This window comes from Podarcis muralis, chromosome 7 (genome assembly GCF_964188315.1).
Source record: "Podarcis muralis chromosome 7, rPodMur119.hap1.1, whole genome shotgun sequence".
Lineage (NCBI taxonomy): Eukaryota > Metazoa > Chordata > Lepidosauria > Squamata > Lacertidae > Podarcis > Podarcis muralis.
In genome coordinates this window covers 9,971,284-10,111,587 of record NC_135661.1, presented here as the reverse complement: position 1 = coordinate 10,111,587, position 140,304 = coordinate 9,971,284, and the positions used below count along the sequence as shown (strand labels likewise).

The 140,304-nt window shown below is 49.3% G+C and overlaps 5 protein-coding genes and 1 non-coding gene across 7 annotated transcripts in view; 4 read left to right on the top strand and 2 right to left on the bottom strand.

Moving 5' to 3' along the window:
* IL1B (interleukin 1 beta) overlaps window positions 1-3,808 on the top strand; it is an 8,060-nt gene extending 4,252 nt beyond the window's left edge. Inside the window, exons 4-7 of the mRNA XM_028742182.2 lie at window positions 844-1,042; window positions 2,265-2,435; window positions 2,546-2,682; window positions 3,306-3,808. Coding sequence (XP_028598015.2) covers window positions 844-1,042; window positions 2,265-2,435; window positions 2,546-2,682; window positions 3,306-3,506 — 708 coding nt within the window. The 3' untranslated portion in view covers window positions 3,507-3,808. The remainder of the gene's footprint in view (window positions 1-843; window positions 1,043-2,264; window positions 2,436-2,545; window positions 2,683-3,305) is intronic.
* A 16,120-nt stretch (window positions 3,809-19,928) lies between these two features.
* Window positions 19,929-31,902, top strand: LOC114602998 (interleukin-36 alpha-like). Its single transcript, XM_077931198.1, has 7 exons — window positions 19,929-20,071; window positions 22,558-22,603; window positions 24,343-24,382; window positions 25,498-25,660; window positions 27,246-27,422; window positions 29,573-29,712; window positions 30,370-31,902. The coding sequence occupies exons 2-7, from the start codon at window positions 22,566-22,568 to the stop codon at window positions 30,577-30,579; spliced, it is 768 nt and encodes a 255-aa protein (XP_077787324.1). The 5' UTR covers window positions 19,929-20,071; window positions 22,558-22,565; the 3' UTR covers window positions 30,580-31,902.
* A 2,120-nt stretch (window positions 31,903-34,022) lies between these two features.
* On the top strand, window positions 34,023-52,602 carry CKAP2L (cytoskeleton associated protein 2 like). Of its 2 annotated transcripts, none has more exons than XM_028741251.2 (9): window positions 34,023-34,146; window positions 34,367-34,445; window positions 36,566-36,623; window positions 40,117-41,192; window positions 44,733-44,940; window positions 46,087-46,242; window positions 48,388-48,448; window positions 50,537-50,648; window positions 50,813-52,602. In XM_028741251.2, the coding sequence occupies exons 1-9, from the start codon at window positions 34,059-34,061 to the stop codon at window positions 51,090-51,092; spliced, it is 2,118 nt and encodes a 705-aa protein (XP_028597084.2). In that variant the 5' UTR covers window positions 34,023-34,058; the 3' UTR covers window positions 51,093-52,602. The 2 variants fall into 2 exon arrangements, with proteins under 2 accessions (XP_028597084.2, XP_077787322.1); XM_077931196.1 differs by having other exon boundaries at window positions 40,117-41,196; window positions 44,737-44,940.
* On the top strand, window positions 45,805-45,945 carry LOC114603664 (small nucleolar RNA SNORA57). Its single transcript, XR_003708136.2, has one exon. It is a non-coding gene; the product is annotated as a small nucleolar RNA SNORA57 (small nucleolar RNA).
* NT5DC4 (5'-nucleotidase domain containing 4) lies at window positions 51,157-101,295 on the bottom strand. The gene is made up of 18 exons (XM_077931197.1): window positions 101,118-101,295; window positions 80,549-80,622; window positions 78,656-78,773; window positions 78,474-78,569; window positions 69,676-69,767; window positions 68,253-68,310; window positions 68,018-68,111; window positions 67,636-67,689; window positions 66,297-66,380; window positions 65,557-65,598; window positions 63,112-63,219; window positions 62,654-62,720; window positions 61,310-61,480; window positions 60,601-60,652; window positions 58,966-59,026; window positions 55,019-55,195; window positions 53,239-53,334; window positions 51,157-52,439 (listed from the first exon to the last, which is right to left on the bottom strand). The coding sequence occupies exons 1-18, from the start codon at window positions 101,219-101,221 to the stop codon at window positions 52,392-52,394; spliced, it is 1,596 nt and encodes a 531-aa protein (XP_077787323.1). The 5' UTR covers window positions 101,222-101,295; the 3' UTR covers window positions 51,157-52,391.
* Window positions 101,296-125,424: 24,129 nt separating this feature from the next.
* Window positions 125,425-134,744, bottom strand: SLC20A1 (solute carrier family 20 member 1). The gene is made up of 11 exons (XM_028741252.2): window positions 134,556-134,744; window positions 132,852-133,492; window positions 132,551-132,691; window positions 132,336-132,421; window positions 131,453-131,549; window positions 129,782-129,901; window positions 129,002-129,265; window positions 128,351-128,891; window positions 128,012-128,197; window positions 126,461-126,545; window positions 125,425-125,981 (listed from the first exon to the last, which is right to left on the bottom strand). Exons 2-11 carry the CDS (start codon window positions 133,204-133,206, stop codon window positions 125,820-125,822), a joined length of 2,037 nt encoding a protein of 678 aa, XP_028597085.2. The 5' UTR covers window positions 133,207-133,492; window positions 134,556-134,744; the 3' UTR covers window positions 125,425-125,819.
* Window positions 134,745-140,304: the final 5,560 nt, after the last annotated feature.

The following is a 140,304-nucleotide window of genomic DNA, read 5'->3' as shown; positions in this document are numbered from 1 at the left end:
ATCCCATGGTGGTTATCACCATTAGAAGCATTGTCAGTGAAAAAAATAAATATGGAAAAAGAATGGCCAACATATAAGGAACTGTTAATTGAGGAGGAAAATCAATTGAAAGTAAATAAATAAAATAAAATGGGGATATGAGATATTTGTTAACTGATTGGCTCCAATATCATCAATTAAATGACCTTTTTAGATTGAACAAAGGAGTCGGCTTTTTAGACTGAACCAAGTGCAGAAAGAACTGTTAGATAATAATGGGAAAGTTCTGTCAAAAATGTATAAATTGTTGCTGGAACGGGAAGCAAAAGATTAGGAAGTCTGTAACGATACACTGGGCAAAAGATGTGGGATAGAATATACAATTTGCTTCATGGGAGAAGTTATGGAATAAGGACTTGAAATTTACAGCTTGCTGTATGTTAAAAGAGAATTATATAAAGATGGTGTGTAGATGGTATTTGACTCCTACAAGACTAGCGAAAATGTATAAGAACACGACCAATGTATGTTGGAAGTGTAATGTTAAAGAAGGTACATTTCACCACATGTGGTGGACTTGCAAAATAGCTAGACAACTCCTCCCTGAAGAGCAATGAGTGTTGCCTGGTGCCCCATCCCTCAGCACTTTGCCTTATTTATTTAATATCATAAAATTTCAGGCAGTGGAAAGAGTACTGCCTGATGTCAATAAGCAGGGAGTTCCACAGTTCAGGGGCCGCCACACAGAAATAATCAAGTCCTTATAATTGCAGAATGAGACTTCTTGTCCCCAGGTGGACAGGAGGGGACTTTGCTGCTGATGGTTTGACTTCAGCTGAGCTCTGCTTTGCTCCCCCACCCCAGGAGGCCTTCCCAGGGCTGAGCCATCCTGCCTGCAAAGTGGGCATTCAGGTGAAGATCGCCAACAGCTCTTCATCTCTGGGCTTCCAGAAGGCAGCGATCATTATGGTGGCGATTGAGAGGATGAAGAAGAAGAAGTCCTCCAAAGCCAGGGCGCTTTTCACAGATGACGACCTGATGGACATCATCAATTCCGTCTTAGGTACGGTATGGGACACCAGCTGGCTGCCATATTGGGTGTGATCCCGATGGGAATCTCCAGCGAGGAGCCTAGAGACGCTTCCTGCAGCAGGAGGTGGTTGAAGGACAAAGCACTTTATTCCATTTGTTGGCCAAGCAGACCCAACTTGAAGCTGCTGTCGCTGTTCTTTTCCGCCATCCCTCTGGCTTTAGAGGGAAGCAACAGCCTTTGGACTGCAGGACCCTTCAAAATAATAATAATAATTTATTATTTATACCCCGCCCATCTGGCTGGGTTTCCCCAGCCACTCTAGGTGGCTTCCAACTGAATATTAAAAACAGAGCATCAGACATTAAAAACTTCCCTAAACAGTTTCCTTTGAGGTGGATCAGGGACACACAGAGGCCATGATCTCTTCCTGCTTGCCTAAACACTTCTGGGAGTTAGCACTGAATAAGATGTGGGCAAGGGACACAGGTGATGCTGTGGGTTAAACCACAGAGCCTAGGGCTTGCCGATCAGAAGGTCAGCAGTTCGAATCCCTGCCACGCGGTGAGCTCCCATTGTTCAGTCCCTGCTCCTGCCAACCTAGCAGTTCAAAAGCACATCAAAGTTCAAGTAGATAAATAGGTACCGCTCCAGCGGGAAGGTAAACTGTGTTTCCGTGTGCCCTTTAAGATGTGGGCAGGGGCGGAGGAAGGGGGCGGGGGGGCGGGCCACCCCGGGTGTCACCACTGAGGGGGGTGACAAAATGCTGGGTGGCACTCACCACGTGGCCTGCAGCGCGCCCAAGCCACGCGTCTCTCCTGGGAGTGACACAGTGGCTTGGGTGCCCGTAGGCTCTGCATTGCCCCAAATGGTCCGCCTGCCGCCTCCCCCTCAGCTATAGGGCGGCTGAGTGGGAGGAGGCAGGCAGACTCCTCAGAGGCCCCACGGAGCGCCCTGCCCTGGCTTGCCCAGCCCCACAGGCAGCTGGCCCCACTCCTCGGCGCAGGGCACGCATCCCACCCCTGGTGCCCATGTGGGGGCAAAAATAAAGAGCAGCTCTGGCTTGGTAAGGGTGGGGGCAGCAGCAGGTGGGGTGTCACTGCTAAAGGACCCCTGCTATCCAACTTTTGTTTAAAAGCCTCCAATGGAGGAGAGAGCTGACCACCTTCTGAGATCATACGTTCCACCAAAGAACAGGTCTTACTGTTGCCTTGCAAGTGGCAGGTCTTGACCCAGAGTATCTTTTCCTCTTCAGAACCAGTTGACTTTGACACCTGCGAATGCACCTATGCCACAGATCCCATCTACCACCTCAGCAGGAGCATCTCCTGCAACATCAGAGACGTCAACCAGAAGTCCCTTGTCCTGAACGGGACAACCCAGCTGGTGGCCTTGGAGCTCCAACAGGCGGACATCAGCAAAGAAGGTAGGAACCCCCATCCTTGATGTTCCTCACCAGCCATCTCCTACGGGTGGCCGGTCCTAGCTGGGCTGAAACGTTTCTTGCTGTTAATCCTGTGTCCTCACATTTTCCAGCAAGGGTGAAAATGTACGTCTATCGACCAAAAATCGGAGAAGGCGTAGCGAAGATCCCCATCGCCCTGAAAATCAAAGGGAAGGAGCTGTACCTGTCTTGCGTGCAGAGCGGAGACCAGCCAGCACTTCAGCTGGAGGTGAGAGGCTCCTTCACAGCTTATGCTTCCGGTTACTGGAAATCCCAAGAGGAGGGAGAGCTCTTGTGCTTAGATCCTACTAGCTGGTTGCCCACAGTGAGAACAGGATACTGGACTAGGTGGACCATTGGCCTGATCCAGCAGGTTCTTCTTTCGTTGTTGCGATGGTCAGAGTAAATAGCTCAGGACCGCAGTACCTAAAGGACCGCCTCTCTCCATACGAACCCACCCAGACCCTGAGATCATCTTCCGAGGCCCTTCTTCACGTGCCTCCTCCTTGAGAGGTCCGGGAGGAAGCAATGCAAGAACGGGGCCTTTTCTGCAGTGGCTCCCGATTTGTGGAATGCTCTCCCCAGGGAGGTTCACCAGACACCTTCATTATCCACCTTTAGGCAGCAGGCAAAAACATTCCTCTTGAACTAGGGCTTTGGCCGATTGACATCCAGTGCCCTTTAAAAATGTGTTGAGGAGGGGGAGGTTTTTGGGTTGCTCTTGTTTTTACTGTTTTTTTGTTGTGGTTTTATGTTGTTAACCACCCTGAAACCTAGTAGTGTTGTGGAGCTAGCGTAGGCGCTTTGGAAAGTGGATTTCCTTAGATGTAATCTCACCTTTTCCACCTGCAGGAGGCCAGCATCGAAGGGGACCTCGACAAATCCGACAAAGGGCGCTTCCTCTTCTACAGAGTTGCAGTTGGGGACTACACCAGGTTCGAGTCAGCTGCCTTTCCTCAGTGGTACATCTGCACATCTGCCCAGGTCAACAAAGCTGTCAGCGTGACAAACCGGATTGGGGAGGTCTCCATCGTGGATTATATTGTCACATAAAACGCGCAAGATGCACAGAACCTGTACATGCGCCTTTGGACAAATTTCAGCCTCCTGGCTCTGTGACAAGGAAAGTCCCGTCACTGAGACAACGCAACACTTGCCTCCTTTCTCTGGAAGGACGTGGCAGTTGCCAAGAAAGCAGTGGATAATGAGGACCGCAGGGGGCTGGACTAAATGGCCCTTCGGGTCCCTTTCGACTCTGCCGTTCTCTGTTGTATATTTATTGCAAGTATTTATTAATAATTTAATAATTATTTTTTTGCCTGACGGCCCATCTTAATAAATTATCTGGTATGTAAGGTTGGCTTCTAACTGCTGTTTGTAAATTGTACCTCCGACACCCAACTAAACGAGCCAGACGGAAAGAGAAGGGCCTTCCGAAAAAGGGTGGGGGTGTCCCTTTGGCCAGACCCCAAGACCTTTGGCTGGTCTGGAGCCAAGGCAGCCCAAGAGGAGGGCTAGAGTCCTTGTCCCCCCCCCCCATTCACTCCTATGTGCCTGAATTTGAGGCTGCCTGTTAGCCCAGCATCTGGTCTAGAGGTGGTGGTGCTCAGTGCCAAATCTGCCCACAATCAAACATCTGCCTCCCACAATTTTCTCTTAGGTGCCAGGGCCCAGCCTGGCGTGTATAGCAAAGGCCTGGTTGGGTAAGCTGGGTGGCCCAATGTACCCTGTGCATGAACTATGGAACTCTCTGCCACAGGAGGCAGCAATGGACACCAAGCTAAAGGTAAAAGGTAAAGGGACCCCTGACCATTAGGTCCAGTCGTGGCCGACTCCGGGGTTGCGGCGCTCATCTCGCTTTACTGGCTGAGGGAGCCGGCGTACAGCTTCCAGGTCATGTGGCCAGGATGACTAAGCCGCTTCTGGTGAACCAGAGCAGCACATGGAAACGCCATTTAACTTTCCGCTGGAGTGGTACCTATTTATCTACTTGCACTTTGAGGTGCTTTCAAACTGCTAGGTTGGCAGGAGCAGGGACCAAGCAACGGGAGCTCACCCCGTTGCGGGGATTTGAACAGCCGACTTTCTGATCAGCAAGTCCTCGGTTCTGTGGTTTAACCCACAGCGCCACCCGCGTCCCTTGGACACCAAGCTAGATGGCTTTAAAAGAGGATCAGGAAAATTCATGGAGGACAGGACTTTTGATGGCTACTAGCCACAGTGGCTATGCTGTATCTCTGCAATTGGAGGCACCAATGCTTCTGAACAGCAGTTGCTGTAAACCACAGGAGGGGAGAGCGTTGGCCACTGTGAAAACGGGATGCTGGACTGATCCAGCAAGCTCTTCTCGGGGTCGTAGGGTCTTAACACCATTGCAGGTCAGAGGTACAGTGTCTCATGGTGAAAGGCAGGTTAAAAAAACAAAGCCATCCATCCATCTCCCCTGCTAGGAAGCCAACCTGCACTGGGTCTGGGTTAAAGGGGATGGGGATGTGAAGCATCCCAGCAGGTCGCCTCAGAACTTCCTGGTCTCCTGGTCAACCCTGGGCTGTCTCCATACATCACCCACCTGGCCCTTGTGGAGAAACATCACCTCGACCTGGTCTTTGCCACAGAGTGGATCAGTGGCACGATGTTGACTGGAGGGAGAGTTCACGGTCAGTTCTTTTCCCCCCCAAAAAAATTTTTATTCATTTTATAACACAAATAAAAAAACACAAACAGAAAAGACAAACAATACAAGCAAATTCTTGTCATATCCTTATTTTTCTAAACATTAAGTGGGCTTCCCCAAGTCCCACCTTTTCATTTTACTTCATCTTTAGCAGTTTATATATATCATAATTTCTAACCATCTTCCCCCCCACACACACCTACGTTAACCACAAAAAACTTCACATTTTATCACTTATAAAATACCCTATCTTCCACTTCTAACCCTACCGCTTATATCCACTTCCAAAGCTATTCTAAGATTTAAATATTAACATATTTTTTCAAATATTCCTTAAACTTCTTCCAGTCTTCTTCCACCGTCTCCTCTCTCTGGTCTCGGAGTCTCCCGGTCAGTTCGGCAAGTTCCATATAGTCCATCATCTTCATCTGCCAATCTTCAATAGTTGGTAAATCTTATTTCTTCCAATTCTTTGCTAGCAGAGCTGTTGTGGCATGCAGAAAAAAAGTAACATCCTTTTTGAGGCTTTCACCCCCCACTATACTAAGTAAAAAGGCTTCTGGTTTTTTAATAAATGTGTTTTTCAACACTTTTTTTCAATTCATTACATGGTGAGTTCTTTTAATGGACGGGTCACGACCTGTTAATGTTTGGGCTGTGCATGGCTCCTTCGCTCTGCCAGGGGTAGGGGATCCACTGAGATGATCTGCTCCTGGAGACTTATGGGGCCTGGTAGGTTCCTGAGTGATCCCAGGAGTTCCTGGTTCACATGACCAGAACACCCTTTCAAGGTTCTTGTCTCACTCTGGAATGGAGAGGGGGGTGACAATGGCACAATCTCTCCTGAGTGCCCTCGCCATGCTATGGGATGAAGTCAGGGCTGACCCAGGATGTTTCGCTGCTTGAGAAACAGTGGCGTAGCGTGGGTTGTCAGCACCCGGGGCAAGGCAAGTAATTTGCGCCCCCTAACCCGGGGCAAGGCAAGTAATTTGCGCCCCCTAACCCCTAACCTGCCGCCGCTGCCAGCTTCTTCTTGCTGCTGCCTGGGCTGGGGTATTTACGGTAAGGTAACCACGGCGGCGGCGGGGGGTCCGTGTCAGGTGATCTGAGGCGAGTTGCCGGTGGCGCTGCCGCCCAAACGACGCTGCTTGCCCAGAGGAGGAGGAGGGCAGAGAGGCGAGGAAAATGCAACATGGCCCAGCAGCAGCAGCGGTGGCGGCGGGGCTGTGAGGAGGGGCTGCCTGGCGCGCCCTCCATGGCCCTGACGCGCGGGGACCGCAGCGAGCGCTGAGAGCCGCTGCCAGCTCGTCGGTTCCGCGAGACATGGGGCTCTGCAACAGCTTGCGCCCGAGGCTCTTCGGCGACTCCGGAGGCGGCGAGCGCGCCCCCCCAGATGTTGCGCCCGGTGCGGGCGGCCCCCCTGCACCCCCCACGCTACGCCACTGCTGAGAAAAACCAGAAAATGCAACACACACACCCGCCACTGCCGCCTCCTCCACAGCCCCCCCCCCAATTACTGCCTCCTCCGCAACCCCCCCCCCCAGGCACTACCTCCATCTCTGCAGCCCCCGTGGGCACAGCACACAAACACACAAGCAAAGCCTCCTGCACTGGGCTGAGATGCTGGAGTGTATTGCTACCACACCAACAGTATGGCATAGTGGTTAGAGTGTTGGACTAGGACCTGAGAGACTAGGGCTCAAATCCCCGCTCAGCCACGAAGCTCGGTGGGGGCCAGTCGCTGCCCCTCAGACTAGCCTACCTCACAGGGTTGTCGTCGTGGGGGTTAAATAAGGAGAGGGGGAACCACATATGCTGCCGTTTGTTTGCTTGTTTGGTTGATTGATTGATTGATTGATTGATTATTGTATGAAGCATTTGTACCCCGATCTTCAGCTGAAAAGGCTCTGAGAGCAACTCCTGGGAGAAAAGGATGGGATAGAAATGCAATAAAATAAATTAATTAAATTAGAATACATGTAATCATGTCTCAATTTAGCGTGCTCTCTCAGTGCCTACTCAGCAACCCTGCCAGACTTTCGCTCCAGACTTCCTTATTTGCAGTGCTTCTATGTTAAAATAGTTGCATTTCTGAGTCTCGCAGACTTGAGTTTTTCCTTCCGCTCCACTCGGTCTTCATTTCTCACGGGGGGGGGGGGGGGAGTATGTGTGTGCATGTGCGCAACAGCACATCAGGGGGGAGTCCGTGCAGCCGTGTATCCGTGAAAAATAGACTGGGATGTTCATGCAGATGGAAGACAGCTGGAGTGCGTCTTTGCACGCACTCAGTTCACCACTGGCAACAGACACGCTGGGATTACGTGCCTGACTGTTTAGCACAACAAATTTCCCAGTTGTGTCATCAATGAAACATTTGGGCTTAAACAACAATTTTTTAAAAACCCCTGTGCTTTTCCTTTCCCTGAATCAAGGTCTGTCCCTGCCTCCCTGATGCTAATCCAGGGTTTTGCTGGAGAACCTGCCTGCAGCCAAAGACCCAGCCTCTGTCGGCCATCTCTCTGGTGAGAGCATCACACTCTAACGAAAGCATCACTCCTTCAGCTCTTCTGATTCCTGCCTGGTGTGCATGGCCATCTGGGCACTTCGACAAGCCTTAAATCCCATCGGCTTCTTGGTGCATGGAATGGGCATGGGGGTGCAGGTACCGTGTTGGCCTCAGGCGGCAAAATGTCTTGGACTAGCCCTTCTGGTTTCACAGCCCTGGTACCTGTCCAGGCCCTGCCTTGTCCCCTGGGAGCAATAGGGAGGGAAAGGTATCTGAGTTCTGCTCCTGGAATCATAAGAGAGTTGGAAGGAACCCCCAAGGGTCTAGTCTAGGGGTTGTCAACCTGGTCCCTACCGTCCACTCGTGGACGTTTCAGGATTCTAGGTGGGCTGTAGGGGGTTCTACGGCGCAAGCTGAATCCTCCTTCCATCGAGCACTGGTGGGCGGTAAGGAAATTTTACCATCAAGAAAGATGCATTAGTGGACAGTAGGTATAAAAAGGTTGACTACCCCTGGTCTAGTCCAGGGGTCAGCAAACTTTTTCAGCAGGGGGCCAGTCCACTGTCCCTCAGACCTTGTTGGGGGCCGGACTATATTTTGAGGAAAAAACCATGAATAAATTCCTATGCCCCACAAATAACCCAGAGATGCATTTTAAATAAAAGCACACATTCTACTCATGTCAAAACACCAGGCCGGCCCCATAAATAACCCAGAGGTGCGTTTTAAATAAAAGGACACATTCTACTAATGTAAAAACACACTGATTCCTGAACCGTCCGCGGGCCAGATTCAGACGGCGATTGAGCCGGATCTGCCCCCCCCCCCCCGGCCTTAGCTTGCCTACCCATGGTCTAATCCAACTCCCTGCAATCACATCTAATTGATGCTCATGATGCGGCGGAAAAGGGGGCTTTTTGCTCTTTTAAGTTATTTATTTCATAAAATTTGCTTTGGGGGGGGGGGAGACCCACCAAGCGGTTTGCAAAGAAGATAAAACAGAATTATCACCCCCAAAAAATTTACATATCAGAGCCAGCCACTGTCTGAAAATAACTCCAGCCTCCAGGATCGCGATGATCTGGCAAGGTTTACTGGCCCTCCAAATTGATGGATAACCTTCACTGAATGGATTGGCCACTCCCTGCTTGCTCTAAATCACGGCTTCCCTTGCAACCCTGAGGCCATCTGCCGCATTAAGCCTCTGTCACATTTCGAATTGCCGGAAATTTTGCGGTTTGGAAATATCACTTCCTGGCTGATCATCGTGCTTTTGTCAGCAGGCAATGACATAATCTTCGCCCAACAATAGCACTGAGAATCATTTATACTTCCTAGTAAAGAGTCTGGAGAATGTCTGCTCTGTGTATGTGTAGGTGGGGTGTGTGTGGACGTTTTCCCCCTTGCAATTTGCATAGAAGGAAAAGTTTATTAGTAAGCATGCATCTGGCTTTGCGGAGGAGACTGCCCTTTCTGGGATTTCTAGCTTGTTGGAAAATGCCTTTCTTGACTCACAGAGAGCAAAACTACTTCATAGAAAGAATTGGAAGGATCCCTAGGGGCCATCTAGTCCAACCCTCCTGCAAAGCAGGAATCACAGCTATGAATCCCAGTCCAACAGCCACCCAACCTCTACTTAAAAATCTCCGGAGAAGGAGAACCCACCATTTTCTGAGACAGTCCGTTCCGCTGTCAAACATGACTTCGTACTGTCAGAAAGTTCTTCCTAAAAGTCAGGGACTTTTTATCACATGCGGTGGGAATGTAAAAAAGTGAAAAACTTCTGGGGAAAGATATATAATGAGGTGAAAAAGATGCTGACATATACATTTATTAAGAAACCAGAAGCATTTTTACTTGGCATTGTAGGAGATGATATTAACAGACAGGACTGTAGGTTGTTTCTATATGCAACGACAGCAGCAAGAATATTATTGGCAAAAAAATGGAAGCAAGAAGAATTACCTACGAAAGAAGAATGGAGGATGAAGTTGATGGACTATGCAGAATTAGACAAAATAACAGGAAGGATTCGAAACCTGCGGGATCAGAGATTCTTAGAGGACTGGAGTAAATATATGAACTATTTGAAAAGTAATTGTGATGAACAGAGTACGCTAGTAGGACTGCAAGAAGTTTTGTAAGGTGGGTTATCTGAAATATTACAAGAAAGACTATGATAAGAATTATTAGTTAAGGATAATTAAATGCAATATGGAAATTAAGAAATGCAGAATAAGTGATAAAGAACGGAAAATCATCAGAGGTGTTGACGGAAGTCTAAAATATTGTATAAGATGAGAAGATATGTTGTATGGCTGTTGGAACTGATATGTTAAAAAAAAACAATAAAAATGTATAAAAAGAAAAAAAGAAAGTTCTTCCTAAAAGTCAAACAGCTCTTCCCATAAGGAAGTTCTTCCTGATGTTTAGTCAGAATCTTTTTTCTTGCCATTTGAGTCCTCCCTTCTGGAGCAGCAGAAAACCAGCTTGCTCTGTCTTCCACCTGACAGCTCTTGAGGTCTGAATCACCTCTCCGGTTTCGCATATCCAAGGCAGTGAGTCTTGCAAGACTTACTCCCTGTCTTGCTAACCTCATTCCACCTGGCTGGGCAGGGAAGGGCCTTGACTGATTGACTTCAGCTATTGAACAGTGAGTGCCAGAACAGAGATTCCTTCAAGACCTGCTTCTCAGGAGGTCTGCAGTCTCTTGGGGTGGGGTATGGTTTAAAGCTTTTTGTTGGGGTCGAGATTTAAATCTGGAGATGTGAATTTTGCTGACCATCGATATGAATTCTTTGTATCTTTATTTTGAGACCTTATGATGACTTAGATGGGAATTGCAATAACTCTACTGTGTACATTTTGGGGTTGTTGTTTTTTAATCTGTTGCTTGGGACTACTTTTGTTATATATTTCTAATTGTGCAAATCTTGTATATTGTAAGCTGCCTTGAGCATGGTTTTAACTATGGAAAGGCAGCATGCAAATAAATGAGATTGATTTTTCTCCAGATGTCTGTGGTGTGTTTACTCTGCCCTCTTCGAATGGCTGCCATGCTCCTTTGCATTCCAATTTCCTTCTCCTCTGCCCTCATTTGGACTACCGAGAGAGGCTTTTGCCCTAATTCCTTGGGTGATTCATCCTAAGCCTGATGTACCCAGCTCCTCTCGGAATTCCCCTAGAGGTCAGTTTAAAAGCTGCTCTGCAACAGTTTTTATATTAAGTGCCAGCCATCTAATTCAATTTGGGTTTAAGTAAAAAGGTAAAGGGACCCCTAACCATTAGGTCGCTCACTGGAAGGACAGATCATGAAGCTGAGACTCCAATACTTTGGCCACCTCATGAGAAGAGAAGACTCCCTGGAAAAAACCCTGATGTTGGGAAAGATGGAGGGCACAAGGAGAAGGGGACGACAGAGGACGAGATGGTTGGACAGTGTTCTCGAAGCTACAAACATGAGTCTGACCAAACTGCGGGAGGCAGTAGAAGATAGGAGTGCCTGGCGTGCTCTGGTCCAGGGGGCACGAAGAGTCGGACACGACTAAACGACTAAACAACAACAACCATTAGGTCCAGTCGCAGATTACTCTGGAGTTGTGGCACTCATCTCGCTTTACTGGTCGAGGGAGCCGGCGTATAGCTTCTGGGTCATGTGGCCAGCATGACTAAGCCGCTTCTGGTGAGCGCACGGAAACACTGTTTACCTTCCCGCCAGTGCGGTACCTATTTATCTACTTGCACTTTGATGTGCTTTCGAACTGCTAAGTGGCAGGAGCAGGGACTGAGCAACGGGCGCTCACCCTATCGCGGGGATTCAAACTGCCGACCTTCTGATCGGCAAGCCCTAGGCTCTGTGGTTTAACCCACAGCGCCACCCGCGTCCCTCTGGGGTTAAGTAGCTCCCATTAATTTTGCTGGCTTGTCCCAAAACCTTCTCCAGTTGTATTGTATACAGTACCTGATTTCCAAAGTGTCAGCTATTCCTCCCAGCTTTGTGTTGTCTGAAAAACTGATATGGATTCTCTCTACCCCAGTCAGGTTTGGTTGGTCAATTGGGCAGGTGGCTGGGACCAATCACCTGTCAGTCATAATGATGTCAGGTGATTGACTCCAGTCAAAGTTCAAAGAAGGTCGCTGCAACTGTCAATCAGCTGATCAGCAATTGCAGCAACCTCCTTTGAAGAAACACGTTCAGCAGCGATCAGCTGATTGCTGCAGGGAGCGCAACTGAGCCTTTGGCCTGATCCAGTAGGCTTACACTCTGGCTAAAATAAAATAATCATTGTTTGTCTGTAGGTTAGAATCCTTTTAATTTCAAGGGGAAAGTTAAATTAATTTTTGGAGGGAGGAAAACTGCATGCAAATGGAATAATTGTCCCTCACATTTGAAAAGCTTTGGTGTTTTAGTTTTTTGGCAATGGATGTGTAGATGTAATAAATACGTGAATTCATAAACTTATGGCATGCAGTATGGCTTAATTTCTAAATAAGAGATATAGAGTTATTTTTATCTCAAAATCATATTTTGGCGCTCTCACATGGAAGCTCTTTCCCTGTCAAAAGAAGTGCAGAGATAAAAAAAATTTAGTGCAAAGACAAAGGCCCTCTGCACATGTGTAATGGTACGCTTTCTTGAGGAAGTGTACAAGTCCTATTGTGTTGACAACGCACGGTTCAAAATGACAGAGCTATGAAATCCAAAAAAACCATCTTTTTGTATGCAACTACGGCAGCTAGAATTTTAGTAGCAAAAAACTGGAAATTCCTACAAAGACTCAATTCCTACAAAGCTTGACTGGCAGATGAAGATGATAGACTACTTGGAACTTGCAAAAATGACTGGAAGAATAAGAGGAAACTCAAACCAGAAAGTGTGTAAAGAATGGATAACATTTAAAAAAGATCTAAAACAATATTGTGAAAACGCAAATCTCCTGACAGGTCTAGATTGAATCTTGAATATTAAGGAAAACTCTAAATGTAGAAAATTTTCTGGACATGTAACAGATATAACAGGAAATGCAAAAAGGTTAAGAATATGTAGAAAGCAGAATGAGGTGAATCGGAAGTCAAAAGTGTGTGTGATGTTAGACAATGTGTTGTTAGTTAATGTTTAGTTGTCATTAAGGTATTGTCTTTGTGTTGTTATATGTAAATTGTTTTGCAATAAAGTTTTTTTAAAAACCCACAAAGTGGCAGAGCGATGAGCCTCATTGGGGTGATACCCAGAAGCACCCAGGATGTCTTATAAATCTGGACGGTTATAGCTAGTTTGGTTATTGCTCGCAGTGGAAATTGTGGTTTTCAGTTTCCTGATGATGACATAAGATATGGAAGTTCCCCAGAGGGAAGGTCTGCGCAGTGAGCCACATGCCATTGGGTGGAGCCTTGGGGATTTATTTGCAATTCAAATGAAGGAATCACAGAGTTGCAGAGTTGAAAGGGAACCCAAGGGATCATCTAGTCCAACCCCCTGCAATGCAGGAATCGCAGCTGAAGAATCCCTGAACGAGGGCCCTAAAACCTCTGATTACAAACCTGCAATGAAGGAGAGTCCACCACATTTTGAGGTTGTCCATTCCACTGTTGAACATCTCTTGCCGCCAGAATGTTCTTTCTAATGGTTGAGTTGCAATCTCATTTCTTGTCATTTAAATCCATTGGGTTTGGAGCACGATTTCTGTTCTTATCCTGAAGCAAAGTTCTTAACCTGAGGTACTATTTCTGGGTTAGTGGAGTCTGTAACCTGAATAATAATAATAATAATAATAAATTTTATTTATATCCCGCCCTCCCCAGCCGAAGCCAGGCTCAGGGCGGCTAACAACACCAAAATAGTGCGACATTAAAAACATTATAAAAATTAATTAAAATCAAGATTGATGGCAGCCATAAAGTTTTGTAAAGGTTGACAAAGGAGGGAGTCAGGCTGCGCCCTAACCAAAGGCCTGGTGGAACAGCTCTGTCTTGCAGGCCCTACGGAAAGATGTCAAGTCCTGCAGGGCCCTTGTCTCTTGTGACAGAGCATTCCACCAGGTTGGAGCCGCAGCCGAAAAGGCCCTGGCTCTAGTTGAGGCCAGCCTAACCTCTCTGTGGCCTGGGACCTTCAAGGTGTTTTTGTTTGAAGACCGTAAGTTCCTCTGTGGGGCATACCAGGAGAGGCGGTCCCGTAGGTACGAGGGCCCTAGGCCGTATAGGGCTTTGAAGGTTAAAACCAGCACCTTAAACCTGATCCTGTACTCCACCGGGAGCCAGTGCAACTGGTATAGCACCGGATGAATGTGATCTCTAAGCGAAGACCTCGTAAGGAGTCTCGCTGCGGCATTCTGCACCCGCTGGAGTTTTTGGGTCAGTCTCAAGGGCAGCCCCACGTAGAGCGAGTTACAATAATCCAGTCTGGAGGTGACCGTCGCGTGGATCACAGTAGCTAGGTCAGGGCGAGAGAGGTAAGGAGCCAACTGCTTAGCTTGGCGGAGATGAAAAAATGCCGCCTTTGTAATAGCTGCAATCTGCGCCTCCATGGAGAGGGAGGTATCGAAGATTACACCCAAACTCTTAACGGACGGTGCTGGCACTAATTGCACCCCCGCAAGAGATGGGAGTTGCCCCCTCATTCCCATATCATCCCGTCCCAGCCAGAGGACCTCTGTCTTCGAAGGATTTAACTTCAACCGGCTCCCACATAACCATCCAGCCACAGCTTCCAAGCATCTGATCAGTGTGTCTGGGGCCGAGTCAGGATGGCCATCCATCAACAGATAGAGTTGGGTGTCATCAGCATACTGATGGCAGCCCAGCCCAAAACTCCGGACAAGCTGGGCGAGGGGGCGCATAAAGATGTTAAAAAGCATCGGGGAGAGAATCGCACCCTGAGGCACTCCACACACCAAGGAGTGGCGCGATGACAATTCCCCCCCAAGCGCCACCCTCTGTCCCCGACCAGAGAGAAACGAGCGCAGCCATTGAAGGACTGTGCCCTGGATCCCCACGTCGGCAAGGCGGTGGTCCAGAAGTTCGTGATCGACCATGTCAAAAGCTGCTGACAAATCTAGAAGAATCAGCAGCCCCGACCCGCCTTGATCCAGCTGTCTACGAAGATCATCTGTTAGGGCAACCAGAGCCGTCTCGGTCCCATGACCAGCGCGGAAGCCGGACTGGAATGGATCCAGAGCCGATGTTTCATCCAGAAACCCACCAAGCTGTTCAGCAACCGCTCTCTCAATCACCTTACCCAGGAACGGAAGATTCGAAACCGGGCGGTAATTGGATAGATCTAAAGGATCTAATGATGTTTTCTTTAAGAGCGGGCGCACCACTGCCTCCTTCAGTTCCCCTGGGAATGTCCCCGTGCCAAGGGACAAATTGATGATATCCCCCAGGAGAGCCCGCACCTCGTCTGGACACGCTCTAATCAGCCAAGACGGGCACGGGTCAAGAGGACAGGTGGTGGGCTTTCCAGCTCGGAGGAGTCTGTCCACATCGGCTGGGGATATCCGGTCGAAGTGGTCCAATACTGGACCCGAGGACAGTCGAGGGGCCTCCAGTTCCTTTATTGTATCCAAATTGGCAGGGAGGTCATGGCGGAGCAACAAGACCTTCTCCGCAAAAAAGCTCGCAAATGCCTCACAGCTGTGTGTCAAATTGTTATTTAAATTTGGCTGTCCTTCGAGGGACGTTAAAGACCGAATTATACTAAATAATTGTGCCGGGCGAGAGCTAGCGGATGCAATGGAGGCCGAGAAGTAGGACTTCTTAGCGGCCTTCACAGCCATCTCGTAGGTTTTCATAAAAACCCTATAAGATGTTCTTGAAGCTCCGTCACGGGCACGCCGCCATACTCGCTCTAGCCGTCTGAGGTCCCGCTTCATTTTCCGGAGCTCCTCGGTAAACCAGGGAGCCCGGTTTCTGCGGGGTCGCAGAGGGCGCTTAGGTGCGATCTCATCGATGGCTGCCAGGAGCTGGGTATTCCAGCCCTCAACAAGCTCAGTCAATGAGTCGCCAGGGGGAGAAAGGTCCCGCAAGGCTTGACGGAATCTATCAGGGTCCATCAGCCTCTGCGGGCGAGCCCAAATCGGCTCGCCACCTAAGCAGGGTGGGGGTGGAACATCAATCCTGGCTTTCAGAGCGTAGTGATCAGACCATGGCACCTTCATCGAAGGACACATGATCACATCTATACCAGCGCCAAAGATCAAATCCAGCGTGTGGCCTGCTTGATGTGTGGGGCCCGAAACAAACTGGGAGAGCCCTAGTGTCGCCATGGAAGACACCAGGTCCAGAGCCTGTGAGGAGGGAGTGGCATCAGCGTGGATGTTGAAGTCCCCCAATACCAATAGGTTAGGGAACTCCAAGGCCCAGCCGGCCACCGCCTCCAGCAGGCCTGACAGGGTGGCTGCTGGTGCGCTAGGTGGCCGGTACACCAGCCAGACAGCCAAGCTCACCTCGGAGCCCCACACTAGGCCAACACATTCAATGCCAGGGATCGATGGCGATGGTAGAGCCCTGAAAGAACAATCTTCCCGGATTAATAATGCCACCCCTCCCCCCCGGCCCACAGTCCGCAACTGGTGGAGGACGGAGAAACCCGGGGGCGCCATCTCTCGTAAAGTAACCGTATCCCCTTCGCGCACCCAGGTCTCCGTCACACAGGCCAGGTCGACCCCCTGCGAGATGAAGAAATCTCGCAGGGTGGCGGTTTTGTTGCCTATAGACCTGGCATTGCACAACACCAGTGACGGAGGTGAGTAATCCTTGCTCACCCTACCCTCGTCTCTCGGGATGGGGCGCAGATTGGAAGGGGTACGAGCATATCCATATCTCGATCCCCTTCGCCTATGACATCTGCCCCCACCGCCATACCTCCCTCGCCCCTCCACTGTAACCTGAAGCGTATGTAACCCGAGGTACCACTGTATTGCTCCATCTTCCGTGTGACAGCCCTTCAGTTATTGAAGATGGCTAACGTGTCACCTCTGTCTTCTCATCTCCAGGCTAAAAATTCCCAACTCCCTCTAGGGTTTCCAGACCCTTGACCATCCTGGTTGCCCTCCTCTCTACAGTTTGTCAATATCCTTGTGGGTGTGAGTTGGCCGTCACAGCAGACTGAAAATCATCCTCTGGAAAACTAAGATATTGTTACATGCCACCACCCCACTTTCTGAGCGGTGTAAGTTTCCAGGAATCCAGGGACTTACACAGGGTCTATGTTTCCTTTGGAAAAGAGGCACAGGTGAGATTGTGGTGTCTTTATGATAGATGGTTTATTTACACATATATGCAACCTGAGCCTGCCGTGGAGGGGGTTCAAGGCATTACACTCCAAAAGGGTCCCATTTTTCCCATTGGATTCAAACTGTCAGCCCAAATTGACCTTTCACCACCACTCCTCCAGTTTGCTGCATTTGACTGACACCTCTTTTCCTTGATCATGCCACAGCCAACTGAAATCCTAACAAAAACTCTGAGTTCAGGGAGGGGCTCTCCCCCCCCCCAAACTGTTTGCAGGTTGGCACAGAGTCTTTGATTTGCTGATAGCCCAACTTTCTGTCTCCCCCGCCCCTACCAATGGCCCATCTTTCAAGCGATCTTTTGAAGACAGGGAGACGAAAGTCTGACTTCCAGTTTAACTCTCCAAGCGCTGATTAAATTCTAACGTTTACTAAGTCCAGGAATGATAGGTGTCTTGCACCCACAAACGCTGGCACCCACAAACTCATAACAATATCAAACCTGGACACAAGAATTTTGATCATTTAGAATCAAAACTTACTAAGAATCCCTGAGTCTCCCACCATAATGAAAAATATTTTTGTAGGTTTTCATTCCTAACCTTGGAGCAAGATGTTGTCTTTCTTGCTTTTCAAATAATTGCTTTTTCCACGCCTTCCCCCGGCCTTTTTTCAAACAAGGAACTAAACTACTGTTTTCTTAGATAGATCTAAAAGATAGAAAAACCCAATGGGGTGTCCAAGGGAGCTTCTAACATCACAAAATAACAAGGAAGTGAGTCACAGGAAGTGCTAGATGCTTATGCTGGAATTTTGCTTCGTATGACCAAAATAAGAACATAAAAAAAGGCTTGGCCCATCTAGTCCAGCATCCTGTATCCACAGTGGCCAATCAGATGGCCCCGAAGGAGGAAGCATGGCAGCCGTTGGGATGTCGTCATTGCTTCTGCTCAGTTCTGCAGCTCTTCCCTTGCCCTTGAACCTTGGAAGGATCCTGACCTCGGACTCTGTGCTTGCATCTAGCACTTCCTGCTATTAGCCCGAATAAAGAGCTTATTCATTTCTTCATTGCACTTATATTCCACCTTTGTTCTCCTCCTCACGCAGCAACCCTGTGAGGTAGGCTAGGCTGAGAGACTGTGGCAGTGGCGTAGCGTGGGGGGTGCAGGGGGGGCCGGCCGCACCGGGCGCAACATCTGGGGTTAGGGCAAATCCACAGGTTAGGGGGCGCAAATCCACGGGTTAGGGGGCGCAAATTACTTGCCTTGCCCCGGGTGCTGACAACCCACGCTACGCCACTGGACTGTGGCTGGCCCAAGGTCATCCAGTGAGCTCCATGGCTGAGTGGGGACTTGAACCCTGGTCTCCCAGGTCCTAATCTGACACCTTAACCCAGGAGTCAGCAACCTTTTTCAGCAGGGGGCCAGTCCACCGTCCCTCAGACCTTGTAGGGGGCCGGACTATTTTTTTTTGGGGGGGGGAATAATGAACGAATTCCTATGCCCCACAAATAACCCAGAGATGCATCTTAAATAAAAGCACACATTCTACTCATGTAAAAACACACTGATTCCCGGACCGTCCGCAGGCCGGATTGAGAAGGAGATTGGGCCATATCTGGCCCTCGGACCGTAGGTTGCCTACCCCTGCTTTTAACCACTGCACTGGCTTTTCCTTGTGCCCAAATACGTAAGAGCTGTTGAGCTGTGTCATCCTGTAACTGTTCACTCAGAAGTGAACTATGTTCCATGATAAATAATAAGGAAAGCCCCCAGCCTCAGTTCTCCAAGCTGTGAAATGGGAGGCATAAAGGAGATGCCCTTTCAATGAAATAGAAGGGGATATCATTCTAGAACCAAACACATAGGGGGAAAATTCCACACCAATGTCAAACATAGTTAATTAATTAATTAATTAATTAATTAATATCACAAGGCTGCAAGTAATACATTTGTGTTTACATTATCCTGTACCTTATTATTCCAGGAAATAATAAAAGACCTATTTCTCAATAAGGGCATTATCTTGTTGATAATGTTTCTCACCATATATGCAAGCTTAACCATGCATACAGAGTCCCACATTTTTGTTCTCCATTCTTTCGTGGGCAGTGTCCTCATTACCGCCCCCCAGTTTTGACAAATAATAACTCTGACAGCATGGGACGCAGGTGGCGCTGTGGGTAAAAGCCTCAGCGCCTAGGGCTTGCCGATCGAAAGGTCGGCGGTTCGAATCCCTGCGGCGGGGTGCGCTCCCGTCGTTCGGTCCCAGCGCCTGCCAACCTAGCAGTTCGAAAGCACCCCCGGGTGCAAGTAGATAAATAGGGACCGCTTACAAGCGGGAAGGTAAACGGCGTTCCGTGTGTGCTGCGCTGGCTTGCCAGATGCAGCTTGTCACGCTGGCCACGTGACCCGGAAGTGTCTCCGGACAGCGCTGGCCCCCGGCCTCTTGAGTGAGATGGGCGCACAACCCTAGAGTCTGGCAAGACTGGCCCGTACGGGCAGGGGTACCTTTACCTTGTTAACTCTGACAGCAGTTAAGAGTTCATAGAATAATGGGGTCAAAGATGCTGCGTTAATTCCCTGTCCTCTATTAGCACAGTTTCTTTAACATATCCAAATTGTAAAATTAGAAGATTCACAGGTATAGCCAGTCATTCCTTCAATTTCCACTGCAATATCTTTCCAAAATTTTCTGATTTGGGAACATCTCCAGAATATCTGCTCTATCCCAGCATTTGCAGCTTTCATACCTACGGAGCTAAAAACTGAAAGCATACATTTGGTATTTGCAAAAAAAAAAAAAACAGGATAATAATTCTGGGCTTGTGCTCTTGAGAAGCAGAAAAAAGCTTGGCTTGGGGGACAGATTATGCATCTTGGATCAAATGTTCAGCCAGATGGTTTGTATTTTAGAGAAACCAGGCCAGAGGCCACGAACTCTCCAAGATCTGATCCCTGGAAGGAGCTGGTCTTTTTCATGGGTGGAGCCAAGATAGTTCTCCACCCCACGCAAAAGACTTTCCAGCCTTGCAGGCAAGCAAAAGTCGATTGCACAATCCGAGCTTGACAGCAGGTTCGTAGAAAAGGCAGAGGTGGAAATTCCAGGCTCAAGCCCCACCTTCTCCATGCTATAAATTTGGACAGAGGCTTCTGGAGTGAGAACCAAAGCAGAAGAGCAGCAAGCAGCCTTGGATCGAGAACCACAGGTAAGGATGCCTCCATAGATTCCCCTCCCACCTGGTTCCTGGTCACAGGCATCCTCCTCTCTTGGTGGTGCTGCCGAGGAGATGATGGATGGGGAGACTTCCTTTGGAGAGCATACCCAAGCTCACCTTTGCAGCCAAATCCTGAAGCTCCTTCCCCTCCACCCTGCAGCCCCTTCCACCCAGATTGCCAGAGCTTGCCCCCTGCCAATTGGGGTTGCCAAGAGAAGCTTCCAGGGAATGGTCATGTCTTTCAGCACTTGGCAGGTTGCCGCTCAAGAGGCAATATGGTGTAGTGGTTAGAGCAGAGCTTTCCAAACTGTGTGTTGGCATCTCGCGCAAACGCTCCCCGTGCTCCTGCCGGGGCTGTTTAACCTCTGGTTTGCTAGGAAAACTCAATTATTGTGTCGCGAAATGATGCATGTCTAAAACGTATGTCACCATTATGAAAAGTTTGGAAAGGTCTGGGTTAGTGTGACGGAATAGGAGCTGGGTTCAAATCCCTCCACTTGGCCACGAATGAAGCTTGCTGGGTGGTGAATTTGGGCCAGCCGCTACCTCTCAACCCGACCTACCTTAGAAGATTGTTGTGGGGATTAAATGAGGAGGGGGGATGAACCATGTATGCCACCTTGAGCTCATTTGAGACAAAGGTGGGATATCTAAATGAAATAAATAAGGGTCTAAGGCAGGGGTAGGCAACCTAAGGCCCGTGGGCTGGATGCGGCCCAGTCGCCTTCTCAATCTGGCCCACGGATGGTGCGGGATTCAGCGTGCTTTTACATGAGTAGAATGTGTCCTTTTATTTAAAATGCATCTCTGGGTTATTTGTGGGGCATAGGAATTAATTCCTTTCCCCCCCAAAAAATATAATCTGGCCCCCCACAAGGTCTGAGGGACAGTGGACCAGCCCCCTGCTGAAAATGTTTGCTGACCCCTGCCCTATAATTTAGGATCTATGTTTACCAATAAATCATTGGAAAATACTTACTAGATTTTTGGTTTTATTAATCTCTCTAAGGATTTGTTTTTCACTGGGTAGTGAACACAACTTCCAGCAACAAAACAATTGTTCCGGCCCTGAGCTGTGGTATGTCCAAGGCCCAGCTGGCATGAGTTGCCATATTTTGAAGAGCAAAAAGGAGGACCCTATGATGACTCTCATTTTAAATACCCCTACTCTATGTAGGCTATAAAAGGGAGGCGGGTGGCGCTGTGGGTTAAACCACTGAGCCTAGTGCTTGCCGATCAGAAGGTCGGCGGTTCGAATCCCTGCGACGGGTTGAGCTCCCGTTGCTCGGTCCCAGCTGCTGCCAACCTAGCAGTTTGAAAGCATGTCAAAATGCAAGTATATAAACAGGTACTGCTCCGGTGGGAAGGTAAACGGCGTTTCAGTGCGCTGCTCTGGTTTGCCAGAAGCGGCTTAGTCATGCTGGCCACATGACCCAGAAGCTGTACGCCAGCTCCCTCGGCCAATAAAGCGAGATGAGCACCACAACCCCAGAGTCGTCCGCGACTGGACCTAACGATCAGGGGTCCCTTTACCTTTATGTAGGCTATAGAAGCTGTAGTATATTGCTATGGGGGGGGCAGGAGGAGAGAAGAGGAAAGCAAGCCTTCAACCACCAGTTATGTCTATGTACCGTATTTTTCGCTCTATAGGACGCACCAGACCATAGGAGGCGGAGAACGGGGGGAGGGAAATTTTCTTGTTCTCCTCCTCTAAAACAAGGTGCGTTCAAGGTGCATTCACCCAAAGCCTCTGGAGCGCAGCGGGAATTCCCGCTGCACTCTGGAGGCTTCAGGCGGCTACCTTGGAAGCCTGGAGAGCAAGAGGGGTCGGTGCACACTGACCCCTCTCACTCTCCAGGATTCAGTGAAGACAACGCAAAGCCTCTGGAGCACGCGGGGAGTTCCCGCTGGGCTCCAGAGGCTTGGCTCCAGGTTCCTTTCGACCTGCTCTTTGGGGCTGGCGGGGGGAAGCGCTGCTTTCCCCCACCGCCAGCCTCAAAGATCCCTGAAGCCTTTGGAGCGCAGCGGGAGGTCCCGCTGTGCTCCAAAGGATTCAGGAATAGCTTTGCGCAGCCATCCCCAAGCTAGAAGAGTGAGACGGAGCGCTCCGTCTCGCTGTTCTGGCTTGGGAACAGCCTTGAGAACAGCTTTTCTAGCCTCTGCAGGGCAGCGGGGTGAAGGCGCTCTGCAGCGCTTCGTCTCCCTGTTCTGGCTTTGGGCTTAGCCGCGCAGCCTGCATTCGCTCTATAGGACGCACACACATTTCACCTTAATTTTTGGAGGGGGAAAAGTGCGTCCTATAGAGCGAACAATACGTTATAGCCAGAGACATTTCAGCAAATTTAAAAAATCCACCTGGACAGAAATTTTAACCCTGAAAAAAAGGACATGTCCTGGAAAAAGGGGGTGTATGGGAACCCTATTCAAGGGGGGTGCTGTGGCTGGTGGGGCTCACCCTTGCACTTTTCCCTTTCCAGACACAACCATGGCCAGAGTCCCAGATGTGTTGCTGAGAGACATCAGGTGAGAATCTTTCCCGCTTTCCTTGCTGGGTCATCTGCACTCCTGGTACCTGCTTATGCAGAGGCAGAAGCAGGGTTTTCTGTGGTGGGGTGTGATTGGTGGCCCCATAGGAAGTCATGGAGCGCCCCCCCCCCACAGTCCTTGAACCTCATCATTGCTCCTCAGCAGGGCTGACCCACTTGCCGCCTGGAACAGAGGGCAACACAACGTCTCTGCACGCAACTTGGGTGGCTGTAAAAGAAGAGTAGGTTGTCAATAGCTACTAGCCACTGTCAGAGGGGGACACAGGTGGCGCTGTGGGTTAAAGCCTCAGCGTCTAGGACTTGCCGATCGAAAGGTCGGCGGTTCGAATCCCCACAGCGGGGTGTGCTCCCGTCATTCGGTCTAGCACCTGCCAACATAGCAGTTCGAAAGCACCTTCGGGTGCAAGTAGATAAATAGGGACCGCTTACCAGCGGGAAGGTAAACGGCGTTCCGTGTGCTGCGCTGGCTCGCCAGATGCAGCTTGTCACGCTGGCCACGTGACCCGGAAGTGTCTGCGGACAGCGCTGGCTCCCGGCCCATAGAATGAGATGAGCGCACAACCCTAGAGTCTGGCAAGACTGGCCCGTACGGGCAGGGGTACCTTTACCTTTACCTTACTGTCAGAGGCTGCGCTCTGCCTTCCCAGTTGGAGGTAGCAATGCTCCTGGATGCCAGTCGCTGGCAAACTGCGGGACCGGAGAGGGCTCTTGCACCCCAAACCTGCTTGCAGGTTTCCCATAATGGGAACTACAAGTAATCCAGAATGCGGCAGCCAGACTGGTGACTAGGAGCGGCCGCTGAGACCACATAACACCAGTCATGAAAGACCTACCATTGGCTCCCAGTGCATTTCTGAGCACAATTCAAAGTGTTGGTGTTGACATTTAAAGCCCTAAATGGCCTCGGTCCAGTATATCTGAAGGAGCGTCTCTACTCCATCGTTCTGTTCTCCCATTGCGGGGCTCCTGCGTACCCCTCTGAGGAGTGCCACCGTCTCTGGCATCTTCCCACCCCAACCGGTGCTGCAAGGCCCCAGGGCGGCCTTCTTGCCTTCCTAGCCCTGCTGTCGCCTGGATGGGAAGAGTCACCAGCTGGCCAGGGCAGTGGTGGGCATAACCACCACTTTTTTTTTTTTTTACTCCCCCTCTTCTTTTTTCCTTTCTCCTCCTGTGATGGAACTCCTATTTGGGGACTTCCCTGGCTTTTTTCTGGCCCATGTAGGACCAGTCTGGAAAGTTAGCCTTGGTGAAAACCTGACATTTTCATCCCCCAAAAAGTTGTTGATTTGAGTTTCCATTCAAATGAGGCTGTATTTTAATTTTAATGTTTTGACGTTTTAATGTTGTATTTTAATCTTGTTTTTAAGTTGTATTTCAATCAATTTGTTTTTCTATCGGGTGTTAGCCGCCCTGAGCCTGGACTTGGCTGGGGAGGGCAGGGTATAAATAAAATTTATTATTATTATTTATTATTATTATTATTATTGAGTCCTATCCTTAAGTCCTATCCTTAAAGTCCTATCCCACGTGACCCGGAAGTGTCTCCGGACAGCGCTGGCCCCTGGCCTCTTAAGTGAGATGGGCGCACAACCTCAGAGTCTGTCAAGACTGGCCCGTACGGGCAGGGGTACCTTTACCTTTTTATCCTTAAGGGTCTGCTATCTCAGAATCCAAACTCTCTTCTTCACCTCCTTCCCCGTCCCCCTTCCCTTCTAGTGAGGAAGAGATGGAGATGGAGTTCTCATTCGGCAACGAGGTAAGAAACCTTCAGCATTTTGCGGGGTGGGAAGGGAAAACCCCATAACACAGCTCACCCCCTTATTCGGCTCCCACTTGAGAATGGGGGAGGGACGCGGGTGGCGCTATGGGTAAAAGCCTCAGCGCCTAGGGCTTGCCGATCGAAAGGTCGGCGGTTCGAATCCCCGCGACAGGGTGCGCTCCCGTTGCTCGGTCCCAGCGCCTGCCAACCTAGCAGTTCGAAAGCACCCCCGGGTGCAAGTAGATAAATAGGGACCGCTTACTGGCGGGAAGGTAAACGGCGTTTCCGTGTGCTGTGCTGGCTCGCCAGATGCGGCTTTGTCACGCTGGCCACGTGACCCGGAAGTGTCTCCGGACAGCGCTGGCCTCTTGAGTGAGATGGGCGCACAACCCTAGAGTCTGTCAAGACTGGCCCGTACGGGCAGGGGTACCTTTATCTTTTTTACCTGAGAATGGGGGTGGCTTGCAAGGCTATCAGAGTGGCTTCAATGGTACCCAGAGGGCAGGGAAGGCTTGGGACTCAGCCCAGGAATTCGCCCTTCCAGACAGAGGGCTGTAGGCCAAGGTGTTTTTCACCTGGCACTTAAGCACAGTGCCATATAGTTAGGCTCAGGACTATTGTTGGGGAGGGACACAGCCCCAGATCTTTTCCGCGAGGCCCCCAGGCCTCCTGCCCTCCCTCCGAAAAATCCATCATCTTCATCTGCCATTCCTCCACTGCTGGAACTTCTTGTGTTTTTCAATTCTTAGCTAACCAAATTCTTGCTGCAGTTGTGGCATACAAAAACAATTTGACATCTTTCTTGGGCAGTTCCAAACCTGTTATTCCAAGAAGGGCCTGGGCATTCTTATCAGCAGCAGACAACAGCAGCAACCACTTCCTTCCCTCGGGTGCCTGAGAGCCAAGCCCTTGGCTGGGTGCAATGGGAGCAGGCGGAAGAGAAGGGGCGAAAGCAGGGTGCATTTGGAGGGAGCGGCAGGAGGTCTCATCAGAATGAGCCAGAGCCTCTGAGGAAGGGGCTGCTCCCTTGAGCTCTTTCCATAAGGGGACACCTTGCACTGTTTGTTCCAGGGCCCCGTTCTGACTATTCCAGCTGATTTTCCCCCTTATAGATCTCCTTCTATCAGTCGTTCCAGCACGCAGGTATCCTTTCCGTTCTAGAAGATGCCGCAACCAAGCCCAGCACGCAGCCACCGAGACGGAGAAGGCCCAGCCGCAGCAGGCTGTTCACAGATGCCGACCTGAGCGCGATGCTGACCAGCAACTTGGTGGAAGGTACTGAGCTCCCTCTATTCAGCCAGTCCCAGTTTTAAGTGGCGAGGAGTTCCAAAGGATGGCAGTGCTCTAAAAGGGGATTGGACGTCCTCATGGAGGAGGAGGAAGCCATTGACAGCTACTAGCCACTACGGCCGGACTCTGGCTCCACAGTTGGAGGCAGCTGTGCTTCTGAATGTCCGTTGCTGGAAACCACAAGAGGGGAGAGGGTCCTTGGGTCCAATCCTGTTTGCTGGTTTCCTACGGGGATTTGGGTGGCCCCTGTGAGAAGAGGAAGCTGGACTTAGACGGTCCATTGGTCTGATCCAGCAGGCTCTGCTCATGTTCTTTTTTTAATATATATATATATAAATTTTTATTAGTTTTTTAACATACCATTTTCAACAGTAATTAAACATACTTTTACATCTTATACAATTTTTTGACTTCCATCAATCCTGTCTGAAAATTTTCCAATCTAATCTCTTAGTATACATTTCTTACTTTCCCTATTACATTTAATACTCATATCCAATATCTCTTTTCTTTATCTAATTTGTAACGTTTCATATATTTCTCCTTACAAAGCTTCTTGTAATCCTACTAGCGTAATTTGTTGATTACAATTGCTCTTCAAATAGTTCATGTACTTCTTCCAATCTTCTGCAAATCTCTGTTCCCACAGGTTTTGAATCCTTCCTGTCATTTTGTCCAGTTCTGCATAGTCCATTAATTTCGCCTGCCATTCTTCTTTCATCGGAATTTCTTCTTGCTTCCATTTCTGGGCTAACAATACTCTTGCTGCTGTTGTTGCATATAAAAACAGTTTAACATCTTGCCTATGAATATCCTGACCTATAATACCAAGTAAAAATGCTTCTAGTTTTTTTAAAAACATATATTTCAACATCTTTTTCATCTCGTTATATATCATTTCCCAGAAGTTCTTTACTTTCTTACACTCCCACCACATATGATAAAATGTTCCTTCTGGCTCTGCTTATGTTCTTATGCAAGTTCCCACACGGCCATGAGGCTCGCTGGATGACATTAGGACTTGCCACAGAGCCTAGGACTTGCCAATCAGAAGATCAGCAGTTCGAATCCCAGCAACGGGGTGAGCTCCTGTTGTTCGGTCCCTGCTCCTGCCAACCTAGCAGTTCGAAAGCGCGTCAAAGTGCAAGTAGATAAATAGGTACCGCTCTGGCGGGAAGGTAAACTGTGTTTCCGTGCGCTGCTCTGGTTTGCCAGAAGCGGCTTAGTCCTGCTGGCCACATGACCCAGAAGCTGTACGCCGGCTCCCTCAGCCAATAAAGCGAGATGAGCGCCGCAACCCCAGAGTCGGTCACGACTGGACCTAATGGTCAGGGGCCCCTTCACCTTTACCTAACCTACCTCACAGGGAAACATGAGCTGGCAGAGAACCATGTGTACCAATCTGAGGTCTTTAGAGGATAAAGATGTGTTAAGATTGGGAGACTATCGCTTCCACCAGAAGGAGCGTCGAGAGGATTGTTCTGGAAGGGTTGTAGCAAGAGCTTCCAAGTCTTGCTGGCCTCTCCCTTGTGCTGACCATAATGCTCCCTGTTCCCTCTTGCATGTCCAGGTCCATCCTCCTTTGCCAAAGCCAGCCTTGTGTCTTCAGGGCCTCCTTCTGCTTACACCTATGACAAGGTGCAAAGGTGGACTATCCAGGACCTTGACAACAAGTGCTTTTTCCTGGAGGGGACCCCAGGGCAGCCCAAGCTCCTTGCCTTGCACTTACAAGCCAGCGACAAGCCAGGTAAGGAATCATGGAAGCATAGAGCTGGAAGGGACCCGCCGGGGTCATCTAGTCCAACCCCCTGCAAAGCTAAATAATCTCTCTCTGATGGCCATCCAACCTCTGCTTTAAAATCTCCAGTGAAGGAGAATCTGCCACCTTCTGAGGGAGTCCGGTTGCACTGTGCAATGGCTCTTCCTAACATTTACTCAGAATCTCCTTCCTTGCCATTTCAACCCATTGGTCTGGGTTCTGCCCTCTGGAGCAGCAGAAGACAAGCTGGCTCCATCTTCCGTAGGACAGCCCTTCAGATATTTGAAAGTGCCAGCATGCCACCTCTCCATCTTCCCTCATACACCAGCCTCCCTCCTTTCTCCTGCCAAGCAGCACTGTAGGGCGAGTTATAGACGCTCCAAGGCATCTGGAGGGTACCAGGGTAGAGCAGGCTGGCAGGTGTCCATGCTGGGTCTGTCTCCAATGGTCTCCAACAGTTTGGTCAATGAAAGATAGGGAAACAGTAAGAGGGTCTTCTCTGTGCTAGCTCCCAGGTTGTGGCATGCCCAGCCTCCTCTTGGCATATATTTCGATGTCAGGGCAAGGTACATCTTTTTTGCAGGCGGAGGGCGAGATCAGAGCATCCCTGGCATCTAATGCTTATGTATCAGGTCTGGGGTCAGCAAACTTTTTCAGCAGGGGGCCGGTCCACTGTCCCTCAGACCTTGTGGAAATGAACAAATTCCTATGCCTCACAAATAAGCCAGAGATGCAATTTGAATACAGTGGTACCTCGGGTTACATACGCTTCAGGTTACATGCGCTTCAGGTTACAGACTCCGCTAACCCAGAAATATTACTTTGCTTCAGGATGAGAACAGAAATTGTGCTCCGGCAGCGCAGCGGCAGCAGGAGGCCCCATTAGCTAAAGTGGTGCTTCAGCTTAAGAACAGTTTCAGGTTAAGAACAGACCTCCGGAACGAATTACTTAACCCGAGGTACCACTGTACAGTCATACCTCGGGATGAATACGCTTCAGCTTAAATATTTTCGGGTTGCGCTCCGTGGCGACCCGGAAGTAATGGAGCTCATTACTTCTGGGTTTCGCCGCATGCGCAGAGGCTCAAAACGACGTCGCTCGCGGAAGTGGCGAAATGTGGCCCACGCACGCACAGATGTGTCTTACGTTCGCTTCAGGATGCGAATGGGGCTCCGGAATGGATCCCGTTCGCATCCAGAGGTACCACTGTAAAAGCACACATTCTACTCATGTCAAAACACCAGGCAGACCCAACAAACAACCCAGAGATGCATTTTAAATAAAAGGACACATTATACTCATGTAAAAACATGCTGATTCCCAGACCGTCCGCGGGCCGGATTTAGAAGGCAACTGGGCCTTATTCGGCCCCCGGGCCTTAGTTTGCCTACCCATACATTAGGTGGTTCAAATGTACCAAGTTTCATGGGACCTACTTAGCGATTTATAAAGGTAAAGGTAAAGGTAAAGGCTGTCCGGAGACACTTCCGGGTCACATGGCCAGCGTGACAAAGCTGCATCTGGCGAGCCAGCGCAGCACACGGAAACACCGTTTACCTTCCCGCTAGTAAGCGGTCCCTATTTATCTACTTGCACCCGGGGGTGCTTTCGAACTGCTAGGTTGGCAGGCGCTGGGACCGAGCAGCGGGAGCGCACCCCGCTGCGGGGATTCGAACCGCCGACCTTTCGATCGGCAAGCCCTAGGCACTGAGGCTTTTACCCACAGCGCCACCCGCGTCCCACTTAGCGATTTATAAATGTTCATAAATATAACGAAACAGGGGAAATCCAGCGTCAAGGAAGATCTCCTGCTTAAGCTGTGAAAGTCTGCTGGCCTGGGTCACATGAAAAAGTGTCCCAAGAGAGCGATACGGCCTGCTTGTCATTGCACTTGCATTTCAAGTCACCCCTCTAGACGTTTCAGCAGGGAATCGGTGAGGACATCAGCTAGGGGCACAGGCAGGAGACCAGAAACCCACCCTGTGCCTGATCTATGATTCTGTGTACTGGAAGCACACACCCAGGAGCAGGGGGCTTGGAGAGACATAGCCAAAGCTCAAGCTCCTCCCTCTGCAAGGGTTCTGGACCTTGAGCTCATCAGAACTGAGGCAGGATTTGCCCTTTGGTTTCTCCCCAGTGGAACTGGACCTGCGTTTCTATCGCTCACCGCTGGGCAGCGATGCCACGTCTGGGCAGCTGGTCGCTCTGGACATTGTCGGCAGCAAGCTGTACTTGGCGTGCGTCAAGGAGGGCGATGGCTGCCGCCTGCAGCTGGAGGTGAGTAGTGAGTAGGAGGTGAGCAGTAGAGCTCCAGCGCCCCCCACAAAATGCATGGGGCTCCTCAGCATAGCTGTCAAGCGTCCCTTATTTGGCGGGAAACTCCCTTATCCCAGCGCCGTGTCCCGCTGCTGTCCCTTATTGATGATGTCCCTTAAATTTCCCGGGTTTCAAAGGAAGCAGCTCCTCTCCCTCCCTCCCTGCCGGCCAGGGAGGAGGGAGGCTCCAACTGTGTTGCTTGGCTGCGTTGCTCACCCAATAAGGAGTCGAAGAACGACTGGGAGGCGGAGCTTGCATGCCTTGTGCCGTTCAAATCGGCCGCGTTGCCTGGGGACTCGCCTTTGCTCAGCACTTCCCAGCAGAGAGGTGACGGTGGTTTTCCTTGCTGCATCCCCTTTGCCGGGTTGCTGCACTGTGGGAACCACCGCTTGAGGCTTCGTTTGGCTGCTGGCTAGGCTTTCTGCCTTTGGCTCGGAGGGGCTCAGAAGTTGAACATACCTGTGCCCGGAAAATCCCTTATTTTGGCTGCTGGTCCCTTATTTTCAAATCTGTAAGTTGACAGCTATGCTCCTCAGGCAGCTCTGTGTGGACCCCAAGACTCTGGCTGTGTGTGCTGGGGAGTGTGGCAGCCCCCTGACCGCTCTCCCTTTCCTCTAGGAAGCGGAGAAGCCCCTGAAGGAAATCTCCGGAGACAACCAGAAGTACCTCTTTTATTACAAGCCCACCAGCCCAGTGAGCGAAACCTTCACTTTCCAGTCCCTGATCTGTCCCGGGTGGTACATGGCCACCCCAAACGATAATGGCTACGTACAGATGCACAACGTCATCGGAGAACGTTTCTACACCGACTTTCATTTATTTTTATAACCATTAATGTTTGCAGCCACAGTGGTATGTTGTTTGGTTGGTTGTCTTTTTAGGCTGCCTGAATTTCTCAGGGGCCACGTATGTACCATGTACAGAAATCCCAGTTCCTGTGCTTGCACGTTATACTATTTATGTATTTGTCTATTTAGTTATTTATTTATTTATTTATTTATTTATTTATTTATTTCAAAAAATTTATACACTGCTTGATTGTAAAAAAACACAACTCTCAGAGCAGTTTTTGTCAACATGTTTTTTTTATCATATATATACTGTATATGGAAATGTTTATTTGTTTATTCGTTCATTCGCTCATTCACTTGCTTATTTATTTATTTATTAGCATTGACCTACTTGAATATTTTGATCCTTACTGGAAGGAAATTTTTTTTATTTTGTTTTGACTACAGCAGACCAACACGGCTACACAACATTCACCTACACAGTTTCCAAATTCCAAAAGGATTCTAAATTGACAATTCTAAATTGTTAAAGAAGGCATATAATATCCTGTTGGAATGGGAAACAAAAGATGAGGAAGTTAAAGCAGTAATGATTAAGTGGGCACAAGATATAGGTCACAACATACAATTGGACAACTGGATAAGGCTTTGGAAAGTGAACTTGAAGTTTATGGATTGTATACAGTGGTACCTCTGGTTACATACGCTTCAGGTTAAACAGTCCGCTAACCCAGAAATAGTGCTTCAGGTTAAGAACTTTGCTTCAGGATAAGAACAGAAATCGGGTTCTAGCGGCACGGCAGCAGGAGGCCCCATTAGCCAAAGTGGTGCTTCAGGTTAAGAACAGTTTCAGGTTAAGAACAGACCTCCGGAACAAATTAAGTACTTAACCCAAGTGGTAAAGGTAAAGGTACCCCTGACCGTTAGGTTCAGTTGTGGACGACTCTGGGGTTGTGGCGCTCATCTCGCTTTATTGGCCGAGGGAGCCGGCATACAGCTTCCGGATCATGTGGCCAGTATGACTAAGCCGCTTCTGGCGAACCAGAGCAGCGCACGGAAACGCCGTTTACCTTCCTGCCAGAGCAGTACCTATTTATCTACTTGCACTTTGACGTACTTTCGAACTGCTAGGTGGGTAGGAGCTGGGACTGAACAACGGGACCTTCTGATTGGCAAGCCCAAGGCTCAGTGGTTTAGACCACAGTGCCACCCGCATCCCTTGTATAGGTGGTACATTACACCATTAAAACTGGCCAAAATGTACAAAACAGAACAAAAGAACTGTTGGGGATGTAAAGAAGGAGAAGGTACATTTTATCATATGTGGTGGGATTGTAAGATGTGTGAAATGATATATAATGATTTGGGGGGGGGGAATGTTTAAAATAACTTTTGTGAAGAAACCAGAAGCCTTTCTGTTAGGTATTCTAGGACAAGAAATGACGAAGAAAAATCGGACATTATTTATGTATGCTACTACAGCAGCAAGAATTCTAACAGCACAAAACTGGAAGACTGGAAATATACCATCTAAAGAACAATGGCAAGAAAAAATTATGAGATAGGCAGAACTGGCAAACGGACAAACTGCGTGAAAAGGACAATAGTGACTTTGAAAAGAATGGGAACCCTTTACAACATACTTGCAGAAACAACAAAAAAAAAATGGACTCGTTGGCAGGATTTAAATAAACATTTACAATTTTCTTTACAGAAAACAAGAAATACAATTAGTGACAATAGAACATTATGTATAAACAGCAGAATGTAACATTTGGTTTAATAAACCAGAAATGGAAGTTGGGGGAGGTCAACGGGGAGGGGAAAACTAGAAAATGGATGTTAAAAGATGATGTTGAATATTTATTTGAGAAAAGAAAATCAATAAAAATTATTTTTTAAAAAAAACAAAAAACCCACGGCTACCTACCTGTAACTTGAAGGTACAGTTAAGCCTGGAAGGGGAGGGGGGTCCATTGTCTGGATGGTGCGAGGGGGCTGCCAGATCTCTACCTAGGTGGGCAGGGACACCCATCACTGAATCATAGACTGGGATGGGACCACCCAGGGTCGTCTAGTCTGTTGTTGTTTAGTCGTTTAGTCATGTCCGACTCTTCGTGACCCCATGGACCACAGCACACCAGGCACTCCTATCTTCCACTGCCTCCTGCAGTTTGGTCAGACTCATGTTTGTAGCTTCGAGAACACTGTCCAACCACCTTGTCCTCTGTCGTCCCCTTCTCCTTGTGCCCTCCATCTTTCCCAACATCAGGGTCTTTTCCAGGGAGTCTTCTCTTCTCATGAGGTGGCCAAAGTATTGGAGCCTCAGCTTCAGGATCTGTCCTTCCAGTGAGCACTCAGGGCTGATTTCCTTAAGAATGGATAGGTTTGATCTTCTTGCAGTCCATGGGACTCTCAAGAGTCTCCTCCAGCACCATCATTCAAAAGCATCAATTCTTCAGCGATCAGCCTTCTTTATGGTCCAGCTCTCACTTCCATACATCACTACTGGGAAAACCAGAGCTTTAACCATACGGACCTTTGTTGGCAAGGTGACGTCTCTGCTTTTTAAGATGCTGTCTAGGTTTGTCATTGCTTTTCTCCCAAGAAGCAGGCGTCTTTTAATTCCGTGGCTGCTGTCACCATCTGCAGTGATCATGGAGCCCAAGAAAGTAAAATTTCTCACTGCCTCCATTTCCTCCCCTTCTATTTGCCAGGAGGCCATGATCTTCGTTTTTTTTGATGTTGAGCTTCAGACCATATTTTGCTCTCTCCTCTTTCACCCTCATTAAAAGGTTCTTTAATTCCTCCTCACTTTCTGCCATCAAGGCTGTGTCATCTGCATATTTGAGGTTGTTGATATTTCTTCCGGCAGTCTTAATTCCGGTTTGGGATTCATCCAGCCCAGCCTTTCGCATGAAGTAGGGTTCCATTGTCTGGATAGTGTGAGGCGGCTGCCAGATCTCTACCTAGGGCCCAACTTTGATAGGTGGGCGGGGACACGCGTCACTGAATCATAGACTGAGAAGGGACCACTCAGGGTCATCTAGTCTAACCCCCCTGCAATGCAGGAATCACGTAATCCCATGATTGACAAGGGGCTGCCTTCACACACACACACACACCACCACCCAGGACAAAACCCCTTGCAGTCCAGGCGCTCCTGTTTGAGCACAGGATTTGCGGGGGGGGGGGGCGGGGAGGGGCTGGACACCCTTTAAAAAGGGGGGTGGGGAGCCCTGCGCAGCCCCGCCCCCACCACCGAGGCGGGGCTTTTTGCACGTGGGAAAACTTCGGCATCAGAGCGGAGAAGGGGGCGTGGCAAGGGGAGTTGGCCCTGGGCGTGGCTAAGGCGCGAGGGGCGCGGCCGGGGGAGTCTCCTTTCCCTTTCTGAAAGAACATCGCCGGCTCCGCCCACTCCGCTCTCCCCGGCCAATTGGATAGGCTCCTCCCCGCCCCTCGCAGCCCATTGGTCCCTTTGAACGGGAGCTGCGGGGAAGCGGCCACCGAGGGGCGATGGCGCGGCCGCTGGCTGTCATGGAGGCGCCTGGGAGCGCGGAAGGGCCGGGCCTGCGGCGCGGAGGAGGACGAAGAGAGGAGATGGGTGAGGGTGCAGGGGTCCCCGGAGCATGTGCAGAGTGCAGGCGAGAACGGGGAACGGGGGTCCAGGAGGAAAGGAAGCTCTGGAAGCGGCCGTTTGGGGGGGACTTCTCTGCTGACTCTCCAGAGGGGCTGGGGTGGGGGGTCTCCAGGGAATTAGGGGCGCCGGTTTGACTGCGACCCTCTGAGGGCTTTTCCTGTCTCTCTCTCTCTTTTTCCTGCAGCAGCAGCAGTGGAGGAGCGGCGGCAGAAGCTGCAAGAATATTTAGCTGCCAAAGGAAGGCTGAGACCGGCCAGCGCCAAGTGAGTCTTTTGCTTTGCTTTTCGGAGTTGCTTACATAGCATCGAAACAAGAAAGTCCCTACCCTACCCGCAACTTTACAATCAGTCATCATTATCGCATGGCATGACATGCAAGGGGAAAGGAACAAGGAGGGAAGAGGAAAACTCAGAACGCAGGCACCAAGGTGGCACAGTTTAACGGCAAAGAGTTGCTCCCTGGATCAGGCCCTCATGTAAAGCTAGTGCAATAAGAGAACCTCCTGTTCATAGCTGTCAACTTTCAGATTTGAACATAAGGGATCAGCAGCCTCACCTGTCCCGGGAACTGTGTATGGGATATCTAACAATCCGGGATAGCAGCGGGAAACGGCGCTGGAATAAGGGAATTTCGCTCAAAAAAGGGAAGGTTGACAGCTTCCTCTTGGCTCTCCATTGAGGCAGCCTGGGGTGGCAGTTGGAGGAAGAAGGAGCTCTGATGGGGCTGCGAACGCCTGCCTGCCTGCCTGCCTGCCTCAGTGGGCCAGCTGGAAACATGCAAGTGGGGTGCGGGCTTCTGTCAAAGGTTCTCATTCTTCTCCCTTGCAACCAAACAGGCTCTCAATGCCACTCTGTCCTTTGGGCACTGTGCACCAGCCACACACAAATCATCCCCTGGGGTTGATCCCAGAAACAGACCAGGACCCCTTGAGGATGGGGAAGGCCTGTTGGCGTGAGAAGAGGAGTGGGCTTCATCCTGCCCAGTTGCACTTCCTGGGCTCGCAACCCTCATTCGTTTCTTGCATTTATATCCTACCTTTCTCTCCAAGGAGTTCAAGGTGGTATACTTTGGGACGCAGGTGGCGCTGTGGTCTAAACCACAGAGCCTAAGGCTTGCCAATCAGAAGGTCGGTGGTTTGAATCCCCGCGACGGGGTGAGCTCCCGTTGCTCAGTCCCTGCTCCTGCCCACCTAGCAGTTTGAAAGCACCTCAAAGTGCAAGTAGATAAATAGGTACCATTCCGGCGGGAAGGTAAACGGCGTTTCCATGCGCTGCTCTGGTTTGCCAGAAGCGGCTTAGTCATGCTGGCCACATGACCCGGAAGCTGTACGCTGGCTCCCTTGGCCAATAAAGCAAAATGAGCACCGCAACCCCAGAGTCGGCCACAACTGGACCTAATGGTCAGGGGTCCCTTTACCTTTACCTTTATATAAGTTTTTTTCCTCCCCATTTTTATCCTGTGAGGTAGGTTAGGCTGAGAAATAAATGTGCACTTCTGTAGCCTGATCCTGTGCAAGATTCTTCAGGTGTAAGTTATATGGGATTTGGTGGGACTGCAGATCCATAGGATAGAGATGGAAGGGAATTGGTGGGTCATCTTGCCCCCGCCCCCACCCACACACCCTGCAATGGAAGGATATACAAATGTCTCATACGAGGATTGAACCTGTAACCTTGGCATTATCGCCACACTTTAGACAACTGAGCTATCCCAAGTGTGCATGAATTGCAATCTTGGTCACATTTTTTATCCCTTGAAAGTAGAGGGAAGATAGAGGGAACGTTCGCCTATATGTGGTGCAAAAGGGTAAAAGAGTACAGTATTGGGCAATGATCCATGATGAATTGGAAAAAAATGTTTACTTTCCCCAAAAAACCAAAGTCCTTTCTGTTGGGGATAATTCAGACTGAAATTCCCAGGTTTCAGAAAAGGTTATTTATGTAATAAATATTTATGGCGGCCTGTGTTTTGTTAGCCCCAAAATGGAAAACAAGTGAGGTCCCAACCCAAGAAGAATGGAAACTTAAGTTGACAGAATATGCGCAGCTTGCAGACTTAACATATAAAATAAGAGAACCAGAAGAAGATTGGAAAACGTTTATTTAATATATGGGAAATAACTGTGTACAGCTGAAAACACTGGCAGCATTAAGATAAATTCAGCAGTGTAAATAAGTTTTGATGGATGTAATAATGGAATACTGACTGGCATAGTTTTTGCAAAATATACAGGGATTTATTATATGTAAAATGAACCATGGAAAGAGAAGAAAGGAAGTCACTGATATGTTAAGAATGCAAAAATGAGTCCTTTCAATTGTAAAATGGGGAAAAATTTTTAAAGAAAGTAAATTATTTTCAAACTTTTCCTTATGCTGCCCAGACCCTACTTGAAGGACAACAGCAGGCAGAAGAATCCAGCTCCCTCCAAAGCACAACCTGTAAGTAGACAAGATCCAGTGAGCCTCTGTATTGTGATCTAGAGAGCCAGAGTGGTGTAGTGGTTAGATTGCTGGACTGGGATCCGGGAGACCAGGGTTCAAATCAGTTGGCCATCAAGCTCCCTGGGTGACCCAGGGCGGTCACTGCCTCTCAGGTTAATTGAAGGAGAACCATGTACACCACTTTGAGCTCCTTGGAGGAAAAAGTGGAATAAAAGTGCAATAAATGAATAATAAATGTATATTCTGACCAATGACATGAAGAGTGTCTGAGACTCTGGGTCTTTCTTGGGCTCACCCTCGCTCGGGATTTAGATCCAGTCCCTTTTACCAGGATAATCTCTCTTTGCCTCACAATAGCTGGTGTGAGCTGGCAAGATCTCTTGGCAGTGGAGCCCAAGGCCACTCAGAAGGTGGCAACTTGTGTTGGAGGAAAACCTTGCTGTTCAAACCTCCTGTCACAGGAAGAAGGGAGGCATCCTCTGGTCTCCAGTTCCGACAAATATATAGAGTGTCATCCTCATTCCTTCTCTCCTCTGGAGCTGTACAAATTTGGTGGCCGTTACTGAATTGTCACTATATTTGTTTATATCGCACCGTTTCCCCAGAATGGCACTCAAGGTGGCTTGCATAAATTGAAACAACACAGACAAAATGTGGGAATGTTCTGGGGTGCAGGAGAGGATATATTGACTAATTATATCCTTATCCAACTTGTGCTAACAAGTTCCCAAAATATCAGCAGAGTTTATAAACATTCCCCTTTAAGTTCGCAACGGTAACGTCTGCACAGGTTCGCTAGAACCTCTATAATAATTACTCTCGTAATTTCGCCTTTTGTTCCCTCTTAAAATACAAGACACGACACAGTCTTCATAAAAGTATAAAAGAGTTTACTCACGTTCTGTTCACAATATGATCCCAGAAGGCAGACAGGCTTAAAAAGGTTACATACATTTAGAATCTATCTTGTAGCAAGATAGTCCTTTCCTCCTCTCTTGGCTGGGAGCCAAGAGAGCATCCTTAGATGTTTCCTCATCGAAGGAAGATGGCAGAGAGAGAGAGTGGCTGCCTGCCCTGTGCTTTTGTCATTACCTGCACAGGTGAGGCCACACCCACCTCTGGTCACATGCGGAGGAAGTCCGTCCCCAGGAAGTTTACCTGCTTGCTGGACAGACATCCCTCCCCATGTTCTAACAATGTTGTCATTGACTGCTCCTGTGTTTCACATCCCACACAAAATACACTACAGGATGCTAAAAACATTTTTTTTAAAAAGTTTAAAACTAGGTAAATTCAACTGGATCTGTTCTTTATATTATAGTCATACCTTGGGTTGAATGTGCTTCAGGTTGAGCGCTTTCAGGTTGCACTCCGCGGCAACCCAGAAGTAACAGAGTGTGTTACTTCCGGGTTTCACCGCTTGCGCATGCGCAGACGCTCAGAATGACATCACACATTTTATTCGGGATGCAAACGGAGCTCCGGACAGATCCCATTCGCATCCCGAGGTACCACTGCATTTTAATTCTATTAAAATACAGTTTCTGTAATAAAAACAGCACAACCCTATTTAAAGCTCTTTCTTTAAAAAAAAAAGTCAGGTCCTACCGGCCTGCCAGAATAAAACAGTTTTCACCTGCTAGCAGAAGGAAAGCAAGGAGGAAGGCAGTCTAGGGTCATTAGAGAGGGAGTTCCAAAGGCCCTCTCCCACATCCTGAAGCATGCCCGTGAGGGTGGTGGGGTGGGAAAAAGCCTCCCCCAAAGATCTCATGGACTTAATGCATTCTCAGACCATGTTTTCTGCAAGGCACTCTGCACATGCTTTTGTTGTTTAGTCGTTTAGTCGTGTCCGACTCTTCGTGACCCCCTGGACCAGAGCACGCCAGGCCCTCCTGTCTTCCACTGCCTCCCGCAGTTTGGTCAAACTCATGCTGGTAGCTTCGAGAACACTCTCCAACCATCTCATCCTCTGTCGTCCCCTTCTCCTTGTGCCCTCCATCTTTCCCAACATCAGGGTCTTTTCTAGGGAGTCTTCTCTTCTCATGAGGTGGCCAAAGTCTTGGAGCCTCAGCTTCACGATCTGTCCTTCCAGTGAGCACTCAGGGCTGATTTCCTTCAGAATGGATGCGTTTGATCTCCTTGCAGTCCATGGGACTCTCAAGAGTCTCCTCCTGCACCAGAATTCAAAAGCATCCATTCTTCGGCGATCAGCCTTCTTTATGGTCCAGTTCTCACTTCCATACATCACTACTGGGAAAACCATAGCTTTAAGTATACCGGCAAGCCACTCCAGTATCCCTGCCAAGAAAACACCATGGACAAAGACAACAGGCACATGCTTTTACTTTCCCCAAATTCAAACAAGTAACATGTCAGATTCACTGTTGTTTTTATGTGAAAGTGCAATATTTCTCATCCTTCCCTCCCCCCCCCTTTTCTCTGCTGTCTAAAAGCTCTTTTCCCAAATGCTCCTGTCTTTCTATACATTGACTTACTCAACTTAAAGGTATTTCTCTAAATTTCTCACTAAAATTGTCCTCATGCGATGATTGTGTGGGCATTAAGTTATCCCTTGAGTATGTCACAATGTTCTGCTAAAGCAAATCTGTCCATAGGGCTCATTATATACGGTATATTTTTAAAAACTCCCTCAAAATAACTGAACAGACATGGCACTTTTCAAGCTAAGTTGAGATCTGAATAGTGGCAGGGAAGGCTGACTGCTTTGCTGGGTTCACAGGACCAGATTAAGAGGCACTTGTTTGCTCAGGCTCTGTGGAGCATCAGAAGAAATTGTCCAAGGTCTCCATGCTATTATTATTTTTATTTATCTATGAAAATAGATTGATACTGCTAAATCATAAATATATACAGTGGTACCTTGGTTCTCGAATGTAATCCATTCCATAAGACCGCTCGACTTCCGAAACGTTTGAAAACTGAGATGCAGAGGGAAGGCTGCAAATGCAATTAAGAAAATTGAAAAACATGGAGCAGAAGCCGTTCAACTTGTGAGGTGCATTCAAAAACGGAAGCATTTACTTCTGGGTTTTCGGCGTTTGGGTTCCAAAACGTTCAACAATGGAGATTTTCGAGAACCGAGGTACCACGGTATACTCTCTGTGTGTGTGTGCTTTGCAGCAATAAAAACATTTAAAGCATAACAAAGTTAAAATCGGACATCAGTTAATCATTGTGGAAGAATTCGTTCTTAGTTGCCTGCATAGGTCTGACGGAATAGAATGCTTTTCAGCACGTGCTTAAAAGTTGGGACAGAAGCTGAATCTAGTGGCAGAGAGTTCCACAGGGTGGGAACAATGGCACTAAAGGCAACGGGTCTGTAAGGATTTTAATATATTTGTTTGCTCAAAGGCTTCTACTATTTTTCTAATTCTGTTTTATATAAAATGCCCTGAAAGCTCTATTTGGTGAAAAGTTGATTTAGAGAGTTTCTCAGATAATTTCACCATATTATTTTCTCCAATTCCAGACTGTCGGATCCCAGAAAACCGTTGCCCCAAGCACAGCCAAAAGTGCATCGACCAGGGAAGCAAAGGGGTCGGGACCTGCTAGCAAAGTCCTTCCAGATAAGCCATCCAGGGCTCTTGTGCCTCGGGAGCCAAACAATGCACCCACACAACTTCCAAGGAAGCGGGGGCCCGTACTTCCTCTCCCCTCAAAGCCCCCTGCTAGAAAACACCCTGAGAAGCTGGTCGGCAGGAACTCATCTGCTGGACATTGCTTAGGCAGGACAAGAGAACCTGGAAAGCAGGAATTGGCCACAGCATCTGGGACGTCAAAAGTCCTTTCAGACTCGAGCAATTTAGAGCGGGATAAAGAGAACTCTGGGCTGAAGCATGTTGGGCAGCCTCAGAAGAGAGAGACGTCTCGCTTCGGCCTCCAAGCCAAATCCCAAGCTGGCTCAAAACTGCCCGTGAAGAATGGCAAGCAGGCTATGGAAAAGAGCACCCTTTCGAAAAACCACAGGGCTGCTGCGGCACAGGTTAAGCCCAGAGCACCCTTAGGGGGACCTCAGAGGCAAGTCAACAGCACCTCAGTGGTGCGGACTTCACCACCCCGTGGACGGCCCTCGGCTGTTTCTAGGCCAGGAGTCCGAGGCCAAAATCCCAGATTAATAAAGCAGTCTGCGGTGATTCCACAGGCCGCTGGTCTGCCTGTCCCTGGAGGGTCTCTGGCTGGGAAGGAAGAAACAGCGTCATCCTCATCCCTGGGCATTCTTCAGAGGGGTCGGTCCAGGCCGCAGGCTGGTGCTCTGCAGGAGAGACCGCTGCCCGGTCGCCAGGGGGCCTTGCAGAGGAAACGGAAGGCCACTCCGGAGAGATGTCGTTCAGCGGCGCCTGGTGGCGCCAAGCAGAACAGAAGCCCAGGAGGGAGGGACCCGGGCAGCAAGAAGTTCAAGCAAGAGCCCAGGACTCCCGAGCCAAAATCCAGGCGCAGAGCCTCGGAGCAGGTCTCTGGAGGACGCGGGAGAGGCGCACCCAGAGAAAAGCAGCCGGCGAGGGAGACAGGCCAAGAGCCGAAGACCCCAGGCACTCGGGATCGGAGGCAAGTTGAACCCAGAGCGGGTTGCATTCACTCATTCCATCTGGGCTGAGGCTGCCCTGAGCAGCGACTAGCAAGGGGGCATTGTGGGGATCTGGGCCGATAAAGTGCCCCTTCTTGGGTTTGCCCCTGGGATGTTTGGGCTCTCGTTCACAACAGATCAGAGAAGTGGGTGCCCGAGTGGCTCTTTCACCCACTTCAATTATTCATTTATAAAAATAAATAATAATAATAATAATAATATTTTTTATTTATACAGTGGTGCCTCGCAAGACGAAATTAATTCGTTCCGCAAATTTTTTCTTCTTGCGAGTTTTTCGTCTTGCGAAGCACGGTTTCCCATAGGAATACATTGAAAATCAATTAATGCGTTCCTATGGAGACCGCTTGCCAGGCTGGCGGTGCGGAGAAGGGCTTTTCTCCCCACCGCAAGCCTTCAGGACAGGTACGGGAACAGAGGGGAAGGCGCGCAGCGCTTCTCCTCTGTTCCCGGGGCTTGCGGTGGGAGGAGGGTTTTTCCTCCCCACCGCCAACATTCAGAACAGCATTCTGAATGTTGGCGGTGGGAAGGAAAACCCTTCTCCCACCCCATGTCTTCAGGACAGCCATCCGAAGGCTGGCGCGTGGAGAAGGTTTCTCCGCCCCGCCGCCAGGCTTCGGAGCAGCCTTCCGAAGCCTGGCGGAGGGGCAGAGAGACCTCCTCCCGCCGCCAGGCTTCGGAGGAGGTCCGAGGACAGTGGGGAAGACGCACTGCGCTTCCCCGCTGTCCCGGAGATTTCCCTATGGGCTTTCGTCTTGCAAAGGAAGCCCATAGGGAAATTCGTTTTGCGAAGCGCCTCCAAAACGGAAAACCCTTTCGTCTAGCGGGTTTTCCGTCTTGCGAGGCGTTCGTCTTGCGGGCCACCACTGTACCCCACCCTCCCCAGCCAAGGCCGGGCTCAGGGCAGCTAACAAGCAATAATAAAAAGAAGTTGAATGAATACAACTTAAAAACAAGATTAAAATACAACATTAAAATATTGAAACATTAAAATATTAAAATGCAGCCTCATCACAGGAGGAGGAAGGAAAAAGGAAAACATCAGAGCAGCTTACAGTAATAAATGCATAGAACTATGCCATCAAAACTGTACAGTTGTACTTTGGATCCCAAAGGCTCTGGAACTTGGGTGTTTTGCTTCCCGAACGCCGCAAACCCGGAAGTGATTGTTCCGGTTTGCAAACGTTATTTCGGAACCCGAACATCTGACGGGGCTTCCGCGGCTTCTGATTGGCTGCAGGAACTTCCTGCAGCCAATCAGAAGTTGCAATTTGGTTTTGGAAGTTGAACAGACTTCCGGAACGGATTCTGTGTCAATTTCCAAGGTACAACTGTATAAAGAAGTTTAGAACACACATCGATTAACCATTGTGGGATGATGTATCCTTAATTGTCTGCACAGGCAGGCATTTAAAGTTTGGCACAGAGGTTGCCCGCTAAATCTCTAGTGGCAGAGAGTTCCACAGGACTGGACTGATGCCACCGTCTTGTTCCATCTGTCCGTCTTTTCTGCGTGGGGAATGGGGTCTAGGCGTATCCCTTAAGGGTGGGCCAGCGCATGGCCAAACTGCTGCCTCAATCCCTCATGCACCTGTGTGCTGTAATGTTCAGAGGAACCCCTAGATCTTTATTCAGCTGAGGTGCCTCAATATCTCCACAAGGTTCTGCTGATGGACTAATAGGCGATTCAAGATTACAGTTTGGTAAAGGCACACCTGCTTGCAAATAGGCCTTCCACACTTGACCGGGGACATCGTGTCCATGTGTTACTTTGTGTGCATGAGGAGCCACCCTCTTGGGAATGATGAGCTGTGATTCCTGCATTGCAGCGGGTCAGGCTAGATGGCCCTTTGTGTCCCTTCCAGCTCTGCAATTCTATGAATACTGAAGGCACGCAGAAAGCAGCCCCAAACAAAGGAGGGACAAGGAAGAAGAAGAAGTGATAGGCCTGCAAGGAGTCATAGATGACCCCAGTTTTGCTCTGGCTTCTAACTATTAATTGGACCTCCTTGGCCATGGGTAGGCAAACTAAGGCCCGGGGGCCAGATCCGGCCCAATTGCCTCCTAAATCTGGCCTGCAGACAATCAGCGTGTTTTTACATGAGTAGAATGTGTCCTTTTATTTAAAACGCATCTCTGGGTTGTTTGTGGGGCATAGGAATTCGTTCATTATTATTTTTCAAAATAGAGTCCAGCCCACCACATGGTCTGAGGGACGGTGGACCTGCCCACAGCTGAAAAAGTTTGCTGACCCCTGTTCTTGGCCATGGGTAGGCAAACTAAGGCCTGGGGGCTGGATCCGGCCCAATCGCCTTCTAAATCTGGCCTGCGGACGGTCCAGGAATCAGCGTGTTTTTACATGAGTAGAATGTGTCCTTTTACTTAAAATTCATCTCTGGGTTATTTGTGGGGCCTGCCTGGTGTTTTTACATGAGTAGAATGTTTGCTTTGATTTAAAATGCATCTCTGGGTTATTTGTGGGGCATAGGAATTCCCCCCCCCCCCCTTCAAAATATAGTCTGGCCCCCCACAAGGTCGGAGGGACAGTGGACTGGCCCCCTGCTGAAAAAGTTTGCTGACCCCTGTCCTTGGCCATCCTATTGCCCGCAAAGCCACAGAGGCTCTGATCAAGACCAGGCTTTTCACTGTAGCCTGGGAGATGCGTCAAGAGTGGCAGTGAGAGCGACCAACTCAGACGGCTTTGAAAGAGGATTAGACAAATTCATGGAGAGGCCTTTTTCCACCTGCCTTACCCCACCATTCAGCTCTAGGAGTCTTTCCCAGACCATGACTTTGAGAACAGCAGCAGCTGGGAACAAAGAAGGGATCATTTTTTTAATTGAAAAATTCATAAGTTGTGTGTCCTCGTTTCTCAATTTGATCCTTTTACGTGGTTTGGTATGTTTTGTGGGATTTTATGCATTGTAAATTGCTGCCGTTTTTATTGATTATACTTTTGCAATTCTTTATTGTTAAGTGTGAACTATTTAATTATTATCTGCTGGCATTTAATTATACTGTTTACAGTGGTACCTCGGGTTACAGACGCTTCAGGTTACAGACTCCGCTAACCCAGAAATAGTGCTTCAGGTTAAGAACTTTGCTTCAGGATGAGAACAGAAATCGCGCGGCAGCAGTGGGAGGCCCCATTAGCTAAAGTGGTGCTTCAGGTTAAGAACAGTTTCAGGTTAAGAACGGACCTCCCCTCCGGAACGAATTAAGTATTTAACCCGAGGTACTACTGTAGTGTTATATTTTAATGCCTTATTAAATATGTATTCATTAGATATGTTGTTCTGGCATTTTTGTATTGGGTCAGATTGTATTGGATCAGATTGTGATCTCTGCTGTCTGTCTTGTTGCTCCTTCAGCTTGCAAACCGCCTCGTTTGTAGCAATACAGAAAGGCGGTGCACAAATTAAAAGTGAAATGAAAGTGGCCGCTGATCCGGCCGGCCTGTCTTCGGTTCTGACGTCGTCTGACCTCTCCTTGATCTCCCTTAGGAAGCAGCTAGAGGAGTGGTTGGCATCCAAAGGGAAACTATACAAGCGGCCCCCGATGACCTTCCCCGTTAAAAGGCGGCCCCCGCCCAAGGAGAAGGAGGCCCTGGACCGCTCCTTCTGGGACTGCATGGAGGAAGAGATGGAGCGGCAAAAGGTGGCACAGCAAATCGCCAGCACCTTGGCAGAGTGCATGAAGCTGGCAGACGAGGTGAGCTTTGGGTCTTCCATCTAGTCTGGAAAGTTGTCCAGGAGCTTCATCCTTTGATGGGGCAGAAAGTGCAGGCCTGGTTGGTTAGACTGATAAGCGCCACCCATCAATAAGTATTCACTGTGTGGCTTAAAAGCAGAACCGTTTACAAAATAAAACCTGCAATCATTAAAATCCACAAGGAATGATAAAAGCAGGGAGAAAAAGCTGTCATGGTGGACCAAGGCAGCCTCAATATTGTTTTTCTTTACTTTGAAACTATCCTTTCTCCCACCCTGCCGGGAGCAGAGTTTTTCCACAATTGAGCAGGATATAAATGAAATAAGGAAGTCAATCAGGTTTTTATTGTTTTCTGCCCTTGGCCCATTGCGCTGTAACTCTCAAGAAACAAACTGGGCAGTCCAAGAGTCAGTTGAAACAGAGACATTTTCAGAAGTGCCCGTTGCCCAACATCAAAGGGAATGTTCCCTAAATGGGGGGGGGGGTCTGAAATATGGGGGGGGGGGTCTGAATTGAGCCTGTGGAACTCCCTGACCCTTTGCAGACCGAAGTGGGGAATGTCAGGCCTGACGGGCAGCAAGCCCATTTTCTATGGGGAAGTCAGAATGCAGGACCTGTCTGCATATATTATTATTAGAGCTGTTTGACAGTGGAACAGACCACCTTGGAAAGGGGTTGACTCCTTCATGGGAGGTTTTTAAAGGGAGGTTGGGTGACTTAAGGTTCAAGGGGCAGGTAATAATTAAAACACAAAATTACACCAAAAACAAAACAAAAAACAATTTAAAACAACTCAGAATTACAGAAATAAGGAGGGTCCTAAAATATATGTCTCCAGGGTCAAGAGGGACTGGTTTTTTTACGCCGCCTTTTCTTGGCAGGCCTGGGTCTCCCAATGCCCGGCTCTGTAATGTCCGGAGGTACAGGAATGCCCACCCAGTTTTCTGTCTTCAGTGCCAGCGACTTTGCCATCTGCTGGTTCTATCCTCAAGCACTGGGGCAAAAGGAAAACAAAAACCAATTTTGCACAAACACACCCTTAAGGCTGGGCTAGCGCTGCCCAGTGGAAACAGTCTGCCTACAGAGCGAGCCCAAAATGTCTCTCATCTGCCGGCCTCCTTCTGACTCCTTTCTGTTTCCCTCCAGGGGGTTCCTTCGGAAGAGCTCCTGGCCATGCTGTCCCGCATCCCAGAGGCAGAGAAGTTTGCCCGGTTCTGGGCCTGCAAGGCGAAGCTGTTGGCCCGCCAAGGCCCGTTGGATGCAGCCGGGCTGTACCGTGCTGCTGCTTGCGCTGGAGCTGTGGTGGGTGGCATTCCCTTACTCTCGTCCGCTGTGTCTGCGGCAGAGAGGCAGAGGCATTGTGGTGTAGTGGTTAGAGTGCTGGGCCAGGACCTGGGAGGGCAGGGTTCAAAATCAGACCCACGGAGGCCCAAAGGAGCTTTTCCCCTTCCAAGGACATGCCAAGAGGTGTGGGGAGGTGCAGGGCTCCCCGACAAAAACAGAGTCCTACGCCAGCCTCCCGCCTCCCTAACCGTCTGGGTTTGAGCTTCCTGAACCCCAAAGCCTGGGCCAAAAATGCTCCGAGCATCTGCTTGACTGGGATTTGCGCAAGAGGTGCCCCAGAACGTGGGACGCACCCCCAGTAAGGAGCCATTTCTTGCTATGGGCTCTTGTTCACATCAGATCAGGGGCCCCAGCCTAGGTGATCCCTGGGAGTTCCTACAAGTCTATGATTCTCTGGGGGCTGCTGGAAGACCTGTGCGCCCACAAGCAGGGGAGGGAGTTGCAATTGGCTGTGGTCCCCCCACCTCTGCTATAAAGGACCATCCGTCCTGGGGTGGAGCTGTTAATCAGCCAGTCCTGCGGAATCTCCCTTGCTTGGGCCGCCAGCTCTGTGCCCCCACCATGTGCGTCTTTCCCCCTGCCCCCCAAACAGCTGTAGCAAAAGGGTGTTTGTGCATGAAACCTGCTCCCTCGAAAGGTGGTGGACTTGCCTTCATTGGATATACCGTATTTTTTTGCTCTATAAGACTCACTTTTTCCCTCCTAAAAAGTAAGGGGAAATGTGTGTGTGTCTTATGGAGCGAATGCAGGCTGTGCAGCTATCCCAGAAGCCAGAACAGCAAGAGGGATTGCTGCTTTCACTGCGCAGCGATCCCTCTTGCTGTTCTGGCTTCTGAGATTCAGAATTTTTTTCTCTCCTTGTTTTCCTCCTCCAAAAACTAGGTGCGTCTTATAGAGCGGAAAATACGGTATTTTTAGCGGAGGTGGAGGATCGTTCACCTTGGATTCCTGCATTGCAGGGGGTTAGACTAGATGACTCCTTGGGGGCCCTTCCAACTCTATGATTCTGTGAAATCCTGCAGGCAGCGCTCCGAGGCCTGATATGGAGGTCAGGTGGGATTGCTATGAGGAATTATGAAAAATGAAGCAAGCCATTGTGTCAGCAATGAAAGCATTGCGTTGACTGGGTTTGAGTCATTGACAATAGTTTCTGATCAAATCCCATAAGCCTCTGCATCTCTGCCCATCTTCTCTTACTGTCCATTTTCTACGCCTGACAGGCACGTATAAGCACTCTAAAACACAGACTGGTTGCTTCCCCAGGCATCCTGAGCAATAAAGATAGTAGGTTACTTTGATGTAGCTTTTGTTAATCTTTAGGTAGACGCAGGTGGCGCTGTGGGTTAAACCACAGAGCCTAGGGCTTGCCGATCAGAAGGTCGGCGGTTCGAATCCCCGCAACCAGGTGAGCTCTCGTTGCTCGGTCCCTGCTCCTGCCCACCTAGCAGTTTGAAAGCACGTCAAAGTGCAAGTAGATCAATAGGTAGCGCTCCGGCGGGAAGGTAAACGGCGTTTCTGTGCACTGCTCTGGTTTGCCAGAAGTGGCTTAGAAGTGGCCACATGACCCGGAAGCTGTACACCGTCTCCCTCGGCCAGTAAAGCGAGATGAGTGCCGCAACCCCAGAGTCGGTCACAACTGGACCTAATGGTCAGGGGTCCCTTTACCTTTAGGTTGATCTTAGGACCAGGAAACAGAGTTTCACATGGAAGTGATAAAGATGCCTAATCTTTACTGCCTGTTTATGACCTCCGGGGTTGCTGAATGCATTCCTCCTTTAGTCCTGTTTTATTTACCCCAGAATGTATGCAGGCTCAGATTAGCTCTTTGTAGTTTTAACTTTAACTTCGTCCCCATGTGGGGGTTTTTTAAATGCTCAGAGGAAATCTGATTGGTTCTTACAAACACTGTGTAAAGGGTTCTTTGGTTTATAAAACAACCTGGGCCAGGGGGTGGACAGATTATTATTAACACTTCCTCCCAGAGTCTTGCTGGTCAAGCCTGGTGTGTATTTTATTAATCAGAGTCCAATCCTTGCTTGCTTTTGGAACGCAACAGCCTGCTCTGGTTGCTCAGTGATGGACTTCCTTTTGTTCTCATTCCAGCCTCTACGAGAGTTGAGAGATGCCCTTGTTGACACTCTCAAGCGTTCCAGTCAAGCCTGGGGTAAGCAATGGATCAGGCCAAGGGCTCATCTGGTCCAGCACCCTGTTCTCACAGGGGCCAGCCAGATGCCTTTGGGAACCCGCAAGCAGGATTCGAACACAAGAGCCCTCTCCCCTCCTGTGGTTTCCAGCTGCTGAGATTCAGAAGCACTGCTGCCTCCAGAGCATAGCTATCATCGCTGGGTGTTCTGGGCTTCTGGCCTGCCAGCCAAACTCTTCCCCCCCACCCAAACACACACATGAAAGAGTGAAGAGAGGGCAGCTTCTCCTCCCCCATGTAGAATACAGTGGTACCTCTGGTTGCGAACAGGATCCGTTCCAGGGCCCCGTTCGCAACCTGAGCAGAATGCAACCTGCGTCTGCGCGGGTCATGATTCGCCACTTCTGCGCATGCGCATGACGTCATTTTGAGCATCTGCGCATGTGGCGAAACCCGGAAGTACCCCGTTCCGTTACTTCCGGTTCGCTGCAGGAGGTATCCTGCAAGTACATAACCTGAACCGAACATAACAAGAGGTATGGCTGTACCTTACTGCTGCTTTAAGGCCAGTGCCTAGTGAAGGAATTGTAAACAAAATGATTTTTCACATTCCTCACTGGAAGTTAATGTTGTATCTCTGCATCTGGGAATATACGCAGGCGGCCTTTTGCAGACAATGCCCAAAGCAAGCCCTGCATCCCTCTCTCAGTTCTGCAGGCAATGCTCCTGGTTTTTCCAGATGGGGTTGGGCTAAGCATTCTTGGGTCCCAGTCAAAGTTTCCATTTTCTGGCCCCCTTGTGTCAAAACCTTCCTGCGAGGGAGCGATGTTCCTTTGCTTCTTGCCAAAGCTTCCTTAGAGCTCAGGACCATTCCCTGAAAGAGTGTGTCCCAGGTTGAGCCTAGTATCTGCAAGGAACTGTGCACCTCCAAATTCAACACAGTGGATCTCGTGACCCCGTCCTCGACCCCCAAAGTGGCCATGGACTGTTTGACTCATGCCCTACTCTCCTTCAGCAGAGGCGGCTCCCTGTTCTTCAGAGTTTTTCAAGCATTGCACATCGAGAAGGCTGCGTGCGTGTTTCTTTTTACCCAATTGCGATTTCTACATTTATAAGTCTGCGTTCAGTTTATATTTTGTTTCTCTTGTGACTTAATGCACCGTAGCTTGCTCTGCATGTCCCAATGCAGCCCTGCAGGGAGAGAGCTTTGGACCTGGACGGATGGGGGCGGGCAGAGAGGGGCAACGCTGGAGAATCTCAGCACTGTTTGAATCTTCTTGGGCCTGAGAGCGCTGGAGTTGCCTCCCTGGCAGCATGGCTGGGTAGGCAGCAGGCAGGAGCAGGGCAGGACCATAGAAATAAAGGACCAGCAGCCTCGAAAATAAGGGACCAGCAGCCAGAATAAGGGATTTTCCGGGCACAGGTATGTTCAACTTCTGAGCCCCTCCGAGCCAAAGGCAGAAAGCCCAGCCAGCAGCCAAACGAAGCCTCAAGCGGTGGTTCCCACAGCGCAGCAACCCGGCAAAGGGGATGCAGCAAGGGAAACCACCGTCACCTCTCTGCTGGGAAGCGCCGAGCAAAGGCGAGTCCCCAAGCAACGCGGCCGATTTGATCGGCACAAGGCATGCAAGCTCCACCCCCCAGTCATCCTTAAACTCCTTATTGGTGAGCAACGCAGCCAAGCAACACAGTTGGAGCCTCCCTCCTCCTTGGCTGGGAGGGAGGGAGGGAGAGGAGCTGCTTCCTTTGAAACCTGGGAAATTTAAGGGACATGGCGCTGGGATAAGGGACTGTCCCGCCAAATAAGGGACGCTTGACAGCTATGGGCAGGACCCTCTGGAGCCAGCTTAAAAGGAAGATGCCCCGCTTGCTGTCGGTTGCCAGCTGCGGCAGTGGGCCCTCTGGGCGACTGCCTGCCCTTGGAAGCAGGTCAGTCTTCTGCATGGGGACATGGAGCAGTTTCTGCAAAACCAGAACAGGTGTGCCCTTCTTGCCCTTGCCAGCAAGGCCCCTCCAGGCTGCTCTGGGCAAAGGCAGGCCCAGCTCAGGGCTCTTCCTCTTCAGCCACTGCCTCTCCTTCAATGGCTTCTCTCTCTTCTACCCCAACAGCAACCCCTGCTGAACTCCGACTTCCCGGCAAGGAGCGGGCACAGAGCAACGGGCAAGGACCAGCTTGCCAGCCTCTTTCGGCAATCAAGCTTCAAGTGGCATCGCTGCCCAGGTAAGAGGTGGGCCTTAGCTCTGTCTTTTTCAACGCTACCCTATCCTTTCTGAGGTGAGGCAACCAGGAAAGGAAGGACAAGATGGCGGAGCAGGCCGGGGCAACTGGCCGCCTTCTGGTTCTGAGGGGTCCTCTATGATTCCATGCCCTCTGTCCCTTTCCAGAGCCAAGGAGCCGAGTGCGAGGCCAAGCCTGAAACTCCTGACCCCTGTGCGGCGGTCTCTGCGGATCGAGCGGGCGTCTGCTCGCTACCCAGAGATGCTGAGGGACCACGACCCCGTCGTGTCCTGCCTGGACGAAATCACGGACGCGGAGGACGGCTGTCGCTTCATCTTCCGCAAGAACGAAGCTTTGCCAGAGACGGTGGAGGTGGAGGGCTTTCTGCCACGGACCTCGGCGCCAGCCTCCCCAGACCCACCCCTGCGCAGGCCCCTGTTCTGTTAGAGCTGCATCGGCGGACTGGAAATGTGGGGGGTCATAGCATGGGACCCTTTTCCGAATATATATATATATATATGCATCTTTATTCTTGAAATGATTAAAAAAAGAAAAAGAAAACAACATTTTTGACAACATGGGTGGCTTTAGGAAGAGGCAAGAATTGGGGGGGGGGTCCCTCATCTCTCCCAGCTGGATTTCTCTCTGAGCAAAAGGAATTTGGGGGGATGGGGAGCCTCTGCCTGCCGTTTTGTGGGCAGAGGCAGAGAAGGGTCGTCCCCATATCCTGGTTGTGGAATGGGTTTTTCAGAGTGGGGTGGGGGCCTGGTGTCCTGGGCTTGGCACCGCCAGGCCTCCCCCTAGACCCCAACGAAGTCCAAGTCTTGGGTGCCAGGTGCCCATGTACGGGAAGCCCCTTGGGCGGTGGCATTTGTGTGGATTTTCTGGGAGCTGCGAGTGGATTGTTAGCTCTTCCGCGTTTCTCGCAAGAGAGGGCATTGTGGCAAAGGGGTTGCACAGGGCTCCCCTTGGACCTGGCATGGGGCTGTTTCTAAACTCCTTTCTAGGGCTGCTTCTGGCTCCTCTGCAAGACACTCGAATCCGCTCCATTGCAAGCCATCCTCAGTGGGCAGCCCCCATGCCCCCAAATGCTGCCCCTCTTCTCCCTCGGACAGTCTCCTCCTTTGGGAGGTCCTTGTGCTCGAGGGACAGCTGAGGGCCTTGTCTGGCTTGCCAGTGCTCAGCGACGAGGCCACAGCTGTTCCTGTCAAAACACAGAGCCACAGCCGCCTACATTTGTGGCAACTGCATTGACCTCCCTCAGTGCCCAGGCAGAAGAGGGGCTTGGGTTTTTCCCCAACCCCACCAGAGAGCCTCTCCTTTGCCGTAAGCATCTCCCGATTTCTTCCCAGGACTTCTTGAGTCTTTGGAAGAGCAGGACGGCCTAGTGGCTGGAGCCTTGAGGGAAGGGGCTTCCCTCCAGCACAGTGGCAGGGGGTCACGCTGGATTGCTCCCTTAAATACTTGACCCCACAACCGCAGCGGTGCCTGGGAGTAGGAAGGGATCTCAAAAGCCCTTTGGAGAGGTGGTTGAAGCCAGCAGCCATAAGGAGCTCAGCTGGGGCTGCTCTCCAGAAAGCTCCCACTTTGGAAAGCAGCCGTGGGGCCCTTTGCCTCTCTTTGGAATCGGGAGCGTCACAGGGAAGGGTCTGGGGCGGACCTCTCCTCCCCCCACCCCTCTCTTAGCAGCTTAAGGCATTCGTTCCACTCAAGATTTTCCTTCTGCATCCTCCGTTGGGGTCTGGCTCAGTCGTGCTCATCGTCGGTGTCTTCCTGGGAAGCGCTGTGCAGCTTCTACGGGACAGGGAAACAGTGGTACAGTGTTCAGAGAGGCCCCTAAGCTGCTCTTTTGCAGCAGTTAAAAGTGTTGCATGCTAAACACTTAAGCAGTTTCCTGGACTCAAATCCAGTTGCATGAAATGTAACCCTAAGGCAGTGAGGGGAGGAGGATGATGATGATGATGATGATGATGATTAATTTATTGATACCTATCTGGTGGAACAGGACGCAGGTGGCGCTGTGGGTAAAAGCCTCAGCGCCTAGGGCTTGCCGATCGCATGGTCGGCGGTTCGAATCCCCACGGCAGGGTGCGCTCCCATTGTTCGGTCCCAGCGCCTGCCAACCTAGCAGTTCGAAAGCACCCCCGGGTGCAAGTAGATAAATAGGGACCGCTTACTGGCGGGAAGATAAACGGTGTTTCCTTGTGGTGCGCTGGCTCGCCAGATGCAGCTTGTCATGCTGGCCACGTGACCCGGAAGTGTCTCCGGACAGCGCTGGCCCCCGGCCTCTTGAGTGAGATGGGCGCACAACCCTAGAGTCTGTCAAGACTGGCCCGTACGGGCAGGGGTACCTTTACCTTTTATCTGGTGGAACCCAGTTCAGGTACTGATTGATTGCGTGCCTTGGTTTTGGAATGGACATACGGAACTGATTAAGTTTGAGAACCACTGTTGGCAATGACTAACTGAAACCTAAAGCCATTTTCAGTGTGCCGGCGTGGGTGTCAGTAGAGGGCAGCCGAGAACCACGGGAGGGAAAGGAGGAAGAATGCTGGGGTGTGTTGTGACAGCAGAAGAGCAGAGAGAGACTCACCTGCAGCGGCCTGTGTTGGGGCATCACATGCCCTGCCAGGAGACCCATCTCGCTGAACTCCACCCGGGTGTGCTCCACGGTGGATTCATGGGGCATCTGGAGGGGCAAGAATTGTCACGCAACTGTCAGGGTTGGGGGGTGGGCATCAGGAGGCAGACCCAGCCTCCCAGAGGAGAAAAAAGCCAAGCTGCTGCAGAGCTGGCCAAAAGCTGCAAGCCTGTGCAGGAAGGCTAGACGGTTGCCCCTCTCGTCCTGTCCCCCTGCCAGCTTAGAAGACTGGTCTCTTCCATAGAAAAAGCCTGTGATGTAAGAACATTGGAGGAGCCCTGCTGGATCAGGCTGAAAGGGCCCCATCTATTATGGGATCCTGTTCTCACAGTGGCTAATCAGATGTCCCCATGGGAATCCCTCTCCCCGACCGCCATGTGGTATTCAGAAGCACTGTTGCCCCCAACTGTGAAGGCAGAACACAGTGGTACCTCAGGTTACATGTGCTTCAGGTTACCGTATTTTTCGCTCTATAAGACACACTTTTTCCCTGCTAAAAAGTAAGGGGAAGTGTGTGTGTGTCTTATGGAGCGAATGCAGGCTGTGTGGCTAAGCCAGAAGCTAGAACAGCAAGAGGGAGCGTGGCGCAGTGCTCCCTCTAGCTGTTCTGGCTTCTGGGATAGCCCGCAAAGCCTCCGCAGGGAAGTGCGATGAAGGCTCCCTGCTGCCCTGCGGAGGCTTCGAGCAGCTATCCCTGGCTTTTGCGGGCAGCTCTGTCCCTTCTCCCACCTCCCGCAAAAGCTAGGGATAGCTGCGCTCCCTTTAAAGAGCGGGTGGCTCTTGCGGGAGGTGGGGAAAGTGACAGAGCACGCGACTCTGTCACTTCCCCCAGCTCCCGCAAAAGCCCCCAAGAGCTACACCCCCTTTAAAGAGCCGTACGGTGCATGTGTGCAGCTCCTGGGGGCTTTTCCTCGAGGAGGGAGAAGGGCAGCCCGGCAGAGCCTGGGATGCATACAGGCTCTGCTCAGAACTCCCTTTAAATAATTTTTTTTCTTCTTGCATTCCCCCTCTAAAAATTGGTGCGTCTTATGGAGCGAAAAATACGGTACATACGCTTCAGGTTACAGACTCCGCTAACCCAGAAATAGTACCTCGGGTTAAGAACTTTGCTTCAGGATGAGAACAGAAATCGTGTGGCGGCGGTAGCGGGAGGCCCCATTAGCTAAAGTGGTGCTTCAGGTTAAGAACAGTTTCAGGTTAAGAACGGACCTCCGGAACGAATTAAGTACTGTATTTTTTGCACCATAACACTCAATTTTTTCCTCCTAGAAAGTAAGGAGAAATGTCTGTGCGTGTTATGGAGCGAATGCCTGCGGGTGGCGGGGGGGATCTGCTGCAGTTGTGAGCAGAGGATCCATGGTTCCCCTTCCTTCCCTCCTCCGTGGTTACAAAGCATGGATCCACATGGATCCTCAGGATTTTTGAATTGGGCTACTCCAAACTCACTGTCAGATCACATGTCTGTGGCCACAGCATGAACCACAAAAATCATATATCCACTATTTCGTTTAGAGTATTTTTTTTCTTGTTTTCCTCCTCTAAAAATTACGTGCGTGTTATGGTCGGGTGCGTGTTATAGAGCGAAAAATACGGTACTTAACCCGAGGTACCACTGTACAGCCAGCAGGGCTGACAGCCATCGATAGCCCTTTGCTCCCTGAACTTGTCTACTCCTCAGCCCTTTCTCTGGGCCAAGATCCATCTCCTGCCCCAGGGTGCCCTACCCACATACCAGGGTGGGTGGTGCCCGGAAAAGGTAGCTGAAAGGGTAATAGAGGAAGTTGATGAAGGAGGCGGCATAAAGGTCTGCGTAGCGCATCAGCTGGTTGGCAAAGAGGGTCTGGCGGGACCCACAGCGGAAGAGGCTCCCCATCTTCCCGTAGCACATGTCCATCTCGTGGGTGACTTTCTGCAAGAGAAGAAGAGTCCCTGCTCAGTCAGGTGGCAAGGATAGAAGCAGGGAAACATAGGCTTGAGAGGTGGGGTCCTGGCAACCAGGTACCCCTTTTTGGTTTGATGACCTTTGTCAGGGGAGAGGAGACACACACACACCCGTCTCTCTGTGGTGGTAACACAAATGCTTCGTGTGAGATGCGGCCACAACTTCCAAGTCTACTCCAAGTACACTGAGGAGGAGTTTGGAGTTTAGATTTGATATCCCGCTTTATCACTACCCAAAGGAGTCTCAAAGTGGCTAGCAATCTCCTTTCCCTTCCTCCCCCACAACAAACACTCTGTGAGGTGAGTGGGGCTGAGAGACTTCAGAGAAGTGTGACTGGCCCAAGGTCACCCAGCAGCTGCATGTGGAGGAGCAGGGAAGCGAACCCAGTTCACCAGAATACAAGTCTACCGCTCTTAACCACTACACCACACTGGCTCTCAGGACTTTTGCAAATGAAAGCCCCAGTGAATATTAGAATTGTAGAGTTGCAAGGGACGACAAGAGTCATCTGGTTCCTGAAATGCAGGAATCCCTGACCGATGGCCGTCCAAAACCTCAAATGAAGGAGATCCCACCACCTTCCAAGGTCATCCGTTCCACTGGCAAACTGCTCTTGCCATCAAAAAGTTCTTCCGAACGTTGAGTCGGAATCGCCTTTCATGCAACTTGAATCCATCAGTTCGGGTCCTCCCCTCTGAAGCAGCACAAATCAAGGTCACTCCAGGTATTTGAAGATGACTATCATGTCACCTCTCAGTCTTCACCAGGCTAAACATCCCCAACTCCCTCACCTGGGAAGTGTCCCTGAAGAAGTCGGCAGATCCTATAAGCAAGAAAGCTCGCCAATGGTGGCAGCTTGACCCATCATGCTGGCCTTGCTCCACATGTAAGGTAGCTTTTTCTAGTATGCAAGTTTTACCATATTATTATTATTATTATTATTATTATTATTATTATTATTATTAAAATTTGTATACCACCCTATACAAGGTCTCAGCCTTAATAGCAATCCCAAGTGATCTGTGGCTGCTCCGACTAATACCGTATTTTTCACTCTATAAGATGCACTTTTCCCCTCCTAAAAAGTAAGGGGAAATGTGTGTGCGTCTTATGGAGCAAATGCAGGCTTCGCGGGCTACGCCAGAAGCCAGAACAGCAAAAGGGAGCACTGCGCAGCGCTCCCTCTCGCTGTTCTAGCTTCTGGCGTAGACACACAAAGCCTCCGCAGGGCAGCCTTCATCCCACTGCCCTGCAGAGGCTTCGCGCGGCTATCCGTGGCTTTTGCGGGAGGTGGGGGAAGGGACAGAGCGTGGCTCTCTCACTTCCCCCACCTCCCGCAAAAGCCCCCCCCCCCCCGAGCCATGCTCCCTTTAAAGAGCTGCGCAGAGTGTGTGTGTGGCTCTTGGGGGCTTTTCCCCGAGGAGGGAGAAGCCTGCAAGCGCTGCACACATGCTCCACGCGGCTCATGAAAGGGAGCGCTGAGCAGAGCCTGGGATGCATACAGGCTCTGCTCATCGCTCCATTTAAAGAATTTCTTTTCCTTGCATTCCACCTCTAAAAACTAGGTGCGCCTAGTGGTCCGGTGCGTCTTATGGAGTGAAAAATAGGGTATTTTAAGTTTTTGCATTGAACCCTTAATTGTGTATTCTTCCTTGTGTTCTTCCATGACTTTCACAACAGGAAAACATTTAATGCTCCCCCACCCAGCCAACAATGTCCAGGTGCCAGGGGTATTTTAAGTACAATGGTACCTTGGTTCCTGAGCAGCTTAGGTGACGAACAATTCAGCTCCCGAATGCCACAAACCCAGAGTAAGTGTTCTGGTTTACGGACGTTTTTTGGAAGCTGAACTTCCATTTCGGCTGTTGGCATGGTTTCCAGGGCCAATCAGAAGCCGTGCCTTGGTTTTCAAATGTTTTGGAAGTCAAATGGACTTCCAGAACGGATTGAGATCGAGAACCAATATACAGGACTCCCTAACAGTGAGTTCTCAACTTGAGTTGTAGCACCCACTGGGGTCATAGGATGACCAAGGGGTAGGGGGCGCTGGAGGTATAAATGACTATCCTATTTCAAAAAGCTGGTATCACTTGATCAAGTTCATCACTTTTGTTGACTTCTTTAAACAAAAACTGTTCTAATTGAGTTTTGAATAAATGTGCAATTCATCCTTACTGTTCTGAATTTTATTGTGTTATTATCTTCCATAATAGGGTGTGCAAAATGCCAAATAATATGGAACCAAGGAGGCAGTGGCCCAAAAAAGTTTGGGAACCATTTCTCTATAACAGAACATTTGGAGAGAGAGAGAGAAAAACCAGAAGTCTCTTATCAGGATTGGTTAACATTTAACACAGGAAACAGAGAGAGGCGTAATTAAAGTTGGAGTAACCCCCTCAGGATGTTGCAAAACCAGCTGTGGTCAGCTGGACTGCATCGCTCAAGGGCCTGAGAAAAAAAACAAACTTTCCTCTGTGGCAAGCTTATGTTGCAATGTTCTGAATTTGGCCGTTCTAGCCCATGTTTCCCGACTGCCTGAATAATCTGTGCTGCGTGAGCAGACCTCTCTGTGGCCTCCTAAAACCAGGGCGGGGGTGGATTACCTTTTTTGGGCTTGTGGGGGGAAGAGCAGGGGGGAAAGTGGACATGAGGAGAGCTACAGCTCTTGAGGGTGCCTTCCAAAAGGCTGGCCCATCAGATATTCTGTGCTACTTTTAATCTTTTTTTAAATAAATACTCCATTCTTTTATTTGATTTTTAAAGTGAGCTAAAAACAAACTAGGGGACGCGGGTGGCGCTGTGGGTAAAAGCCTCAGTGCCTAGGATTTGCCGATCGAAAGGTCGGCAGTTCGAATCCCCGCGGCGGGGTGCGCTCCCGTTGCTCGGTCCCAGCGCCTGCCAACCTAGCAGTTCGAAAGCACCTCTGGGTGCAAGTAGATAAATAGGGACCGCTTACTAGCGGGAAGGTAAACGGCGTTTCCGTGTGCTGCACTGGCTCGCCAGATGCAGCTTGTCACGCTGGCCACGTGACCCGGAAGTGTCTGCGGACAGCGCTGGCCCCCGGCCTCTTAAGTGAGATGGGCGCACAACCCTAGAGTCGGACACGACTGGCCCATACGGGCAGGGGTACCTTTACCTTTAAAAACAAACTTGGTGGGCTCTGAGGGAGCTCTCAATGCAGAGCCTCTAGGTGAAATAAAAATAAAAAATTTTGTAATAAAAAAATTAAGGTCTTTTATATATAATAAAGGTAAAGGGACCCCTGACCATTAAGTCCAGTCGCGGACGACTCTGGGGCTACAGCGCTCATCTCGCTTTAATGGCCAAGGGAGCCGGCATACAGCTTCTGGGTCATGTGGCCAGCAGGACTAAGCCGCTTCTTGCGAACCAGAGCAGCACACGGAAACGCCGTTTACCTATTGATCTACTTGCACTTTGAGGTGCTTTCGAACTGCTAGGTTGGCAGGAGCAGGGACAGAGCAACGGGTGCTCACCCCATCGCGGGGATTCGAACCGCCAACCTTCTGATCAGCAAGTCCTAGGCTCTGTGGTTTAACCCACAGTGCCACCCGCGTCCCTTGCTGCCTACTAAGCAAGCCCTAAAGGGATTTATGTCTGAGTGAGGCTGAGCTCTGGCCCCAGAAGCCTTGACCAGCAGCCCAAAGGCTTGAGTGATGGGCTCAGGAAGGCCATAGGCCAAGATGCTGCTTGGGAACTGGGGGGGGGGGGGAGGGTACCTGAATCCGCTTCTTGATGGAGCTGATGTCCGGCCGTTCGTTGCTCCCGCTGTCCAGGTGCCTGGGAAGGAAAAGAGGACACCTGTGCTCAAAATCTCACCTGAATCCTTCTGTGTGGAGGTCACAAAAGTTGGTGCCTGAATTTGGATGCTGATTTTTCTATTCCCACTCTGTCATTTTTCCTTTGTTTGTCATAGGACTTTTTAAAAAATTGTAAGCCTGCAAGTATGGACTGTCTTGTTTTTACTGTATGTGTGTGGTTTGGGAGCTGCACGGCCAGGGAAAAAAAATGCTGTCCAGGGATGTAAAGACTGCGGAGAGAATAATTGGGTGCACTCTTCCCACCTTGGATCAAATCTATGCTTCCAAGTGTCATAAGAAAGCTGCAGAGATAGCGCAGGATAGTGCGCTATCTTTCAGCTTCTGCCTTCTGGAAGAAGGTACAGGGTTATAAAGACTAGGACTAGCCGCCTGAGAAACAGTTTCTATCCAAATGCGATTTTGGTTTTAAACAGTGTAAGGTAGTCTCTATGGGAGTATATTGTATTTAATTATGGGGTATCAGAGTTTTTAGGGGGTTAACCAGACTGGGATAGCAGACTTGTTGGTTTTTGAATGTCTGATGTAGATTTTTTCAATTTTGTTGTTCTGTATGGGACAATGACAATTATCGCATCGTATGTAAGCCCATTCTTTCTGGATGAAGGACAACATAAAAAGGGTAAAGGGGACCCCTGACCATTAGGTCCAGTTGTGACCGACTCTGGGGTTGCGGTGCTCATCTCGCTTTATTGGCCGAGGGAGCCGGCGTACAGCTTCCAGGTCATGTGGCCAGCATGACTAAGCAGCTTCTGGCGAACCAGAGCAGCGCACGGAAACAACGTTTACCTTCCCGCCAGAGTGGTATCTATTTATCTACTTGCACTTTGACATGCTTTTGAACTGCTAGGTTGGCAGGTAGCAGGGACCGATCAACGGGAGCTCACCCCGTCATGGGGATTCGAACTGCCAACCTTCTGATTGGCAAACCCTAGGTTCTGTGGTTTAACCCACAGCGCCACCCGTGTCCCTGAAGGACAACATACAGATGCTCTAAATACATAAACAAAGAGGATCTGATTGTCATCTTCAGGGCTGTCCCCATGGAAGATGGAGCCAGCTTGTTTTCTGCTGCTCTAGAGGGTAAGTCCTGAACCAATGGATTCAAATGACAAGGAAGGAGATTATAACTAATTATCAGGAAGAATTTCCTGAGGGTGGGAGCTGTTTGTCCATAGAATGGACTCCTTTGGAAGGTAGTGGACTCTCCTTCGCTGCAAGTTTTTAAGCAGAGGCTGTATGGCCATCTGTCAGGGCTTCTTTAACTGTGGTCCCAACGAACTCTACAATTCTGTGATTCTATAATCGCCATAATCAGGGCAGGGGGCACCGCAGGACACTTCCAGTCCAGTTCCAGCCATGGCAACGCCTCCAGCCGAGGCAGCTCTCCCTGGCAACGACTCCACGTTCAGAATCTTGTCCGTCTTTCTAAAAACAAAGCTTCTCCTCTAGTAATACGAAACATGGGCTCCTTGCAAATTTCTCATGTGCACACAACAGGCAGCAGAGTGGTAATGAGCAGGAACCCCGACTTACTGGTATAGCTCAGCCAAGAAGATGTCCAGGCTCCGCAGCTCTTCAAAAAGTTCTGTGGAGGGGGAAAAGGACATTCTTAAGTGTGGCTTCTGAAAAGGAGGTGCAAAAGACCTGCCAGCACAACCTCTTAGGACTGGGGGTGAGGTGGGTCTTTAGATTCTTGGTATCAGCAAGTAACAAAGCTATCTGATACACATCTAGGAAGTAAGAGGTCCCTGGGATTTGGGCACCAGTAAAAGAATTGGAGCCAAGATCTGGAGGTAGGGTGGGCTGGAACACCCCCTTAACCACGGGAGAGCAGAGAACATAAGAAGAGACTGCTGGATCAGGCCAATAGCCCATCTAATCCAGCACCCTCATCTCACAGTGGCCAACCAGATGAAGACCACCAGCAAGATTCTCCTCTCCTGTGGTTTCCACCAGCTGGAATTCAGAAGCATCGCTGCCTCTGACTCTGGATGCAGAGCAGAACCACCTGGCTAGGAGCCATCAATAGCCCTCTCTTCCTCCACAAATTTGGCCAATCCTCTTTGAAAGCCATACAAGTTGCTAGCCAGCACTGACTCCTGTGGGAGGGAGTTCCAGAGATTAACAAGGCACTGTGCAAAGAGCTGGTGGTGCTCTCTGGGTCATTGCAAAGGGGTGAGAGGAGCCTGCCTCCACCCACTGATACCTTCCTCCTCCTCCTCCTCCTCCTCCTCCTCCTCACCGCTTTTCTCTGTCCAGACTTGCAGCTCCTTGGCCAGCTCAGGCACCACCAGGAAGGTCCTCCATCCCTGCCTCTTCTTGGATTTGAGAATGTCCCCAAATATGTGGTCTCCGATGTACAAGATGTCCTTGCCCTTCACTCCCAAAAGGTCACACACCAGGTCTGAAGAGCCTGGAAAGAGAAGAGGTGTGATAGGAATTTTGAGGTCTTAGATATATGTCAAATGTTCATCCATGTACCAACCAAGCACGTACATAGATCAGCACAGGAAGACCGACCTGGAACCATTTTGATTCCCAAAGTGACCAAATGTTTTCCCTGCAAGGAGGGAGGGGGGTTAGGGAGCCTTCCCATTGTCTCAGGAATTGAGTAATCTGCATTTTAATGGGTGACAGACTATCAGGAAAGGCAATCAGATAACCTGGCAAACAGGAAAGTAAAAGGTAAAGGTACCCCTGCCCGTACGGGCCAGTCTTGCCAGACTCTAGGGTTGTGCGCTCATCTCACTCTATAGGCCGGGAGCCAGCGCCGTCCGCAGACACTTCCGGGTCACATGGCCAGCGTGACGAAGCTACTCTGGCGAGCCAGAGCCGCACACAGAAACGCCGTTTACCTTCCCGCTAGAAAGCGGTCCCTATTTATCTACTTGCACCCGGGGGTGCTTTCGAACTGCTAGGTTGGCAGGCGCTGGGACCGAGCAACAGGAGCGCATCCCGCCGCGGGGATTCGAACCGCCGACCATGTGATCGGCAAGTCCTAGGCGCTGAGGTTTCACCCACAGCGCCACCCGCGTCCCAGGCAAACAGGAAAAACAACATTCAAATTTCTGTTTTAGACCGCCTTTTCTGCGATGTAGGTATGCTGTATCGGGGGGGGGGTCTTAGGTTACACCCCTTCTGTGATGTATGTATGATGTTTCTGGGGGTGGTCTTGATCTACAGGGTGGGCAATTTCAAAAGTCTATAGAAGGGCTTGCGCGCCATTGTTCTGGGTTCCTCCTCCCTCCTGCGTGTGGTGAGTGAGGACCCTGTTGCAACAGATCAATAAAGATCAGGCTTACTAGCTGCTTTGCTTCTCAATATTCTCTGGTTGGCCTCTGTTATTTTCTCCTACCAAAAGGGAAACTACATAAGGACTCTATATGGGCTCTTGGATACCCCATAAGGGAGAAAGGGCAGATTTTGTTTACAACAGAGGCAACAGAGACCAGGCCTGATGGATTCATGCCACTCCCTGTGGCTCAGTTTCCCTTCTGCGGCAGCCCACGTTTGGCTAATATTAGGGGTTCTTTTAAAGGCCAGGCAGTTCTCCCAACGTGGCCTATAGCTTTGGTGCAGGCTTTACCTCCCGAGTAGACAGCGCAGTGTTGAAGGGGTCCTGTGTAGGTACCGATCCGCAGCTTCCCTGTGTCCTGAGGAAAAAAGACAGGGAGTTACGTCGGGCAGGGGAGGAACGAGGTAAGCTGGAAGGCAGGGTGAGTGGCTTTCCAGCTGCTCAGCATGGAATCGCATGATTGTAGAGTTGAGAAGGGGTCCTCAGGGGTCATCTAGTCCAACCCCCTTGCAATGCAGGAACCCAAGCTAAAGGAATTGCCTTTGTCCATGTGTTCTGCTCTAGAAACTTCTCTAAGAGGGGCTTTCCCAGCCAGACTCAGAGATCCTGGCCCATCCCAGCAGGGATCATAGAACATAGAATCATAGAACAGTAAAGCTGGAAGGGCCCTCCAGTGGCCATCTATTCCAACCCCCTGCAATGCCTCTACCCCCATCCAGCCTGCCAGCTGGTACCAAAAGGGCACTTACCGTGTTGACTTGCCGAAGGACAGTGCCCTCCGCGAAGAACAGAGGCTTGCGAGTGTCCACCACAATCAGGTCGAAGTAGGAGCGCCAAGGCCGGCTCTGGGGTGCTTCCTGCCAGGGGACAGGAAAAATCAGGGCAGCTTAGAGCTGGGTAGGAGAGGGTCTTTGTTGGGAAGAGGCTGACCTCTGAGTCTGGAAGCCTACTGGTTTACCTATTACATTTGTATTCCAGGGCAGCTGTCTACCTGCTCCATCTGGTACGCAGACTGAGACCCTACCTGCCTGCAGACTGTCTCGCCAGAGTGGTGCATGCTCTGGTTATCTCCCGCTTGGACTACTGCAATGCGCTCTATGTGGGGCTACCTTTGAAGGTGACTCGGCAACTGCAATTAATCCAGAATGCAGCAGAGAGACTGGTGACTGGGAGTGGCTGCCAAGACCATATAACACTGGTCCTGAAAGATCTTCAGTGGCTCCCAGTACGTTTCCAAGCACAATTCAAAGTGTTGGTGCTGACCTTGAAAGCCCTAAACGGCCTCGGTCCTGTATACCTGAAGGAGCGTCTCCACCCCCATCGTTCAGCCCGAACACTGAGATCCAGCGCCGAGGGCCTTCTGTCGGTTCCCTCGCTGCGAGAAGTGAGGTTACAGGGAACCAGACAGAGGGCCTTCTTGGTAGTGGCGCCTGCCCTGTGGAACACCCTCCCAGTAGATGTCAAGGCAATAAACAACTATTTTACTTTCAAAAGACACCTGTTTAGGGAAGTTTTTAATGTCTGTATTGTTTTTGATATTTGGTTGGAAGCCACCCAGAGTGGCTGGGGAGACCCAGTCAGATGGGCGGGGTATAAATAATAAATTATTATTATTATTATTATTATTATTATTATTATTATTATTATTCCACCTTTCCTCCGAAAGGTGGCGTGTGGGGGTTCTCCTCCTTCCCATTTTGTCGTCACAACAACCCTGTGAGGTAGGTCAAGCTGAGACAGAATGTCACACCCAGTGACAGATTCATTCAAGGCCAAGCTGGGGACTCAAACCCTGGTGTCTCCCAGGTCCAACACTCTAACCCAGAATTGGCCCACCCGTGAGGCGGCACCCCGCCAAGGGGAATCTCCCCCATTCCTGTCACCCAGTCAGAGACAAGAAGCTTTCCTCACATGAGGTCCACTCGTGGAGTTTTCCAACTGGTCCTTGATGTAGGGGTGCAAATATCCAGAGTGTGGGGGGTCAGGAGAGATTGCTATGAGGAATTATGAAATACAGTGGTGCCTCGCAAGACGAAAATAATCCGTTCCGCGAGTCTCTTCGTCTAGCGGTTTTTTTGTCTTGCGAAGCAACCCTATTAGCGGCTTAGCGGATTAGCGGATTAGCGCTATTAGCGGTTTAGCGGCTATTAAAGGCTTAGCGGCTTAGCAGCTAAAAGGCTATTAGCGGCTTAGCGGCTATTAAAGGCTTAGCGGCTTAGCGGCTAAAAGGCTATTAGCGGCTTAGTGGCTATTAAATGCTTAGCGTCTTAGCGGCTAAAAGGCTATTAGCGGTTTAGCGGCTATTAAAGGCTTAGCGGCTTAGCGGATAAAAGGCGCTTAGCGGCTTAGAAAAAGGGGGGGGGAGCGGAAAAAATCACAAAACTCGCAAGACGTTTCCGTCTTGCGAAGCAAGCCCATAGGGAAAATCGTCTTGCGAAGCGCATCGAAAAATGGAAAACCCTTTCGTCTAGTGGGTTTTTCGTCTTGCGAGGCATTCGTCTTGCAGGGCACCACTGTATGGAGCAAGCCACTGTGTCCGCGATGAAAGCATTGCGTGACTGGGTTTGATTCATTGACAATAATTTCTGATCGAATCCCACCAGCCTCTCCACCTCTTCCATTTGCTTTCTCTACGCCTGACAGGCACCTATAAGCATTCTAAATACACAGGCCAGTTGTTCATCAGGCATCCTGGGTCATAAAGATAGTAGGTAGCTTCTCTGATGTACCTTTCTTTAGTTTTGTTAATCTAAGGGCCAGGAAGAGAGTTCACAAGGAGATGGTAAATACTGCCATCCTTCTCTCCTGTTTACTGCTGTTTATGACCTCCAGGGTTTCCTAAAAGCATTCCTCCTCGATTCCTATTTTATTTACTCTGAACTATGTATGCATGCTCAAATTAGCTCTTTGTAGTTTTAACTTTGTCCCCACGTGGGTTTTTTTTTTAAATGCTCAGAGGAAATCTGATTGGTTCTTACGAACACTGTGTAAAAAGTTCTTTTGTGAATAAAACAACCTGGGCCAAGGGGTGGACAGGATTATTATTGGCACCCCTCCCAGAGTCTTGCTGGTCAAGCCTCGTGTGTATATTATTAATCAGAGTCCAATCCTTCCTTGCTTTGGGAATGCTACACTTGGGAGCAGGGAGCAAGAGAAAGAGCGAGAGCTAGCAATCGGAGAAAGCGGAGACTCACCACGTCGTCTTCTCCGAAGTCAAACAAGTACGTCATGATCGCCTGCAAAGGGACAAACCAACGTGTCACTGGAGCTTCCTTCAGGAACCCGAACCCAAGACAGGCTCGTCTTCCTTGTTTCCAAAGGAGCCACCCCGGCCGCCATCACTTCTCTGACTGTGTGGCTCCCCCTCCTGACCCCTGCCAGCCAACAATGTCCCCCTGCCTGCAATGGCATTGTGTGGGGCAGTGGCACTCGGCTGATAGCTCAGTGGGGAAGACCCACAGAAGTGGGGGGCAGAGTGTTGCATGCGTCTGGCAACCGGCCACGTCTTCTCCCCATGGGTGGAGCCAGACACAAAGGGGGGAGAACAGAGGTGCACCCATCCACCCTTGGTGAGCCGTGAGGTGGAGTGGGGCCCCTGATCATTAGGTCCAGTCGTGGGGTTGCGGCACTCATCTTGCTTTATTGGCCGAGGGAGCCGGCGTACAGCTTCCAGGTCATGTGGCCAGCAGGACTAAGCCGCTTCTGGCGAACCAGAGCAGCGCACGGAAATGCCGTTTACCTTCCCGCTGGAGTGGTACCTATTTATCTACTTGCACTTTGACGTGCTTTCGAACTGCTAGGTTGGCAGGAGCAGGGACCGAGCAACGGGAGCTCACCCCGTCGCGGGGATTCGAACCGCCGACCTTCTGATTGGCAAGCCCTAGGCTCAGCGGTTTAACCCACAGCGCCACCCGCGTCCCTGGGGCTTACTTACATCTGTGTAATTGTAGTCGCTGTTGGTGGCCAAAAAGACCTTCCCGTGGTCCTTCATGCGGCTGAGCAGGAGAGGCACCCGTGGCTGTGGAAGCAAGACAGGAGGAAATGGAGAAGGCAGGCAGCAAGACCTCAGAGGGGAACAGACCAATTCATTCGTAAAACCTTTTATACAACAGACTGCTCTGCCTCCTTTCTTTTAGCAAATGTTTTGTGCCACTGGGAAGTGCTAATTCTGTATTGATTTGTTTTGTTTTGGATGTTGTATGTGATGCCAATAAAAGGTTTTATGAACAGACCAAGTCATGGAGGAGAGGGCTATTGATGGCTACTAGCCACAACGGCTAGTTGTGTTGCATGCTTGTTGCACGCCTCTCCACAATCAGAGGCGGTAAATGTTTCTGGGTACCAGTTCCTGGAAACCGCAGGAGGGGAGAGGGCCTGCTTGTGGGCTTTAGGTAAAGGTAAAGGGACCCCTGACCATTAGGTCCAGTTGTGACCGACTCTGGGGTTGCGGCGCTCATCTCGCTCCATTGGCCGAGGGAGCCAGCATACAGCTTCCGGGTCATGTGGCCAGCATGACTAAGCCGCTTCTGGCGAACCAGAGCAGCGCACGGAAACACCGTTTACCTTTCTGCCGGAGCGGTACCTATTTATCTACTTGCACTTTGAGGTGCTTTCAAACTGCAAGGTTGGCAGGAGCAGGGACCAAGCAACAGGAGCTCACCCCGTCGTTGGGATTTGAACTGCCGACCTTCTGATCGGCAAGTCCTAGGCTCTGTAGTTTAACCCACAGCGCCACCCACGTCCCAACCTTTTAATACTTAGGATTTGCCAATTGCATTGGCTTTAGGTTCAATGGATTGATGTAATCCTTGCAACGTCCAGCAGGGTGAGTATGATTACCCCATATTGCAGAAGGGAAGGTTGAGGCTGGGTGGAAGGGGCTTGCCTAAGCTCTACCCCCTTTTGGTGAAGTCAGGGCAGAGACGAGATTCAAATTAGGGACTTCTGGACTTGTCACTCAGCCCCCTGGTTCCTCTGGGCGAAATGACCTTGGGGAAGGATCTGCGCTCCCCAGATTCTTTGTCAACAGCTGTTGAAGTACGACCGAGCACAGGAAATTTGAAAAATGGAATTGCACCGACAGCTGCAGCTGCTGAGCCGGAAGTTGCCTCACACTTCCTGGCCCTCTGGCACCTGCCTCAGCAGGCTTGGTGGGAGGGAGGCAAGGTGAGCTCAAGGTGGACAGGCCTGCCTGTCAAGGGCCAAAGGGGTCAACCCCAAAGAAAGCTTCCTGTCTGACAGCAATTCTGCACCTAGGCCTGGGCAACACTCACGTCTTTGACCACATATTTCTCCAGATTCTCCAGCGTCTTCTCCTTGAGGGAGCCCTAGAAGATGAAGACACAAAGAGGTCATCAAGAGTCCCTCCAACTCTGGCAAGGCTTCAGGGGCAGACAGCAGGGCCTCCTCAGGGGTTTCCCAGACCCCCCAGCACAGATCGCAGCATGACATAAAAGCACCAGCCATCAATCAACACCTCTTGCATTTGATTTGACGAGATCTTGAGAGGATTTGGGCTGGTGGAAGCCAAGGTCTAAAACATCTGGCGGACGCCAAATTGGGGAAGGTTGACAGAGGGCAAGGTTTCTAAAGGTGGGTGATGCTCCCTTGTCACTCTCCATGCCCACCCCTCACTGCCCACACTGTAGTGCTCACTGAGAGGTGGACATAGTCCATGGCATCTCGGACATCTTGGAACATGCTTCGGAAGGACATGAAGAGGTTCCCGTGTTTATAGCCTGTGTCACAGCTGGGGAAAGAGGAACACACACCACAAACAGATTTTTGGATTTCTGGACCATTTCAGGCACCTTCCTCCCCCCCGAAACTGTTCAGCACCTCGTGCCCCCTCGACACAGACCGCCCAGGCCAAACAATCCATGGCACTCACTTCACGTATCTGGAGCAGTTGGTGAAAAAGTCCACCAGGCAGGCAAACAGGTAGGTCTCTGCAGGAAAAGAGGGGGGAGAGGTCAGTGGGGCACCTCAAAGGAAGAGGTCAGTTGAAGTGAAGAGCTACCCAGAGGCCTCCATGGGCAGCTGCAAGTCCAAAATTACTCCTAGGCTGCACACCTGGTCCTTTATGGGCACAGATACTCCATTCAGGACCAGGGAGTCCCTCACACTTTCCTGTCCTGTCCCCCCCAAAACAGTACAGTGGTACCTCTGGATGTGAACGGGATCCGTTCCGGAGCCCTCTTCGCATCCTGAGCAGAACGCAACCTGCATCTGCGCGTGCGTGGGTCGCGATTCGCCGCTTCTGTGCATGCACGTGACTTCATTTTGAGCGTCTGCGCATGCGCGAGCGGCGACACCCGGAAGTAACCCGTTCCGTTACTTCCGGGTCGCCACAGAACGCAACCTGAAAGCACTCAACCTGAAGCTACTTTAACTCAAGGTATGACAGTAGTACTTCTGTCTTGTCCAGATTCAACCTCAATTTGTTAGCCGCCATCCACTCCCACTGCCTCCAGACACTCACATAGGAGTTCACTGATTCTGATTTAAAGGAGGGGTAGACCTGGGTATCATCCACATACAGTGGTACCTCGGGTTAAAGTAGCTTCAGGTTACATACACTTCAGGTTACAGACTCCACTAACCCAGAAATAGTACCTCAGGTTAAGAACTTTGCTTCAGGATAAGAACAGAAATCGTGCTCTGGCGGTAGCGGGAGGCCCCATTAGCTAAAGTGGTGCTTCAGGTTAAGAACAGTTTCAGATTAAGAACGGACCTCCGGAATGCATTAAGTACTTAACCCGAGGTACCACTGTACTCATGAACACCCAGCCCAAACCCTGTGATGATCTCTCTTAGCAGCTTCATGTAGATGTTAAAAAGCATGGGGGAGAGGACGGAACCCTGAGGCACCCCACAAGTGAGAGCCCAGGGGTCTGAACACACATCCTCCATCACCACTTTCTGGACACGGCCCAGGAGGAAGGAGTGAAACCACTGCATAACAGTGCCCCCAGCTCCCAGCCCCTCAAGACGGTCCAGAAGGATGTTATGGACGATGGTATCAAAGGCCGCTGAGAGATCCAGCAGGACCAGGAAACAGCTTTCACCTCTGTCCCTAGCCTGCTGGAGATCAATGACCAGCATGACCAAGGCGGTTTCAGTCCCATGGTGGCATCCAGCGGCTAACCAGATGCCTCTTCTGGGAAACCAGCAAACAAAATGTGAGCGCAAGAGCAACTCTCCCCTCCTGTGGCTTCCAGAAACTTCCAGCATTTCTGCCTCTAACTGTGGAGAAAGATCAGAGCTATTATGGCAAGGAGCCATCAATCGCTGTCTCCCCCATCTGCACTCACCTGTCAAGTTGAATAAGGTGTTCAGGATGTGGAACCTCTTCATGTCATCCCTCTGGATGAACTTGTTGGGGTAATAATTCCAGATCTCAGCCCTAAAAGCAGGGGGGGGAGGGGACAGCACACAGGCATGAGGTGGGGGGGTGCAATGGGGAAGCAGGTGAGGGGGGCTGGAAGGAACCGACAGACTGGGAACCCCAAACCTCCCCCTCCGTTCAGAGGTTTTGAGAATAAGGCTGTGCACAAAGGGAGCGGTGAATTGGGGGCTCCGTTGCTCGCCCCTGCCCCCTGGCTGGCTGCTGGATTGGGCCAGAGGGGACCCAGTAAATCCAGCATCCCACAATGCGCCCCGATGAGAAAACCTCAAACGGGGTGCGAGAACAAAGGCAGACTCTCCCCAACTGGGCTCCCCAGCAGGAGAGATTACACAGAGAGAGATATATATACATACACACTCCATTGTGGCTGTCTTGCCCTTCTGGGCTCCTTTCGGATGGGGCAGTATATACCATATTTTTCGCTCTATAAGACGCACATTTTCCCCTCCAAGAATTAAGGGGAAATGTGTGTGCGTCCTATGGAGCAAATGCAGGCTCCTTGGCTTCAGCGATAGCAAAGCAAAGCCTCCGAAGCGCAGAGGGAGTGCTCCCTCTGCGCTCCGGAGGCTTCGCGTTGCTTTCGCTGAAGCCTGGAGAGCGAGAGGGGTCAGTGCGCACCGACCCCTCTCGCTCTCCAGATAGCCGCCTGAAGCCTCCGGAGCACGGTGGGAGCTCCCGCTGCGCTCCAGAGGCTTCGGGTTCCTTTCGCTGAAGGGTAGGTGCCCCTTCAGCTAAGGCACAGAACCCCTTCAGCTAAGCGGGAGGAAAAATGGAAGGGGCTTCATTTCTCCTGCCACTTCGCTGAAGGGGCGCTGCGCAGAGAGGGGGATAGTTTTTTTTTCTTGTTCTCCCCCTATAAAACAAGGTTCATCCTATGGTCGGGTGCGTCCTATAGGGCAAAAAATACGGTAAAATAAAATTTGAACTTCATCTCCCGCCCCTCCAAACTGATGGACAGGCTACTCGGGGTTCATGCAGCATGTAATTTAATTTTCCACCACAAGGTTTAGATAAATTGATGGAGGAGAATAATAGCATCATATATAATCACAGATAATAAATAACATTCTCCTCCATGAATTTTTCTAAACCCTGCGGTGGAAAATTAAATTATGTGTTGTGCGAACCTCCTGAATAGCCTGTCCGTCATTTGGCAGTGATGTACCTTAGGGTTCCAGTTAATCACTGACCTATGGGTCACTTGTCAACCACTTGACCTCAGGTGGACATTCTGCTCCCTGCTGAAAGCCGTGATGGAAGCAGGGGGTTGGCTTGTGTGGCCAGATGGTTCCCTGGCAGCTGTGCCTTACCTGTCCTGCACCTGATGTCACCTGATGCCAGGTGAGTGACAAGCTGGCTCTGGACCCACCGAAACCCTGTTTTGTTCTTAGAAGAGAAAGAGGGGGGGAAGTCTTCCCAGCCACTCTGTCCATACCAGGCCCCCCTCTTGGATGGCGGGGGGGGGCAACAGAAAGCCCTCCACTTTGGCTGCCATCACCCTTTTAAGTTTATTTATTTCCATCCCATCTTTTTCCCTGTGAGATAAGTAGCACTGAGGGGGCAGGGACTGAGCCCCAATTTCATGCCCAGCGAGCTTTGTGACTGAGTGGGGAACTGAACCCCGGTCCCCCAGGTCACAATCCGACACTTTAACCACTGCACCACGCTGTCTCTTCCTGTTTCCCAGTGATCAGCTGGGCCTCCTTGCGGCCCAGGCTGGGCTCTCCCCGACTGACGGAGGCTCTGCCTGCCTTCGAACCAATGTCTAATTTGGGGCTTCCCCATTTCTCTGCCAATTCCTTGCACCCCCAGCTGCCCAGCCCTGTCCTAGTTTCAGGCAAGAGGGATCTGTGCCCCGTGGCATCAGGAGGGACGCCAGGGCTGGTGTGATCCGGGGACAATAAGCCTGGCACTTAGGGAAGTATCCGCGCTATAGGAAAGGGAAAGTCATCTGGGCAGGATTTAGCATCATGACAACAGCTGGGAACTATCAGCCTCCCCCTCCTGCAGGCTGGACCGCCTGCAATAGCTATTCTCAGCCTGTTCCAGGGACAAAAACAGAGGGGGGGCACCTCCGTGGGGAAAGAGAGAGCAGGGGCATCTTGCTGGCAGGGAGGGCTGGTTCTGCTCTCAGAATGGCAGAGACCTTGAAATTGGCAGGGAAGGGGGCAAAGGCAAAGCAACGCCAATTATCTGACCCTAGGGAAGGGGAGATATGGGGCCTTGATCCTGAAAAGGCAGCAATCCTGCCTCCTGGATTGGGCAAATTCATGGCAGAGAGGGCTACTGGCGGCCACCAGAGCTGTGTTCTACCTCCTCCTGAATACCAGCAACACAGGAGCAGGGAGAGTTGCTCTTGCGTTCGAATCCTGCTTGCAGAATTCTGACTCCCTGGCTGGCCACTGTGAGAGCATGGTCCCTTTGGACACACCTCGAAGGGGTCTTGGTTCAGAGCAAGCAAATGCCAGGCTGGTGATTTGGATGCCCAGAGCTTGGGAAGCTCTGGGGAGACATGGGGGCAGGGAGTGACCTTGCCATGGGTCCCTTCTCCTTCCTGCCCAGCCCTGGGTGCAGTAGAGGGCAAAGAACCATCCCAGATATCAAAATAATGCAAGGCAGGAATGTGCTGGAGGGGGGGAGAGGAGGAGGTATAACAGCTTTCCAAGGGGCAAACTGAAGCTACCGCCAAGGTCATGCCAGCTGCTCCTACCTGAGACTGCCAGGTCTGGCCCTGCAGGATACAGTTACCAGACGTCCCCATTTCCTGGGGACAGTCCCTGGATTTGTGAATAAGTTCCCAGACAAATTCCATCCCCGGATTTCATCTAATGTCCCCGGGAAACGCAGCAGCGGCAGTCTCAGCAGCCCGGAGCAGTTGGCTCTGGCTGGCTTCAGGAGCTGCTCAGAAGTCCCCATATGATGGTGGTTCAAGGGCTCTAAGATGCAGTTTCCGGGCTGCCTCCACCTTCCCTGACCCTAGCAACTAAGCTGTGAAGGGCGGCTTCATGCTGCCTATCGGAGCAGCCTCCCAATTCCTACTTGCATGCAAGCAGGAGAGGGCAGGGATCTCTCAGTTAGGGAACAGGAAGCCTTCCTTCCCAGCTGAGGGATCCCTGCCCCCTCCTGCTTGCACGCAAGTAAAAATGGGATTGGGGCTGCTCCAGTGCGAAGGGAGGCATTGCGCTGCCTGAGAGATCCCTGCCCCCTCCTGCTTGCACGCAAGTAAGAATGGGATTGGGGCTGCTCCGATTGGAAGGGAGGCATCGCGCTGCCCGAGCCTTACTGTCGCTCTCAGCCCTCCTTCTCCGCCTTCCCTGCCTGACCCACTGCGCACCACTTCCCCACCACCACCACTGAAGAACCAACAACTCAGGGGCTGACCAGGCTCATGGAGAAAAGAAATAGAAGCCTTGGAGGAAGGGAAAAAGTGGCGGTTGAGGTCAAGAAGAAGGCGGCCCCTCTGTCCCCGCCATCGCTGCAGCATCACTGTCCCGAATGTGTAAAGGTAAAGGTAAAGGTACCCCTGCCCGTATGGGCCAGTCTTGACAGACTCTAGGATTGTGCGCCCATCTCACTCAAGAGGCCGGGGGCCAGCGCTGTCCGGAGACACTTCCGGGTCACGTGGCCAGCGTGACAAGCTGCATCTGGCGAGCCAGCGCAGCACACGGAAACGCCGTTTACCTTCCCGCCAGTAAGCGGTCCCTATTTATCTACTTGCACCCGGGGGTGCTTTCGAACTGCTAGGTTGGCAGGCGCTGGGACAGAGCAACGGGAGCTCACCCAGCCGCGGGGATTCGAACCGCCGACCTTTCGATCGGCAAGCCCTAGGCGCTGAGGCTTTTACCCACAGCGCCACCCGCGTCCCTAAACCCCAAATGTGTAGTGATTAATTAATTAATTAATTAAAGCATCCCCGGATTCATTGGAAAAAATCCAGTAACCTTACTGTAGGAAAACCCACAGGGGGAAGGTTAAAGACCCATCCATTTGCAGAAGCACTAAATTGCGCTTTGCGCATGTGCAGAAGTGCCGAAACGCAACCCACGGGTGCGCAGACACAGGTTGTGAATGCTGCGGGTTGCAAACATGCATCCCGCACGGATCACGTTCGCAACCCAAGCGTTCACTGTAATAATAATAGTAATGGACTCATCCACATCCCACAAGCAGCACGTGGCAAAAGAATGAAGAACTTCCTGGCGGTAAGAGCTGTTTGGCCATGGAATGGACTTCCTCAGAAGGTGGTGGAGGTTTCTAAACAGAGGTTGGGGAGCCACCTGTCAGGGATTGTTGTTGTTGTTGTTTAGTCGTTTAGTCGTGTCCAACTCTTCGTGACCCCATGGACCAGAGCACGCCAGGCACTTCTGTCTTCCACTGCCTCCCGCAGTTTGGTCAAACTCATGCTGGTAACCTCGAAAACACTATCCAACCATCTCGTCCTCTGTCGCCCCCTTCTCCTTGTGCCCTCCATCTTTCCCAACATCAGGGTCTTTTCCAGGGAGTCTTCTCTTCTCATGAGGTGGCCAAAATATTGGAGTCTCAGCTTCAGGATCTGTCCTTCCAGTGAGCACTCAGGGCTGATTTCCTTCAGAATGGTTAAGTTTGATCTTCTTGCAGTCCATGGGACTCTCAAGAGTCTCCTCCAGCACCAGAATTCAAAAGCATCAATTCTTCGGCGATCAGCCTTCTTTATGGTCCAGCTCTCACTTCCATACATCACTACTGGGAAAACCATGGCTTTAACTATACGGACCTTTGTTGGCAAGGTGACATCTCTACTTCTCAAGATGCTGTCAGGGATAGCTTAGCTTAAAATTCCTGCAGCTAGATGACCTTCGGAGAGCTCTTGCAGCCAGGAAGGAGGGAGATACAGAGGGGGCCCTTCGCACCCACTGCCCTGGTTTCCCTCTGCAAGGTCAGCGGTGGCAGCCTCTTTGCAACAGCCCCCCAGCGGGCAGAAGCCCCATCCTGATGGGGACTGAGCAACCAACTTACCCCCTCCATAGCAGCTCCCCCCTCCCAGACCTCAACGCGGCTGGGCTCTTCCTGGTTTACTAAAGATGAAGAAGTTAATTCAGTGGTGATACACTGGGCAAGAGATTTTGGTTATAATATAATAAATAATAACAATAATTTATTATTTATACCCCACCCATCTGGCTGGGTTTCCCCAGCCACTCTGGGCGGCTTCCAACCGAATATTAAAAACAATACAGTGTCAATCATTAAAAACTTCCCTAAACAGGGCCGCCTTCAGTTGTCTTTTAAAAGTAAAATAGTTGTTTATTGTCTTGACATCTGCTAGGAGGGCGTTCTACAGGGCGGGGGCCACTACTGAGAAGGCCCTCTGTCTGGTTCCCTGTAACCTCACTTCTCGCAGTGAGGGAACCGGCAGAAGGCCCTCGGCGCTGGACCTCAGTGTCTGGGCAGGACGATGGGGGTGGAGACGCTCCTTCAGGTATACTGGGCCGAGGCCGTTTAGGGCTTTACAGGTCAGCACCAACACTTTGAATTGTGCTCGGAAATGTACTGGGAGCCAATGCAGATCTCTCAGAACCGGTGTTATGTGGTCCCGGCGGCCACGCCCAGTCACCAGTCTAGCTGCCGCATTCTGGATTAATTGCAGTTTCCGAGTCACCTTCAAAGGTAGCCCCACGTGGAGCGCGTTGCAGTAGTCCAATATATACAATTTTCATCATGGGAAAGGTTATGGAGACAGGACCTGAAGTTTATGGCCTGCTGTTCGTTGAAAGAAAATTATATGAAAACAACGTATTGTTGGTACCTGACTCCGAGTACAATTGCGGAAATGTACAGAACCAGCTCAAATTTGTGCTGGAAATGTAAAAGAAAAGAAGGTACCTTTTTATCATATGTAGTGGGGTCCTGTGGGGCAGTAAAAGCTTTCTGGGAAATGATATATAATGAACTAAAGAAAACTTTTATTAAAAAACCAGAGGCTTTTCTGTTAGGTAGAATAGGTGAGGACCTACCAAAAGAAAATAAAAGATGTATGTATGCAACGATGGCAGCAAGAAGGCTTTCTAGCCCAGAGATGGAAAGAAGGAGAAATACCGACCAGAGAAGAATGGCAAACCAAACTGATGGAAAGATTGCCACGAAAGATCAGAAACCAGGAAGACCAAGTATTTCTTAAAAGACTGGAAGAAATTTGTAATATACTTGAAAGACCACTGTAAACAGTTGACACCCGTAAAGTGAAACGAACTTTGGTTAATATGATTACATAATAGATTGATAAGAACCATGAATTTAGCTATTCCCACCTTCCTACCCACAATTTTAATGGTTCTTATTCGTCTGAGTAGCACCGAGTTAAAAACAAAAGAGGAATGTAAATGAGTAAAATGGATGGTAACTGCAGCCAGACACCCCTTCATGGATCACTGCCTTGCCGTGGCGAAGGGGCTTGAAGAACTCATAGAAGCTATGATCTATGCCGAGTAAGGCACACAAGATGAGCAGGTCATAGTGGAGAGTTTTGACCAAACGTGATCCACCTGGAGGAGGAACCAGCAAGCCACTCCAGTATCCTTGCCAAGAAAACTCCATGGACAAAGACAAGAGGCATGCGAAAGGCTGGGCTGGATGAATCCCAAGCTGGAATTAAGATTGCCGAAATAAATATCAACAACCTCAGATATGCAGATGACACAACCTTGATGGCAGAAAGTGAGGAGGAATTAAAGAACCTTTTAATGAGGGTGAAAGAGGAGAGCGCAAAATATGGTCTGAAGCTCAACATCAAAAAAACAAAGATCATGGCCACTGGTCCCATCACCTCCTGGCAAATAGAAGGGGAAGAAATGGAGGTAGTGAGAGATTTTACTTTCTTGGGCTCCATGATCACTGCAGATGGTGACAGCAGCCACGAAATTAAAAGACGCCTGCTTCTTGGGAGAAGGGCAATGACAGGCCTAGACAGCATCTTGAAAAGTAGAGACGTCACCTTGCGAACAAAGGTCCGTATAGTAAAATCCATGGTTTTCCCAGTAGTGATGTATGGAAGTGAGAGCTGGACCATAAAAAAGGCTGATCGCCAAAGAATTGATGCTTTTGAATTATGGTGCTGGAGGAGACTCTTGAGAGTCCCATGGATTGCAAGAAGATCAAACATATCCATTCTGAAGGAAATCAGCCCTGAGTGCTCACTGGAAGGACAGATCCTGAAGCTGAGGCTCCAGTACTTTGGCCACCTCATGAGAAGAGAAGGCTCCCTGGAGAAGACACTGATGCTGGGAAAGATGGAGGGCACAAGGAGAAGGGGGCGACAGAGGACGAGATGGTTGGATAGTGTTTTCGAGGTTACCAGCATGAGTTTGACCAAACTGCGGGAGGTAGTGGAGGACAGAGGTGCCTGGCGTGCTCTGGTCCATGGGGTCACGAAGAGTCGGACACGACTAAACGACTAAACAACAACAACAAGCAGCCAGACAGGTTATAGCGAGTAATTGGAAAAATGCAGAAGAGTTAGGGGTGAACCAATGGGGGGGGGGAACTAAATAATATTATAATTTTAGAATATCTAACTGTGAAGATACACAGAATGAAAGGGTTTCAGGTCAGCGAGAAAGAGGAGGATTGGTTTGAGAAGATATTGAATTATTTGGGTGGGTTTGAACAATTTGGGGCAATTAAAATGTTAAAAGTTAAATAAACCTTGTGGATGAAGGAGTGTTAACGTATATAAAATTGTACGTATGGTTGATTTGAATATGTTATTATTGATTATGTCCCAATGTATCAGCCGCCTGGGGGGGGTCACTGTTTCTGGTTTGGTTGTTGGTAAAAAATAAAAAATGTAAAGATGAACATTATATATAATAGATTAGTAACGGTAAAAGATGCAGGAAAAAAGTTTACATTTTTGGAAATGGAACCCATGGAGGGAGGGAAGGAGGTCCGAAGGTTCGTAAGGACCTTTTTTATTTTTATGTTTTGTAATCACAGAATCAGAAGGGACCCACAAAGGTCATCCAGTCCCCTGCAATGAAGGAACCACAGCTAAAGAATCCCTGCAGATGGTCTTCTTAAAAACCTCCGAGGAAGGAAAGTCCCGTCCCCCCCCCCCCCACATCCCAGGAGACATAAGAGGACCTTCTCCTTGGGGCTTCCCAGGGCTGACTGCCTTTCTTGGAGGAGCAGCAAGGACCCACAGCTGGTGGGGACTGGAGAAAGTAAATATAATGATAATAATAATTTATTATTTATACCCTGCCCATCTGGCTGAGTTTCCCCAGCCACTCTGGGCGGCTTCCAATCGAGTGTTAAAAACAATACAGCATTAAATATTAAAAAGTTCCCTAAACAGGGCTGCCTTCAGATGTCTTTTAAAGAGAAGATAGCTGCTTATTTCCTTCACATCTGGTGGGAGGGCGTTCCACAGGGCAGGTGCCACTACCAAGAAGGCCCTCTGCCTGGTGCCCTGTAACCTCACTTCTCGCAATGAGGGAACCGCCAGAAGGCCCTCGGAGCTGGACCTCAGTGTCCGGGGAGAACGATGGGGGTGGAGACGCTCCTTCGGGTATACTGGACCGAGGCCGTTTAGGGCTTTACAGGTCAGCACCAACACTTTGAATTGTGCTCAGAAACGTACTGGGAGCCAATGCAGATCTCTCAGGCCCGGTGTTATGTGGTCCCCGGTGTTATGTGGTTCTGCTTGTGTTGGAGGACGTCACCTACCCTTTGAGGAAGCGGAAGCCGTGGGCACAGACCAGCAGGTTCCCGTGGGAGTCCACCTTCAGCAAATTCCCGTACATGGCGTCAAATACGAGGCCCCTGAGGAAGAGGAGAGGGCGGGTGAGGAGGGTGGGTCCTTTCCCCCTGGCCACCTCTGGGCTGCCAAGGCATCGCTGCTCCCTTACCTGGTGGGGAAAGTGGGGTCGTATCTATACTCCAGGATCTCGTGGGGGTAGCCAATGGACACCAAGCGCTCCAGCAGCAGCTCAAAAGCCAACTCCTCGTAGTCCGGAGATTTGTACACTGCAGAGGCAAAAGGCAGTTTGGGGACCAGTGCAGGATTTACAGATAAGCTAAACAAGCTATAGCTTAGGGCCCCACGCTCTTGGGGGCCCCACAAAAAATTTAAAGAGGAAAAAAAACCTGGATGTACATTTCCAAAGTATAAGATAAAAAACAAATAAAATAAAACATACAGCAACAGTGTGTATTTCACTATTAATATACTTCTTACAGTGGTACCTCGGGTTAAGTACTTAATTCGTTCCGGAGGTCCGTTCTTAACCTGAAACTGTTCTTAACCTGAAGCACCACTTTAGCTAATAGGGCCTCCTGCTGCTGCTGCTGCACCGCCGGAGCACGATTTCTGTTCTCATCCTGAAGCAAAGTTCTTAACCTGAAGCACTATTTCTGGGTTAGCGGAGTCCGTAACCTGAAGCGTATGTAACCTGAAGCGTATGTAACCCGAGGTACCGTTGTAATTGTATTTCAGTTCAACAATTACTTTGATAAAATACATATTTTGTTATGTCCAAATGGCTTTAGGTACCTATTAGGTCCATAAATTACCATATAGCATATATATTCAACACAAAAAACAGTGACAATTTGTTGTTGACAAAGGACAGCTGGACATATAAAGGGCCCCATTACCTTCAGTAGCTGAGGGCCTCATCAAACCTAAATCCGGCCCTTTGGAGGAGGCATTTCCTGGGTTTATCTTTGCAGGCTGGTCTGACTCCCCCCCCCCCCCCCAAAAAAAAAAGTTGCAAAGCAAACTCAGGAAATCTTGGGCCCCATCTATCAAATACAGCCCAGTGGTCTTTTTTCCCCCTTTGCAATGATTACTCCAGTGACTCTAGAATATGCAAAGCAAGATGATGAAAAAGAATTTGAGGATATTGACAAATACAGAAGTGCAATTGGAAGTTTGCTTTATTTAGCAAACATATCCAGGCCTGACATATCAAATGCAACTAACGTACTTAGCAGAAAAATGTCCAAGCCAATACAGCAAGATTGGAATGCAATGAAACGTGTTTTAGGATACTTTAAAGGAACTATTCGTTATATTCTTTTTCATCATCTTGCTTTGGATATTCTAGAGTCATTGGAGTAGCAACTGGATTCTACTTTTATTCTGTGTCATGGAATTATGAACAAGCCTAAACAATTATTATTTTTTAGTCTATCGCTATTTTAACTTAATGTCTTCAATTATTGTTAATTTTCTTAGCGTTGTGTTTTGTGTGTGTGTGTGTGTGTGTATTGTTTGTTTGGGGGCTTCTTTGGAAACCGCTTCGATGTTTTCTACAGTCAAGCGGTGCAAAAATTTTATGAAATAACAAATAAACAAGCAAATTTTAGAAAGCAATCAAAATGAAGTATTTATGCAATGTGGACAAGAACTGCAGCCATGTGCCCTTGGGAGAACCAAAGCTGGTCTAACTTTCCCCTGTTGCTTGTATACTCAGAGGTAGACTGCCCCTGAACAGGGAGGAAGCATTTAGTATTAGTATTTGATATAAGAAAAATATGGGGGGTTGGCTTTGACAGCCCAACTCCCCCAAGGACTGGGTATATCCCCTTTATTAGTTGCTTTTTCACAAAAACAGCTCAAAGTGATTCAGAAAGGAAACAGGAAAATAAAGTGTAAAAACAAGAGTTTTTGGCCATCTTGGGGCACAACTTTTATCATCTGGTTCCTGAGCTTAAAATCCACAGGGGTCTGTCCCCCTTCTCCTTTGTGTCACATGGAAGAATGGAGCAAGCTTGTTTTCTGGTGGCCTCTTACTTACTTGCGAGAGTGTAGTCCATGTCAAAGCCGAAACATTTGATCTTTTCCAGCGCCAGACTCCGGTTCACAAAGATCCTGAAAAGGAGAGGCCGTGTCATGAGGTCCCCAAGAGCCACAAGTTGCCCCCTGACTTGCTGGCAATTTGGGTGTCCCATCTAATCGGCTGTGCTTTGTCTGGAAAGGACCTAGGAAACTGTGGTGCAATGTCATGGAAGGTGTTCTACCCAACCCTCTTTCGAAAGGTACACACACTCCACTCTCTGCCTTCACTGGGTCCTTTTGCGATTGAGAAAGCCCAACCATCTCCCAGTTACTCCAAGTCACACTTCATCACTGCCGGTCATTTGGCTACGGAGAGCCCTGAGTTCTGAGTGCGAATTGTAGATCAGGGGGTTGGACTAGATGGCCCAATCTTCCTGGAAACCCCCCCCCCCCCTGCATCCCATTTCTTCAGGTTTCCATTTTTTTCACTGCACCTATTGCAGACCCATAGGGACGCAGGTGGCACTGTGGGTTAAACCACAGAGCCTAGGACTTGCCGATCAGAAGGTCGTGGTTCGAATCCCCGCGACGGGGTGAGCTCCTGTTGCTCGGTCCCTGCTCCTGCCAACCTAGCAGTTTGAAAGCACGTCAAAGTGCAAGTAGATAAATAGGTACCGCTCCGGCGGGAAGGTAAACGGCATTTCCGTGTGCTGCTCTGGTTTGCCAGAAGCAGCTTAGTCATGCTGGCCACATGACCCGGAAGCTGCACGTCGGCTCCCTTGGCCAATAAAGCGAGATGAGCGCCGCAACCTCAGAGTCGGCCACAACTGGACCTAATGGTCAGGGGTCCCTTTACCTTTACCTTATTGCACACCTAGGCCTGACTCGTGGCTGCTGGTCCTGGGTGGCTCTGTGTGATGAGCCTCACAGCATTGCTGATGCACAGAGAGGGAGGGAGCTGGCCTGGAGGGCACTAAGCGTAGCTGTGTAACATTAGCAGGGCTCCTGGGCAGCCTGTGTCAACAGGTTTCCCATTACAGGGATTTATGAGCTATGAAACTCAGCCTTCCCTGTTTAACGCACACACCCCACGTGAACCTAACATTCACTGAAAGATTCCCCAATGCGAGATCTCGGGACCCAGACCGGCTCGCAAAGGAGTTTTTAATACATCCGGCAGCCCTTATACACGCACAGCCTTCCAGAAAAGGCGGCCTCCTCTCTCCCACCCACATTCCCTGACACTGAGCGGGGGTTCTGCCACAGCCATCCCAGGCATTTTCTAATTATGTTTTATGATACTGAGAATCATTACTGGGGCTCTGCAATTGCCCAACTGTTGCTTCCAAAGGCACCTAGGCAAAACGCTGCTCTTCTCTTTTCTCCCCCGGGGGTCTCCCCACTGTGCGGAAGGCATAGCTGTCAACTTACAGATTTGAAAATAAGGGACCAGCAGCCAAAACAAGGGATTTTCCGGGCACAAGTATGTTCAACTTCTGAGCCCCTCCGAGCCAAAGGCAGAAAGCCCAGCCAGCAGCCAAGCGAAGCCTCAAGCGGTGGTTCCCACAGCGCAGCAACCCGGCAAAGGGGATGCAGCAAGGAAAACCACCATCACCTCTCTGCTGGGAAGCGCTGAGCAAAGGCGAGTCACCAGGCAATGCGGCCGATTTGATCAGCACAAGGCATGCAAGCTCCGCCTCCCAGTCGTTCTTAGACTCCTTATTGGTGAGCAACGCAGTTGAGGAGCCTCCCTGGCCGGCAGGGAGGGACAGGAGCTGCTTCCTTTGAAACCCGGGAAATTTAAGGGACATCATCAATAAGGGACAGCAGCGGGACATGGCGCTGGGATAAGGGACTTTCCCGCCAAATAAGGGATGGTTGACAGCTATGGTGGAAGGAGTAGACAACATCAGAGCCTCTTGAGTACGGGAAGAGGCCCACAGGGATGGGTGAAGCAGCAGTTATCTTTTCACTCTGCCAGGTGAATCTCCAGGACCACCAGGGCAGTCACACACCTTGCACAGACTGGCCAGGAGGAGCCGCAAACTTGCCCAGCGCTTGCAATCCAAGTGGCAAACTCCCTCTTGGAGTTGGCAAGTTATAGTACCAAGAGCAAAAGACAGGCCTCTGTTGGATCAGGGGTGTGAGTTTCCCATCTGGCTGGCCACCATGAGAGCAGGACGCTGGCCTGATCCAGCATATGCTGCTATTATTATTATTATTATTATTATTATTATTATTATTATTATTATTATTATTATTTCGCTCGGTGCTTCAGCTCAGTGATTCAGCTCAGCTCAGAGGGTGGCTGCATCTGGCTGTGCTCTGATGTCCATCGATCCCACCTTCGTCGCCAGTGTTAAGTTGTGGGTGAACATATCAGACGACACAGCGATTCTTCAAACAGCTCTTGTTTATTCACAGGCCAGAACAGAACTGAACTGAAGGGTTCAGCCAGCCTGCTTATATAGAGCTCAACTACAAGGCAACAGTAACCATTTTCTGTAACTATCCAATGACTGAACGTCACTTTCAATCCCTTATTTGCATATGTGGACCTGAGTGAAAACTATCTACAGTATCCCCCCTGCTGGCCCAGGGTGAGAACTTCAGTACATAACAATTATTATTATTATTATTATTATTATTATTATTATTATTATTAGAATTTATATACTGCCCTATACCTGGGGGTCTCAGGGCGGTTCACAGAGCAAAATCAAAATATAAAACCACAAAATGCATAATCAAAATAAAAACAGCAACCCAATAACACACACCCACACCCCAAAAAAAAAAACATTTTAAAAGGGCATAGGATGTCAGTCAAATCAACCTGGTTTAAAAGGAATGTTTTTGCCTGGTGCCTAAAGGTGTATCATGAAGGTGCCAGGCGAACTTCCCTGGGGAGAGCATTCCGCAGAAGGGGAGCCACTGCAGAGAAGGCCCCGTTCTTGTGTTGCCACCCTCCGGACCTCTCGAGGAGGAGACACACAAAGAAGGGCCTCAGAAGATTATCTCAGGGGGACCAGGTAGGTTCATATGGGAAGAGGTGTCCTTAATCAGGATGAGTGCCCAATAATCACAGCATTTGGAAGTCCCTGTGGCTTGTTTGGGGGCCGGGTTGCTGCAGGTGGCTGGGTTGATATTCCCGGGGTAGCAAAGGTCATTTTCTTGAAAGGGAAAAGGCCATTCACTCTTCAGCATCCCTCTTGGTGAGATCACCCCTTCCCACGCCACCCTGCTGTGGGCTTCCGGTCCTGCCAACTACCTCCTGGGTTCCTTGAGGAGAAGAACAGCTTGCTAGATCAAGCCAATGACCCATCTATTCCAGCATCCTGTTCTCACAGTGGCCAACCTGTGGGAAACCAGCTTGCAGGATTCAAGCACAAGAACACTTAATGACTACTAGGCCTAGAACTTGACCTCCCCTCACTACTATCTGTCTTTCCAAGACTCACCTTCTGCAAAAGTTAGTTCAGGCCCTGGGGGTGTGTCCAACATCTTGCATTATGAAGACTGATGCAAGTAACTCATTCAGTGTCTCTGCAATTTCCTTATCCACCTTTGACTCCCTTGTCATCCAACTGCCTCTCTAGATGGTTTCCTGCTGCTAATATATTTGAAGAGCTTCTGGTCGGTGGTCTTAATGTTTTCAGCAATGTGTTCCCTGAAGTCTTTTTTGAGCATCCGTAGCTGCTGTGGGAGGGACGCGGGTGGCGCTGTGGGTAAAAGCCTCAGCGCCTAGGGCTTGCCGATTGAAAGGTCGGCGGTTCGAATCCCCGCGACGGGGTTAGCTCCCGTTGTTTGGTCTCAGCGCCTGCCAATCTAGCACTTCGAAAGCACCCCCGGGTGCAAGTAGATAAATAGGGACCGCTTACTAGCGGGAAGGTAAACGGCGTTCCGTGTGCTGCGCTGGCTCACCAGATGCAGCTTGTCACACTGGCCATGTGACCCGGAAGTGTCTCTGGACAGCGCTGGCTCCCGGCCTATAGAGTGAGATGAGCACACAACCCTAGAGTCTGGCAAGACTGGCCCGTACGGGCAGGGGTACCTTTGCCTTTACCTTTACTAGCTGCTGTGGGACACGAGTGGCGCTGTGGTTTAAACCCCAGAGCCTAGGGCTTGCTGATCAGAAGGTCGGCGGTTCGAATCCCCGCAACGGGGTGAGCTCCCGTTGCTCAGTCCCTGCTCCTGCCCACCTAGCAGTTCGAAAGCACGTCAAAGTGCAAGTAGATAAATAGGTACCGCTCCAGCAGGAAGGTAAACGGCGTTTCCATGCTCTGCTCTGGTTCGCCAGAAGTGGCTTAGTCATGCTGGCCACATGACCTGGAAGCTGTATGCCGGCTCCCTCGGCCAATAAAGTGAGATGAGCGCCGCAACCCCAGAATCGGTCATGACTGGACCTAATGGTCAGGGGTCCCTTTACCTTTAACTGCTGTGGGACACGGGTGGAACTCTGTGGTCTAAACCACTGAGCCTAGGGCTTGCCGATCAGAAGGTCGGTGGTTCGAATCCCCGCCATGGGGTGAGCTCCCGTTGAAAGCACGTCAAAGTGCAAATAGATAAATAGGTACCGCTCTGGCAGGAAGGTAAACGGCATTTCCGTGCACTGCTCTGGTTCACCAGAAGCGGCTTAGTCATGCTGGCCGCATGACCCGGAAGCTGTATGCCGGCTCCCTCGGCCAGTAAAGCGAGATGAGTGCCACAACCCCAGAGTCGTCCACGTCTGGACCTAATGGTCAGGGGTCCCTTTACCTTTACCTAACTGCATGCATTCCCACCCCACCCCTTCACAAGCTGAAACCAACCCTGCCTTTGGGGGAGGGGTTCCCACCCTCGCCATGAGGTCTAGAAACTAATCCTCCTTACTAACAAAACACCCAAGCAGATCTCACACTCACATTCTTCCAAAGGAGCTTCCAAGTTCTACAAAAAATGCAATGTGGCCTAGTTGGAAGACTCCAAGCAGATTCCTTGAATGAGCAAGGGACGGAGGGAGGGAGCTGACCGCTTTGTAGGGAAGGAGTCAGTGCCTGCCAGAGGCTACTTGCCAGCTCCTTAACTGGGGAGACGCAGCCACGTCCAAGGCACAAAGCCTGCCATTAAGGCCCCGTGGCCAGCCACAAAATGCTAGTAGTGAAGAATCGTAGCATTGGAAAGAAGTGCAATAAAATAAAAATAGGTCTTATATATATAATAAATGTTCATAAATGTACCAACCAAGCACGTACATAGATATCATAGCTGTCAACTTTTCCCTTTTCTTGCGAGGAATCCTATTCGGAATAAGGGAATTTCCCTTTAAAATAGGGAAATGTTGACAGCTATGATAGCTACGTGGACCACATGTCTGGAGCAGCACAGGAAGACCGCCCTGAAACCATTTTGACTCCCAAACTGACCAAATGTTTTCTCTGCAAGGAGGGAGGGGGTGAGGGAACCTTCCCATTGTCTCAGGAATTGGGTAATCACCATCTCAAAGGAATGGCCAGACTACCAGGAAAGGCAATCAGATAAGGCATTATCAGATAACCTGGCAGACAAGAAAAACAACAGCATTCAAATTTCTGTTGTAGACCGCCTTTTCTGTGATGTAGGGATGATGTTTGTGGGGGGGTGGTCTTGGGTTACACCCCTTCTGTGATGTAGGTATGATGCATGGAGGGGTGGTCTTGAGCTCCAGGGCAGGGAATTTAAAATGTCTATATAAGGGCAGGCACACCTTTGTTCGGGGTCCTCCTCCGTTGTCCTGCGTGTGAGGGGAGCACCCCGTTGCAACAGCTTTAATAAAGATCAGCCTTACTAGCTGCTTTGCTTCTCAATATTCTCTGGTTGGCCACTTGTTATTTTCTCCTACCGATAGGGAACCCACTTAAGGACTCTATATATGGGCTCTTTGATACCCCATAAGGGAAGAAGGGCAGATATTGTTTACAACAAGAAGTCACCAGGTCCAACCCCTGGGAATGGAGCGATTCGTCCTGTCCACCCTGTCCCAGGGAGGTGTTAGCAGAAAGGCCTTGAACGGCCAAGGGACGCCCCTGACCTCGGGGCGTGCGTCAGAGCCTTGCATCATACGTGGTGGCTTTACCTTCCCTATCAGAGTTTGGAAAGGGTCCCCTGGCCGCTGCCTCCAGCGCCGGCTGATGTAATGGCCTCAGGCAGTGCCCACACAGGAGGGCGACCTTTCCTCCCTTGGGGACGGATCCTTCTCTTGCCAAAGCAAGGTCCGCCAGGAGAGGCCAGGAAGGAGGTGTGTAGCCAGAAGCCATTGTGGTAGGATGAGCGGAAGCCCCGGCCAAAGGTTAGAGACCCTCCTGTTTGCTTTGAGCCAGTGCAAATAGTCCTGTCTCTGGCAGGACACCACTTTGCCTGCGGCTCCCAGAGCTGACCCTACAATTTCCATGGCTCACACTTACATAAGAATATCAGAAGATACTGATAGTGGGATTCTGGGAAAATATCTATAACGAACTGAAAAAGATGTTTTAGATTTTCATTTGGGGGAAAAACCCAGAATCCTTTCTCCTAGGTATCATGTCAGAGGAAATAAAAAGAATGGTCAGACCAACATCTACCATATTTTTTGCTCTATAAGACTCACTTTTCCCCTCCTAAAAAGTAAGGGGAAATGTGTGTGCGTCTTATGGAGCGAATGCAGGCTGCGCAGCTATCCCAGAAGCCAGAACAGCAAGAGGGATTGCTGCTTTCGCTGTGCAGCGATCCCTCTTGCTGTTTTGGCTTCTGAGATTCAGAATATTTTTTTTTTCTTGTTTTCCTCCTCCAAAAACTAGGTGCGTCTTGTGGTCTGGTGCGTCTTATAGAGCGGAAAATACGGTATGTATGCAACTACGCCGGCAAGGTTATTGATTGCAAAAAATTGGAAAAGCAGCAGCGTCCCAACCAAAACAGACTGGTTATCTGAAATGATGGAAGCTCTGACACTTCCATATTGCCAAACTAACATGGAGGATAAGAGGAGATATGGTACAAAAAGTGAATAAGGAGTGGGCTATCTTTAAGGAATATATCAAAAATTTATGTGGAAAAAGTAGAATTTCTGACAGAAATTGAGTGAATCCAGAAAATGATTAGACTGAAAGGAGAGTAAAGTTAAGATAGAAGAAGAGATTAAAGAAATTATGAAATGCGTTTAAACCAGTTGGAAAAATAAAGTAGCGTAACAAGAAAGGCTGGAAGTCAAGTCACTTGGTGGGTGTCCGTGTGGGGTAGGTGTGTAGGTATGTTGATATGTACAGTATAGGTAGGTATTATATAGAGTAATGTAGCGCGGGTGGCGCTGTGGGTTAAACCACAGAGCCTAGGACTTGCCGATCAGAAGGTCGGCGGTTTGAATCCCCGTGACAGGGTGAGCTCCCGTTGCTCGGTCCCTGCTCCTGCCAACCTAGCAGTTCGAAAGCACGTCAAAGTGCAAGTAGATCAATAGGTACCACTCCGGCAGGAAGGTAAACAGCGTTTCCATGCGCTGCTCTGGTTCGCCAGAAGCGGCTTAGTCATGCTGGCCACATGACCCGGAAGCTGTACGCCGGCTCCCTCAGCCAATAAAGTGAGCTGAGCGCTGCAACCCCAGAGTCGGCCATGACTGGACCTAATGGTCAGGGGTCCCTTTACCTTTAGGTATGTTTTATGTTATGAAAATAATGTAGTGTGTTGTGTACATGTATTGTGTAAATGTATATGTATGTGTTTTATATGTTAGTATTTTTTTTAAAAAAAAGAACATCAGAAGAGGTTGCTGGATCAGGCCAAAGCTCAGCATCCTGTTCTCACAGTGGCCACCCAGTGGGCAACCTGCATGCAGGATTCGAACACAAGAGACCTCTCCCCTCCTGTGGTTTGCAACAACTGGCTTTCAGAAGCATTGCTGCTTCTGACTGTGGAGGCCAACATGGCTAGTAGCCCTCGATAGCTCTCTCTCCTCCATGAATTTGTCTTACCTCCTTTTAAAGCCACAAGAATTTGCTTTATACCGAATTAGACCTTTGGTCCATCTAGCTCAAAACTGTCTACACTGACCTACACTGGCTCCCAGTACGTTTCCGAGCAGAATTCAAAGTGTTGGTGTTGACCTTTAAAGCCCTAAACGGCCTCGGTCCAGTATAACTGAGGGAGCGTCTCCACCCCCATCGTTCAGCCCAGACACTGAGGTCTAGTGCTGAGGGCCTTCTGGTGGTTCCCTCACAGCAAGAAGCCAAGTTACAGGTAACCAGGCAGAGGGCCTTCTCAGTAGTGGCACCCGCCCTGTGGAACGCCCTCTTACCAGATGTCAAAAGATAAACAACTACCCGGCATTTAGAAGACATCTGAAGGCAGCCCTGTTCAGGGAAGTTTTTGATGTGTGACATTTTAATGTACAGTGGTACCTCAGGTTACATATACTTCAGGTTACAAAAGCTTCAGGTTACAGACACTGCTAACCCAGAAATAGTGCCTCAGGTTAAGAACTTTGCTTCAGGATGAGAACAGAAATCGTGCTCCAGCGGTGTGGCAGCAGGAGGAGGCCCCATTAGCTAAAGTGGTGCTTCAGGTTAAGAACAGTTTCAGGTTAAGAAGGGACTTCCGGAACGAATTAAGTACTTAACCCGACAGACTTCCGGTCGGCGCCAGCGTTAATGGCGGTCCTTGCCTCGAGCTCCGAGGCAGGACTGCTCCGCGAGTTCGGGTCTGACCCGCTACGGCGAGCGGGGGACCCCTAAAATCACAGGCGCTGAAGCCTGTGAGCAAGGAGATTCGGTGGGCACCATTGCGCCCCCCAGTATCGCGAAAGAGCCTTTTTAAAGGCTCCGGAGCGGCATCGGGTGTGAGCGCGGTGCTGAGGATCGCAACCCAGCCCGCGGAGCGAAGCCGCGTCGCCATTGACGGAGAGCGCCGATTCCTTCCTGAAACTACTGATTGGCAACATTACCCGTGAGTAAGAACGACTAATAAAGGGAACGGGACTTTAAAAATTAAGAAGATTTGGCTGAAAACGGGATAGGCAAAAATTAAGGAAGTCTGCCTCCCGGAACTGCATGACCGACTCAGCAACGAAAGAGCAAGCTGTGCTTAAAGGGAACGTACTTTGTTTTTAGACCCTGTTAAACCTAACATCAAAAGAGGACCTCCCCCCCAAAGGGCAGGAAAGGGGGGGAAGAGATTTGACTTAAATCTATCTGCTAAAAAGAAAGGAGCTTTGAACGGGAAACCTCCACTGCCGAGACCTCTGGCCAGGCTGCCGGAGCAGAGAGTGCCTGGAACTGAGCTGTCAAACCGTATTGTGGATACAAATATGACTTTTCTGAAATAAAATAATCAAGCTTTAGGGGACAAAAACTGTAAGACCTGAAATTGTAACAAAGTAGGGTCTCTTTTGGACTTTCACTTTTGGAACTTTGTATAGCCATTTCTCTTCCTGTTTCTTTGTTCTTGTATTGGATACAATGTACTCCCTCTAGAGGACTGAAAGAGAGACTGTTCTATTGAGACAGAAACTGTGGGATTTTCCACTTGCAACTATTCCTGTGGGAACGGCCTTGAGATATGAGTGGCCCACTGGATGAAATAGGAACAAGATCTAAAACAAAGCAGGCTCAAAAGAAAAGAGGCTCTTTATCAGGAGCATTAGCCGCACAGGAAAAAGCAACAACAGCATCAATGGATTCTATGACACAGGCTTTGCTCAGGATAAATGAATCTTTAGAAGCACTCACTAAGCAGTCTACAGAGAATTCTAAAAAACTGACAGAACTGACAACGAGATTGGATTTGAACACAGCGGCAATATCGTCTAATACGGAGTCTATAAATCGCTTAGTTCAGGAATCTACAGAAACAAGGCAAATAGCCGAGAGTGCAAAGAGTACTGCCGAAGAAACTAAAGGGAAATTTGCTCCTATTGCAAAAAAGGTGGATGAACATGATGCAGCCTTGGCTCTCATGGAACTGGAAAGGAAAAGTAAGAATCTGAAATTGAGACTGGTACCGGAGGAGGAAGAGGACAAGCTTGGGGAATTTCTTACAGATAAGTTTCAAGAATTTTGGAGTGATGAATTAGAGGGAGAGGAAGACGAATTTGCAATAACCACAGCCTTTCGGATTGGCAGGAAGCAAGGCAAGAAACCAAGGGACTGTTTAATTACCTTGAGAACTAAGGAAGAAAGAGACAAATTACTGAACCTCCATTTCCAGAAGGCACTGGTTATTAAAAACGCCCAAATACAGATTTTTAAAGATATCCCCAGATACTTTTTGGAGGTGAGAACACAATTTAAGGACTTAGTTGACTTATTGAAACAAAATAACATCCAATTCAGGTGGGAATTCCCACAAGGGCTGTCCTTTAACTTCAAAGGGAAGAAAATCAAAATAAAAACAATCCAAGATAAAGAATATTTTTTGGAAAGAAACTTTGAGGATTTCCAGAAAGGAACTGTGAGAGAGAGGGAAACAGTGGACATTGCAAACTTATCCTTTGGACTGAACCCAGCACCGACAGACGAGGAACAAGAACTTGGAGCAGTCGGCGGGAAAACTACCCAGTAGCAAAAATGTCTCTGCAACTCTTGAGTTGGAATTGTAATGGCCTAAACCATCCCCGAAAAAGAGATCAAGTTTATCATATATTAAAGAAAGAACACTTGGATATAATCTGTTTGCAAGAAACGCATATTGTCAGGACACATAGAAAATTCTTGATAAATAAAAGATTAGGACTGGAATTTGTTTCTTCAGATAAAGTCAAGAAAAGAGGGGTGGTGATCTACGTCAAGGAGAAATGGGAACCAAAAATGACTTTTAAGGATGATGAAGGAAGATATCTGGCAGTAGAAATACAAATCCAAGGAGAAAAGACGTTAATTGTGGGAGTCTATGCACCCAACGAGGGGAAGGCCGAGTTCTTCAAGAAGTTGCATGAGACTTTAATGGACTATATGGACTTTAAAATCATTTTGATGGGAGACATGAATGGAGTTGTCTCCACAAACATGGACAAAGCACAAAGACAAGTAATATCTAAAGACGGGAGACTACCAAAGACTTTTTTCGAACTGACTGATACCATGGACTTGATTGATATTTGGAGGACAAGGAACCCTTTGGAAAGAGAGGGAACCTTTTTCTCCGAAGCAAAAATGACCTGGACCCGAATTGATCAAATCTGGATTTCTAGCAATCTGGCACCAAGAGTGAAAAGAACTGAAATCTGCCCAAAAACCTGCTCCGACCATAATGCAGTAAAGATGGAAATGAAATTAACAACGGCTGGAACCTTCAGATGGAGGATGAATGACACCCTATTTAGAGATGAGGAAATTTACCAAAAGGCCCAAAGGAAATTGAAGGACTATTTTGAGATAAATTTGAGAACGGAGGTGGAAAAAAGAATAGTATGGGACGCAAGCAAGGCCGTGATGCGTGGTTTCCTAATTCAGCAGAATTCTATAAAGAGGAAAAAACAAAATGAAAGGAAGGAAAAGATATTGAAACAAATAAAAGAAGGTGAGAAGAAATTGAGATCTAAACCAAAGTCTCATGAGATTTTAAGAGAAATAAAATATTATCAGACGCAATATATGGAGTTGACAAATCAAGAAATAGAATGGAAGATAAAGCAAATGAGGCAAAAGACATTTGAATCGGCAGACAAATGTGGGAAACTACTGTCATGGCAACTGAAGAAGAGACAAAAGTTAAACACTGTGTCATTTTTGGAAATGGATGGGAAAGTCATTAACAAGCCAAATGAGATAAGCAACTGTTTTCAAAGTTTTTTTAAAAGACTGTATGCGCAAGGGCCTATAAACGAACAAGAAATAGAGGAATTTGTTAAAAAACATGGATTACCAAAGATCTCAGAACAAAGCAAAAGAATTTTAAATGAAAAAATTACAGAACAAGAAATAGAGGGTGCCATTCAGAACATGAAAGTGGGGAAATCACCAGGACCAGACGGTTTGACTGCGAAATACTACAAAGCACTTAAGGAATGGTTAATACAACCATTGAAGGAAGTATGTAATGAAATATTAGAGGGGAAAAAGGCTCCCGAATCGTGGAAAGAAGCATTTATTTCACTTATACCGAAGACAGAAACTGAGAAACATCAAGTTAGGAACTACCGCCCTATATCACTCTTGAATGTGGATTACAAAATCTTTGCAGACGTTTTGGCAAAAAGATTCAAGAGAGTACTGGTAGAGGAGATTCATAAAAATCAAACAGGCTTTCTCCCAGGGAGATATATGTCAGATAATGTGAGGAACATTATAGACATTTTGGAGTTGTTGGAAGTGGACATTAACAGAAAAGCAGTTTTGATCTTTGTGGACGCGGAGAAAGCCTTTGACAATATTTCTTGGAAGTTTATGAAGAAGAATCTCCATGGGATGGGGGTAGGCCAAGGGTTTGAAAATGGTATAGGTGCAATATATTCTGAACAAAGAGCTAAATTAATTGTTAACAACGTGGTAATGGATGAAATACCAATAGAGAAGGGTACACGACAGGGATGTCCTATATCCCCTCTACTTTTTATATCCGTCCTGGAGGTTTTGTTAAATATGATCAGAAAGGACCAGCTGGTAGAGGGAATACAGGTCGGAGCCAAACAATACAAATTAAGGGCATTTGCAGACGATTTAGTGCTAACCTTGCAACAGCCAGAAGCTAGCACTAAAAGAGTCTTAGAATTGATTGAGATATTTGGCCGGGTGGCAGGATTTAAATTAAATAAACAGAAAACAAAGGTGTTGGAAAAAAATCTAACAAATGAAGAAAAGGTTAGGTTTCAAAGTGAAACAGGATTGGAAATAGCAAAAAAGGTTAAGTACCTGGGGGTAAACTTAACATCTAAGAATGTGAACTTATTTAAAGATAACTATGAGAAATGTTGGTTAGAAGTGAAGAAAGATCTAGATATATGGTCTAGGCTGAAACTTTCCTTGTTAGGCCGAATTGCTGTTATTAAGATGAATGTACTGCCGAGAATGTTGTTTTTGTTTCAGACGTTGCAAATCCTGGACAAAATGGACTGCTTCAAGAAGTGGCAGAAGGATATATCTAAATTTGTCTGGCAGGGCAAAAAGCCCAGAATAAAATTTAAGACTTTAACCGATGCGAAAGACAGAGGGGGCTTCGCCCTGCCAGACTTAAGACTTTATTATGAATCAGCAGCGTTTTGCTGGCTGAAGCAATGGCTACTTCTGGAGGATACAGACATTTTGGACCTGGAGGGATATGATAACAAATTTGGCTGGCATGCATATTTGTGGTATGACAAGGTAAAGGTGCATAAAAGCTTTAAAAACCATATAGTCAGGAAAGCATTGTACAATGTTTGGAATAGATATAAAGATCTATTGGAAAGTAAAACCCCCAGGTGGCTATCGCCAATGGAAGCTAAGGAAGTGAAAAAACTTAACATGGACTCAAATTGGCCTAAATATTCTGAAATTTTAGAACAAGAAGGTGAAACATTGAAGCTTCAAAGTTTTGAGAAGCTAAAGCATAAAGTTCGAGACTGGTTACATTATCGTCAGATAAATGAGACATTTAAGCAGGACAGGAAACTTGGCTTTCAGGAGGAGAGGTCAAAGTTAGAAACAGAATTGCTAGAATCCAATACTAAGAACTTATCTAAAATGTATAATTTGCTGCTGAAATGGAATACACAGGACGAAACGGTGAGATCAGTCATGATTAAATGGGCACAGGATATAGGTCATGATATTGCGGCTGCTGACTGGGAACAGTTATGGACCACCGGTATTAAATTTACGGCATGTAGTGCCTTGAAAGAGAATATAATGAAAATGATCTATAGGTGGTACATGACCCCAGTCAAGCTAGCAAAGATCTATCATTTGCCCAATAATAAATGTTGGAAATGTAACGAGACTGAAGGTACATTCTATCATCTTTGGTGGACCTGCCCAAAGATTAAGGCCTACTGGGAAATGATCTATAATGAAATTAAGAAAGTCCTTAAATGGACATTTGCTAAGAAACCGGAGGCTTTTCTCTTGGGCATGGTCGGCCAATTGGTACCAAAGAAGGATAAGAATTTTTTTATGTATGCAACCACAGCAGCAAGAATCTTACTAGCAAAGTATTGGAAGATGCAAGAACTACCCTCTCTGGAAGAATGGCAGACGAAGGTGACGGAATACATGGGACTGGCAGAGATGACCGGCAGAATCCGTGACCAGAGGAAAGAGACAGTGGAGGAGGACTGGAGAAAATTTAAAATATATCTTAAGAACTATTGTAAAATTGAGGACTGTTAAGACGTTAGGGGTAAGAAATTGAGAATTACAGCTGTAAAGGGTAAACCTTATGTAAATCTAAAAGAGATTTGAGCTAAAATCGACTGAAGGGTTGCTGAAAAAATGTTAAAACAAGGATGTGGTGAAAGGAAGGTATGGGGAAGTCAAATTTTTGTTGTGTGTTTTTGATGTATGTGTTTTGTTTTGTATTGTTTTCATATGTGTAAAAAACCAATAAAAATATTTATTTAAAAAAAAAAAAAAGAATTAAGTACTTAACCCGAGGTACCACTGTATTTTTAATCTTTGTTGGAAGTCACCCAGAGTGGCTGGGGAAACCCAGCCAGATGGGTGGGGTACAAATAAATTAATAATTATTATTATTATCATCATCCCAGAGGCATCATTCGCCAGGGCTGCTGCATTAAACAGCTGTGCAAGCCTTTGGGAGGCAGAGACGCCAGAGGGCATCCCAGGAGGGAGGGAAGGAAAGAGGGACAGAGGCCAGTGTTGCCCGCAGCACCCCTGACCACCATTCAAGGCACCCCAGGGTGCCACGGCACACTGGTTGAAAGCCACTGGCATAGGGAATTCGCTCCATCCCCTCAATCATTTGGGTGTCCCTTTTCTGAAACTTTTCCAACCTGCAATATCGATTTGGAGGTGAGGTGGCTGGAATCGTACACAATACAGTGGTACCTCAGGTTAAATACTTAATTCGTTCTGGAGGTCCGTTCTTAATCTGAAACTATTCTTAACCTGAAGCACCACTTTAGCTAATGGGGCCTCCTGCTGCTGCCGTGCCACCGGTGCCTGATTTCTGTTCTTATCCTGAAGCAAAGTTCTTAACCTGAAGCACTATTTCTGGCTTAGTGGAGTGTGTAACCTGAAGCGTATGTAACCTGAAGCATATGTAACCCCAGGTACCACTGTATTGCAAATCTGGTCACACCATAGATTTGTATAACAGCCTAAACCAGAAGATTGGCAGTTTGAATCCCCGCAACAGAGTGAGCTCCCGTTGCTTGGTCCCTGCTCCTGCCAACCTAGCAGTTCCAAAGCATGTCAAAGTGCAAGTAGATAAATAGGTACCACTCCGACGGGAAGGTAAACGGCGTTTCCGTGCGCTGCTCTGGTTCACCAGAAGGGGCTTAGTCATGCTGGCCACATGACCCGGAAGCTGTCCAGAGTCGGTCACCCAGAGTCGGTCACGACTGAACCTAATGGTCAGGGGTCCCTTTACCTTTACCTAGAGTTGGAAAGAAGGGACGTGGGTGGCACTGTGCGTTAAACCACAGAGCCTAGGACTTGCCAATCAGAAGGTCGGCGGTTCGAATCCCCGCGACGGGGTGAGCTCCCGTTGCTCGGTCCCTGCTCCTGCCAACCTAGCAGCTTGAAAGCACGTCAAAGTGCAAGTAGATAAATAGGTACCACTCCGGCGAGAAGGTAAACAGCATTTCCGTGCGCTCCTCTGGTTTGCCAGAAGCGGCTTAGTCATGCTGGCCACATGACCCGGAAGCTGTACCAATAAAGCGAGATGAGCGCCGCAACCCCAGAGTCAGCCACGAATGGACCTAATGGTCACGGGTCCCTTTACCTTTACCTAGAATTGGAAGGGACCCTCAGGGTCACCTGGTCAAAAGTGGGAAACTGGCAGCGCCCCATTTTGCCCTGACGGACCAGGCCCCCCACAGGCAGCCACGGGTGCAACAGGGAAGCAGGAAAAGCCACGAGGTCAGGGTCTCTCCCACCCTCCTTGCCAACAGGAGGTGAGCAGAATCTGAAGGAAGTGAGGAAAGTGCTGTCAAGTACCCAAGCTTCCCTGACCCAGATCTGAACCAAACACCTCTTGGAATGCAGACGAGGCTGATTGGGGTTCTTTACTGGCGGTCGAAAGGAGATGTCACATGGCAGATAAAGATGATGGATTTTTCGGAGCTGGCCGACCTGACTGGAAGAGTCCGCGACCAGGAGGAGGAGGAGTACCAGGAAGAATGGAAGAAATTTAAAGACTATTTAGCTAAATATGTCAAGATAACTTAATTGGAAAAGCTTGCAAATATTAGATAGGCTTAGGATTGAAATATGTAAGGATAAGATTAAGGCTAAATTAGAAAGAATGAAAGATGTTAATTGATCAAGGAAATTTTTTGAGAAAACTGATTTTGGAAAACTGTTAAAATGATATACAGTGGTACGTCAGGTGAAGCACTTAATTCATTCCGGAGGTCTGTACTTAACCTGAAACTGTTCTTAACCTGAATCACCACTTTAGCTAATGGGGCCCCCTGCTGCTGCCGCGCTGCTGGAGCACGATTTCTGTTCTCATCCTGAAGCAAAGTTCTTAACCTGAAGCAATATTTCTGGGTTAGCGGAGTCTGTAACCTGAAGCATATGTAACCCGAGGTTGTTGTTGTTGTTGTTTAGTCGTTTAGTCGTGTCCGACTCTTTGTGACCCCATGGACCAGAGCACGCCAGGCACTTCTGTCTTCCACTGCCTCCTGCAGTTTGGTCAGACTCATGTTTGTAGCTTTGAAGACACTATCCAACCATCTTGTCCTCTGTCGTCCCCTTCTCCTTGTGCCCTCCATCTTTCCCAACATCAGGGTCTTTTCCAGGGAGTCTTCTCTTCTCATGAGGTGGTCAAAGTATTGGAGCCTCAGCTTCACGATCTGCCCTTCCAGTGAGCACTCAGGGCTGATTTCCTTCAGAATGGTTAAGTTTGATCTTCTTGTAGTCCATGGGACTCTCAAGAGTCTCCTCCAGCACCATAATTCAAAAGCATCAATTCTTCGGCGATCAGCCTTCTTTATGGTCCAGCTCTCACTTCCATACATCACTACTGGGAAAACCATAGCTTTTACTATACGGACCTTTGTTGCCAAGGTGATGTCTCTACTTTTTAAGATGCTGTCTAGGTTGGTCATTGCTTTCCTCCCAAGAAGCAGGCGTCTCTTAATTTCATGGCTGCTGTCACCATCTGCAGTGATCATGGAGCCCAAGAAAGTAAAATCTCTCACTGCCTCCATTTCTTCTCCTTCTATTTGCCAGGAGGTGATGGGACCAGTGGCCATGATCTTCGTTTTTTTGATGTTGAGCTTCAGACCATATTTTGCACTCTCCTCTTTCACCCTCAGTAAAAGGTTCTTTAATTCCTCCTCACTTTCTGCCATCAAGTTGTGTCATCTGCATATCTGAGGTTGTTGATATTTCTTCCAGCAATCTTAATTCCGGCTAGGGATTCATCCAGCCCAGCCTTTCGCATGATGAATTCTGCATATAAGTTAAATAACCAGGGAGACAATATACAGCCTTGTCGTACTCCTTTCCCAATTTTGAACCAATCAGTTGTTCCATATCCAGTTCTAACTGTATCTTCTTGTCCCACATAGAGATTTCTCAGGAGACAGATGAGGTGATCAGGCACTCCCATTTCTTTAAGAACTTGCCATAGTTTGCTGTGATCGACACAGTCAAAGGCTTTTGCATAGTCAATGAAGCAGAAGTAGATGTCTTTCTGGAACTCTCTAGCTTTCTCCATAATCCAGCGCATGTTTGCAATTTGGTCTCTGGTTCCTCTGCCTCTTCTAAATCCAGCTTGCACTTCTGGGAGTTCTCGGTCCACATACTGCTTGAGCCTACCTTGTATAATTTTAAGCATAACCTTGCTAGCGTGTGAAATGAGTGCAATTGTGCGGTAGTTGGAGCATTCTTTAGCACTGCCCTTCTTTGGGATTGGGATGTAGACTGATCTTCTCCAATCCTCTGGCCACTGCTGAGTTTTCCAAACTTTCTGGCATATTGAGTGTAGCACCTTAACAGCATCATCTTTTAAAATTTTAAATAGTTCAGCTGGAATACCATCACTTCCACTGGCCTTGTTATTTGCAGTGCTTTCTAAGACCCGAGGTACCACTGTATAATGAAATTCAATCAAGGGGATTTGAGGAAGTCACTTAATAATGTTACCAAGATTGAAACAGGATGTCTGTATGTTTGTATGTCTGTTTGTTTTTGAATTTTTGAAAATTAATTTTAAAAAAATTGAAAAAGAAAGGAGATGTCACAAGGGCCCAGTGACACCTTTGCCACAGAAAGGCCTCAGGAGGGATCTTTTGACACCCACACCTAGGCTGCATATTCAGCCGCCAGTGCCGGGAGGAGGCACCCTTGTTGCTGAGGGACAGCTTGGCATAGTGGTTAGAGTGTTGGACTAGGACCCAGGAGACCAGGGTGCAACTCCTCACTCAGAGCCTGCTGGATGTGACCTTGCGCCAGTCCCTTACTGCCTCTCAGGCTAGCGTACCTCACAGGGTTCTTGTGGGGGATTAAATGCCCCCTTGAGGAAACAAGAAGAAATTCCGACGAAAGAAGAATGGGAGACGAAAATAATGGACTATGCAGAATTGGACAAAATGACAGGAAGGATTCGAAACCTGCGGGACCAGAGATTTACAGAAGATCGGAAGAAGTATAAGAGCTATTTGAAAAGCAATTGTAACCAACAAATTACGCTAGTAGGACTGCAAGAAGTTTTGTAAGGAGGAATATATGAAGTGCTACAAAGTAGATAAAGAACAGAGATATTGGTTATGAGTTTTAAACGTAACAGGGGAAATAAGAAATGTATACTAAGAGATTAGACTGGAACATTTTCAGACAGGACTGATGGAAGTAAAAAAAAAATTGAATAAGATGTAAAAATATTTTTAAGTACTGTTGAAAATGGTATGTTAAAAAGAAACTAATAAAAATTTATATTAAAAAATAAATAAATACCCCCTTGAGCTCTGTGGAGAAAAAGGTGGGATATAAATACAGTAACAAAACTTAAAATAAACAACAAGAACGACAACAATAATACGGGAGCACCCCAAAGGAAAAGTCCTTCCCCTCCTATCTCCCCCAGCTTGAGATTCTGGGCCTGCAATGCTGTTTGGCAGTTCAGGACTGACCCCCCTCCAGGGACACCCCATTCCCCCCCCCCCAGCCTTCCTGGCCTTTGGGTCCTGCCTTCAGGGCAACTTCCCTGCTGACATTGTCCTGGGGGGGGGGGGAAGCGTGTAGTCCTGGCCCCAAAGAGCCAGCAGGAGGAGAAAGCAAGGGAAGGCCTTGCCAGGAGAGGAGGAGGAGGAGGACTGGGGGGGGGGGGAGGAGAGAGAATACAAGTTATTAGAGCAGAAAGCGCTTTTGAGATGGAAATGAGCCCTGAAGTGGAAGAGAGGCCAATTTGGATGCAGCAAAGCTTCTTTCTCTGGCCAGGAAGGGCCTGCTCCTCACCCGTCCCCAGTAACACTCATTTATTTCATTTTTGATTGCAAAGGAGAAACCTCCAAGGGGTTCACGAAAGAGATAAAACGATAAAATTATTGCCAAGAAAAATTAGCAATAATAATTTAAGACATCCGTAACATTAAAATGGCAATGGACTAAAAACCGATTAAGACCAGCATCCGCTTTCTGAACACCTGGGTAGGCTTGTCCTAATGAAAATGATTTTAGCAGGCAGCGAAAATAGTGCAGTGAAGACGTCCGCCTGCTGTCAAGAGGCAGGCAGTTCCAAAGTGAGCGTGCTGTCACCCTAAAATCTAGTATTTAGGTCTTATGTGGCAGAGTCAGCTATTGGAAGTATTTAGGTCTTATGTGGCAGAGATTGCTATTGGAAGCAATCAAATTAGGTGTTTATGGGGCGAGGTGATCTTTCAGGTAAACTGGTTAAGTAACAGGTAAAAATGCTGTTAAGTAACACCTTGAACTTGGCCAGGGATTATATCTGCAACCATTGTATATCTCCGAGTGCAGGTGGAGGAGGCAGGAGCGGCACTGCTCCCATCAATAATCCACTTTCTTCATTGCCGCCCCCCCCCGCACCATATTCAGCTGAAGAGAGACATATTCCCCCACCCCTGCCCAACAAGCCCCCCGCGTCCTCAAAGGGGACCAGAGGAACTCCCTGCCACTGGATAAACAAACATCACAGCCACTGCCAAGAGATCGCACTCAAAAACACTCCCTTGCACCACACGCTCAGAGGGGGAGCCCGCTGTCCCCTTTTTACGCCCCCCCCAACTCTGCAGAGCAGCTGGCAGCAGCCTCTCGGCCCTGGGCTCCCTAGGAAGGTAGCGGACTCTCCTTCCTTGGCTGGCCATCGGCCTGGGGGTCTTGAGCTGCGATTGCTGCCTTGCAAAGGGGTTGGGCTGGATGACCTTTGGGGGTCCCCCTTCCAGCTCTCCGGTTCGACGGATGCCGCCCGGCATGCTCTCCCTGGGTCTGGAGGTAGCAGCGCCTCCCCACTCCCCGGTGGCCCGGCTGCCCCCTTACCGGTGATGGTAGTCCCGCTTGACGGGGGCGCGCGTCTCGGGGGCGCTCAGCTCGGCGCGGGGCTCCATGGCTCCGTCGGCGGGCTCCCTGGCGATGCTGCCCATCCTCTGACAACGGCTGGCGCGGAGGAGGAGGAGGCGAGGAGGCGGCCTGCTCCCTTTTACCCGGGAGATAGGCTATCAGCCCGGCCCAGCTGATGGCCCTCCTCCTCCCGCCCCCCCTTGCTGTGCCTGGGCTTGGAGGGCTGCCCCGCTCGCTCAGGCTGGCCAGCGCCCCCGCCTCCACGCCACGACTGCGCTCCCCTGCCGGGGACTTTGCTCCTCCTGCCGGTGCGTATTTTTAGCCTCTCCCCCCACCAAACACAAACACCACCTCCCCGTCCTCTTCTTGCTCCCAGGCAGCCATCCCCAGCTGCAGGCGGACCCCTCCCGGGCCTGATTGGGGTGGAGAGAATGGGGCGGGAGAGAGAAGGGGTGGGATCCTGCAAAGGGCTCTCTGCAAGATGCGCGCATTTGCAGCTCACCGGAGGCGCTTTCCAGAAGCGCGCCAGGCGCTCTCTCGAACACACACACACGCCGGACCTCTCCCTCTCTCCGTCCCTCGCAGTGTCATGCCAGCGATCCTGGGATCATAAGGCGATCAATGCACCATAAACCTATGGCGCGGCCGCGTTGGGAAGGCTGCACGCGGTTCTCGCTGCCAAAGGGATGTGAGAGAGTTGGGAGAGGCTCGGAAAAGGGCAACCCAAACGGTCAAGGGGCTGGAGCGACTCTCCTGAAAGGTTGCAGCGTTTGGGGCATTTTAGATCAGAGAAAAGGCCAGGCATTCCTGCATTGCAGGGGGTTGGTCTAGATGACCCTTGGGGTCCCTTCCAACTCTACAACTCTTCTATGTCATGGGTAGGCAACCTAAGGCCCCGGGGGTCAGATCCGGTCCAATCGCCTTCTAAATCTGGCCCATAGACAGTCTGGGAATCAGCGTGTTTCTACATGAGTAGAATGTGCGCTTTTATTTAAAATGCATCTCTGGGTTATTTGTGGGGCATAGGAATTCATTATTTCCCCCCCAAAATATAGTCCGGCCCACCACAAAGTCTGAGGGACAGTGGACTGGCCCCCTGCTGGAAAAGTTTGCTGACCCCTGTTCTGTGCAGCTACATGATAAAAAGGTAAAGGGTAAAAGGACCTCTGACCATTAGGTCCAGCCGTGGCCGACTCTGGGGTTGCGGTGCTCATCTCGCTTTATTGGCCGAGGGAGCCAGTGTACAGCTTCTGGGTCTTGTGGCCAGCATGACTAAACCGCTTCTGGCGAACCAGAGCAGCGCACGGAAACGCCGTTTACCTTCCCGCCGGAGCGGTCCCTATTTATCTACTTGCACTTTGACTTGCTTTTGAACTGCTAGGTTGGCAGGAGCAGGGAACGAGCAACGGGAGCTCACCCTGTCGCGGGGATTCGAACCGCCGACCTTCTGATCGGCAATTCCTAGGCTCTGTGGTTTAACCCACAGCGCCACCCATGTCCCAAGTGACATGATAGACATTAATAAAATCATGCAGGACATGGCGAGAGTGGCGTTTTTCTCCCTCTCTCAAAACACTAGAACTCCTGGACATCCAGTGAAGCTGAAGGTGCAGGACAGATAAAAGAAAAGACTTTTTCATGCAGCACAAAATTCAGCTGTGGAACTCCCTCCCCCAGTAAGCAACGAGGACCTTGGATGGCATTAAAAGAGGCTTAAACAAGTTCATGGCAAAGGCCTCGGCTCTGCCTTCACAGCTGAAGGCAGCAAGGCTTCTGGACACCAGCTACTGGAAACCGCAGGAGGTAGAAGGTTGGCCAGTGTGAGAACAGGATGCTGGAGCAGACTGGCCTGATCCAGGAGGCTCTTCCCATGTCCTTATGGGAAGCCAGGGACCAGGCTTAAGACATTCCTGGAATCTACCCTGTTGCAGATACACAAACAAATGGGCCATTTATTTCCTCTAAGTTTCATTATACAGTGGTACCTCGGGTTACGTAGTTAATTCATTCCGGAGGTCCGTTCTTAACCTGAAACTGTACTTAAGCTGAGGCACCACTTTAGCTAATGGGGCCTCCCACTGCAGCCGTGCAATTTCTGTTCTCATCCTGAAGCAAAGTTCTTAACCTGAGGTCCTATTTCTGGGTTAGCAGAGTCTGTAACCTGAAGCGTATGTAACCCGAGGTACCACTGTATTGCTGGTTAGTGTTTTATGGGGATTTACTATCCTGTTGTAGATATTTAATTCTTATGTATGGTTAGCAACTGTCCGTCTCGGGACTGTCCTGCCCACAGACTGTCTCGCCAGAGTGGTGCATGCTCTAGTTATCTCCTGCTTGGACTACTGCAATGCGCTCTACGTGGGGCTACCTTTGAAGGTGACTCGGAAACTACAATTAATCTAGAATGTGGCAGCCGGACTGGTGACTGGGAGTGGCCACCGAGACCATATAACACCGTTCTGAAAGACCTACATTGGCCCCCAGTACATTTCCAAGCACAATTCAAAGTGTTGCTGTTGACCTTTAAAGCCCTAAACGGCCTTGGCCCAGTATACCTGAAGGAGCGTCTCCATCCCCATCATTCTGCCCAGACGCTGAGGTCCAGCACCGAGGGCCTTCTGGTGGTTCCCTCATTGCAAGAAGCAAAGCTACAGGGAACCAGGCAGAGGGCCTTCTCGGTGGTGGCGCCCGCCCTGTGGAACGCCCTCCCAGCAGATGTCAAAGAGATAAATAACTACCTGACATTTAGAAGATGTCTGAAGGCAGCCCCGTTCAGGGAAGTTTTTAATGTGTGACTTTTTAATGTATTTTTAATCTTTGTTGGAAGCCGCCCAGAGTGGCTGGGGAAACCCAGCCAGATGGGCAGGATACAAATAAATTGTTGTTGTTGTTGTTGTTGTTGTTGTTGTTGTTGTTGTTGTTGTTGTTGTTGTTGAGTTCGCCATCAGGGATGAAGTCAAACTGTTGGAAGTGTTACAGCACCTGTTGTGGCTGTAGAGACCGATGGAGGAGAGACATGTTTTATTGCAGCTGGGCGTCCGTCCGGTTGTGCTGCTGTAGATGTACCTCAATGCTTGTTCTCTCTGCACTCTTTCCAGCGGTCGTGCCTCCTCTGGTTGCACCAAGATGATTGTGTCCCTTGCAGTGGAGTAGCGTGGATTGGCAGCACCCGGGGCAAGGCAAGTAATTTGCGCTCCCTAACCCGTGGATTTGCGCCCCCTAACCTGTGGATTTGCCCTAATCCCAGATGTTGCGCCTGGTGCGGCCGGCCCCCCCTGCACCCCCCACGCTACGCCACTGGTCCCTTGCACGAGAGCACGCATGGCAATCTCCAGTACAGCAGCTCATCCTCAGATGCCTTCCCTATAAAGAGCCGTGTGAAACAGGGTTGCTTTCTCGCCCCAACTCGGTTCGGCAAATTCTTCTCCAGGTTGCTCTCCTCTGCCTTCAATTCTTCGGCATGCCACCATGAAATCCAGCTCTGGGGAAGCTGGGCTGCTGCACTCGGTGCTCATGCTGGGGCTGTTCTAGGAACCAGGGGGCAACGAGCACAGGGAGAGAGCGTGGAGACGGATCTGTCATTTGAATGATGAGCAATGGGGAGAGGTAACCAAAACACTACATAGCTTAAGACCTGGCGCCATTGTGCGGAGCTTCCAGCAGAGGGCGCCCCTTGTCCACCAGAAGCATGGATGCTCTTACCAAAATACGTAGAAATAAATAAATAAATAAATAAATAGCTTTATTGTCAATACACCACCTACGAGCAGTGAAATTAAACGAGCCCCCCTCCCGCCCCACATACACTCAGTCTTGTTCACACTCTGTGTGCTTGTCGGAAGTCAAATGCACCACTATTTTTTTCCATTTATTTTTCCTTCATTTTTTCAAATGAGAAAGCTTAGACCTTTTTTTGGAAGGAGTTGGCATTTGCCCTTTGGTGGGACCTGGAAGACCACCACCAGATACATTATTAAGGCAGAACTTCCACAAACTGTTTTGCCCCCACAACAGCCTTACTGATTATTCCCCTTTTCCAGTATTCATACATCAGCATACAGTTAGATTTCCTTTGATTTCTTTTCCTGAGAGTTGCATGTTATCAATTGCGTTCTCACAATGAAAGCCAGTCTGGTGGCACTTGGAGGCCATCCTTTATTCAGCTGGCCATGTCTCATCCAGACTTTGGCTTGTGCCACCGCTTTCCTCCAGGAAAACCCGCTCTTTGGTGCTGAATCGGAACAAACGTTAATCGGATTTGCTGAAATTCCGTGCTAAAGAATGGGTTCTCCCGGGCAGCACAAACAGAAAGGTGTTCGGACCCTTGCTTAGAAAGTGTGGGACAAGGGGGAAATGCTTTCTAGGCACAGGAGAAGTGTGGACAATATTTCTTGGAGTTTTATGAAGAAGAATCCCCAAGGGATGGGGCTAGGCCAAGGTTTTGAAAATGGTATAGGTGCGATATATTCAGAACAAAAAGCAAAGTTGATTGTAAATAATGTGGTTACGGAAGAATTTAAGATAGAAAAAGGGACACGTCAGGGATGCCCAATCTCCCCACTACTTTTTATATCAGTCCTGGAGGTGTTGCTGAACATGATTAGAAGGGACCAGCTGGTTAAAGGGGTACAGGTCGGAGCTAAACAGTACAAATTGAGAGCATTTGCAGATGATCTGGTACTTACTATACAAGAGCCAGAATCTAGTACAAAAAGGGTTTTAGAAATAATTCAGGAGTTTGGTCAAGTAGCAGGATTTAAACTGAATAAGTTTAAAACTAAGGTATTGGAGAAAAACTTGGACAAGCCCTAAGCCTGTTATCAAGGCGACCAAAGAGGCCAACCTTTGTTAGCCGAAGCCATCGGTTGCGTTTGCAGGCAGGACAGTCCCCACCCCAGCTTCTGGCCTTCCAAATTTCAGACAAATGAGGGGAAAGGGGTTCCCAGGCCTGAGACTGGGGGAATTGCAAAGTGCCTACAAATGTCTTGCCACTTGCAGAAAAGTGTGACCTTGCCAAGGACAGCACCCCACAAATCAGCCTCTAATCCACAAGGGTCTCTCTCTCCAGCCACAGTAAGGCTGCATTCCTAAAATCACTTAGTAAACTTCATGGGGTTTATTCCTGAGCAAATAGACATCGGATTGTGTTGGCATACCTCTGTCCCCATGTTCCCCCCCCCCCACACACACACAACTCACTTGTGCCATTAATTATACACCAGAATATCCAGATAATCTCTGGTACGGCCATCAGGAACCTTTGAAGGCCAAGTTCTGTGGGGGGATGGGGGGCAGTCCCATCTCGACTTCACAGAGCTGCATTTGACACCCCCTCCCCCAAAAAATCTCTCACTGGCGGGTGGCTGCAATTGGGCGAAGCAAATCCAATCTACCCCCATTCAAAGGTCCCGCTGTGCAAATTTATTCAGGCTGGGTGGCAATTGAGACTCGAAGAAGATTTGGAAGAGCTTAAGAGCTTCAGCTGATTTGTGCAACAGCGAATTCAAACAGAATACAAAAGAGAGCATGACACTGAAGTGTAAAATGGGCTTTCAGGATGATATTCAGATATAAATAATATCACCCTGGTGCCCCGGACTCTGAAAGACACATCACAAGGCAGGAAATGCTAAGAATACTCATCACACCAGGCGAATTTGCTCACAGAACAACTTCCTCAGCTGATTATAAAGAAATCATATGGACAAGGCACTTTCTCACTTCATGGGGAGCGGGGGGGGGGGGGGCTGATCCCACAAACCAGCAGCCTGAGTTTCCATGGCACAGAGGCAGTGTGGCTACAGCATCAGTGGCAATGGGGCAGCGGGCTTCGTCATTTGCACTATTCCACACCCCAGGCAGGACAAGCTTCTGGGAAGACAAGAAATGCATCGTTGGTGACAAGACTCCCACTTCCCAAGAGATTTCATGCTGGCAACATTCTAGTCCTTCATAGCAAACAGCAGCTACGAACCTCAGGCCCCCGGGTATGGGCAATGCCTGGCTGCTTCCATGCTCCTCCCCATCACAGAGAAGACGGACAGTGCAGCAAGCACATGATCTCTGTAGCCTTCACAACAACCTTGCAAGGAAGGTGTCAGGGGCTGGTGTGGTTGCTCAAGAGTAAACAGGCAAGACCTGTCTTTTCCAGGCTTTATTCTTGGTGCAAACTATTTGCAGTGAAGAGCGTCGTAAGTTCATTTCTGGCTCAATCGCTAGCAGAATCCGGGAGTGGTCGGTTTTTGTACCTCCCCCAGCATAAAAGTCGCATCACCCCCAGCCTTTTCAGCCCCCCCCACGCCCCCAGACCGAAGCCTACTGCGCAGAATGGGCGCTGGCAGGGGCATACTTCCCGCCTCTCCGGTTTGCTCAGGCTCTGTGTTGAGGCTCTCCCTAGCATCCCCTGGTCCCTGCACCTCTTCTCCACTGGAGGTGGGGCTTCCCTCCTGGCTGGAGGAGGAACTGCTTCGCAAGATTTTCAGAGGCTCCCTATAACACAACTGCCCTTCCATCTCTCGCCTTTTACTGAACCTTTTCCAACTCTACAATATCCTTTTTGAAGTGACGCAACTAAAACTGCACATGGCATTTCAAATGCAGTTGCAACACAAATTTGTTGTATGATGACATTGTGAAGTCAGCAGTTTTATCTTCACTGATCGCTAGCATGCAATTTGCCTTTTTCACGGCCGCCACACACTGGGTCAACATCTTCCTTGAGCTGCCTGCTACAACCCCAAGGTCTCGTTCCCGCTCAGTCAGCCCCGGTTCAAGCCCCATGAGCGCATATGTGAATTTGAGAAACAGAAACTACCCAAACTTGCATTGCTTTAAACACATGGAATTGCATTTGCCATTTTCTACTTCTTTGGTGATCCCTCGTAGTTGAGTAAGATTGTCTTCCATTAACACGGTCTTAACCGTGAGCCCGTAAATGTTTCTGGGTGGAAGTTAATCATGATGAGGGTTTACTAAACATGCCTTCTTCTTAGCGCATTTCTCCCTTTCGTCCCGAGTTCAAGCGTCTTCAAAGCCCATGACTGTTCTCAGGCCAGTGTTTTCCAGTTGCCGGTGTTTATACTACATTTTTTTAGATTTGCATTGAGAGAGTCTTTGAACCTCTTTTGTTGACCACCAGCATTACGCTTTCCATTTTTAAGTTCGGAATACAGCAGTTGCTTTGGAAGATGAAAATCAGGCATCCGAACAACATGACCAGTCCAACGAAGTTGATGTTGAAGAATCGCTTTGACACTGGTGATCTTTGCTTCTTCCAGTACGCTGGCATTCGTTTGCCTGTCTTCCCAAGTGATGTGTAAACTTTTTCAGAGACACCGTTGATGGAATATTTCAAGGAGCTGGAAATGGCGTTTATAAGTGGTCCATGTTTCACAACTCGAAGCTAAGAACATGAGTTTGACCAAACTGCGGGAGGCAGTGGAAGACAGGAGTGCCTGGCGTGCTCTGGTCCAGGGGGGTGACAAAGAGTTGAACACGACTAAACGACAACAATAGTAAGGCTGGTAGTACAATAGCTTTGTAAACTAGCATTTTGGTTTCCCTGCGAATGTCCCTGTCCTCAAACACGCTGCACTTCAGTTGGGAGAAAGCTGCACTCGCAGAGCTCAGGCGATGCTGGATTTGCCATTTTACCATCCGTGGGGAAACTGCAGCTCCCAGAACCCCAAAACAGCAGAAGAAACAGGATCTGAGCTTGCCCACCCTGCAATCGCCTGTCCCTCTTGCAACAGCCAGCCCATCCACCTCCTGCTGTATGGCACCGTCCAAGTGGCCAGGCCTTGACCGCCAGAGGTTACCCTAACCAAGCAGTGCAGATGAGCCATCCAGGCCTCACGTTCGAAAAGGGGGCAAAGGGCAGGGGAGGAGGCTGGCAATAAGCCCCTCTGTGCACACAGCACAGCCAGAGAGCTGCCTCAGCAGCAGCGTAGCCTTGGGCAGCTTGGGGACTCTGTGGTCTCCCTTGCGCAAGAACCCCTGCAGCCCAACTGCCCAGCAGCAGCAGGAGCACCCGGCATTCTCCTAGACCCCAGGCCCACAGCCTCGGTTCAAAGTACAAAGCCAGGCGTACATACCAAAAAATAAATAAATCCAAGACCATTATAGCCAACGCCCATGCCCACACCAGTCCCACCTTCTGCCAGCATAATAAACACAACATCTAGAAACAGTTTAATACTAGCAATGGAACAGCCTGGTGCAGGAATCTCTTGTCCTCTGTGTGCCTTCCAAGATACAGTGGTAAGGTAAAGGTAAAGGGACCCCTAACCGTTAGGTCCAGTCGTGGCCGACTCTGGGATCGCAGCGCTCATCTCGCTTTATTGGCCGAGGGAGCCGGCGTACAGCTTCCGGGTCATGTGGCCAGCATGACTAAGCCGCTTCTGGCGAACCAGAGCAGCGCATGGAAACGCCGTTTACCTTCCCGCCGGAGCGGTACCTATTTATCTACCTGCACTTTGAGGTGCTTTCGAACTGCTAGGTTGGCAGGAGCAGGGACCGAGCAACGGGAGCTCACCCTGTCGCGGGGATTCGAACTGCCGACCGTCTGATCGGCAAGTCCTAGGCTCTGTGGTTTAGACCACAGCACAACCTGTGTCCCTCTTTGCTAATTTAACAGGTGTTAAATACCACCAATACATCATTTTCACATAGTTCTCCTTCATTGTACAGCATGCTGTTGATTTTAAATCCTCCAATTCATTGGAATTTTTAAACTGCCAGCGTTGGGCTGCATGACCCTTGGTGTACCTCGCAGCTGTGCAATTACAGTCGCTCTCCAGACATATGAGGGGTGGGGTGGGGGGTAGCCCTCCACAAACTCCCTTCTCCAGCAGAAAGGGAGCCGAAAGGGCTCCTCTCTCCCCACCCTGGCAATCTCTCAGCCACAGTGGGTGGCCCAGCTCAGCCTGGCTCTGGAGATCAAAGGCTGGCGCAGGTTTGGGAGTGGCTGCGGGAGACAGCTGAGCGCAAGTCACTCCATGTCCTTGCCTGCCATTATCAGCTCCTGCAGTGGCTCTGGAGCTGGTGGGAACCCAGGACTGGGGGGCGGGCAGGAAGGAAGCAGAGGCAGGCGGGAGGAGGTAGGGAGAGCTTTTTGGCTCCTAGCTCAGCCTCTGCTAGCTCCAACTGAAGGGCCTCTTCCTCTCCATCTCTGCTCTGTTCTGTCACCCAGATGGCCCGTCTGTTGGGGCACCACAGAAAGCCCTCCCTGCTCCCCCACTGTGTGGGAGAGCATTGCACATGGGTGGGCAGGGGTCTCAAGGGACATAGACCCCCCTCCCTTTCACAGGCCTTTTAGCTAGCGTGGTGTTGTGGTTAAGTGTTGGAGTAGGACCTGGGTGATCTGCGTTTGAATCCCCTACTCAGCTGCGAAGCTCTCCCTGGGTGACCTCAGGCCAGTCTCCCAATTGTAGTCCAACCTACCTCATAGGGTTGTTGTGAGGATTAAAGGAGGGGGGAGGACCAGGTATACACAACCGAATAATAATAATAATAATAATAATAATAATAATAATAATAATAATAATAATAATTTATTTATACCCCACCCATCTGGGCGGCTCCCAATCGAGTGTTAAAAACAATACAGCATTAAATATTTAAAACTTCCCTAAACAGGGCTGCCTTCAGATGTCTTTTAAAGATAAGATAGCTGCTTATTTCCTTCACGTCTGAAGGGAGGGTGTTCCACAGGGCGGGCACCACTACCGAGAAAGCCCTCTGTCTGGTTCCCTGTAACCTCACTTCTCGCAGTGAGGGAACCGCCAGAAGGCCCTCGGTGCTGGACCTCATTGTCTGGGCTGAACGATGGGGGTGGAGACGCTCCTTCAGGTATACTGGACCGAGGCCATTTAGGGCTTTAAAGGTCAGCACCAACACTTTGTAATCTGCCCAGAAACGTACTGGGAGCCAATGAAGATCTCTCAGGACCGGTGTTATGTGGTCTCGGCGGCCGTTCCCAGTCACCAATCTAGCTGCCGCATTCTGGATTAATTGCAGTTTCCGGGTCACCTTCAAAGGTAGCCCCATGTAGAGCGCATTGCAGTAGTCCAAGCGGGAGATAACCAGAGCATGCACCACTCTGGCGAGACAGTCCGCGGGCAGGTAGGGTCTCAGCTTGCGTACCAGATGGAGCTGGTAGACAGCCGCCCTGGACACAGAATTGACCTGCGCCTTCATGGACAGCTGTGAGTCCAAAGGTCCTTGGAGGAAAAGGTGGGATAGAACTGCAATAACTATGGGTGTCAGACCCATCTAAATTCATGCACCCAGCAAGGATTAATATATAAGCCAGGTGAACTTCCTTGTGAAGTAATCGCGTGGGGTGATGGGCCATTGAGAGAACTAAGAAACAGTGATGGGCACATGGGTGGGACCCCTCCAGCTCTTGGCACATGGGTGGGACCCCTCCAGCTCCAGCAGAAGGATAAAAGCCAGAGTTTTGGGTTGAAAAAGTTGACCTAGAGGGGAAAAGGCAGAGCACAATGTTTGATTTCTGCTTGAATCCAAGGCTACAGCTATGGAAGAAACGGGAACCCCCTTGGGGTGTTAATGCTGTGAGCCCCTCCATCATGGGCTCAGGTTGTATATATGTGTAAATAAACCATATATCACAAAGACACCAGAGTCTCTGTTGTGCCTCATTTCCAAAAGGAAACAGAAACTCTGGGTAAGCGCCTGGAATCCTCACTGCCCAGAGATTGAGGTGACGTGCAACAATACAGTGGTACCTCGAGTTACAGCTGCTTCAGGTTACAGACGCTTCAGGTTACACACTCTGCTAACCCAGAAATAGTACCTCGGGTTAAGAACTTTGCTTCAGGATGAGAACAGAAATTGTGCTCTGGCAGTGCAGCAGCAGCTGGAGGCCCCATTAGCTAAAGTGGTGCTTCAGGTTAAAAACAGTTTCAGGTTAAGAACAGACAGTATATTAATAGTGAAATAATTATTAAGCTCTAACTTAAAATTATTTTTATTCATAACAGACTTAATAACGCAAACACATTGGCATTTGGCGATAACAAAATTTCCTTTAGAAACACAATTTACAAAGACTGATGAAGTCCAGGGGTAGGCAACCTAAGGCCTGTGGGCCGGATGCAGCCAATCGCCTTCTCAATCCGGCCTGAAGATGGTCCAGGAATCAGCATGTTTTTACATCAGTAGAATGTGTCCTTTTATTTAAAATGCATCTCTGGGTTATTTGTGGGGCATTGGAACTCATTCATTTCCCCCTCAAAAAAATATAGTCCAGCCCACCACATGGTCTGAGGGACTGTGGACTGGCCCATGGCTGAAAAACGTTGCTGACCCCTGATCTAGTCTCTAGAAACTTGCTATAACATGAAATAATAATAGGTGTAAATATATGATGCAAACTACTAATAATTATGGGACGTGGGTGGTGCTGTGGGTTAAACCACAGAGCCTAGGACTTGCCGATCAGAAGGTCAGTGGTTTGAATCCCTGCAATGGGGTGAGCTCCCGTTGCTCGGTCCCTGCTCCTGCCAACCTAGCAGTTCAAAAGCAGTCAAAGTGCAAGTAGATAAATAGGTACCACTCTGGTGGGAAGGTAAATGGCATTTCCGTGCGCTGCTCTGGTTCGCCAGAAGCGGCTTAGTCATGCTGGCCACATGACCTGGAAGCTGTACACCGGCTCCCTCGGCCAATAAAGCGAGATGAGCGCCGCAACTCCAGAGTCGGCCACGACTGGACCTAATGGTCAGGGGTCCCTTTACCTTTACCTATTACTAATAATTATGAATAGCAGAATGTAGGCACCCTATATATAGAAATGAGCAAACCAGTGATATTTGAGGGAGCAGGCTAGCAGGCCATTACTTACATCATAGGAGCCTACACAACACAAAACAGTGTTGCTGTATGTAGATTTTATTTGAATTGTTTTTGATCTTATATTTTGGAAATGCACATCCAGGGTTGTTTAATTTTTTGGGGGGGGGGCCAAGAGAGAGGGGCCCTAAGCTATAGTTTGTCGTCTCCCTCACTTTCCTCTGAGATTAATCTCCGCTTAATATTATTTCGGAATCTAGCAGCTAAATCTGTCCTTGTTGTTTCACTGTCGTCTCTGTGCAGATGCAGTTCAGCTATAATTTCCTCTGTAACAGTTGCACATATTTAGCCACTACGTAAATCCGGCACTGAGCAGATGCAAGACAAGACACTGTGCAGACAAACCTAGACAGCATCTTAAAAAGCAGAGACATCACCTTGCCAACAAAGGTCCGTATAGTAAAAGCTATGGTTTTCCCTGTAGTGATGTACGGAAGTGAGAGCTGGACCATAAAGAAGGCTGATCGCCGAAGAATTGATGCTTTTGAATTATAGTGCTGAAGGAGGCTCTTGAGAGTCCCATGGACTGCAAGAAGATCAACCCTCTCCATTCTGAAGGAAATCAGCCCTGAGTGATCACTAGAACAGATCGTGAAGCTGAGGCTCCAATACTTTGGCCACCTCATGAGAAGAGAAGACTCCCTGGAAAAGACCCTGATGTTGGGAAAGATGGAGGGCACAAGGAGAAGGGGACAACAGAGGACGAGATGGTTGGACAGTGTTCTCGAAGCTACCAGCATGAGTTTGACCAAACTGCGGGAGGCAGTGGAAGACAGGAGTGCCTGGCGTGCTCTGGTCCATGGGGTCACAAAGAGTCGGACACGACTAAACGACTAAACAACAACAACAAATCCGGCACTGCTTCCAGCCAAGACTGGCCTTGGGCTCCCTCTGCAAAGACCTGCCTCTTAGAGCGTTCCTGAGGTCCTTCTCCCGCCTTCCAAAACAAGCTGCAGCCATCACATGAGGAAGCCCCAGAGTCCCTGATAGTTTTATCATCTCGTAGGCAGAGCTGGTGGCCTCACAGCAGAGGCAAACCTCGTGACCCCACCTAAGCCTCAGTTTCCCAGTAAAAAGAAGATAAAATGTACCTAAAGCTTCTGGGACTCAGCAATAAGTCCAGATAAGCTGAAATTGTAGTCCTTTTGGCGCCTGCTAAAAATATTCCTGTTTAGGCAAGCTTACCTAGATGCTTAGAAAGTTGAGCTCATTTTAATCTGTTTTATTATTTCGACTTTTGTATGTTTTAAAGTACAGCTGTGAATTTTTATCGATTGTATTATTTTATTTTTTTAAAAAGTTTTTATTTATACTTTTCAAGTTGATACATTTCATTAGTTTTAAAATCAATTTAACATTTCAAAGTCTGACTTCCTTCCCCTTCTTTCTGCGGTTCATTAAATTTATTTTTTCGTATCTTCTGCATATCCAAATTCATTGAATTTGCTCATTTAATTATCTACTTTAAATATATAATCCTGCTAATGTTTTGATCTGTTTGCAATTTATCTGTAAATATTCAATAAACCATTTCCATTCTTTTATAAAAAAAAAATGTTATCTTGATTTCTTATTCTTCCAGTAAGTTTCGCATAGTCTGTAAGTTTTTGTAACCATTCTTCCTTTGCTGAGACTTCTTCTTCTTTCCATTTTTGGGCAAGTAACATTGTTGCACGAATAAGTTTCTATATAATTTAGGTAGTTCTGTTCCTATAATTCCTAAGAGAAAGGCTTCTGGTGTGTTTTTTTTACAAACGTTATTTTGAGCATCTTTTTCATTTCAGTGTAAATCATTTCCCAGTAAGCCTTAACCTTACTGCAAGACCACCACATATGATAAAAGGAACATTCTTTCTCTTTACATTTCCAACACTTATTTGATTTAGATTTGTACATTTTTGCCAGTTTACCCAGTGTTATTATCTTTTTGTAAACCGCTTTGAGGGGTGTTGTTTCTGTTTTACAATCTAGCGGTGTATAAATTTTATGAAATTAATTAATTAATTAAATGTGAGATTACAGAGGCATGTTCTAATACCCAGTCTACCAGAGAGTACTGAATATACAGCTTGTTATAAACTATTTTATTTATTTGTTCATTTCCTTTCTTTGCATAAATGTTTACTGCAGTCAGAAAGTCAGCATCACCGCAGCATCATTTTGTAACTGTTATTTTCTGTTTTTGTCGCATCCTTAATTCTATGTATGTTTACTGAAAAACACTTCGTTTCCATCTCACAGATCGTTTCCCCAAAAAGGGCTGCTTCCTTGTTGCTTCTCCCTCTGAATTTCTCCACCCTTGTTGGGCAAGTTATTGTTCCTAGCAATTGTCTCTTCTTCAGCATTTTGAACCACAGTTTGTTCTTCCTTATCCACGCACATCTAAACTGAATCTTTCTTTCGTCTAAACACTTTGTAAAAAAACAACAACCCAAAAACCCGCAGGTTCCCAACCAACATCAGGTTGGTTGTACATCACCTAATATTTCTATGTCTCTTCAGATTATGACATTTCACTCTTATATATTTAATGTGAATATCCTTGTCAAGTTTATTTTTAACTGCAGATCTCAGGTTAATCCTATAAGCTCTTTCTGTGACTCCCACTCTCGTCCTAGACTCTGTACCTTAAAGGTACTCTGACTGGTCGTCTCCTTCACCTTCCCCTGGGATTCATCTCCGCTTAATATTATTTCGATATCTAACAGCTAAATCTGTCCTTGTCATTTCACTGTCGTCTCTGTGCAGATGCAGTTCAGCTGTAATTTCTTCTGTAACAGTTGCACATATTTAGCCACTATTTAGCCATTTTAGCCACTAGTTATATGTCTTTTTGCGTTTCCATCTCAGCTTTTACATTTATTGTCCACAACCTTTAATAGCACCTGAGAGAGGTCCCATTTATTCTGGAACTTTTTGGTCTCCCCCTTGTATGAATTTCATCTTTCTTCACTTTCTTTCAGTCTATCATCTCTCCTTGCTGTCCTGTTTCTTTAGCTCTGTTGCAAATATTTCTCCAACATCACAAACTGTTAACTGTGATGTCTCCTCCTCCTCTGTTTCCTGACTGAGGTTGCTAAGTAAGTCATGAAATAAGAGGCAAGACCCTCTTGTGGATCATCATGAACTAGTTAGATAACAGTAAGTGGTAAAGAGAAGGAATAAAGGGGCAGTTATCCTGATGGAGGGATGCGGGTGGTGCTGTGTGTTAAACCACAGAGCCTAGGACTTGCTGATCAGAAGGTCGGTAGTTTGAATCCCCGCAACGGGGTGAGCTCCGGTTGCTCGGTCCCTGCTCCTGCCCACCTAGCAGTTCAAAAGCACACCAAAGTGCAAGTAGATCAATAGGTACCGCTCCAGCGGGAAGGTGAACGGAGTTTCTGTGCACTGCTCTGGTTCACCAGAAGCGGCTTAGTCATGCTGGCCACATGACCCAGAAGCTGTACGCCGGCTCCCTCGGCCAATAAAGCGAGATGAGCGCCCAACCCCAGAGTCGGCCACGACTGGACCTAGTGGTCAGGGGTCCCTTTACCTTTACCTATCCTGATGGAAGGATGAAGGAAGTAGAGTCCACCAAGAACCAGAACTGGGACCTATGTTTCTTAACTGGCTCATAAATCACCTGGAGCTGCAGGCGAACAGTGAGGTTGCCAGAGTCACTGAAGATACTAATTCTATTGGGGTAGTTAAAAGAAAAAGAGGCTGTGAAGAGCACAAAGAGGATTTATCCAGATTGGGGAAACAGGCAGTAAGATGGCAAATGCAACTTGGACTAGATTGGCCACTTGCCTGAGCCAGCAGAACAATTGGTTAAATTTTAAATGATAAACAATTTATTCAATGAACTACATTTTTAAGTAAGTTCACCCCAGCCCTAAAATTGCACATGAGTGAATTCCATGGATCCCATTGTTTCAGAGAAAACAATTTCAGGAATGCAGATCGATTCGAAATGAGCACAGGTGTCTTGGTGCTCAGCCTTATAGCTGGAATGGGTGTGTTTATTTATCCGAGCATTTGCTAGATTAACCCACTCTACTCTTACGAAGGAAATAATGGGGTGGTATGTGGGTTAAACCACAGAGCCTAGGACTTGCCGATCAGAAGGTTGGCGGTTCGAATCCCCGCGACGGGGTGAGCTCCCGTTGCTCGGTCCCTGCTCCTGCCAACCTAGCAGTTCGAAAGCATGTCAAAGTGCAAGTAGATAAATAGGTACCGCTGTGGCGGGAAGGTAAACGGCATTTCCGTGCGCTGCTTTGGTTCGCCAGAAGCGGCTTAGTCATGCTGGCCACATGACCCGGAAGCTGTACGCTGGCTCCCTCGGCCAATAAAGTGAGATGAGCGCCGCAACCCCAGAGTTGGTCACGATTGGACCTAATGGTCAGGGATCCCTTTACCTTTATCCCACACTTCTGGGACGCGGGTGGCACTGTGGTTTAAACCACAGAGCCTAGGACTTGCTGATCAGAAGGTCGGCGGTTTGAATCCCCGTGACGGGGTGAGCTCCTGTTGCTCGGTCCCTGCTCCTGCCAACCTAGCAGTTCGAAAGCACACCAGAGCAGGTAGATAAATAGGTACCGCTCCGGCGGGAAGGTAAACGGCGTTTCCATGCGCTGCTCTGGTTCGCCAGAAGCGGCTTAGTCATGCTGGCCACATGACCCGGAGGCTGTACGCCGGCTCCCTCGGCCAATAAAGCGAGATGAGCACCGCAACCCCAGAGTCGGTCACGACTGGACCTAATGGTCAGGGGTCCCTTTACCTTTACCTTTGGCATCAGAACTCACAGAATCATAGAATGGTAGAGTCGGAAGGGGACCCCAGCGGTCATCTAGTCGAACCCCCTGCAACGCAGGAATCACAGCTGGAGAATCCCTGACAGATGGCCACCCAACCTCTGCTTTAGAAGCCTCCAATGAAGGAGATTTTGAGGGACTCCAGGTCCACTGTCAATTGGCTCTTGCCATCAGAAAGTTCTTCCTAAGGTTTAGTCAGAATCTCCTTCTGGGTCATTTGAATCCATTGGTTTGGGTCCTCTACTCCAGAGCGGCAGAAAGCAAGCTTCTCCATCTTCCGTGGGACAGCTCTTCAGATATTTGAACTAAGCAACCTCTTGGCTGCCTCTGCAGAGAAGGTTATTTTCGCTCACCCCAGGGCCTCCTGAGATGAACACAGCTGTGGATATATTTTTCCCACACTTACCCCTGACTTCTGCAATGTCAAAGGAGCTGGAGCTAGAAGCAGAGGACCAGCTGGGTTGGACAGGCTGAGCAAACATCCCAGTGGCACTTCAGCCTGGACTTCCTCCCCACCGCAGGGTCAACCTGACCTGGCTGGCTACTGCCCATCCAGGAGCCTCTCCTCCAGATTTGCCCAAGGGCATGTGGGCAGCCGGATCCAGAAGGCCTTCACCAGTTTTGGAACTCCACCTTGGCATTTTTGGAATCTCCTAACAGACTCAAATTCCTGGCCAGCCAATGGCTTCTCCCAGTGGTGATGCTCATTATTATTATTATTATGTGCACTTAAAACCCACCTTTTTCTCCAAGGTGCTCAAGGTGGCTAACACAGTTCTTTCCCCGTCCTCATTTAATTCAACAACCCTGTGAGGTAGGTCAGGCTGAGAGGCAGTGACTGGCCCAAGACCACCCAGGAAGCTTCACAGCAAATTGGGGATTTGAGCTCTGGTTTCTTCCCAGGTCCTAGTCCACGGGTAGGCAAACTAAGGCCTGGAGGCCGGATCCAGCCCAATCGGTCCAGGAATCAGCATGTTTTTACATGAGTAGAATGTGTCCTTTGATTTAAACGCATCTCTGGGTTATTTGTGGGGCCTGCCTGGTGTTTTTACTTGAGTAGAATGTGTGCTTTTACAGTGGTAGCTCTGGTTACGTTCCAGAGGTCCGTTCTTAACCTGAAACTGTTCTTAACCTGAAGCACCACTTTAGCTAATGGGGCCTCCCGCTGCCGCTGTGTCGCCACCACGCGATTTCTGTTCTCATCCTGAAGCAAGGTTCTTAACCCGAGGTACTATTTCTGGGTTAGCGGAGTCTGTAACCTGAAATGTATGTAACCTGAAGCATATGTAACCCGAGGTACCACTGTATTTAAAATGCATCTCTGGGTTATTTGTGGGGCATAGGAATTCGTTCATTTCCCCCCCCAAAAAAAATATAGTCCGGCCCCCCACAAAGTCTGAGGGACAGTTGACCGGCCCTCTGCTGAGAAAGTTTGCTGACCCCTATCCTAGTCCAATAGGGATGCAGGTGGCGCTGTGGGTAAAAGCCTCAGCACCTAGGGCTTGCAGATCGAAAGGTCGGCGGTTCGAATCCCCGCGGCGGGGTGCGCTCCCGCTGCTCGGTCCCAGCGCCTGCCAACCTAGCAGTTCGAAAGCACCCCTGGGTGCAAGTAGATAAATAGGGACCGCTTACTAGCGGGAAGGTAAATGGCGTTTCCTTGTGCGGCTCTGGCTTGCCAGAGCAGCGATGTCACGCTGGCCACATGACCCGGAAGTCTCTCCGGACAGCGCTGGCCCCCGGCCTCTTAAGTGAGATGGGCGCACAACCCTAGAGTCTGTCAAGACTGGCCCGTACGGGCAGGGGTACCTTTACCTTTTTTATCCTAGTCCAACACTCTACCCGCTATGCAACACTGCCTTCTCCTTCTCCTTCTCCTTCTCCTTCTCCTCATCCACCTCCACCCACTCAGTGACTCTGCCTATGAGGCATCACACACACCCTCTGGGATTTCACAGGTACAAATGCGCAATTTGACACAAAATCAGATGGCCGAATCACGGGGACTCCTGGGAGCGTCATTTGCCTTGTGAAAAACAGAAACAAATCCCAGGCCTCCAAGGTGGCAGTTGTGTGATGCTCCAGCACTCTGGAGAGGCAGCTTCTGCTTTCGCACCTCCCCCCCCCCCCCGCGTTTTCTCACCCCCCACCACCCGGCTCCTTTTTTCATCTCCCACATTTAAATCTTCCACCTAAACAGAAATTAAATTAAAAACAACAACAACAAAGCAAGCCCCCTCTAATTTTGGAAAACATTCACAGGAAGTTGAGAATGAAAGTGTGATGCTCAAGATCATGATTCCACAGCACCCTTAAATGTAGATTAAGGGAGCCAGACCACCCACAAGGAAGACGCAGAGCTTCCTTCAGCTGCTGCCACCCAGTTGAGATCCAAAAGTTCCAGGAACCCCCTCCTCTCTCTCTCTCTCTCTCTCTCTGGCTTTGAACGCTGCTGCCTTCCCAAAGCCAGCACCCAGGCACCTAACTTCTGCTACCCACAGCCCTGGCTCCTGCACCCAAAGGACCTTGGCCAAGGTTACAAAGGCCCTCTTCCACCACCCCAGGCCAGGTGTGGTTCCTATATTGCCAAGGGTAAAACTGTCAAAGGCACAAACTGTCTGGGAGTGGTTGGGGAGCAGGTAAGCAGAGCAGATCCGTCCCCCTCCTCAGCTCTTGGCTTCTCCTAAGGTAGCAGCAGCAGCAGCAGCAGCAAAACCACAGTCAACATGGAATCATAGAATTGCAAAGTTGAAAGGGACCCCAAGGGCCATCTTGCCAGCCCAACCCCTTGCAATAATAATAATAATAATAAATTTATTATTTATACCCCGCCCTTCTGGCTGGGCTTCCCCACCCACCATGGGCGGCTTCCAAAAAAATATAAAAATACCATAATACATCAAACATTAAAAGCTTCCCTAAATAGGGCTGCCTTCAGATGTCTGGTAGTTGTTGTTCTCTTTGACATCCGGTGAGAGGGAGTTCCACAGGGCGGGTGCCACTACCGAGAAGGCCCTCTGCTGGTTCCCTGTAACTTGGCTTCTCACAGTGAGGGAACCGCCAGAAGGCCCTCAATGCTGGACCTCAGTGTCCGGGTAGAACGATGGGGGTGGAGACGCTCCTTCAGATATACTGGACCGAGGCCGTTTAGGGCTTTCAAGGTCAGCACCAACACTTTGAATTGTGCTGGGAGCCAATGTAGGTCTCTCAAGAACGGTGTTATGTGGTCTCGGCAGCCGCTCCCAGTCACCAGTCTAGCTGCCGCGTTCTGGATTAGTTGTAGTTTCTGGGTCACCTTCAAAGGTAGCCCCACTGCAGGAATTGCAGCTGAAGAATCCCAGGCAAATGACCAACCAACCCATCTTAAAACTTCCAGGCTAACCTCCCCCTCTCCCTCACACTCAGCACAGCACAGGGAAGAGGCCATTGTCCCACTGGGCTCTGGATCAGGATGAAATTGTTTCTAATGCCATTTGCCGCTTGCTGCATTTCAGGGTTATCCCCTCACCCGCATGCAAGCAGGAGCAACACCTCCCACCTGCCCTGCCTGGGCCCATCACTGCCCCCCACCCCACCCTTGAATCAAGGGCAGGTCCCTGTCCCTAGTGCTCCAGGCCCAGAACAGCTCTTCTCTGCCCAGCTCCAGTCGAGCCAATTGCTAGCGAAATTATTTCGGCACCTTTCGCAAGCTAAATACAGCAAGTTTTGCAACCGGCGAGGGGAGACCTTTAGCCATGGCGAAATATGCATCAGCACGTATTGACCCGTTAACAAAACCTGACACAGCCCACCCGCTCTTATCACCAGGCCAAAGCAGCGCCATTGCACCCAAAATCACCTTGGCTACACCCCCCATGCAGGACAGAATGTCCTCTTCAAAGCTTCCCCCTTCAGGTACTGCATTGAGCTGGCATTTGGGAGAGGCAGTTAGCTATTAAGTGGATTGCACTGGCATAGTCAGCCTCTGACGTCCTTACAAGAACAGAAGCAGCTGCTGTGACCTTGCAGGCTCACAACCGCAGCAGCAGCAGCAGCCACTGCCAAAGAGAGGGCTCCTCCTCCTCCTCTGGCAGGAAGGCGGGCTCCCCTGGAGAAGGGGCCAACCAATCAGATCACCTGCCTGCCTGCCCCCCAACATCCTTCCAACAGGCAGCATCAACAATGCAGCTCAGGGGCAGGCAGGGTGAGTGGGGGATGGGGAATCGGGAGGATCATTTGGAGAGGTGGGGGGGGGGAGTGTTTCTCAAGCACAAAGGGGACCTCGAATTTAGACACTTAATTTGCAGAAGGACGGCACCTTGTCTTTATGCGCATTGGACCAAAGTGTAACGCACTCTCTCAGCTCACAGCTGCAAAGAAAACCAATTAGAGATGGCAGCATAGTTTTGCTAACCGATATCGCCTTAGAGTTTAAAATGTTCTGGACCTCGGAGGAGGACGGTTCGGGCATCCCATTCCAGAGCAACGCAAGATGGATAGCCGTAGAATCGTAGCGTCAGAAGGAATCCTTGAGGGTTAATTCAGTCCAACCTCTCTGCCATTCAGGAATCACAGCTAATTAATTCCTGACAGATGACCGCCCAACCTCTTTAAAAACCTCCAGTGAAGGAGAGGTTCTGAGGGAGTCTCAAGCCTCAGTGTTCTGCAGACCATCAGAACTGGATTTTCTTCTGCTCTTCGTCTGAACAAACTCTGTGTTCCCTTCACCCCTTTCATCCTCCCAACAACCCTGTGAGGCGGGTTAGGCTGGAAATGGCAAAGAGCCGGCCCCACATAGAGTGTGCTGCAATTATCCAATCTGGAAGTTACCGCGTGCGGAGTACAGCAGCCATGTCATTTCAATCCAAAAGGCGTTAAAGCTGGCAAATCAGCCAGAGCTGAAATAAGGCAGCTAAGGTCAGCTGAGAGTCCAGTGACAGCGCTGAACCCAGGAGCAAAGTCCAAAGCTGTGCCTTCCAAGGGAGCACAACCCCACTAAGGGTGGGTCGGCTCCCCATCTGTTGAGCCTGAGAATCTGGGGCCTGTCACACCTCCGTCTTTTCAGCACTCAGGTTCCGTTTATTGGCCCACTTCCAACCCATCACTGACTCCAAGCGCTGGTCTAACACCTCAACCACCTCTCCTGATTCAGGTGGAACAGAGAGATGGAGCTGGGCATCATCTGCATATTGGACTCAGGCCCTAGGAGATGGCGCACCTGTCCGGAAGGATACTGGGGCCAACACTATCCTAAGCGGCCGATTGAGGAGAATGAGCCAAGATTGCACAACACTCTCATCTCTCTCCCAATAAATGTCATCAGTCAAGGTCAACCAAGTCAGTTTGGATGCCATGACCAGGCCTGAAGCCAGACTGGAACAGATCCAAGTAATCCACTTCCTCCAAACATGCCTGAAGTTGGACCCTCAACGTTCTCAAGCACCTTGTCCAGAAAGTGGTTATCTGCCACTCAGCAATAGTTGTTAACACTTATGGTGCCAGGGCGGGAGTCTTCTTAAGGAGGTGGCGCAGCACTGACTCCTTCAAGGCAAATTGTACCTCCCCACTTTCCAATGAAGCATTAATTTTTGGATCGGGAAAGCCTTGCCACAGTAGAATCATAGGATGGCAGAGTTGGAAGGGACCCCAAGGCTCATCTAGTCCAGCATTCTCCAATGCAGAACTCTCAACTAAATTTCATGCACTGGTTACTTCAAGACTGGATTACTGCAGTGTGCTATCTGTGGGGTTTCCCGAGGAGGATCAAACCTGGGAGGCCATCTGCCCAGGCCATGCATGGGAGCTACCAGAACATCTGGCTGGCTGCTACCAGAAACGGTGGACTAGATCACCCCAGCCCCCCTGAGACACTCCAACTGGAGCTGAATACCAATTGCAGGGTGGAGGAACACTCAGGAAGGCACTGCAGCTGGCTGGCCATATAACTAGATGCAGGCTCTGCTTACATTAGGACCATCTCTACAGTTCCCCAACTGCCTATTACCACTTTCCCAAGAGCAGGACTTAACAGCCATGGAATATTCTTCAGAGCAGATTACGAGATGAGATAAAATGCCAGGAAGGGGAGAGTTGCATGGGAAAGAACGATCTGCAGTTGTGCCTACAGGGCAGGAAGTCCTCAGGGCTAGCACAGATCCTTGCAGGACTCCCTTCTGCCCCCACCCCAGCTCACAACTCCACGGAGCCAGCAGTGGGGGAAAGAGTAATTATATAATTACAGGGTGCAGCTTGAAGATGAGAGCATGCTAGAGAGGCAACAGGAGGCTGCATGAAATAAGACCGGCTTCTCAACATTGTAGTTTAACTGCTCATCCACATGGCTGCTGAAGCGCCCACTTACCAATGTGCCAGATGCTCCTCAGAGCATTTGGCTATGATCTTCCAGGCCTGACAAAATGCCAGAAAATATGCTCTAACCATCTTCAAGGGGGATGAAAGAAGTTCTAGGTCTGCCCCACCACCCATATGTGTCTCAAGGGATGAGGGGATTGAGGCAAGGTAGACAGGACAGCATGGAAGTGGAGGGCTCCCCTGGGCAGCTCGACTTTGACCTCAGCAAAGCTCAGACCCATTCTTTGGAATGGAATGCCTTAACTCCTAGCTTCCATGATAAACCAGGTGGGCAGGGCAGGGCCTCTGCGCTCCATGCTCCAGTAACCTGCAGGTCAGGCTCATTACATGGGGCTGTCTCCGTAAACTGCCCTCAGGACAGAAGGTGTCTGCTAGATGACTAGTTAGGACTGGCTGGTATCATGTGGTATATCAATCCCCTCAGGCACCCAGTCTGTTTACTGGGACCTAGAAAAGCTTTTCACGGCTGAGGGCCAGAGCACTTAAGGGCTGCTCCTGCCCTCCCTGGGTACCCACCTATAAACAAATATACAGGACTGCTTTGAAGGTGGTGCCTCACAGGATCTCCCCAGGCGCCTGCCTTTCTGCAAAGCCCTTTTGATCTTCCTGAGTTTTTTGGCAATGGTTCAAATATTTGATATTTTCATGCTGGTTCTTTGATTTTGTGGCCTGTTAGTTAACGTTTTATCTTTGTAAGTGCATTTGACATTAAGGAACAAATTTGGATCATTCAGGGAAAAAAACCCTGCAGGATCGGGCCAATGGCCCATCTAGTCCAGTAACCTGTTCTCACAGTGGCCGACCAGGTGCCCTAGCTAGAGACCCTCAAGCAGGATTCACTCCCAAGAGCCTTCTCCCCTCCTGTGGTTACCAGAAACTGGCATTCAAAAGCATTGCTGCCTCCAGCTGTGCAGGCTGAGCAGACATCAATAGCCCCTTCATTCATAAAGGAGAGGACTATCTCCAGGAATCCTTCAGAAGGTAATGGATTCCCCTTCATTGGGAGGCTGGCCATCTGCCAGATTCTTTAGCTGTGATTCCTGCATTGCAGGGGGTTGGACTAAATGACCCTTGGGGTCACCTTTCAACTCTACAGGTGCTGCCATTTCCAAATCATGCAGTGAAGCCACTTGCACAGGCAGATATTCTTGGCTCACTGAACCAAACTGGATGGGTGCTTATTTAACAAAAGAGTTTAGAGGTTGATGGCTGTCTTGGGCCCCAGTACCATGTACTTCCAAGCAAAGATTCCACCAAAACACACCCCAGCCTACTTTATTTTAAAAAGTTTTTTTTTATTTATAAAAGTGGCCCCTCATCACATACATTTCTGCTAAGCTACTCCCTCCTCCTCCTCATTGTGCTCGCCAGGTTCAAGGCTCAGCTCAGAGAACAAGAATGATAGGTCTAACAACATTAATTATGAAGTTAAAGCTCAATACAAAACAGTATAGAAATGTAGACACAATTATTCACAGCCCAGCAGAAGTGGGACTTCTCTAGTTCCAAGACGAGAGATTTACGCTTAAAAGCAGGTACAGCATCAAGAAGACAACCGGCCCCTCTTGCACATGGTGGAGTCACCCTAACACTGTTTCAGCCACTTGGCAAGGATATGCAGACAGGCGCTTGTGGGCAGCAAAGCTACGGGGTTGCTGGCTCGTCTGTTTCATCGCCCTAGGATGGGGTACTTGAACAATGCCATGATGGCAGCACTGATGAGACCAGAAATTGGGACTGTGACGAACCAGGCCATGAAGATGTTGCGGAACAGGCGCCAGTCCACGGCTTTCTTGGAGCGCAGCCATCCCACAGAGACCACAGAACCCACCTGCAGCAAGGGACAAAGCACAGGTCTTGCACAAGCACTCCTGACAAGGAATAAGATCTGAAAGTCCCAGGCACCAAGGCAGGCGGGCCCACAAAGGCTAGTCAGAACAGTCCAGAATTCATTCAGTTCACAAAACGGTGAAGAACTCTCCATTACCTTAGAGCTCAAATGTATTTTAAAAGCAGACTTAATCCAGTTCTCAAACTTCAGCTGAGACAGAGGTAACAGGGAAAATGTGCTAGGACTTGGATCTGCAAGATCAGGAATCAGATCCCTGCTCAGCCATGAAGCCGAGGTGGCCTTGAGTAAACAACTCTCTCCCAGCCCAGGTATGAGGATAAAAATGCAATACCCCACCCGGTTCTTGAGCCAGCCAAAATCTGCCACCCACTTTCTTCCTAATGCCCCTGAGCCTCAACTGGACTGCCCTTGCCAGTGACATAGATCCAAGTGTTACGCAAAGAAGCTCTTCCACTTACCTTGCAGTGAGTCGTGCTGATAGGCAAGCCAACATTTGAAGCAATTACTACGGTCAAAGCAGACGCCAGCTCAATGCTGAAGCCACTGTGGACAAAGAGCTGGTGTTAGGCTGAGCCACTGGGCAGCTTCAATATATCAGGGTTCCCAAAGTGGAGCCCAAGGTTGTCACAATCCCCACCCCTTCCATTTCAAGTTGTTTTTCCCTTTTGCTGGGGCTGGGAAGCGAACTACAGCCTCCAACTGCCCTGTCATTTCTCCTTCTTTTACCCTACATGGGCTCATAGCTCTTTTACCCTGCATGGGCTCATAGCTCTTGGTCATAGGAAAGGCAGGCGGAAGCTGACACTCTGCCTTCCAGCTGCAGCTAAAAGAAAAGATAAGGGACCCTGCAGTTACTGGTAACCATGTAACATTTGGCTGCCCCACTCTACATTATTCCGTTTTGAAGTCTAGCTGTAAGCCTGAATCGACATCCCAGGATGACACACCCACACTCTTCAAGGCCTCACTCAGGGCTGGCAACAGAGTCAAGGACACAACAATATTAAGTTATGCATGTCTGGCAATCACAATTTACGCTCATCAACCTCTGGCAAAGGAGCACCCATCCTTCCTCTTCCACCTGGAGCTTCCAAAGGGGGCTGCAATTATCCTGTTACCCCTCCCTCTGCTCTAAGGTCGGAGGAAAGGGTGAGCGCCTTTGGCTGTTGCACTGGTAAGTGATGCAGAACACCTTGGCATCTGCAGAGCCAAGCACACACCTTTATGATAGGTGAGAGCCCTGAAGAGATAAAGAGTCCTAGCAGTCACATTTTTTTGCTCTGCTGTCAAGACTGAAACAGCAAACCTTTACACATCAAGGAGGCTAAAGGAAAAAGCCCCCCAGGGGAGGCTGGCGCAGATGAAAGGCTTGTCCGCTGTGCACAAGGCACAGCTACTCAGTTCAAAGGCTGAAGGCTACAAAGCGCTAAGCAAACTCAAGAAGGGCATGAAGAAAAAAGCTGAAGAAACTGAGCAGATATGAAGAGGGGGAAACACAGCACGGCCAGAAAGAGCACTAGCTCCAAGGGTGAAAGGAACAAGGCAGATTGAAGGGTTGTGGAATCAGTTGAACCCCCAAAGGCTCATCTAGTCTAACCCCTTGCCATGCAGGAACCACAGCTCAAGAATTCCTGACAGATGGCCTGCCAACTTCTGCTTAAAAGCCTCCAATGAAGGAGTGTCCACCACCTTCAGGGGGTCAAGAGCATTCACTAAAGAAAACTGCTTCAGAAGAAGGCATGGCTGAAGCTTTGCTGGGGGTTATTTTTCTTGTCAGAGACGGTAAGCTTGCATCAAGAATACTTTAGGTGTGATGACAAACCTTCACACTGATACTTACATAACCGAGTTCTAAACACCTTCAAAGCAAGTGGACAAACCCAAGACCTTTTCAGCTAATAGGCCTTACATCTGCCAGCTTCATTCCAGCCCAGCCCTCCAAACCACACAGTTTACTCCCCCCCCCCCCCCGCGTGCTCAGTATAAAGCAAAAAAGCTCTCCACTTTACCTAGATGGTGTGATGGGAGTGAGATCCTTCCCCATGGTCTGAATGACCCTCCTCCCCCAGATCCACAGGCCAGTGCAGATCCCGACACCACCGTACAGCAAGAGCCAAATCGGTGTCGCCACCTTTGAAGACACGTCGCCTGTTCTGTAGACCAAGTACAGGGCAACCAGAGGACCAATCGCGTTGCTGCCAAAAGGGAACACACAGGGATCAATTAAGTGGAAAGACAAAGAAGGGAAAACCCCAGCAGGGAGCCATTTTGCCAAAGGCTCCATTACAGGCAGGGCCTTATAGGGAAAATAGAACTTTCTAAACCACTCAAGCTGCCCAGCCACTGACCTCACATCATTTCCCCCATGGGCGAAGGACCCAAAGCAGGCCGTCAGGATCTGCAGGAATTGAAAGAGGAGGGACACCTCCGGCTTGTCCTGGTCATGCCACTCATCCAGGGAGCCGCTGCTGCCACCCTTCTCTGCCTGGCTCAAGTCCACGTCGGCTGGGTGGGGGTCGGCCACAGCGTTACAGTAGCTGGTGTAGCTGTCCATCCGGATCCTCTTCTTGGAATCTGACCCAGACCACGCCAGCCTCTCCGCCTCATCTGCTCCCTTCGGCTCAGCCTCCTTCACCCGGAACGAGTCCAGGGGCATTCCGCAGATGGCCATGGTGTATGAGGTGTAGCTGTTGTTGCGCCGCAGGGGCTTGCTGTCCGCCGAGGAGTCGCCCATGCAGTCCCCCACCTTGGCCAGGTGGAGCTTGTGCAGCAGCTCCTTGTACAGGCCAGAGTCCTTGTGCACCGTGTGGTAATGCCCGCTGGAACTCATCTGGCTGCTGACAGCCTGGTTGAATTGGGCAAGGCTACCGTTTGGAAAGGACATGGCTCCTGCAGGCAGAAAGTCCGGGTTGGCACGAGAAGGGAAACTGCCCTGGCACCACAGCTCACAGTTGCTTGAGCTGCCCCACCCCTCATGCTCCGCTTCAGAGCCAACTCACCGCTGTCAATGCTGGTCTCCTTCATCTCCACCCTGGGCAGCCGCTCCCGCTCTGGAATCTCCTCCAGCTCTCCCAGGTTGAAGGAGACCATCCTTTCCTCCACAGCTGCTCTGTGGGGCACAGAGGATGGCTCCCCTTCGGTAGGGGAACTCCTCTGGTCATCATCATCAGCAATCTTATTATCCACCTTGGCCTCATCCTGCTCTTTCAGGCTGCTCTTCTTCTTCATTAAGGGACTCTCAGAGGGACTTGATTTGATCTCTTCTGCAGAAGGAAGTGAAGTTGCATGAGGACAAGCGAGAAAGCCTTCATAATGTACATAAAAAGATGCCCAAAACCTTGCTCTCGCCTCTCTGTTAAAGCAGCAGCCCTGAGCTAGTAGGTTTTGAATCCTGTTTATAGCATCTGTGAAAACACTGGGCAAAAAAGGCTGAGGATGTGCACAGGGTTTGCATCCAGGGCTTTAGATGTGACAGACATGCCTCCCTTGGGTATCCCTTTCCTACCACCTATGTGCACAGAGTTTATGTCCGCCTTTTGTCACTTGGCCTGACACAGGGAACAGATATCCCTGTTACAAGTGCACACAGAAAAGGCTCTTAAGTTCTCAACTGCACAAAATCCAGAAGACATCCATTTGTGCCAGTTAAGTGCCTTGTGGGAAGACGCGTGAAGGGCACTTCATGTTTAGATTATGCTTGAAAGCAAACAGCCAGCCTCTCACTGCATTCGGATATACATTTGCAAGATTACATTATGTACAATTCTAAATGTACTTACTTTCAATTTTCTTCTTCATTCTTGGACAGACAAAGAACCAGACGACGAGAGCACACACAACAGCGCTCCCCGCCGATATGAGGACGATGCCCCAGACGGGAAGTTTGTCAAAGCCCAGCACTAGGAAATAAAACAATGCATCTTGAAAACCCCAAGGCCGGCGGGGCCCTTCCCAGCACAAAAGAGCTCTCCCCCAGCTGAATAGAAGGTTTAGTGACCAGGGTTTCTTGCTCTTCTGAGATCTGCAACATCTGTGTCTTCCATATTAACAGGCAATGAAGTCTAGCACTCAAAGTTACAATTGCAGCTTAACAGAAGTAAAAAGTACAACCTGCCAGGTTACATTCTTTCCATCCAACATCCACATGCTCTAAAACCCTCCCTCCGTTAACAGTGTTTGTGAAGCTTGGAAACAGCCCCCGCTCACATCATCAGGCTTCCCAAACCTGTCTCAGACTCACAAGAGTCTTTTTACAGAGTTAGCCCGAGAGCACTTCAATTGGCCCAGCTACAGAAACTTCATGGTCTCTCACAGCATAAGGCCTCCTTTACAGAAAAGGATTTGCCCTGCTGGAATTAGGTCTTAGCCTCCAACCATAACACACCTGGATGCAAGTTGCTTCTCCCTGCCCACGCCCACCCCACCCCTTGCTTCCATCGTTAGCTGCACTTTTTGTTTACTTGGCCCCCTAAAGGCATGAGGCTAGATGCAGAATGTGTCAACAGCAAAAAAAGGCTCCGAGGCAAAACCAGGAGGGAGCCCACAGATTTGTGATTGACATTTATCTGACCCCCAAGTACCACAGAGCAACTGTGGCGCAAACCATCCCCCATTCCAAGTGGGACATGGCGCCATAGCCTACCCTTGCCCCATATTCTTTGTGTCAGAGCTGCCACCGTCTCTCACCTTGAGGCAACCAATATTCAAATCTAAGCTTTTAACCTTCATTAGACAACTTGAATCTTAGAATTGCTGACACCCATCTGCTTTCCAACAGGCACAACCTAATCCTACATCTTATGTATTGAACTAGAAGGCAGCTTCTTTCTCCTACAGACAGTTTAAGATTTCAACTGAGAGACCCCAGAAAGCCACAAGAAAGGACCATGGAATTCCTCTTCAAAGTACTTGGTTGCCAGCAGCTCTTCTTGGGGGCGGGAGGATAACAGGATGAATTATTTGGGATCAAACGCAATCAAGGCATCATCGGAAAAAACACCACAGGGCCTCTTGCCCTGCCGTGAGCCTGAATTCATTAAGCAGAATGTTGAGAAGGCCCCCTTCTTTCTCAGCAGCTAGCATCCCAGGTCTCAGGAAAGAGGCAAAGGGGGAGGGGAAGAGGAGAGCGTCAGGATTTGCAGGTAATTAAAGGAGGGAGCCTGTGGCACCCCAGTATCAGCAGCTAAGCTGTCAGAATCTGCAGCTTCTGTGAGGACTAAGGAGAACAGGTCTCTACTAGCCATTTAGATTGTGAGCAGGCAGGCCTCTTGGGTAGGAGGGAGGAAATTATTATCTAGGGTTGAGCCTGCAGCCTTCTGTAACTGGCCCAGGCCAGCTGCCTTCTAGGAGAAGTCATTCCTGTAAAGCAAAAGGGGTAAAATTCTTTGTTTGATTGAGAAGTTAATAAAGGGTTATAAAAATTCAAGCTCTTGTTTCAAATGTCTACTTACAAGGCGCACCACTGTACATAATGGAGAAGAGGTTGATCCCGATTGTACAGGCATAGAAGATGGGCAATGCACGCAAACCATTCGGAACGGGATCTACCTACAAGACAAGAAGTTTTGCAATAGGCAAACCCAGGTCCCCTCTGCTCACAGCGATACCACATAAGTGAAACATTATTCAAGCCCGCATTTCTGTGGGGAATTCCCCACTTTTACAAATGCATTACTTTGTAACTATGATTTAACACAATACAATTGAAACTGGGTCTCTGAAATGAATACAATGCTACTCAAATCTAGAATCAAAGTTGCCAGTGGCAATTCACTGTTGCCCTTTCCCATCTAGTCTAGGCCAGACTGTGGACTACAGATCTATTCAGCCATGTGCCTGCATGAAAAGGAACAACCTCTCAACAGAGGACTCTGGACAGCTGTAACAGAGACAATTCATCTTTTAGAGAGATGTGAGAATTTGCTGCTGGGGAAAACTTAATTACATTTCACATAAGCCACATATGCAATGTTTTAAACTGTGGTTTACATAGCATTTGTTCTGCCTAGAACACTAAACTATTTTTTTTTAATTCTCTTCAGCATACTCGGTGCCAAGGAGAGGAAAAATGCCATCACTTGGAAAGTGTCCAGCCAAGTGGAAGCTGTCCACCGACTGACACGAATTAAAAATTACAGTAGGCCTGTAGGCTAGCTTGGGGGGGGGGCACATTTTGCAACCCATTATTAGCATTCCAGCTTCAGTTAATAAAGCTTCTAGACCTCATGGCTCCCAATGTGAGTTCTGACATGCCGGCAGCAGAATGTTTCAGGAGTCCCCACCCACCACATTCATCTCATATGAACATCAGGTTTTATTGGGAGGAAGACCTACCTTGGAAAGAATGAACCTACGGACAACAAAGAACAGGACAGCAGACATGATGCCAGAAAGGAGGGGAGAGATGAACCAGGACAGCACTGGAAAAAAATTAAGGACACACTAAGTATTTGCTACTGCAAGACAATGCTGTTGCCACATTAAAATTGCATACTGAAATAAAAACCTGCATTTATTAAGGAAAAAATGGTCATAAGGTTATTGCTTACCAACTTTAAGCAATTCAGACCACTTGACTCCTTCCTGTCCTTTGGCAACGAGAGAGAAGCCAATTGTCGCCCCGACAATACAATGTGTACCAGAAATGGGAAGCTTCAAAAACGAAGCCACTAGTTGCCAAACAGCTGAGCCTAAGAAAGAAAGGCAAAGTGGTTAAGTGGACTTTGGGCAACAACTGAGCCACTCGAAGTGTTAATTCACAGCAAGACACCCAGCATGAACAATGTGAGCCACATTCGAGTGCTTTTAAGTTTCCAAGCACAGGCAAGAAGGAATGGATGTTTTACTCACCGAACATGGCACTGATGGAGCCAGCCATGAGCAGCTCTTGGGTGGTGTTGTACATTTCAACGTCTATCAGCCCCTTCCGGATGGTCTCGCTTACTTTGGCTCCAAGCAACACGGAGCCCACCGTCTCAAAGATAGATGCCAGGATGCAGGCTTGCCGGAGGGTCACCACCCCAGAGCCCACGGCGGTGCCAAAGGAATTTGCTACGTCATTGGCACCCACTGAGAATGCCAGGATGAAGGCAATGATAAAACCTAATATCAGCATCCAGAGGAAATCCACCAAGGGGCCTGAGGAGGCTGTGCCACTCAGGGCAGTGGTGATGTAACTCCTCACAGTGGCGGTGGTTGTCTCCATGATAACTAACTTTGGCGGCTCCCAACAAGCAACTCGTTACTTTGATGTGTAAACAAAAACTGAGGTATGATTAAAAAAATACTGTAATAAATAGTGTTACAAAATTAAATACTGCAGGGCCAGAAAGTCACTGCTATAAGCTGGGTATGCCAGTCTCTGTGGTCAAGTTCCTTTGGCTGAAAGAGATGCTCAGGGGAGCTGCCTGGTCCGCCATCCTGCTGCGAAAGAGGAGGAGGAAGAAGGACGTCTGTGCGAAGAAGGAGGCGGCAACCGGGGGTCTCTCATCCTGGAAGGAGATTGGAGGGGAGGGAAGAGAAAAGAAGAAAAGCCTTGTGTCAGTCAGCCCACATGGAAGGTTCTTAGCCTAGATAGGAAGAGGAGACTCCCTGCCTCAAGCCCTCAAGAGCCACGGCTGAGGCAATACAGTGGTACCTCGGGTTACAGACGCTTCAGGATACAGACTCTGCTAACCCAGAAATAGTACCTCGGGTTAAGAACTTTGCTTCAGGATGAGAACAGAAATCGAGCAGCAGCACCGGGAGGCCCATTAGCTAAAGTGGTGCTTCAGGTTAAGAACAGTTTCAGGTTAAGAATGCACCTGCAGAACGAATTAAGTACAGTGGTACCTCAGGTTAAGAACTTAATTTGTTCTGGAGGTCTGTTCTTAACCTGAAACTGTTCTTAACCTGAAGCACCACTTTAGCTAACTTAATTCGTTCTGGAGGTCTGTTCTTAACCTGAAACTGTTCTTAACCTGAAGCACCACTTTAGCTAATGGGGCCTCCTGCTGCTGCCGGAGCCCGATTTCTGTTCTCATCCTAGAGCAAAGTTCTTAACCTGAAGCGCTACTTCTGGGTTAGCGGAGTCTGTAACCTGAAGCGTATGTAACCTGAGGTACCACTGTACTTAACCCGAGGTACCACTGTACTGAGCCAGATGGACTAGGCACCCAACAAACACCTGGCCGACTCCAGGGGGAGCCACTCACCCCGGCCAGGCGCTCCATGCTTCCTCCCCGCTCCGAGGGCGGCGCTGAGCCGGCTTCCGCGCGGGACAAAGACGCCAGCAGCCATGCCGCCCGCCAAGGTCACCGGCCTGTCCTGAGAGGAGTCCGAGGCGGAGGGTCGCTCGCTCCCTTTCCCTCCGGGGGGCGTCGAGCCCCTCCCCCTCCCCTCCCGGGGGACCCGCCCCGCCCCTCGCGCGCCTCCTCTGTGAGGGCCGAGAGCGCCCGGCAGACCCGCGTTTCCCGCCTGCGCGTAACGGCCGCTCCCGCCTGAGGGAAACCCGGAGGAGGAGGAGGAAGCGCCTGCCCGCCCGCTCTTTCTCTCCGCCTCAGGCCTCCGCCTCACCGAGTTGGGCCCGTAGGAGTGGCGTCGCCGGCGGAGTCCCCTCAGGTGGTCTGACCCGAGCGCCGTCTGCCCGGGAGTGTCGCCGCCTCGCGCCGGCTGCTCCTCTCCCTTCCCTGACTGGCGTGCGCCCGCCTCGGCCAATCAGCAGCGCCAGCAGCGCTGATGCCCGACCTCGTGCGCACACGGCTCTGTCTCGGAAGGCGCGCGGGCCGCGCCTACTTATAGCCTGGGCCCTCGAGGGAGGCGGGGCCGAGGCCGCCCAGTCACTTCCTGCGCGGGGCCAGACAAGAGAATGGGCGCGCGCGGGAGAGAGAGAGAGAGAGAGAGAGAGAGAGAGAGAGAGCGCTCTGTCCCGCCACACCCACCCGAAGGAAGCCACGCCTCCGCACCGGAGGGGCCTCCCGCGCAGGCGCGGCTCCCGGGAAGGTGCAGTGGGTGGAAGCGCCGCCAGGGGGCGCCCCGCCCAGCGACCCCCCTCCCGCGTGGAAGAGGCGTGGGGGGGGGAGGGGAACGATCCCACCCACGGGCGATCCCCCACTCGCCGTTTGCTCAGAGGTGCTCCCAACCACCAATGGAGAGGGAAGCATGCTACCCCCCCCCCAGGCACGCGCAGGCTCCCCCCCCCCACCCGATCCTTCCCTCTCCCCCACCCATAGCTGTCAACGTTTCCCTTTTTTTAAGGGAAGTTCCCTTATTCCGAGTAGGATTCCACGCAAGAAAAGAGAAAATCATCATCATCATCATCATCATCATTATACCCCGCCCATCTGGCTGGGTTTCCCCGCCCATCTGGCTGGGTTTCCCCAGCCACTCTGGGCGGCTTCCAACAAAACACTAAAATACAATAACCTATTAAACATTAAAAGCTTCCCTAAAGAGGGCTGCCTTCAGATGTCTTCTAAAAGTCTGGTAGTTGTTTTTCTCTTTGACATCTGACGGGAGGGCGTTCCACAGGGCAGGTGCCACTACCAAGGAGGCCCTCTGCCTAGTTCCCCATAACTTGGCTTCTCACAGTGAGGGAACCGCCAGAAGGCCCTCGGCGCTGGACCTCAGTGTCTGGGCAGAACAAAAAAGTTGACAGCTATGGCAGGCCTCTATAGTTTTCTGTCTCTCTTGTGGGAAATGTGTACTTTTTGTGCTTTCTGCAATTTGCGAATAGCGGGTGCTGTTTGTAGAATGCAAACAGGCACACCAGTGATGAGACACTAGGTTCTATTTCCTTTGTTCCTTCCTTTCTTTCTCTCTCTCTCTCTCCTCTTCCTCCCATGAATGTCTTGGAGCCAAGCCTGCCAGAGCCGGTGTCACTGTCATGGTGCCAGGCCAGACCTGTGGGAGGAAAAGGATCCTGTTTTCGTCCCAGCAGGGCCTGCGCCACAGCGGGCTGGCAAGTCATTGTGGCTTTGGGAGGGCAGGAAGGGCAGTCGGAGGGCCAGGAGACACTGGGGAACAGACTGGCTCTTTTCTTCCGTCCCTTGTGGTGTAATTTCCTAGCCCTGTGCAACAGAGCCAGGCCACAGGCACACAGCATGTTTGCACACACACCTCCATATATCATGTGCTGCAGGCATGCCCAGCAGATGAAACCTACATTGAAAATAAACACCTGCCTTTTCAGTTTCTTTTACCTTTTAATCTGATGCTTTGGAGCAAACATCTTCCTCCTTTGGATGTAGTCTTACAATAGCTTTCCACTCTTTTGCCAAGTGGATTTGCAGCCGTGTGAATTATGCTGCGGAAGGGAGCCTGAGGTGCACTGGACCACAAAGCTCCAAAAACTTTTTTGGGGGGTTGGCTATTTAAAAAGTTACTTATTTGTTGACAAACAAGTACAAACATAACAAAAAAGAAAGAAAACAGTCAGAAATTTAAACTGTAAAACACCGCAATCTGGAAGGAGAAAAAGCAGTGCTTTTTTCCTTAAAAAATGTTTAAGGGTACTATCATTTTGACTCAAGAAAATCACTATTTTATAGTTAAAATCGGGGGAAATAAATGCAGTAAATGGACAAAAGTACAAAGATTCACAAAATGTTTAGGGGTATGCGTACCCCTGTGTACCCCCCAGAAAAAAGCACTGGAGAAAAGTACAGAGAACCAGCACAGCTCCAAAGGATAATAATACAGCATTAAACAAAGGTTCCCTTTACAAATAGTAATGATTTATAAAAAAAATAACAGCATTCTTCACCTGAAAGTTCCATCTTTATTGAGAACAAAGGTTCTATATCGTCTTAAATGAACCAGATATTTGCATGTACTGATGGTGCCTCAATATTTGTATAATAAATAAAATGCCATATGCAAAAAAATAAAAACCACCCTCATTTGAGCTTTGCCCTTCAGATGCTTTGTGAGAGATCCAGACAGGCAATTTGAACCCCGCTTTTTAAGGCTTGCCATTTCCCTCGCTTGGATATTTGGAAGTCCCCACCTGCCTCTGCCGTCCCCATATCCTTCCTCCTCCTCAATGATTGACGCATTTTCTTTCTTGGTCCAGGATGTAGTTTGGAGCCTCATCAGAACATACACTGCAGAGTAATGCTACATGTGTCTTAAATGTGAGGTGCCACAGTGGGGAGTAAAGGCAATTGTTGCTTCAAAATCCAGACCATAACCAGATATATATCCTGCTTGTCATAAAGGTAAAGGGTAAAGGGACCCCTGACCATTAGGTCCAGTCGTGGCCGACTCTGGGGTTGCGGCACTCATCTCGCTTTATTGGCCGAGGGAGCCGGCGTACAGCTTCCGGGTCATGTGACCAGCATGACTAAGCCGCTTCTGGAGAACCAGAGCAGCGCACGGAAACGCCGTTTACCTTCCTGCCGGAGCGGTACCTATTTATCTACTTGCACTTTGACGTGCTTTCGAACTGCTAGGTTGGCAGGAGCTGGGACTGAGCAACGGGAGCTCACCCCGGAGCGGGGATTCGAACCGCTGACCTTCTGATCGGCAAGTCCTAGGCTCTGTGGTTTAGCCCACAGCACCACCCGTGTCCTCCTGCTTGTCATATCTACCCTCATTTATTCACTAGAACGCATGGATATCTGATGAATCTTAAGACAGATAAAAGAAAGGACTTCTTCACACAGCACACAGTTGAACTATGGTACTTGCTCCCACAGGAGGCAGAGATGGTCACCAGCTTGGATCACTTTAAAAGAGGATTGGACAGATTCTTTTTTTAAAAAAAAAATTCTTTATATTATAAATTTTATTAGTATTTTCCACACAAGAACAACACGAAAAATATAAAAAATAGCAATACACAAAACACAAAAACCAACATTCAAAAAAACATACACAAATCCATATCTTACAAGTTAATAATATAAACACTAAAAAGAAAAACAAACATTGACTTCCACCAATCCCACAGCACCTCCTTTATCTCTCATTGTGTCTTCCTGTTTTCCTGATCATCTCTATCCTAGCATCTAGATATAAATCCCTCTTTCTTATCCTTTCACTTCACAAGGTTATTCCAGGCTCGGCCAGTTTTTCTGTCCTCGAACCTTAGCTTTTAAGGTATTCATTTAGACACTCCCATTCCTTTTTGACTTCACTTTTTGGTTTTTGTCTTCTTATATCTGTCAATTTGGCTAATTCTAAATATTCTGAAAGCTTACATAACCAGGATTGGACAGATTCATGGCGATGGAGGGCTACAGGCCACAATGGCAATGCTCTGCCTCCGACGTTTGAGGCAGCAGTGCTTCTGAATACCAGTTGCTGGAAACTACAGGAGAGGAGACCACTCTTGTGCTCAAATCCTGCTTGCTGGTTTCCCATTGGGGCATCTGTTTGGCCAATGTGAGAACAGGATCCTGGACAGGATCCCTTGGGCCTAATCCAATAGGCTCATCTTCTTGTTGTTTAGTTGAGTCCGACTCTTCATGATCCCATGGACCAGAGCACGCCAGGCACTCCTGTCTTCCACTGCCTCCCGCAGTTTGGTCAGACTCATGTTTGTGGCTTCGAGAACACTGTCCAACCATCTCGTCCTCCTTCGTCCCCTTCTCCTTGTGCCCTCCATCTTTCCCAACTTCAGGGTCTTTTCCAGGGAGTCTTCTCTTCTCATGAGGTGGCCAAAGTCTTGGAGCCTCAGCTTCAGGATCTGTCCTTCCAGTGAGCACTCAGGGCTGATTTCCTTCAGAATAGAGAGGTTTGCTCTTCTTGCAGTCCATGGGACTCTCAAGAGTCTCCTCCAACACCAGAATTCAAAAGCATCTTATTCACGCCAAGTCCTCCCACCTTGAACCCTATATTGTTTGTGCAGTTGAAAGTGGAAGGCACCAGACATCTTAGGGTGAATTCACATGTGACTTCCAAGGGCAGCACAGCTGGAGGCCAGAGTGGAGGTTGCCTCCAGAACAGTGTGGCAGGATCCCAGAGGAGCCATAACTTAGCTGGTCCACAGCTGGCTGCCTCATCTGTGCGGGCCTCACTACTCCCACACAGCCAGAAGGAGTCAACCGAATGTGACCCAAACCAAGCTTGGAAAAGCTGCTCCACAGTGACTCATGAAAGGGCCTCTTGTCTGGAAGATGAGGGTAGGTGTTTTGCTCCAGTCTCAAGAGGAAAGGAGTCTGGAAACACTGGTGGGAACAAGAAACAGGCCTTTGCAGGATGGAGCTTTTGCATCCCAACATGGTCTGAAGAAATGGGACTTCAATCAGAGACAGCTATATTGCCAACTGAGGGCTTAGGTGGTGGTTGTTACTTTTTTAAGGGATTAGGCCACACACCCTAGCCTAGAAACCTGCTTCAGTGTAGGGGAGGGGGGAAATGTTAAGATGCTTATGATTAGCTATTATTCAGGACTGATCTCATTTCTGAAAAACAGGTTTCAGGGCTGGGGCCTGATCAGCACCTCTCTGGTTGCTCATAAGGAGGACCCGCTGGATCAGAACAATGGCATCCTGTTCTCACAGCGGCTAACCACATGCCCACGGGAGACCTTCAGGCAGGACTCAAGCACAAGAGAATTCTTTCCGGACCTTGTGGAGTCCAGCAATTGGGCTTCCTAACTTGCAAGACCTTCTGGGCCAGACACTAGGCACTTCCTGTGTCTTGCTTTTGCTGTACAGTGGTACCTCGGGTTACAGACGCTTCAGGTTACATACGCTTCCGGTTACAGACTCCGCTAACCCAGAAATAGTCCCTCGGGTTAAGAACTTTGCTTCAGGATGAGAACAAAAATTGTGCGGTGGCGGCACAGCAGCAGCAGGAGGCCCCATAGCTAAAGTGGTACCTCAGGTTAAGAACGGTTTCAGGTTAAGAACAGACCTCCAGAACGAATTAAATTCTTAACCCCAGGTACCACTGTATTTCCCCTCTGAAAAAGCAGAGCAGCTTTCAACAATTAAATGTAAAAGCATACGGTAAAATAGGGTTGCCATATGTCCGTAATTCCCCAGACATACCCGGAAAACGGCAATCGGAAGCGGCGTCTGGGCAGAAATCGCTGGAGTGTCTGGGAAAATCTGGATGTATAGCTAAGAGCTCCACAACTTATGTGTCCGGATTATAACCTTTTGAAATATGGCAACCCTTCTAGAAACTGTATAAAAATTAAAATCAGAAATCAGTGAACCATTATGGAAGGATGCATTCTTAATTGCCTGCACAATCCTGATGGAATAGAAAAGTCCATAGTTGAAACAGAAAGCACCTGCTGAATCTCTCCTGGCAGAGCATTCCACAGGATGGGAGTGATAATCATTTTCCTGGCTCCCATGTCTGCCAGTAG

Coding starts and splice junctions, on each gene's coding strand:
- LOC114602998 (XM_077931198.1), top strand. CDS start 22,566: ATGGCCAGAGTCCCAGATGTGTTGCTGAGAGACATCAG. Junction 22,604..24,342: donor GTGTTGCTGAGAGACATCAG/GTGAGAATCTTT, acceptor CTTCCCTTCTAG/TGAGGAAGAGATGGAGATGG. Junction 27,423..29,572: donor ACAAGCCAGCGACAAGCCAG/GTAAGGAATCAT, acceptor GTTTCTCCCCAG/TGGAACTGGACCTGCGTTTC.
- CKAP2L (XM_028741251.2), top strand. CDS start 34,059: ATGGCGCGGCCGCTGGCTGTCATGGAGGCGCCTGGGAGCGCGGAAGGG. Junction 34,446..36,565: donor CTGAGACCGGCCAGCGCCAA/GTGAGTCTTTTG, acceptor TATGCTGCCCAG/ACCCTACTTGAAGGACAACA. Junction 46,243..48,387: donor CTGCTTGCGCTGGAGCTGTG/GTGGGTGGCATT, acceptor TTCTCATTCCAG/CCTCTACGAGAGTTGAGAGA.
- NT5DC4 (XM_077931197.1), bottom strand. CDS start 101,221: ATGGGCAGCATCGCCAGGGAGCCCGCCGACGGAGCCATGGAGCCCCGC. Junction 68,112..68,252: donor AACTGCTCCAGATACGTGAA/GTGAGTGCCATG, acceptor CTCTTTCCCCAG/CTGTGACACAGGCTATAAAC. Junction 61,481..62,653: donor CTGCGCTGTCTACTCGGGAG/GTAAAGCCTGCA, acceptor TTCTCTTTCCAG/GCTCTTCAGACCTGGTGTGT.
- SLC20A1 (XM_028741252.2), bottom strand. CDS start 133,206: ATGGAGACAACCACCGCCACTGTGAGGAGTTACATCACCACTGCCCTG. Junction 132,422..132,550: donor GTCTGAATTGCTTAAAGTTG/GTAAGCAATAAC, acceptor ATTTTTTTCCAG/TGCTGTCCTGGTTCATCTCT. Junction 125,982..126,460: donor TCAGCACGACTCACTGCAAG/GTAAGTGGAAGA, acceptor CCCTTGCTGCAG/GTGGGTTCTGTGGTCTCTGT.